Below are 144,179 nucleotides of genomic sequence, written 5' to 3'. Positions count from 1 at the left end.
ACCTTTGAAAACGATGAACAATTCAGAAATTAAACATTTAAAAAAGCAATATTAAACTATGATTGAGGGTAATGAAGTTATTTTGATATTATTGACTTTTGGAATATGCTACCAGCTATTGCCAATTTCATCAAGGCTTTCTCTCAATAAAAATAAATAAATAAATTCTAAAGTAGCTGGAAGGCAGACATATGAGCACTTTTATTAGAAGTTCAAACATGGGGACTCAGGACTCTTTCTTAGTCTAACGCCATGGTGTATAAGAGCAAAACAGGCTCTAAACGGTGAATCATAGAATCTAGTCAGATGTCAAAGGTCAGGATTTTTATCCACCACATTCTGTTGCCTCTAATCTCTTTTACCAAATGTCTACATGCAGAAGGTAAAGGCTCAAATTACCTTCTCAGGCATTGGCACTTGTATTTAAAAATTTATGGTACTTTTGGTATGTAAATATATAAAGAACTAACAAATAATGCACATGTCTAAATATGGAATATTCATTATGATGACATCACAGAAGAAATGTTATACGTGGATTTCAGGGAAGAATCCAAAACATGTTATTTTATTTGGGTCATGAGTTTAGACATGAGTAGGTCTTCACATTAGGGGGAAATAAGATGGTGTCATGGTGGTAGCGGGAGAATTGGAGAGCCATAGGATTGCCAAATTGGGCAAGGAAGATACAGGATGACTTCTGGAGTCTTTCATTTTATTTCGCATTCCAAATTGAATGGGATGCCCATATGGTTGATTGATGCCCATATGGTTGATACAATGCCCACATATTATGCCCATATGGTTGATTGATATTAACCTACGTATATAAGGGATAATCCTGTATCAATACTATATAGAGCTTGCAATGGTGTGGGAGGCCAAGCTGCCATGTAGAGTGAATGGGAGTCAATGAGGCTCAAAGTATTTGAATTAAAAAAGTGGTGTTAAAACAACCATTATGAAGAATGGCAATGATTGTTGACTAGTACCTACTACAAGAATTTCCTCATGGCATTGGATTTTCAGTGAATTAGAAAGTGTCTCTATATGTCATTTCAAATATCTGTTTACTTGATAAGGTATAAGCACTTATACAGATATAGTTCTAACTATATAGATGCTTATGTATTTTCCTATATACTATATATACATAATTTTATTTTACTATAAAATTAATGCATATATAACAGGGAAATTTAAAGTACATAATACCTAAATATAAAAGAAAAATAATCAAATCAACACAGAAATAATATTTTGTTACATACTATATAAGACTATATAGATCTATATAGGTACTACATGCATATATAGCTATACATAATATTTAAAGAATTGTGCACTATTCTTTAAAGGCATTGTATTTAATTAAAATAATATGAAAATACCATTTTCAATGGCTACATAGTATTGTTTGGGGAGATCATTATTGAAGCAATTTCTGATTATGATTTAGAATGCTTTTCAACAATGAACTGTTAAAATAACATTGCAGTAAAATAATCCTTTACCGTAGAATTTTTGTCTACATTTTAATATATTTTTAGAATGAATTCCAAAAATCATAATTAATTAATTAAAGCATATTCATCTTTTAGATTTGTTTTGACAAATTGCTTTCTAGAAAAGTTTTATAAATTAACCTCTTCTGGGAATAAGAGAGAGTGTTGGCTTCAATGTAAATTCACAAACATTCAATGTTTTTAAAAATTACTGAGTATTCTAGGAGTGCCTGTGTGGCTAGTGGGTTGGTTAAGCACCTGCCTTTGGCTCAGGTCTTGATCCCAGGGTCCTGGGATGGAACTTCTTGCTCAGCAGGGAGCTTGCTGCTTCTCCCTCTCCCTCTCCCATCCCTCAACCCATGCGTGCTCACTCTCTTTTTCTCTGTCTCTGAGAAAGAAGGAGATAGGAAGGAAGAGATAAAGAATCTTTTAAAAATTAACTATTCTTGAAATTTGCCTTTCTTTGGTTACTAGGAAGTTTTACTAGGAAGAGGAAGCATAGGTGTTCCTAATTCTGAGTTATCTGCTCTTGTCTTTCCCCATTTTTGTATTAAGCTATCAGCTTCTATTTTTTAATGACTTAGAATAAATATTAATATATCAATGTTCTATTTTACTCTTGCCTGTATCTTTTGAAATATATTTTCCTCATTGCTAGTTTGCACAGGATAGATTTCTCTAGCTAAAAAGTAGATGTAAAATTTCTAGTGTTTTTCATCTTTTTCTTTCTTTTTTTTAAAGCTCTGAGTCCTTTAAAATCTGTTTTGGTGTAAAATCTGAGGTAGGCATCTAGTATTCTAATTTAGGATAACCAAACTTCACACTTCAATTAATTGATTGACAGGATTATCCCAAATACATGCTTGCAGTATATTATTTTGTGATATATCAAGTTGGTAGAGATATAAACATTGATATATAATCTGTTTCGGGGCCATCTGTTGTGTTACTTTCATCTAATGTTCACTCTTGAACGAGTTCCACACTTAATGAAGCTGTTCAATTTGTATAGTGTCAGGGCCACCACCCTCAACCTCTCTCCTTAATACTATTATGTTTAAATGTCCAAAATAATTCCATTGATTTTTTTTTCAAGACAAACTGTAGAATAGTTTGGTCAACCCCTGTTGTCAAAGGAATTTTATTACGATGACATCAGGACTATGAATTAATCTGGTAAGAACTAAGGATTTTGAAACAATGATCTCCTCAGGGGACACAGTGATAACACTAACATCTCTCAGATGTTATTATACACCACCATTCTAAGGCATACCCGCTTGCTAACTCATTTAAAACCAAAAGCACTCACTTCTTTGGTGATTTGATTGAATTCCAAGGGTTTGAATGCACTTTTCCATGAGAACATCCACATTTGCTTTTCCAGTTATGAGCACCCTCCTAAACTCTATAAAATATGTATCACCTTCCTACTCAACACCTCTTCTTGGAATTTAATGGTATTTCAAACATGACATATCCAAAACTGGACTTCACTACTGTCTTCTCTTTTTCAGTTAATGGCATCATTTAAAAATTTTGCAGTCCTAGCTGAGTCTTCTCTTTATTTCACTTTGTATATATAAACTCTCACGTGCTCTTACTTTTATAATATGCCCTAAAACATATCCATCAATATATCTACTTGTAAAATGTATCCAAAATCTAAATATTATGAAGTCTTTGTACTGAATGTATTTCTCAGTACATCTACTGCTACCACATTGGCCCAGCCCATCTCTCACCCAAAGTAGTAGCCTACTTTGAAGTCTCATTGCTCTGACCATTGCTCCACTAGGATATCTTTCCAACAGAGTAGGATAATTTTAATAGGGCATCTGGTAATGTCACTTCTGAGGGAAAAACCTCCCATGGCCACTATCTGCTCGCAGCAAAGCCACAATCTTTACAATGACCTAAAAGGCTATCCTAATTTTCCAATTTACTTAGTTTCCTTATGGTTTATTCTCTCTTTGCCTCTTGAGAATGTATGATTCCCAAAGGTGGAGCTCTTTGTCTCTTTTGTTCATGGGATATCAAAGCACTCAGAACAGTATGTCCTTGGCAGAAAACAGTTGCTCAATATCTTTCATTAACGCATAAAATGGTAATGGAATCCAATAAGCTACATACTATTATTGTTTCTACTTTTCATGAGAGAATAACAAGTCCCAGCAAAATAAGTACTCCCGAGATACTTAGGGTCAATTGTCAGAGACACAGATGTTGCTTCTGGAATCTGAATTCTTAATCTCTAGATTGAATATTGCAATCAGCCACGGCCATTTTTCTCACTCAGAATATAGTTAGTATTGCATTGCCTCCACCCTTTGAAATTAGGCATAACGTACACCTTACTTTCCCAATGAAATGTAAGCAGAAGTGGTGCAGAACTCCACTGAACATTTTCCTTCTTCCTTTTCCCTTGCCACACGCAGTACAAAGCATATCAGTACTTGGGTCCCTGAATGAGCATCATCTGGAGCAGAGCCCCCTTCCCACTGACCAGAGATAGGAAACATAAGTGAGAATCCAAGTTATTTAGGAGAATTATTTGTCCCTACAACATAATCTAGCCTATCCAGAATAATACAAGCATTTAAAAAATTTTTTTTGGATAAGTTCCTATAATGTTATTACCAGGCAGTGGCTACATGTGTATGTGTGTGAAAGTGAAGACTACTTTGTTTTGCATGTTTTCATCGTGGTATACTTTTGATTTTATGATATTTGACTGAATTTTTTTTAATATCTCAGGTACTGTGTTTCAAGTATAACTGATGTGCTTGATTTTTATATTAATCTGATTTTTATATTAATCTAGAATACAACCACTGTTCTTAAGATGAATTCAGTCTAAAAGATTGTCCATCCATTCTCTATCACTTCTTTATATACAGTTCTGCCACTGGCAAATAATGTTAATTTTGTCTCATTTCCAATTGTTATAGCTCTTATTTCTGTCTCATGCTTTATTACTTTGGACAGAACTTCCAGACAATGTTAAAAAATAATGATGTCTTTGTCTTGTTCCTGATTTTAATGGGAATGACTATAGTATTTCACCATTAAGTATGATGTTGGCATTTGGTTTTAAAAATTTCTTTATCATATCAAGGAAGTGACCTTCTAGTCTGATGTTTCTCCATGCTACTTTTTTTTTTTACCCAGAAGTAATTATTTAATGTTATTAAATGTCTTTTTGGTGGTGGTGGTATTTTTTGAAATGGTCACTTGTTCACAATATTAATTGGTATTAATATTAGCATATTAATTGATCCCCAAACGTGGTGAGATATTTTTGATGTGCCATCTGCTAAATGGCCCCCTTTTCAGTAATTTGTTTTCCTGAAGCTCTTCCACCATTATTAAGATAAGGCTTATAGCCACAGTGAAGAATATGAAAACTGCGTCTTGAAGGAAAAAAAAAAAGATATTAAACAATTGCTTCCAGACCAGAAGAGGAAATGGGAGCCCATTCTGTTGCAAAGATGGATTTCTGGGGAGAGGGAGAAAGAAGATAGGTAGCACCTGGGGAACTGGAGCACACATGCCCCCAAACATGAAATTCCTCCTGTCTCACATGTAGAGATGACCTGAGGCACAGGGGATAAAAACATTTTTCTAATTTTCGAAAGCTTAATATTTCTTAGACTAAAAAAAACTATTTTAGTTCCTAGATAAAAGCAGAAGTTTAAGCTTCTGTGACTGCTTAATACCTGTAGTAAAGGAGCTGGAAATTTTAAGAGATTTTTGACATTTATCATTTAGCTAATATGTTTAGGAAAGTAAACACTTTAGTTGCAAGTAACATAAATTCAACTTAAAGCAAATTCATGAAATAATACGATTGATGGTCAAAGGGGTGCCTGAGTGGAAGGGTCAGTTAAGCCACTGACTTGGTTTTGGCTCAGGTGGTGATCTCAGGGTCATGAGACTGAGCCCCACCTCGAGCTTGACACGGGTTTGCACTCAACACTGAGTCAGCGTAAGATTCTCTTCTCCTTCTGCCCCTCCCCTCTGTGCTCTCATTCTCACTCACTCTCTCTAAAATAAATAATCTAAATAATAAATAAATAAATAAATAAATAAATAAATAAATAAATAAATAAAAAACTAAAAAAATTAGGAAACAAACAAAAATTATGGTATGAGGCGGTCTGAGAGTTTTTCAATAGAGATGAAAGGACACATGGCATCTTCTGTGCTAATTGTAACTCTGCATTTCAATACGTGTGGTATCACAAACACTCCAGGCAAGAGGGACACATGCACAGTGTCATGGCACATCTTTACTTCTCATCTACTTGAGAACTAGTAACTATTCTTAAACACCCACACTGTCAAGAGACCATAAAGTAGAAGGTGGTTCATGGAGGATGGGCTAAAAATTAAGTAGCATTTCTATTGGTAAAGAAAGTAAGCAGTCTAATTATTAAGTGATATTTAAAATCAAGTATTCTATCATAAAAATTAGGGAGATAAAGATAATTGAATATAAACATTTGAATAAAGTAATATGGTTACAAAGGAAAAGCTTAGATGAAATAAGATTTCAAGTCAAGATGAAAGATAGATGTATTGGGTGGCTTCTGTATCCACCCCCATATTCCCTTTGCCTAATATTTTATCCCAGCCTTTGGTGGGGAATCCAGATTTGCACAGGTGTAAACCAATAGCACTTCATCTCAGTTTTACTATATACCCTTACTTTCTGCTTCCAGGCTTCCATTCAGCCATTTTGATGCTTTTGCAAACAAATAATGAGGTAGTTATGGGTCAACCCTAAGTGGTGGGAAACAGAATCCAATGGGTTAACATCTGCCTCTTCTGACCCTTAGGCAGACAATTTTGAAGTGCATTTTACATGAATTCTCAAAAAATTCTAGCAGGATTGAATCCGAGTTGCTCACAATAGGATCAGCTTGTGACTTACTCTTTGGATCATCTTTTTCCCTTCCTGTTGCACATCTCCTGATCTGCTACTTTTGTCCTCTGGGATCACATCCCAAAATAAACTACCTACACAACAACTTCCTTTTCTGGCACTGCTTTTAAAGAAAATTTAGAGTAAAGCAATGGGATAAAGTCGATACAAGTATGATTGGTACAAATGAATTCAGAGAGACTGGGGGCCAGAACAGATGAAGTTGCACGCTAAGGGGAAATGGTAATAAAAATGCTGACTTTGTGAATTATGATCTGGTCGATGAAGTGATAGTTCTACTATTAACTACTATTAACTATTAACTTCTATTAGCCTCAGTGTTCTTATTCTATATAAAATATAAGTAATGATAGCATCTACTTCATTTGGTTGTTTTAGGACCAAATTAGATAATAAGAAGTAACGATGATATCTACCTCCTTGGTTGTTACAGGACCAGATGAGGTAATTTCTGTAAATCGATAATGTACTTTGAAAACATAAGGGCCAATTTCCCCTCATTGGATGGAGGGAGAAACACCTTACATTGTATTCTGATACATCGATATCTTTCCTGAAATGAGATAGGGAATCTTCCTACCAAAGTAATCTCAATAACTACAAGTTAGTCTTCAGAGGGTCACCTACTGTCCATCAATTTCTTAGGATACCCTTCTGCTCTTACTACAATTATTTTAAGTTTTATCAATACTATTACAGATTGTATATTAATATGACTTTATTTATATTTGTAGTGATTTCTAGCTGGTCCCTAACCTGAGTACTCACTCAGTAAATATTTTTGATGTATAAATAATTTGCTAAACTATGAAGATTATCATAATTATCATAAAGAAAGAATTGACAGCTATAATGGTATGGGAAATCTCCAGCAGATGTGGCTTCTCTGGTGACACCAGTTTTATAGTGAAGACAAAAATTAATATAGTTTGCCAGGTCTGAAAAGAAAATTACATCATGATGAATTTCTGCATCACAGGAGTAGACAACAAAATATCTTAAGCTTTGCTAAAAGGAGCAAGCTTTTCTAATTTAGTACATTAGTGAAGAATAAACATCAAATTTATATAAATCATATACATATTTCAAAAAGGTAAGAAGTTTTAACTCTGACACTAAGATCACAGTTTGGAATTCTGAAATGCTCTGAAATAAAATGGAATGCAAAATCTCACAAGAGAGTGCATAGCCAAAAATACAACATATGCAACTTTTTACCAGCGATAGTAATCGTGTTACTCAGGAACACGAGGCAGTCTCCGGGGCAGGCATAGGAAACTAAAGCCACTGAGGCAGAGCTAAATATTCCAAAGATCATGTTGGCTTTCAAAGCTGCTGAATAGTTTTGTTTGTTCTGATTTTTAAGTCCCTCAGTATAACTGCATGTGAATGAAAATATATTAATGTCACCACTTAAGTTTAAAGTCCCAGATAAGAAAGAAAGAAAGAAAGAGAGAAAGAAAGAAAGAAAGAAAGAAGAAAGAGAGAAAGAAAAAGAAAGAAAGAAAGAAAGAAAGAAAGAAAGAAAAAGAAATTCAGTCAGTCCCCATTTTCCACTTGAGTGTGAAGAATAAACCTTCCATTAAGATCTCACTATCACTAATGCTTAATTTTGGAGAAGTTATTAACTGAAGAATTACCACATGACTATAGACAGGCAAATGACTCAGTCTCCATCTTGAAGATAAGGCCAATGGGAATGTCATGATTCCATGTAGGGCCAAGAAGAGTGCCTGGGACATAGTTGATCCACGAAAAAATTGTAATGAGGGAAAGAGAAGTGGTAAGCATAACTTTTGGGTTTAGGTCTAAGATGAATTGGAGAAAATTAGGAAAGAACCAAAGTTACTCAGAGATTAGGAGTTTTCTTTTAGACGTAATAACTTTTAGGAGCCTGTTACATATATATAACTAAATTTTATGTCAAAGAACAGTTTAATAAAACCATATATTTAACATTTATTTAGAATCTGCTAGTATGAGACAGAGAAAAATAAGCATTCTCCCTGTTTTTGTCTTTATATAAGTAGAGAGTTGTTGTTGTTTCCTGGTGAGTCTAGGGGAGAAAGCTAACCTGATGGTCTCATATCATAATAGAACTATTGACTGTCAAGCATCAGAGCTACAGATTACAATAACCCAAAATATTCTGAAGGATATATTGTGTTTATAAAGGAAACATATATTCTCTCAAGATTTGGAATGCTTAGTTTATTTAAACATTTGATCAAAAAAAAAGCATGTTGTAATAATTTCCTATTGCTGTCAAAATTATCACAAATTTAGCCTCTTAAACTCAGATATATTATCTTATATAGTTCTGGAGGTCAGAAATCCAAAATAACTCTCATTGGGTTAAATCCGTTTCATCAGGGCTGTGGTCCTTTTTGGAAACTCTTAGAATCCATATTCTTGTCTTCTCAACTTGTGGAGGCTGGAGGTCCTCCTTGAGTCATGATCCTCTCTCGTCTTCAAATCCAGCGATGGTGGCTGAGTCCTCAAAACATAACACTGACTCCTCTGCCTCTCTTCCATGTCGAGCTCACTTTGGAGAATCCAGGATCATTTAAGGATCTTAAAATCAGCTAATTAGCAAACACAATTCCACCTGCAACTTTAATTCTCCTTTCACCACGTAGCATGACACATTCACTGATTCTAGGGATGAGGATGTAAACATCTTTGGGGGACTATTATTCTGACTATTACACATGCATAGAAACTTTCTCAGGTCAGTATTCCACGAGAAGAGGAAGGTGATGAGGCCAATGTTAGGGATAACCATGTCTCGATCAAGTATTTTATCACATTGTGGGGAAAAAAAAATTTGTCAAGGAAACCAAAATATCATTTGCAGCATTTATAAGCATTTTCTGAGTCTGTTTCACAACGTAGTCAGATATTCGTTACTAGGTAAAACGTATGGCTCAAAACGATCCATAGAAGTGGATCTGTGCTCAGAGTTTGCCTATCAAGGGCACGCTACCTGTCAGATTGTTAGAGATGGTCTCTTAGCAGGCAACATAATTTCCAATGGAATGTTCTAAAAAAAAAAAAATCTGTTCTCGGCAACTCCTCCTCTTCCCTTCCTCTAACTTGTATATAAATGACTTTATAACACTTCTGATGGGAGAGATGCATGATCCTTTCTTTTGTGCACATATACAGATAGAAAATTAAGTGCTTTCTGTAAACTTATGTCAGACACTTCCAGACCACAGCTGTTTTTAGAAAATGTCTCTGAAATTCTAACTAGCCATCAAATCTCAGCTTAGACGGATATGCCTTTCTCAGGGAACGCTTCCCTGTGACTCTCACCTTAGAATAATTCCTTCAGCGATATTTCTTCAATGTACTTTGTACTCTTTGTATTTACTACAGTTGTAAGGAGTTAATTTAATGGTCATATCCTTAATGTTTGTGTTCATTGAGTACAAAGACTGCACTTCTCTCATTGGCTACCCCCCTTCTATCACTAGTTCTTCACATATGGCCTGATGCTTAATGATTTGATGAGTAAATCAAGTCAGTAGACTTAACCTAGAAATGTATCTTGTAACTTATTTATCTTGAAGGGTTAATAGTAAAGTTAAACTATCCTGTGGGTACCTTATTCATTTTATTTTGCGTGATGTCTTGGAAATCTGGTAAAATATGCTTTAAAAAATGTTCAAGCTAAAATTTTCATGGTCTTGTGCATTTGTGGGTCTACAATAGCTGATTTTCTATGTATTTAAAAAGTAGGTCAGAAATTAAGGAGAAAGATCCTGACCCTGCTGGCATATATACACTTGGGTCACCTCAATGTGGAGCTTTAATTTAGGACACTGATCTCATTAAAACACCTTAACTGTCATGACTTGACGTCTAGACACAATAGCAATCAACATTTATTAAATGTTTACAATGGGCTACCTACTATTCTAAATGCTTTCCATACTCATTTAATCCTCACAGCATATAGGTATTACATATGAGGCTACTGAGATACAGAGAAAATAAATACTTACTCGAGGTTGTACAGCCTTGGATCTGTTAGCCAGGATTCAAGGTAGCCAGGGTTCATGGGCTGATTTTGTTCCACAGCCCATGCTTTAAGCCAGTATAATTTATTGACTATGCAGTAACACAGCAACAGAGAATGTCTTTATCTCAGGTGTTTCTTAAAAGGTATAAATAAGATGCTTAACCACCAGATAGTTTTATGAAGCTCAAAAATGGGAAATAATATTTATGTGAGATCTGAAGAACAGAGAGTTTGGACATTCCTCTAGAGCCATGATTCTTAAAATTGTAGTCTCTAGACCAGCAGCATCAGCATCACATGGGAATGTGTTAGAAATGCAAATCCTTTACCACATCACAGACTTACTGAGTTAGAAACTATGGGGGTGGTGCCCCACAATCTGGGTTTTAACAGTCCTCCTACATAATCCTGATGCATGTTGAAGTCCAAGAACCTCTGCTCTCTTCCATGAGTGGGAAAACTATGGCCTTTGGGCCAAATCTGGTATGCAAGCTGGTCTTTAGTATTACCCCATTAGTGAAGAATTGTTTTTAAAAGATAACAAAAGCCAGTGAAGATAATATTTTATGACATGTGAAAATTGGATGGAATTCACATTCACTGCCCAGGAATAAAGGTTTGTTGGAACGCAGTCATGCCCATGCATCTATGCGTCATCTATGGTGCCTTCACACTAAAATACCAAAGTTGAATAGTTACAACAGAGATTCCATGGCACGCAAAGATTGAACCATTTATTACCAGGCCTTTTGTTGGTTCCTGATCTCATAGAACGGGAGTCAACTAAGAAAATGGGGCTATGGTGAGCCCACAGGAGCGGAGACGCAACCTAGAGCTGCTGAGTAAGGATTATCAAGGATAGGACTTAGGTATATGTATTACAACAACAACAACAACAAAGAAAAACAAATCATGAAGTGAATTTCAGATGAAGCCAGGGTTGAAAACCCCATTTCTAGATACACTATATCATGTCAGGTTTCCTCTCGGCGATTCTGAGAAATAGGTGATATTTATTATTTTTTTTCCAAGTTATTGATGGAAAACCGGAAGTTCAGACATGTTAAGAATCTTGCTGAGTCACAGTTCACAGGGTTTGAGCTCTGGATTTGCACTCCAGGCTGAAAACACAAAACCGATGTCTTTAACCCCCTCCCCTGAACTGCTCTGCTTGGTTTTTTCCTCCCGAGGGGGATCTCCTCTGGGCCTCCACCCGTGCATCCCTTTATGTATTCCTTTATACTCTTTTGACGTCAGTACTTTTCAGGTTCCTGGCTCTCACTTTTTTAAAGTTTTCTACTGTGTTTGTCTGTTTTCCCCAGGCTATAAGCTTGTGTTTAGCTTTCCAGGCTCTGATCACACGTTTTTAGCTTTCAGCTCATTTCTGTTTGTCTGCTGTTTCTTCTAGGTCCATCTTGACGTTGTCTCTACGACAGGGTAAAACCCATTGCTCTAATTTTCAGCCTCTGAAAGCAATGACTGTCTTTTGCAGGGTCTGGATTTCTGCATCATGGGTCATGCCCTCAGTAGATCTCTTAAACACCTAGAATACATCAAGAGAGCTATGATTCCATTCAGAAGGAAGGCTATTTTTGACTTGAACCCCAATCAAAAGTAGAAGCCATCTTGCTGCCTAAGTGTAAAGCGCCATTCACACAGGGCACAATGCTGTCTATGGAGAGACTGCATAGATCAGAGAGCAGCATGGCACCGCGGCGCTCATTATTAGGGCAGCACTTTACAAAGTCTGCTGCTGGGTGACCAAGATCCTCTGAACTCAGGACTTGTAGCAGAGATTTCTGGAACTCTCCAGTATATGAACTCTCCTTTTCTTGGGCACATGGCTAGACTCCATCCCCCAGAATTCTTTGAGTGAAGTGCAGCCATATGACCGAGTTCTGTACAATGGAATGAGAGCAAAAGCAGTGTGTTCAACTTCCAGTGTGGACCCTTAGAAATCCCCCTGCCTCATACTCATGCTTTCTTTCTCATTTGCCGGAAGTAGAGATATCTAAGGATTTAGAAGAGCTTAGACACACAACGTGGTAGAGCTTTGGTTTCTACTTGTGTGCATTGAATAAACCCCAACACACACACGCACTCACGCTCTACATGCATTGGATGCACTCCGTATTCACTCTACATGAATAGGAAATGTAGTTGTGTTAAGCCAGTGAGATTTGAGGATTTATCTCTAATTGCACCCAGTGTTATTTAGTTTAATACAGTACATAAAGTCAGTTCTGGGTAATCACGTTAGTTGAGATGAAAATAATATGAAAATATTCATCAGACCTATAAAACGGAAGGAACCAAGTGTAGGTGACTCAGATAGTGAGGCAGGGCATTTCACGTACTGACTTATTGAATCTTTCCAAGCACCCGAGTTGTAGATATGGAAACATATGTAGGGAGGGTAAGAAACTTGTCTCAAGTTCCGCAGTTTCAGGTGGCGGAGCTGAGATTCAAACCCTGGCCACTTGGTTCTAAAATCTGATCTTGACTACTTACACAATCCAAAGTGCTACTCACACTTTTGTAATGCCCAGATCAGCCTGAGTTAAGCGCTTCTTCCACTACTTCTACGAGCCTTTGGCCCATGGTAAGGTAGATATTGCGCTCAGCAATTATGGAGCCGCTTTGTCTGAATACTTGATACCAGTGCTATTGTCCCCCTTGTGCGGAAGATAACATTGGGGTTTGACAGTTTAAGGCTCAAGGCTCCAGAGCTGGCCTGGGGTATTATTCTCGCAGGTATCCTTAAATTCCAGAGCCTGGGCTTTCATAAGCATGCTCCGCTGTCTCAAACCTGTGGAAACTCCTCTTCCAGAGCACCGTCTCCCTTCTGGCTGAGCGTCTACACAGTTGCTTTGTGAGCAGAATGACATAACATTTGGGAAAGTGCTCTGTAAACTAGGAAACACTGCACAAACATAAAGTCTGGTTATTACCATTATTACTTAAGACAGAGAACAAACCATGACAGCCAAATTGCATGTACTTCCTTGTTATTCAGAAAGGGAGCTCAGAGGAAAAGGCTTGCCTGGGGAATTCACTACCCCCTGACTGTACGCCCTGCAGTTCGTTCAGAAAACTGTGATTTGGCAGGTCCCTTCCTAAGTTCTGCTTCCCAGTAATTGGGTGATATTCTCCGAGATGCAGTGCGGTAGGATCACCTCTGTCTCATGCACCCATGCCTCATTTCCTCACTCAATGTCTTCTTAGTTCCGTTATTTATTTTCTTTAATATTACAGCAGTTCAGCAGGATGAGTCACACTGCCTGCCATTTCCAGGAGCACCCTCAAAGGCCTAGGAAACAATTAGGTGATTTATGAGGCCCTTTCCACCCAGATGCTACAGTTATGGAAGCTCACTCTCAAGGCACTGCTCTCCAGATCAGGAACAGGTTTGCGCAGTCCGATCAGGGAAGAGGCTCTGGATCCTTTAACAGAGCTCCTGTAACGAAACCATTCTAATACAAGGAGACATGGATGGCTGACGAGGGACGTACAGACTCGGTTATGAGGATAAGTGGATGCGGTCTACGGGAAGAGAGGTCGTACACACAGAGCTCGGGTTAGGTGTTTGCTTGGTTCTTTCTTTCTCTTCCTATTTTTTTTTTTTTGGAAGGGAAGTGGGGTGAAGGGAAGGCACAGAGAGAGAGAGAGAATCCTAAGCAGGCTCCATGCCCACCATACAACCCAACACAGGGGTTGATTTCACAACCCTGAGATCATGACCTGAGTTGAGATCAAGAGTCCAATGCTGAACCAACTGATGCACCCAGGCGCTCGCCCCTGTATATTCTTTCTTAGAATGGGAATGCCATACAGCCTAACCTGTAGTTCTTACCCAGGAAGCATTTTGTCTTCTAAGGATCACCTGGCAAAATCTGGAACCACTTTTTACTTTACTTGTCACAACTGGAAGGGAGGGTGCTATGTGTGGTTAGTAGGTAGAGGTCAGAGATGCTTTTAAGCATTCTGTGATGGACATGACAGCCCTCTCTCTGCACCCCAACATCAATTAGCTGCCTCAAATTTGTCATGCTGAGGTTGAGAAAGGCTGCTCCAGATGAGGAGAGGACAGCCAGTCCCTTTAAGAATGGGAGTTTGGGGATCCCTGGGTGGCGCAGCGGTTTGGCGCCTGCCTTTGGCCCAGGGCGCGATCCTGGAGACCCTGGATCGAATCCCACGTCGGGCTCCCGGTGCATGGAGCCTGCTTCTCCCTCTGCCTGTGTCTCTGCCTCTCTCTCTCTCTCTCTGTGTATGACTATCATAAAATAAAAAAAAAAAAGAATGGGAGTTTGAACTTGGGACTCCGATGGGAGTAGAGCAGTATGAGTGGAGTCTCTCAAACCTTGGCGACATCCTTGTTCTCTTCCACCCAGAGGTACTTGTTATGCAGGTTAAATCATATCACTTTCTTTTTGAGACTTTTTTCCCCCAGTGTTATCAAGACATAACTGACATACACATTATGGAAGTTTAAGGTGTGCGATGTAATGTTTTCATATATAAAATCATCACAATGAGTTTAGTTAAAATCCATCACCTCACGGCTATACCTTTTTTTTTCCTTTCTGATGAGAACTATAAAGATCTACTATCTTAGCCATTTTCAAATATACCATACACTATTGTTAATCACAGGGATACCTCGAGATATTGCAGGTTCAGTTCCAGACAACTGCGATAAAGCAAATATTTTAACAGAATAGGTCAAATGGAATTTTTTATTTCCCAGCACATATAGAAGTTACGTCTATACTGTACTGTAGTCTGTTAAGTGTGTGATAGCATCACGTCTATAAACACAACGTACCTAACTTGTACTTTATTGCTAAAAAGTGATGACCGTTATCTGAGCTTTTGGGAAGACTATCCACCCGCAAAATCTTTTTGCGGGTGGGTAGTTTCTTCAGTGTTGATGGCCGCCGACTGATTAGGGTGCTGGTTGCTAAAGGTTGGAGTGGCCGTGACAATTTCTTAAAATAAGACAACAGTGAAGTTTGCCTCATCAACTGACTCTTTCATGAGTGATTTCTCCACAACACGCAGTGTTGTTTGATAGCATTTTACTCATAGAGCTTCTCTCAAAATGGGAGTCCATCCTCTTAGACCCTGCTGCTGCTTTATCAACTAGGTTCATGTAATAGTCTCTATCTTTTGTTATCATTTCAACAGTCTTCACAGCATCTTCACCAGGCATAGATTTTATTTCAAGAAAATAAGCATTTAGCATTTTCTTTGCTCATCCATAAGAAGCAACTCTTCACCCATTAAAGCTTGGTCATGAGATGTAGCAATTTAGCCACATCTTCAGGGGCCACCGTGAATTCTAGTTCCCTTGTTATTCCTTTTTTTTAATATTTTTAAATTTTTATTTATTTATGATAGTCACACACACACAGAGAGAGAGAGAGAGGCAGAGACACAGGCGGAGGGAGAAGCAGGCTCCATGTAGGGAGCCCGATGTGGGATTCGATCCTGGGACCCCAGGATCACTCCCTGAGCTGAAGGTAGACACTTAACCACTGAGCCATCCAGGAGTCTCAGCTATGACTCTTTAAACATATTTTTTTAAGGTTTTATTTATCTGAGAGAGAGAGAGAGCTGGCAGAGAGTGCAAGAGAGCACAAGCAAAGGGGTGCTGAGGGAGAGGGAGAAGCAGGCTCCCCGCTGAGCAGGAAGCCCAGTGCAAGGCTGCATCCCAGGACCCTGGGGTCATGACCTAAGCCTCAGGCAGACGCTTAACTGACTGAGCCGCCCAGGCACCCCATTAGTGTATTTCTTAAATAATAAGACTTGAAAGTTAAAATGGCTCCTTGATCCATGGCTGCAGAATGGATGTTTTGTCAGGAGACATACAAACAACCTGAGCGCCCTTGTACATCTCCATCAGAGCTCTTGGGTGACGAGGTGCATTGTCAATGAGTGGTAGTATGTTGAAAGGAATCTTTTTCTCCGAGCAGTAGGTCTCAACAGTGGGCTTAAAATATTCAGTAAACCATGTTGTAAACAGATGTGCTGTCATCCAGGCTTTGTTGTCCCATTTATAGAGCATAGGCGGAATAGGTTTTGCATAATTCTTCAGGGCCCTAGGACTTTTTGGATAGTAAATGTTTTGCATTGCCTTTGACTTAAAGTCACCCGAACAAGAGAGTCAAGCCTGTCCTTTGAAGATTTGAAGTCTGGCATTGACTTTTTCCTAGCTCCGAAAGTCTTGGGTGGCATCTTCCAATAAAGGCTATTTTCTCTGCATTGAAAATCCATTGTTTAGTGTGGCCACGTTCCTGAATGGTCTCAGCTAGACCTTCTGGATAGCTCACTGCAGCTTCTGCCTCAGCACTTGCTGATTACCTTGTACTTTTGCGTATGGGGATGGCTTCTTTCCTTAAACTTAAACTTTGGCCAGCTTCAGACTTTCTTCTGCAGCTTTCTCACCTCTCTGAAAGACTTGCCTGATCTAGGGTTGCCACAATCTCCAAATTGTAAACAATGCATTATTTGTGAAGCATGATGAAGGGATATGTGCCTGTGGAATCATAATGCTGCACGTTACATCCCCAGAGCTTTTGCACTGTATAACTGGAATTATGTACCCTTTAGACCGCCTCGTCCAATTCCCCCACCCGATCCCAAATCCCTGTCTCTGGCAATTACCAACAAATTCTGTTTCCATAGTTTAGGTTTTTTGATTCTACCTATTGGTGAGCTCATATAGTACATGTCTTTCTCTGGTGACTTTTTTACTTAATATAATTTCATCAATGTCCAACCATGTGGTTGCAAATGGTAGGATTTCCTACTTTTGTGTGGCTGAATCGTATTCATATATATCTGTATCTGTATCAAACTTAACACCTGTACAATGGAAATAGTTAATATTTAAGTCGCACCGTAATGATAATGTTTAATGAATTGTTGGAGTTTCTAATGTTTTCCTTGCTAAAATTGCAGTTCCCAGCCGTCAGAGCTGCAGCCCGACACTTAAGGCAGTGAGAGAGGAAGAGCGCAACAATTTTTAGCCCCTCCAATGTGTTGGTGACTTCATACATATCATTTTACCTAACGAGCAGGGCCCAAATTAGAATGGTTGCAGTGGCATGAAAGCAGAGGATGGACACCACATCACCTCCTCTGGAACAGGATCAACTGAATGAGGGTTTCCCATGGAGAATCCTAATTGTTCCTGGGATGAGACATTTTTTAGTGCAAAATAGATCTGATTCCTTAGCACGACTGCTTACCATCCTCTTTTGCATCTGTGACACTATTCTCCCCTTGTCTTCCTTCCTACTTTTTTTTGGCTGCTTTTTCGTCGAATGCCTTGAATAACTCATCTTAAGTATCAGTATGTGCCTAGGCCTCTGTCCCAAATCCTCTAAATCATGGTTCTTTGTTACTCATTCTTAATTAATGCTGTCTATAAATTATCTCAACAGCCACTTATAGGAACAGTATCTCCAGAATTGTATTTATAACTCAAATATGTATTTTAAGTCCTACTGAGCATCAGCTTTAAAAAGCGAGAAAGTCTTCCATAGTGGTTAACAAGTACAGACATGAAGAAATCCAGAATTGTAGTAATATTTTGGCTCTGGCATTTAAAACATATTAAATGAAACAAATTCATCTCTTTGAGCCTTTATCTTTAAAATAAAAAGATCAATACCTTCATCACAGGACTTTTGTGATGGTTGATATATGAAGAGTCTGATAGATTTTCTCATATTAGCCTACAATATTTTATATTCATCATAGGGATCTTAAAGGTAATTCTGTCCAAATGCAAATTGTTTTGTCTGTACTCTGATTCTCCAAAGGAGAGATCCTCTCTTTGTCTTGTCCTCTACATCCAAGATCTATAAATTCTACCTGTAATTCTATTTTCATTCTGACATTTCCTTTCCATTCTCATTGTTCTTGCCTGAGTTATTTATTATTGTTTACCCAGATTACTGGAATAGACTCAAAATGTGTCTGCCTACCTCTGTCTCCCCCCACTTCTCTAAACCCAACAGTACAATGATCTTACTCAAATGTAAATTTGATTATTTTCATTTTGAAACCCCTATTGATTTCAATTCACTTCCAGAATAAAATTCAAACTTTTAGTCCATAAGATTCATGGTCTGCTTGTTGCTGTCCCCTTTAGCCCCATCACTTACTACTTCACCTAGTGAACTCCAACCTCAGTATTTCATTACCTTATAAATGACCATTCTCAGGAGACCTACTCCATCATCTCCAAAGAGAGTCAAGTGCTTCTTCCTCTGTGTTACTACACCAACTTGCTCTCACCTGTGTTTTAGCACTTATCAGATTATTGTAATTATTTCCTATGTGTCTGGATGGATTAATTGAGTTTATGCCAAAAATTTAATATCCATTTGTTTGTCAAATGGATGACTAATGAATGAATGAGTCTTCCAGTGTGAAAGCCAGCAGCTATTGGTATCATGGCCCTTAATATATAACTTATGCTAGTATATTATATTGCCTATTTTCCCCACTATCCTAGGTGTGCTTAGGTAGAGTATCACTTACTCATGTCTGTATTTTCGAGGAAAAAAAAAGTAGAAGAATAAACCATATATGCATCCATATTATATATATATATATGCATATGTATGCCCACACATGCAAACACACATAGATACATACCTGTATGCATATTGTTTCCCAGTATATAGTACATGTAGCCAGAGCAGGCACTTTTCATTGGGTTAGGTGAAATTATCTTACATATATGCAGCCTGCATACTTCATGGAGTTGCCTTCCTGTTTTTATGAAATTAAATTCGTATAAAAAGCACTGCTTTACATGAAGAAAGCCAAATGCCTCCAGAGATTAAGCTTTCAGAGTGATGGTTTCCTTTATCACCAACGCTTGTCTGGTATAACGTGATGCAGAAGGGTCCAACTTTTGCAGCTAGACGGGTCTGAATGTAAATCCTGCCGCTTGCTGACTTTGTGAACACACAAGTCATTTAATCACTTCCAGTAGCCTCACCTGTCGATGGAGAATATTACACTCACCACCTAAGACTTTATGAGAGTCAGTTTCAGGGGGTTGTGACATTGGCACTTATGGGGTTCAGGCTGAGTAATTCTTTGTTGTGGGTATGCTGTTCATTGTAGGATATTCAGCAGCATAACCGGCCTCTACCCATCTGATGCCAGTCGCCCCTAGCCTGCCCCAAGTACGACAACTAACAATATGTGCAGATGTTGACAAATTTCCCTGGGGAAGAGAGGGAGCAGGGGATCACAGTGGTTGAGAAAAAGCTTATATGTGATCGTGTGTGTGATATGCCCAGAACACGGATATTTCCTTAATGCCCTTTTCTTTCCCTTCCTTGATGGGGGCTAGAGTATCTATATTTCCTCAGAAAAAAAAATATTTATGTCTACTAATGGCCATATCCCAGTGAATGTTTAACCTGAGATGTGTGGAATTTTTATCAGCCCTGCCTTGCACTCTACAACAGCTTCGCTTGGAAAACCTTAATTACAGTGCAAAGGGATAGGTCTGAGTTTTCCGATGACATAGCTTGGGCTCTAATAAGTGTTGTCTGTGAAGAAAGAAAAGATATACTTCTCTTAGTAGGAGAGGAAAGAGAAGGAAGAGAAAAAGAAACTATGAGCCTGAAATAAATTGGAGGCTGTAGGTGTCATGGCAATGTGAGCTGAAGGATGATCGATTCCCTTAGATTCTGAGTGGCACATTCTGTGCACGGAGCACTGGCTGACGTCAATCGGATTAAGTGGCCTCAATGGGAGCACTGCATGCAAGATGAGTGAAACGCAGGCCCCAGGATTTGTCATTGCTTCCAAACACAGCTTCCTACTTCGTAGTGGGAGGGAGGGGAGTCTGGGAAGGAAGAATGAGAAAAGGCATGTTCTTGCCTAAGGAAAAGCTCTCTGGATGTGTAGAATCACTGCAATGCAAGTGAAGTTTAAAAACACTTTACCTTTTTTCACACATGCAATTTGTTGAGTAATATCTCTGAGCCGAATGGCATACTGTCCTTTCCCTCTGCCTTATATACCCCTTTCAGGGGTATCTAAGCTCCTATAGCTCCATTTTGGGAAAAGGCGACAAACTTTCAAGAAACTATTGCCTTACACATAAAGTTAGAGAGAGCAGAGGCTCAGAGTTTATGAATAAATTTGCTACTTCTCCTAAATCAATAATTTAAATGAGCTAATTTATTCAGGGGCCTTAGAATAGCATCTGACATAATAATTCTATGTAACTGTCAACTGCTGTTACCATCACTACTGCTGCTACCATTGCTACTCTCACTTTTTGCCAAACACTATTTTTCAAGAGTCTTTTGAGGAAAGATTTCCCTGTAACTCCAGGATGGATTAAATGCCCCTCTTCTGCGATTCCACCAATGCAAGCCATCTCATTCACAACTTACTCCATTCTATTGAAATTGTCAGCCTCTCTGTTTTTCTTTATTGAGATAACTCCTTGGGTTGCAGGGTATTATTCACTTTTTGAATTTTAGCATTAGCAAGTTGCTTGGTTCCTACATGGTATAATTCAGTTATTGAACATTATCTTCTTTTTTTAAATTTTTATTTATTTATGATAGTCACAGAGAGAGAGAGAGAGAGAGAGAGAGAGAGAGAGAGAGGCAGAGACACAGGCAGTGGGAGAAGCAGGCTCCATGCAGCGGGAGCCCGACGTGGGACTCGATCCCGGGTCTCCAGGATCGCGCCCTGCGCCAAAGGCAGGCGCCAAACCGCTGCGCCACCCAGGGATCCCCTGAACATTATCTTCTTAGCAAACAATCTTCATGATCTTTCTGGAATATATCTGTCATGGAGAAAACATGCTTGAATAGCCAATCAAAGTCCAAAGAGCATAACAAGTTATTTTTCCCCAGAGCATTAGGGGCTTACTCTTCATCCATGTTATTTATCTGGGTCCAGTAGAGACTTGTTTTCAGGAGAGCTGACCAGAGATCCATGCATGGCTCTGTGCAGTAAAGAATTAGGCTTAATCAAAGGGAGGTTTAACTTTTTTTTTTTTAAGGTCTATTTATTTATTGGTGGGGGGGGTGACAAAGGGGGAGGGGGAGGGAGAGCGAGTCTTAAGGAGACTCCATGCTGAACTCAGAGTCCTACTCAGGGCTTGATCTCAAGATCCTGAGCTCATGACTGGAGCCAAAACCAAGAGTTGGACGCTTAACAAACGTCCCAAGGAGCCATCAGGAGGTTTAACTTTTATCTTCAACTATCAAGAGGTCACCTCTAGGTCACCGGTATATTCTCTCCGATAGTGTGTCCTTATGTGCCTACGGGCTTTCACCACCAGACTACCTAATGATGTGGTTTGTGATGGGAGCTTTGAGATACATATTAATAATCTAACCTCTGGGAGAACTGGTGACTGTCACCCAGATGCTCAAGACGGCTGGAAGACTAAAAGTCAACCAAATACATGATATATCAACCTAGACGTCAAAAGGTAGGGTGAACTCTTCCGGTTGGCACTACTGTGCGTGCGTTGTCACACGTCATGGGTAGGAGGAAGTAATACTATCCATAGCTCCCCAAGACGAGGCCAACCGTAAGCTCAAGTTCATTGTTTGGACTCATCTAAGACTCTACCCTATGAATCTCTTTCTTTGGCTAATTTTAACCTGCATCTTTCCCTGTAATAAACCGTGAGTATAACAGCTTTCAGAGAGATCCGTGAGCTCTTCTAGTGAATCATCAAACCTGAATGTGGTTTCGGGAACCCCAAACTTGGTGTCAGAAGTGAGGGTGTTCTTGTGGGAAATGTTCCATCTAACTGCACAGTTGGCTAAAACCACTGCCTGATGACTTTAATGACCTTGGTTTGCATCAGTTAATTGTATTCTCATTATAAATCATTACTCTGTAACTAGGACCTTTGAGTCTACCAGAGACTCCGGCAGTAAATTTCCTTCCGCTTGTTAACGGCCAGAATTGGGTGACTATGGGGAGAAGATAAACTGAATATGAGTATTAGATACAGACTTTACATGAGTTGTTTTCCTTTTTTTTTTCTACTTGAAAGGCTGTAACCCTTTCATCATTTCTTAATATACCCAAGAGCTACCTACGGCTCTGTCTAAAGATGACACACTTTGCACGTCATTAAGAACTATGCACACCTTAGACATTACTAGATGATAATTTTCCAGAGCTGGGTCCAGGAACTGACTGAGCAAACTACATGGAATAACTTCTCAAGAGGAATATTACTGCCTTTTTTTTTTTCTCTTAAGCACGAGTTTTCTTCCACCACCCTTCCTGTATCATCTACCTTTCCTCCTGGGACTACCAGCCGGATATATCCTAGGACTGTAACAAGTTTAGAAGTCATGAATCAGAGAAGATCCTCAGTCTCAGATGCAGATGTACAAGTATGTGAGTCTCTTATTTATAACTCAACACAGCTTCTATTTCAGACCTTCACACTGGTAAGCTAGGAGGGGTTGTAAGTCACTTCCTCTTGGAATGCATCATGATTTCCAGGGGTACATGTGCAGTTCCAGGGTTTTGTAGGAGACGAGAGAATGTGTCCTTAGAGATATCTAGATACACAGGTAATCCCTGAAATGTCCGTGTCCCGGGTTAGTTCAGTGGCCACCGTGTGGCTCCGCTGCCCTGTCACCTTGGGTGAGCCTTGAGACTCTGTGATTTCTCATGATCCCATTTTCTTCAACTGACTAATTCCCTCTCACAGGTATAACTACCTTCCAGGGAAGCTACTGAGGAAGTTGATGCTATTATTCTTCCCATTCTCTTCCTCCCCACATCAGGCTGGAAGAGAATTTCTTATCCCTGTTTCTGACTTAAGTCCTCATTTGTCACTTTTCCCATCAGACTTCTAAATTATATTGAGGACTCCAGCTTTTAGAACAGAAAACCAGAAAGCCTATGAAACTATTCTCGAGTTCTATTTTGTTACATCTATCCTGTGAGGCAGTGAACAAAGGACTGACTCCTTAATATTGGGAAAGGAAAGAAGGAAATTCAGGGAAGGAAAAAAGTTAGGGAAGATAGTATATAGTAAAGTCTTTCTCTAAAATCTTGAGCTCGGCCCACAGCGTAACACATTTAACCGATTCCCACATGGACATATAACCATATTACCATACAATGGCATGACCGATTACCATATGTATCTACACACACATGCATACAGTGTCATGTGCATATAGACAGACGTATACATACATAAATATGCATGTGTGTATATATATATATATGAGAGAAATACAAGTTTTTAAGAAAATGCTTGCCTCTACTATATTGCATTTACTCTGCAAAAACTATTTTCCTATATTCTATTTTGTTACCATGATGTCCATCTACCAGATTGACCTTATGAGTATTAATGTGTCACAAACTAGTGCTTGAAAAACACTAACTTGGTTATGTGGCCATTCTGTTTTCACTGCTGGAATTAACTTTTGAGAGAAGTGGCTAAATTCTTTTTCAACTTTCAGGTTACAGAGTCAGTGATCCATCAAACCATGCAATTGGAAGGATTTTGTTGCCGAGGATTATATTAAAGACATCCCAACACCTATTAAGTCCTATGATTCTAGAAGCACAGTTTGGAAAACTAAAATTAAGACCTTAATAATTTTTTTTACACGATCCTAAGTCTCACATCATCACTCTAACACAAGTATTATTGTCCTTATTTAATTGTCAAAAAGAAAAAGGGAAGGAGGGAGAGAAGGAGAATAGAAGGAAGGGAAAAAAGGAAATTCTGAGAGATTTAATATCCTCAGTGTTACAAAGGTGGTAAATGCAGATGTGGATCCGAATTCATATCCTCAAACTGCTAACCTCATTCACATTAAATTATTCCACTTTTCACTTTTTAAGTACTTTTTTTAATAATAAATTTATTTTTTATTGGTGTTCAATTTGCCAACATACAGAATAACACCCAGTGCTCATCCCGTCAAGTGCCCCCCTCACTGCCCGTCACCCAGGCACCCCCACCCCCGCTCTCCTCCCCTTCCACCACCCTAGTTCATTTTTAAGTACTTTTAAGGCCAAACTTGTAAGATGCTTATTATAAGCCAGGTACCCTAAGACCATTGTGTGTAGTGACCAATTTAATCTTCAGTGTAACCCGATATTATTTCTGCCACCTTGAGAAAGAGAAAACTAAAGCAAAATAGGTTAGGTAACTTGGTCAGTATCATACAGCTTATAAAACTTGCAGGCAGGATTTAACTGAGATGTCTCACTCAAGAGACTCTTCAGTGCAGGGAGCTGTAGGAGAGGCATGTTACTCACTGGTCCAAAATAATAAAAAAAATAATTAGTGACAACTCGTTGCTATGAATATACATTTTCTTATGTTTTTACTTAAGTGCTTATGTCATGCCTCATTAAAATATAGATAATTATATAAATATGACATGATTTCTACAGACAAAATATATGAATTATGGTAATAGGATTTTAATGTAGTGTGGCTGTGAAGTTTAATAAACTCTGCATGACTAAAGAGATACATTTTAATGGAGGTAAATAAAATGCTGAATTCTTTAAATCAAAGAAGGAAAATAACAGTTGGAGAACAATGTGTAGCTATTACATAAGAGTCATGATGAAAGGACTTAGCCTTTCCACTTGAGACACAGAGAAATGAGTTAATGCTGGTGTTCCTCGAAGGCTATGCAAAGAGGTACAGACTGTTTTTGATTATTTATAGGACTTATTAAGTAAAATATATTTTTATTATAATCCTATTCATCTCAATGTTTGGATAACACCAAAAAGAATTTACAAAATTGGCCCATGGATTTTATGGTTCTGTGACAATGTTAGGATTTACAGTTTGGCCTTTAAAGATAAAGATTTAAAGTCTGAAAACCAATAAATGATTGGTACTGCACGTTAAAAAATAAATAGAAATGAAAGTAGTGTGTCTCTATTGGCAAAGACCACTTTGGTTTAGCAGATCTGAGCTGAGAAATGGACCATATTATTTAGGTAACTTTGGGTGGAGAATTAAATTTCTAACACATGGGTGCAATCTAGCACAAGTCTTGAAGTCTACCCTCCTCTTTTTTTTTTCTTCATTTTTGATCACCAACTTACATTTACCAGTGAACCAGTATTTGCAGATTTTGATTAAAATATCAGTTTTCCAGGATGCCCGGATGGCTCAGTGGTTGAGCATCTGCCTTCAGCTCAGGGCGTGACCCTGGAGACTCAGGATCGAGTCCCATGTCGGGCTCCCCACAGGGAGCCTGCTTCTCCCTCTGCCTGTGTCTCTGCCTCTCTCTCTCTCTCTCTGTGTCTCTCATGGATAAATAAGTAAAATATTTAAAAAAATATATCAGTTTTCCAAAGAAGTAAATCATAACAATAATTTATAATCCAAACTGGAAAAAAATGAAAGTAAAGGGGGAATTATTATGAGTTATTAATAATTCATAATAATAACAGGCATAAAATGGGAACACCCCCGATGATTTAAAAAGTAAAGTCACAGGGAGAACATTTAGTCAATGTGTTGCCAACATGTACACGTTATTTTTTCTGCCCGTTAGGAAATGCCTAATGCTCTCGCATCCCCAAGTGTCTTTGGATGCTTCTGAACCACGTCAGCCTATATCCTGGGTCCCATGAGACCAGCTGATGATCCAGCAAATGAAAGGAAAATGACTAGGACCCTTCAGAGGATGACTTCCCTGGAGTCCTCATACCCACAGTAGGGTAACCATTTCCTGGTCTGTACCTAACATCATTAGCACTCCTTTTCAGTCACGAAAAAAAATGTCCTAAATTGGATGATGAATTTTATGAATACCCTAGCCATGGGGTATGGATTTTATGACTACCCTATCCATCCTGAACACATGTAGCACTTCTGATTGGAAGACGAAAACAGAATATAAACTTTTTCTCAGTTCCCAAATCCTAAATAAGCATTAAGTACTTAAGTTCTGAAATATGGCACGTAATAATAGCCTCTCAGTATGACTGGTGTCCTGTGGAGTGGGCCTTGCAGCTTTACTCTAGTACACAAAGTGATTTTCCTTGAAGCTGTGGACTCCTTTGAATGAGAGTGAGTCAGACAGTCCTTTGGGGCAGGAGAAGGCGATGTACATTACTGCACTGGAATTGATTCGATTTCCTGTGAATATTCTCTTCTCCAGAAATAGCCTTCGGTTCCCAGTAATTATTTAAAGATACTCTCTAAGTTGACACTGTGTTGGCACTTAAAATTATTTTTAAACATAAAGATATTTCGATCTACCTATATGTACATATCTTATCGGTATCACACTGACTGATGTTCTTCTGGAAGCTGGAAATGATCAGAAAAGACTAAATTTGCACATTCACAGACTCATTCAATCATTAAATATTTATGTGTACTTTTTGGTGTGTGCCAGGCACTGTCGTAAGTACTTAGAACACATCAGGGAGCGGAACAAAATTGATGGGGAGGTTTGGCACTTTTAAATAAGGTAGTCAAAGGTAGTCCTCGTTACGGCGAGGTTTGAGCAAAGGCATGAAGGAAGTGAGAGATTTAGCTTTATGAGTATTTTGGAGAAGATAATTCCCAGAAGTGAGAATGGGCAGTACAAAGGTTCTGAGGGGAAGTCTTGCTTGGCCATTCAGAACGCGACGTGGAGGTGGGCACGGCTGAAGCCGGATAGGCAGGAGGTGAGGTCAGACAGAAAGGGAACAGGCCCCACATAACGCACAGTCATGTAGGCCATTGCAGTTATTTTTCTTTTTTTTTTATTTCAGAGAGAAATGGGAGCCCACTGGATAGCCCTGTGCTATCTGTGACGTTGCGTGACCTAGCATAGTGTTTAAGGCATACTTCGGCTGCCGTGGGTTGAAAACAGACTGGAGGGGTGCAGGCCTGGAGACCCTGAGGGCGGGGAGTCCAGGCCGAGGTGGTCAGATCCCCCCCGTATTTTACTAGTACTGAAATGGCATTTCTGGAGAGGCGTGAAGTGTGGTAGAAATTAAAGAGAGAAAACTCAGGGATGACCCCGATGCATGTGTTTGTTTTGCTGATCAGCTGGAAGGAGGCTGTTGCCGAGCATTAGAGGGTTGGGTGGGTATTAGAGGAGTGGGATGAGACGTATGCATGTGAGGCATGCGTACCTTCCGTATATTTCTGGAATTATTACCTGTAAGGACAGCATTACGCCAGCTAACGGAGAGGATACTGTGAACATTAACCTCTGCTTCCTTGCTTTGTCCATGAATTTCCTTTGTTATCACTGGTTTGGTAAATTTAAGGTATCTTTTGGGGATTAAATGAATATGTCCTGTTGACACGTACGCAAGTCCAAACCCAACCATTATTTAACTTTTAATGCGTACAAAACTGCATTGTCTTCTAGGGCATCTACGATTACAGAGGGTACCGTCCTTTTGACCCTATGACCTCTTCAGCTATTGATTTATTCTCCTCTTCACAGATGCATTTTTCAAAAGCACCGTCTATACTTGCTTCCATTTCACTAAAGACCCCACTCCGCAGTCCACTACGATCGAAGTTCTTCCTTTACTACCTCCCTAAAGCTAATCATCCTAAATTAACACGTAATATACTTGTTGCCACTCTAAAAGTTTTTTTTTTTTTTTTTTTTTAACTTGACTTTGTGCGGTCCGTGACAGTGTGGAGCACAGAGTACTTGAAGTTGTCTTCCCTTGATTAATGGGGAAGCTCTCCCTCTGTTTCTCTTCCTTCTCACTATTATTTTTCATTTTCTCTTAATGAGTAATGTCCTTCTGTTCATACTTGAAATGCTATTTTGTCTCAAGATGCACCACGACCCTTTAGATCATCTAAGTCAACATGTTCTCTCAAGAGATCTGCTTCAGTGATACGCTGAGGACTGTGGACCCCTCGCTCAGGCCTTTCGATTTGTCTGCAGACTTAGTGAGACGGCTGCCGGCTGGGTATCTCCCAAGGTATACCCCATAGATGCCTCAAGGTCAGCATGAGCTCACCTTTAATTCCTCCTGGACACAAACACACATACACATGCAGGTACAGACTCAGTTTCCCTTCTCATTCATGTTCATTCTTCCTAAGCAGTCCCTTAAGGCAGAAATCTCAGTTACCATAACTCGTCTTTTTCTGTCCCACCTGATTAATCCTACCCATTTTGGGGTTTTAGTATAATCCAGATGTTTCCCTTTGTTCCATTCCCACCTCCAGATTTCCTGAATGCCCTCTTAATCTGGCCTCACGTGCATACCTACCATATATTTCTGGAATCGTTACCTGTAGGGATGGAGTTACGCCAGCTAACTGAGATGGTACTGTGAACATTCGCCTCTGCTTCCTTGCTTTGTCCACGAATTTCCTGTGTTACTTATTTTTACCGAAGTACAGTTGGCACGCATGTCGCATTGGTATCAGGTATACAACACGGTGATCGCGGATGACACTTCGTGTTATGCGTTATGGTGATGGTGACAACTGTATACACTTGGCTGTGCTCCCCGCAAGCGTAGCTCCCATCCGTCGCCCTGCAACACCATTACAGCACCAGTGATTACGCTCTCTAGGAAGTACCTTTAATCCCTGTGACTTATTCACTCCCTAAATGGAAGCCTTAGGTCCCACTCGTCTTCACTCATTTTGCCCGACTCCTCCCTTGGCAACCATCAGTTTGTTCTCTGAACTTAGGAGTCTGCTTTTGCTTGATGTTTGGCCATTTCTTTTGCTTTTTATGTATAAGTGAAAAATGATTCATGTCTTTGCATTTAAGTGAATCTATAAGGTATTTATAGTATTTATCTTTCTCTGACTTATTTCACTTAGAATTATGCCCTCCAGCTCCAGACATGTTGTTGCAAATGGCAAGATCTCATTCTCTGCCGTGGCTTCGTAATATCCCATTGAGTGTATATACAGACGTCTTTATCCATTCATCTCTCTCTCTCTCTCTTAAAATATTTTATTTATTTATTCATGAGAGAGAGAGAGAGAGAGAGAGAGAGAGAGAGGCAGAGACACAGGCAGAGGGAGAAGCAGGCTCCATGCAGGGAGTCTGATGAGGGACTGGATCCCAGGTCCCCGGGGTCACACCCTGAGCCGAAGGCAGACGCTCAACCACTGAGCCCCCAGGCGTCCCTACCCATTTATCTATTGATGGATGATATTGTGTTACTTCCATATCTTAGCTATTGTAAATAATGTCCCAATAAATATAGAAGTGCATATGCTTTTGAATTAGCGCTTTCATTTCCTTTGGGTAAATACCCAGCAGTAGAATTACTGGATCATATAGTGTTTCTATTTTTGATTTTCTGAGGAACCTCCATGCTGTTTTCCATGGTAGTTGCATCAATTTACATCCCCAGTGGTACATGAGGTTTCCTGTTCTCCACATCCTCGCCGACATTGTTATTTGTTGCCTTTTTAATACTGGCCATTCTGACAGATGCAAGATGATATCATTGTGGCTTTGATTTTCATTTCCCTGATGATTAGTGATGTTGAACATTTTTCTTGTGTCTGTTGGCCACCTTTATTTCTTCTTTGGAAAAATGTCTGTTCAGGTCTTCTGTCCATTTTCAATTGGCTTCTTTTTTTTTTGGTGTTAGTTGTATAAGTTCTTTATATATTTTGGATATTCACCCTTTAACGGATATATCATTTGCAAATATCCTCTCCTATTTCATAGACGGCCTTTGAAATTTGTTGGTGGATGATTTTATGGCTCAAAGCTTTTTGTTTTTGTTTTGTTTTGTTTTGTTATTGTTTTTTTAAAACTTTCTGTTTTGATGTAGTCTCAACATTATCGTTTTTGTTTTTCTTGCCTGAGAAGCCATATCTAGAAAAATGTCGCTAAGGCTAATGTCTAAGAGATTACTGCCTATGTTTTCTTCTAACAATTTTGTAGTTTCAGGTCTCACCTTAGGTCTTAATCCATTCTGAGCTTATTTTTATATATGCTGTAAAAAAGTAATCTGGTTTCATTTTTTTACCTGTAGCTCTTCAGTTATTCTGGCACTATTTATTGAAGATGTTGTTTTTTCCCCATTGGATATTTGTGCCTCTTTTGTCATAGATTAATTGACCATATAAGTGTGGCTTTATTTCTGGGCTCTTTATTCTGTTCCATCAGTCCGTGTTTCTATTTTTGTGTCACTGCCATAGTATTTAGACTATAGCTTTTAAGTGTATCTTGAAATCTTGGATTATGATATCTCCAGCTTTGTTCTTCTTTCTCAAGGTTGCTTTGGTTATTTAGAAACTTTTGTGGTCCTATACAAATTTTAGAAGTATTTTTCTAGTTATGTCAAAAAGATTGTTGGTGTTTTGATAGAGATTTACCTGAATTTGTATATTGTTTGGATAGTATGGGCACTTTACCAATATTAATACTTCCAATCCATGAGCCCTGAATATCTTTACATGTATTTTAGTCTTCAATTTCTTTCATCAGTGTTTTATAGTTTCCAGCGGGTTTTTTTTTTTTTTGCCCCCTTGATTAAGTTTATTCCTATGTATTCTTTTTGGTGAAATTATAAATGGAATTATTTTCTTAATTTCTATTTATGCTACCGTTAGTATATAGAAATACAACAGATTTCTGCATATTAATTTTGTATCCAGGAACTATATTTAATTCATTTATCTTAATAGGTGTGTGTGTGTGTGTGTGTGTGTGTGTGTGTGGCATCTTGAGAATTTTTTTATGCATAATTTCATGTCTTTTGCAAATAGTACCAGTTTAACTTTTCCTCGCCAATTTGTATGAGTTTTTGTCATGAATGGATATTGAATATTGTCAAATGCTTCTGCATCTATGGAGATGCTCATATAATTTCTATCCTTCATTTTCTTCATATGGTATCACATTGATTGAGTTGCTGATATTAAACTATCCTTGCATCCCCAGATAAATCCCATTTGGTTGTGGTGAATGATTCTTTTAATGGACGGTTGAATTCAGTTTGCTAATATTTTGTTGAGGGTTTTTTTATATATATATATATATATATATGTATATATATATATATATAAATTAATTTTTATTGGTGTTCAATTTACCGACATACAGAATAACACCCAGTGCTTGTTGAGGGTTTTGTATCCGCGTTCATCAATGATATTGGCCTGTCGTTCTGTTTGGTTGTAGTGTTTTTGTCTGGTTTCAGTATGAGGGTAATACTCACCTCATAGAATGTATTTGGAAGCTTTTCTTCTATTTTTGGAAGAGATATTAATTCTTTATTCACTGATGGAATCCACCTATGAGTCCATGTGGTTCTGGACTTGTTTTTTGAGGGTTCTTTGATTACCAATTCAATTTTGTTGCTGGTAATTGGTCTGTTCTCATTTTCTATTTCTTCCTGATTCAGTTTTGGAAGATGGTTACATACTAGGAATTTATCCTTTTCTTTTAGGTTATCCAGTTTGTCAGCATATAATTTTTCATAGTGGACTTTTATAATCCTTTGTACTTCTGTAGTGTTGGTTGTTACTTCTCTTTCATTTCTGATTTTATTATGCATCTCTCTTTTTTTTTTTTCTTAATGAGTCTGGGTAAAGGTTTATCAATTTTGTTTCTCTGTTCAAAGAAGCAGCTTTTGGTTTCATTGATCTTTTCTGTTTTTTTTTTTTTTTTTAGTCTCTCATTTATTTCTGCTGCAATATTTGTTTTCTTCCTTCTGTAACTTTGTTTTTTTTTAAGATTTTATTTATTCATGAGAGAAACAGAGAGAGAGGCAGAGACATAGGCAGAGGGAGAAGCAGGCTCCACGCAGGGAGCCTGACGTGGGACTTGATCCCGGGACTCCAGGATCACGCCCCGGGCTGAAAGTGGTGCTAAACTGCTGAGCCACCCGGGCTGCCCCCTTCTGTAACTTTGTATTTTGTTTGCTCTTTTTAATTTTTTTTGTTTTTTCTATTAAGATTAGATTGAGATTTTTCTTGTTGCTTGTTGTAGGCCTGTATCATTATAAATTTTTCCTCCTAGGACTGTTCTTACTGCACATAAAATATTTTGACCATTGTGCTTTCATTTTTATTTGTCTCCAAAATGTATCTTTTGTATCTTCTTCTTTTGATTTCTTCATTGACCCATTGGAAACATGTTGTTTTGCCTCCATGTGTTTGCATTTTTTCAAGATTTTTTTTTTTGTAGTTGTTTCTAGTTTCATACTGTTATGGTTGGAGAAGATACTTGATATGACTTCATTCTTCTCAAATTTATTGAGAGACTTTTTGTAGGCTAACATGTGATTTATCCTGGAGAATGTTCCATATACACTGTTGCTTGGGGAAGGAATGTTCTCTATGTATCTGTTAAGTCCATCTGTTCTAATGTGTCCTTTAAAGACACTTTCCTTACTGATTTTCTATCTATCTGTTGATTTAAGTGGGGTATTAAAATCCTCTACCATTATCTTATTACTGTCAATTTCTTCCTTGATGTCTGTTAATTTTTGTTTTATGTATTGAGGTGCTTTGACATGGTTGAATTGATATTTATGATTGTTATATCTTGGGACACCCGGGTGGCTCAGTGGTCAAACATCTGCCTTTGGCTCAGGTCATGACCGCAGGGTCCCGGGAACGAGTCCCTCATTGGGCTCCCTACTTGGAGCCTGCTTCCTCCTCTGCCTGTGTCTCTGCCTCTCTCTCTATGTCTCTCGTTAATAAATAAATAAAATCTTTAAAAAAAACACAATTGTTATATCTTCTTATTGGATTGATTCCTCTGACATTATGTAGTACCTTTCTTTTTTTGCTGATTATAGTCTGTTTTAATATTTGTTCTGTTTGATATGAGTATTGCTACCCTATCTTTTTTCTTCTTTCCATTTGTATGGAATATCTCTTTCCAACCCTTCACTTTCAGTCTGTATGTGTCTTTAAGTCTGGTGTGTCTCTTATAAGGCAGCATATAAAGGGTTTTGTTTGTTTGTTTGTTTAATCTATTCTGTTGCCCTATGTCTTTTGATTAGAGCATTTTAACCATTTACATTTAAAGTAATTATTTATAGCTATGTAGTTATTGCCATTTTACTTGTGTTCTGGTTGTTTTTGCAGGTTTTCTCTGTTTCTGTCTTATTTTGGTTTCTTTTTTTAAACTTCCTTTAATGTCATGCTTGACTTTTGATACTATGTTTTGTGTATCAATTATAGGTTTTGGTTTGTGATTGCCATCAGGTTCATATATAGCATCCTATCTGTATAGAAGTCTTATGAAAGAATAGAGTATTAGAGAAGAGAATAATAGGGTATGGTTGTTGTGTTGTATGTTATTTATTTTAAAATATTTTTGGAAAAGTTTTTTTTAATATTTTATTTGTTTATTCATGAGAGACAGAGAGAGAGACAGAGAGAGAGACAGAGAGGCAGAGACACAGGCAGAGGGAGAAGCAGGCTCCAGGCCAGGAGCCCAGTGTGGGACTCGATCACACCCTGGGCCAAAGGTGGCGCTAAACCGCTGAGCCACCCGGGCTGCCCTGTTTTTGGAAAGGTTAATAGTTTTTAAACTTTTATACACCTCAATTCATATTTGAAGTACATTATACATTAAAATATTTATACATACACACAAACGCGTGCATATGGGACACACACCTATACATATAATTTATATAAACATTTTAAGAGATAATGTTTATCCTTTTTTTATGTCCCTGTATTCTGATTTATTTTTTTCTATTATGCATTTTTTAAATGCTGCTCTTGACACATGAAGTTACTTTCATTACTCATGAATGGTTCACTGACTATTGCAATTTGGAAAATACTAAAAGTGACCTAGATATGTGTGTGTAAGGTAATTTTACTCTACAATCAAATGGTAGTTAAGTTTTAAATCATATATCTACAATATCAAGAGTTGTTCTTTAGCGTAAAAAAAAAACCTGAATCAAAGGCCCATGCTTCCATGAACTTCATAACAAGTACTTTAAAAATCTTTCTAAAATGCTGTAGTGATTTGACTTAGGTTTAACAGTCACTTTTGTGTTGAAGTAAATGATATTCACAATATGAATGACTACAAATACTGTATAATCATGTCTATTCTTACATGAATGGAATTTGAAAATTATTTAAAAATTAGAATTGTACATTTCATGTAAAAGTCCACACCGTCTAGGTTTCCACCCTTTCTCCTCTTTAGTTCAGATTTATTCGTGTGATCTAACTATAGGCATATCTGATTCTACCCTAGAATCATTTATGTTTCTACCTCATAATAAACCTTTCACTCAAGGTGACTGTTGGAGGAATAACAGGGCAAAAATTAGAAAGTACCAACCATGTAGAACAGGTTGTAAGACTGTCTTTGGAACTATTTGCTAAGACAAGCTCATGCCTGTTGCAGATTTCATTCTAGACTCACTCACATTGTCACAAAACATGGTAGAGGGGATGAGCAGGGAACAAGGACCTTCTCCATCTCTAATCATCAAAGTAATTCTATGTTACCAAAAAGAACAACCTGAAAATTGTGAATGGTCAAATTAGCTAATGACAGTTTGCAATACAGATGTTAGTAAGTGCTTGAGAAGTGCCAACTTGCCAATTTTTGTAACCCAAGGGTCCTCCAGATAGATGGAGCCAATAAATACCCCAGATGATGGAAATAGAGAGTAAAAAGACCTGTTTTCCACTTCCTTTCTGAGACCCTTGGAGGTCTCAGATAGCTTCACAGTTTTTCTAGGACCCCCATCACATGAAGTAGCAGGAAATCCAGGTGCCAAGTTAGGAACCTTGTGACTTTTTAGGTCTTCTCTAATATTCCTGTCTCAATGCGAGAGCAATTAAATTGCCAATCAACCTGAAAGGGCTAAAGTGGTTAGCTAAGTAGGTTTTAAGGCCAGGTTAGGAGACTCCACATCATAATTTCTGGAGCATGACTTCAAATCTTCAGCACTTCCTAGGGGTACGTAAAGAAGTTATTTAATGCTCTCTGAAGCATAGGTTACTGACCTATAAAAGGAGGAAAAATATATATACCTTTCTGCATTGCCATGAATATTCATTGGGTGAAGTTAAATGGAGTATTTGCAATAGTTTTTAACTGTGCATGTATGAAATTTAATTTAGATTGATCACAGAGAAAGGTACCACTTTCATCTGTGTGAGAGATACACTGAAGAGTCAGTTTTGAATTAAAGAGAACATAGGACTAATCTCTGTTGAATGTCTTTCTACTACATAAAAGTAGGAGTCTTGCAAATATATATCTTTAATCAGTTTAATATCCCCAATCAGTAAGTAGAATGGTTACATCCATTCTATAGCTGAGGATGACAGGCACTAAGCTGTTTACAGAGCGGTTAGGTCTGTATTGAAACTGAAGTTCAACTTTTCAGACAAAAACAAATATTCCGAGATCTCACTTATACGTGGAATCTGAAAAACAAAACGAAAAACAAAAACAAAAAAAAATCAAGAAACTCACAGAAACAGAGATCAGGTTGTAATGTACAGAATGGCAAGTATAGGTAACATTACTGTATTGGATATTTAGCAGTTAGAGAGCAGATCTTGCACATTCTCATCCCAAGAAAAAAAGTATGATTATGTGAGTGGTGGCTGTCGTTGTGACCATCATTTCACAATATATACATATATCAAATCATTATTTTATACTCCTTAAACTTATACAATATTACATGTCAATCATGTCTTGATAAAACTGGAAAAAAAAGTGCATACAAATAAAAACACAACCAGAAACGTCTGATTTTAAAAGCTACCTCCCGTGCTCCTCTTGATGCTCCATGCAGTCAAAGCTGGATACTATGTCACAGTGTTTAGGAGAAAGAAGCAATAAATATTCTGAACAAGGGGGACAAGTTCATTCAAACTTTTTAGTATTTTTAGTGACATTCTGAAGGGTACAAAAACTAATATCACTTCTGCAAGTGAAATTTAACAAAAAGATTTCCAAGATAATCTTAGATAAGGGGAAAATGTTTTAAGTAAGATAATATAAACACCCTTGCAGTATAAAAAGAGGTCTCTTTTTAATTTTTTAGTTGTTTACCCTTTTTGTTTGAGGTATAGTCAACACACAATGTTACACTAGTTTCAGATATAAAACAGAATAGTGTGTAAGTCGTTTGTTATGGTGATAGTGACAACTGTACATTTCACAACAGGAAGCCTGAATCTCCCGCTAAGCCTCGTCCATTTAGTCTGTGTCTCAATTTGCCTCCCACAACCGTCTATCTGTTCTCCACATTTAGGGGTCTATTGCTTTTTTTGTTTGTTTGTTTGTTTACTCATTTGTTTTTTATTTTTTTTTAGATTCCATGTATGAGTGAAATCATATGGTATTTGTCTTTTCCATCTGACTTATTGCACTTAGCACAGTACCCTCTAGGTCAATACATGTTGTCACAAAAGGAAAGATCTCATTCTTTTTTATGGCTGAGTAATATCCCATCATATATATGGACCACAACTTCTTTATTCATTCACCTGTCAGTGGACCTTGGGTCGCTTCCATATCTTGGCAGTTGGAACTCGTGCTACAATAAACATAGGAGTACATATGTCTTTTTGCATTATTTGTTTTTCTTTGGGTGAATAGCCAGTACTGGAATGACTGGATTATATGGTATTTCGGGGGTAATTAACAGGATAGTAATTTTAGGATAATCAATTATAAAAAAAAATAACCTATCATCATTACAGAACACCAGGATTATTTCTTTCAATTCATGTTCAACCAAAAGAAATCATCCTGCTGGTGTTTATTTTAATGAATATTATAGAATGCTAAATAAATTGGAAGTATGAAACTTGTTTTTTCCTTGATACATTATTATGTAGAAGTGAAAGTAGATTAATCTCTAGGAAACTCAGTAATCTTTTACGAGTGCCATAATGCATTGCACAACTTATTTCTCCTTTTTGATTTATCTGTAATGATTTAATGGATAAAAATTGATGAGTGGCTTGATCCAAACTTGGATTGTTTATATTTCACCACATGTATCTATTACATGATATTATCCCACTAGCTATTGAAGCTGGACCCTACTCAAAATTGCCCTTGAGTAACATAGACCTGCCTGTGGGAAGCAGACAGGAAACATGCCTCTTGGTATAGTGTCTGGTGCTTAGTTGGCCCTCAGTGTTCTTAGTGCAGTCATTATAGTAGTAGTAACTTCTATTGCTGCCATTATTTTATTATTATAAGATACTAGAGAAAAATAATTCAGTTGTGCTATTTCCATAAGAATTAGATTTCATAGCTGTGGGTATCAACTTGGCATGATGGTGATGGTGGTGGTGGTGGTGGTGGTGGTGGTGGTGACGGTGACCGTACCAGCCCATTATTAATAATCTGATATATATCTTCAGATTTGATATATTATATAATCTTTACTATAATTTTATAACATGCTTTTTTAATAACTGCTTTTGGCAGATGAAGAAATTGAGGTTCATAGAAATTAAGATCTATGCCCAAGCTCATATAGCTTATCTGTTTCCGATTTTCTCCCAAGGCCATTGACTTTCCATTTTTCATGCTGCCGCTGTTACGCCAATCTCCTTTCAAATCCTTGGGATATTAGCCACTGGGGAGGGAATTCACCAGAAGAAACTCATGAAACTTTGAACTTAGCAGTTTGACCAAAAAGGCATCTCTTTCTCCACCAACAAGAAGAGCTTCGCTATCACCCAGCCCTCCCTTAAGCTACAATTTAATTGCGCCTGCATGTGCTTTCCTCCTGAAAGATTTACCTCCTATTTTTATAAATTGTCTCTTGCTGGGGAGAAGCTTTCCTGCACCATTGGAAATATTCCCATCATATATTTTCACTTTTTAATACCCCTAACAAGAAAACTTGAAGGGTTTCATATTAGAGATGTATTTATTCCCTATTGAGGAAAGGGGAATGACAGGAAAATGAGCAGAGGCTAAAACTTTATAATTCTTGTTAAACTAAGATGCAACAGTCTCATCCTTAAAGTTGAAGCTTATTTTCTAAGAGATCAAATTGAGTTTTCTGGTAGCTTTTATAGTATAGAAAATCTCCACTGGAATTTATGATTTAATAAAAATATCAGAATCAAAGTTTCTGACATCTTATAGGAGCACGGGTCTGACTTGCTCTTATTGTGAGTGTCCATCAGAGAGTTTTTAAGGATATGGTGCTTTTGTCACTTGCATTTTCTCAGTGCCTTAGTGAAGGTAACGTCCACAAGAACTTCTTTAGGGATGGATGTGGAGGGAACATGTTGAATCTATTACAACATTTTCCTCTCCACGTTCCTTTAGAATTTACCATTTACATTGTTCCAGGAAAGTGTGACAACTCAACTTTATTCAATGTAGGACATTATTGAGTTCAAGTTTCAGACAAAAAAAAAAAAAAAAACAAATGACAAACTTACTTTTTAAGTTTTTTATTTAAATTCCAGTTAGTCAACATCCAACATAATATTAGTTTCGGGTGTACAATATAGTGATTCAACACTCCCATACAACACCTGGTGCTCATCATGAGTGAACACCTTGCCCCCCACCCATCCTCCTGCCCTCTCCTCTCTGATAACCATCAATTTGTTTTTTTTTTATAATTAAGATTTTTTTTTGAGGGAGTTGCCTCTCTCTCTCTCTTTTCCCCCTTTTCTCACTTGTTTTGTTTCTTAAATTCTACCTATAAGTGAAATCATATACTGACTCATTTCAGCTGGCATTATACTCTCTAGCTCCATCTATGTCACAGCAAATGACAAGGTTTCATTATTTTTTATGGCTGAGTAATATTCCTGTGTGTGTGTGTGTGTGTGTGTGTGTGTACAAGCCACACCTATCCTATGTACTCATCATTGGATAGACACTTGGGTTATTGCCTTAATTTGACTATTACTGATAACGCTGCTGTAATCATTGGGCCAAATGAATCCCTTTCAATCAGTGTTTTCGTATTCTCTGGGTAAATACCCAGTAGTGCTGGATTGCAGGCTGCTTATATTTTTCACATTTAGAGGAACTTCCACAGTTTTCCACGGTGACTCCATCAGGTTGCATCCCCACCAACAGTGCATGAGGGTTCCCGTTTCTCTGCATCCTCACCCGGCACCGGTTGTTTCTAGTGTTGTTGATTTTAGCCACTCTGACAGCTGTGAGGTGATGACTCATTGTAATTTTGAGGTGTATTTCCCTGATGATGAGTGACGTTGAGCATCTTTCCATGTGTCTGTTGGACATTTGCATATCTTCTTTCAAGAAATGTCTATTCATGTCTCCTGCCCGTTTCTTAACTGAATTATTTGTTTTTTGTTTGTTTGTTTTTTGTTTTTTGGGGGGGTGTTGGGCTTGATATGGTCTTTATAGATTTAGGATACTAACCCTTCATCAGGTATGTTATTTGAAAATATCTTCTCCCATTCCATAGGTTGCTTTTAAATTTTGTTGATTTTTTCCTTCACTATGGAGAAACTTTTTATCGTGATGAAGTATAAATCATTTTTTTTTTTTTTTGCTTTTGTTTCCCTTGCTTTAGGAAACATGTCCAGTGAGTAGTTGCTACGGCCGACATCAAAGCAGTTAATGCCTAGGTTTTCCTTTAGGATTTTGAAAATTTCCTGTCTCATATTTAGGTCCTTCATCCATATTGAATTTAATTTTGTGTAAGATGTAAGGAAGTGGTCCAGCTTCATTCTTTTGCATGTTGCTGTCCAGTTTTCCCAGCCTCATTTGTTAAAGATATTGTCTCTTTCCAATTGGATATTCTTTCCTGCTGTATTGAAGATTAATAGACAATATAGCTGTGGGTTCAGTTTTGGGTTTTCTATTCTGTTCTATTGATCTATATGTTTATTTTTTTTTTGCCAATACCATAGTGTCTTGATCGCTATGGCTTTACAATATAACTTGAAGTTCAGAATTCTGATGCCACCAGCTTTTTTTCCCTCCAAGTTTGCTTTGGCTCTTCGGGGTCTTTTGTGGTTCTGTACAAATTTTAGGATTGTTTGTTTTAGCTCTGTGAAAAAATGCATTGGATATTTTGATAGGGATATTAAGTTAGATTGCTTTGTGTAGTATAGATATTTTATCAATATTTGTTCTTCTGGTCATGAGCATCAAATGGACTGTCTTTCCATTTCTTTGTGTCATCTTTAATGTCTTTCATCTGTGTTTTACAGCTTTCAAGGTACTGGTCTTTCATCTCTTTGGTTAGGTTTATTTCTAGTTATCTTATTGTTTTTGGTGCAGCTGTAAATGGGACTGATTCCTTAACTTCTCTTTCTATTGCTTCATTATTGATGTATAGAAATGCAAGATTTCTGCACATTGATTTTGTATTCTACAACTTTGTTGAACTCGTGTATCAGTTCTAGCAGCTTTTAGGTGGAGTCTTTCAGGTTTTCTATATATAGTATCATGTCATGTGCAAATAGTGCAGCAGGTTTTGCTACTTACCAATTTGGATGTCTTTTATTTCCTGTTATCTTCTAATTGCTGTGGCTAGGACTTCCAGGACTATGTTGAATAAAAGTGATGAGCGTGCACATCCCTATATTGTTCCTGACTGTAGAGGAAAAGCTCAGTTTTTCCCATTGAGGAGAATATTAGCTGTGGGTTTTTCATATATGGCCTTTGTTATGTTGAAGTATATTCTCTTTAAACCTACTTTGTTTAGGGTTTTTTTTTTAATTACGAATGGATGTTGTGCTTTGTCAAATTCTTTCTGTCGAAGGAATTTCCATTGAAATGATCATGTGGTTCTTATCCTTTGTCTTATTGATGTGACAAATGACATTGATTTGTGAATACTGAACCACCATCATAACCCAGGAAGAAATCCCACTTGATCGTAGTGAATGATTTTTCAGTGGATTGTTGGATTTGGTTTGCTAGTATTTTATGAAGAATTTTTGCATCTATGTTCATCAAGGATATTAACCTTTAGTTCTCCTTTTTAGTGGAGTCTTTATTTGGTTTTTGTATCAGGGTAATGCTGGGTTTATAGAATGAATTTGGAAGTTTTCTTTTCTTTTCAATTTTTTTTTGATAATTTGAGGAGAATAGGTATTAACTATTCTTTAAATGTTTGGTAGAATTCATCTGTGGAATAATCTTGTCCTTGACTTTTGTTTGTCAAGAGTTTTTTTGATTACTGATCGAATTTCTTTGCTGGTTATTGGTCTCTTCAAGTTTTCTATTTCTTCCTGTTTCAGTTTTGGTAGTTTCAATGTCTTTAGGAACTTACCCATTTCTTTTAGGTTGTCCAGTTTGTTGACATATAGTTTTTCATGATATTCTCTTACAATTGTTTGTATTTCTATGGTGCTGATTGTTATTTTTCCTCTGTTTGTGATTTTATTTATTTGGGTTCTTTTTCTTTTCTTTTTGATAAGTCTAGCATGAGGTTTATCAATTTTATTAAATTTTTTAAAGAATCAAATCCTGGTTTCATTGATCTGTTCTATTGCTTTTTGTTGTTTCTATATTATTTATTTCTGTTCTAATCTTTATTATTCCCTTCCTTCTGTTGACTTTAGGCTTCATTTGTTGCTCCTTTTCTAGATCCTTTAGAGGGAAGGTTAGGTTGTTTTTCTGAGATTTTTCTTGCTTCTTGAGGTAAGCTTATATTGCTATATACCTCCCTCTTAGGACCACTTTTGCTGCATCTTAAAGATTTTAGACTATTGTGTTTTCATTTTCATTTGTTTTGATGTATTTTTAAAAATTTCTTCTTTAACTCCCTGGTTGACTCACTCATTGTTCACTAGCATGTTGTTTAACCTCCATGCCTTTGTGGTCTTTTCCAGATTTTTTCCTTTTTTTTTTAAGATTTTATTTATTCATTTTAGAGCGAGCAAGCAAGGGAAGGAGCAGAGGGAGAAGGACAGACTCTGTGCTGATTATAGAGCCTGACATTGGACTTGATTTCATGATCTCGAGATCATGACCTGAGCTGGCTTTAAGAGTTGGATGCTTAGATTGAGCCACCCAGGTACCCCTCCAGACTTCTCCTTTGGTTGACTTCTAGTTTCATAGTGGTCAGCAAACATGCATGGTGTGACTTCAATCTTTTGTATTTGATAAGGCTTATTTTGTGACCTAATATGTGATTTTTGGGGGGAATCTCCACTTAAAAAGAATGTATATTCTGCTGTTTGGGGATGGAATATTGTGAATATTTGTTAAGTCCATTTAGTCCAGTATGCTATTCAAAGATGTTGTTTCCTTGTTTATTTTCTGTTTAGATGATCTGTCCATTGATGTAAGTGGGTGTCAAAGTCCCCTGCTATTATTGTATTATTATCATTTAGTTCCTTTATATTTGTTACTAATTGTTTTATATATCGCGGTGCTCCCAAGTTGGGTGTGTAAATATTTACAGTTGTAGTGTCTCCTTGTTGGATTTTTCCCATTAAGATCAGTTAGTGCCTTTCTTTGTCTCTTTTTACAATCTTTTTTTTTTTAATGTCTAGTTCATCTGATGTAAATATTGCTACTCTGGCTTTCTTTTCATATCCAATTTTTTGATAAATGTTTCTCCCACACTTATTTTTAATCAGCAGTTGTCTTTAGGTCTAAAATGAATTGCTTATAAGTAGCACATTGATGTGTCTGTTGTTTTCTTTCCCCCCATGTCCTTTGATCATAATGCTTAGTCCATTTGCATTCAAAGTAATTATGGATAGATGTGCATTTATTGCCATTTTATTACTTATTTTGTTGTATCTGGAGATTTTCTCTGATTCTTTCCTGTTTTTGTCACTTTTGGTCTCTTTCCACTCAGAGTCCCCTTTAGTATATATTTCCATTCTGAATGATAGCTTTGCAGGATGAAATATTCTTGGCTGCACATTTTTCCCATTCAGCAGTTCAAAGATATCATGACACTCCCTTCTGGCCTGCCAAATTTCTGTTGAAAAATCTCTAGCTACCCATCGTGCTTTCCCTCGTAAGTTAAGCACTCCTTTTCTCATGCTGCTTTTAAGAACTTTTCTTTATCACTATTTTTTGAAAATTTTATTTATTTATTCATGAGAGATGCAGAGAGAGAGGCAGAGACACAGGCAGAGGGAGAAGCAGGCTCCATGCAGGGAGCCCGACGTGGGACTCCATCCTGGGACTCCAGAATCACATGCAGAGCTGAAGGCACACACTTAACCACTGAGCAACCCAGGCATCCCTATCACTATGTATATATTTTTAAATATAATAACAATATGTCTTGGTGTTGACTTGCTTTTGTGGACTTTGATGGGTAGTGTCTGTGACTCTTGCATCTGGATGTCTATTTCCTTCCCTAGATTAGGGAAGTTTTCAGCTATTATTTCTTCAAATGAATTTACTCCTTTTTCTCTCCATTCTTTTTCTAGCACTCCCATATGAATTATATTATGTTCCATGGAGTTGTTGATTTCCCTAAGTCTATTCTCATGTTGCATAATTCCTCTTTCTCTCTTTTATTCAGCTTCATTACTTTCCATTATTTTGTCTTCTGTGGCGCTAATTCATTCCTCTGCTTCTTCCAGCCTGTTTCATTGCATTAAGCCTGTTTCCAAACTTGTTTATTGCATTCTTCATCTCTGATTGGTTCCTTTTTAACTGTTTCATCCCTGTGGTAAATGTCTCACTGATGCCTTCTATGCTTTTCTCAAACCCAGTGAGCATACTTACGATTGTTGCTTTAAATTCTCCATCAGGCATGGTTATTTATATCTGTTTCACTTCGATCTCTGGTCATGGCCTTGCTTTGCTCTTTCATTTGGGATAAATTCCTCTGTCTTCACCTTTTGTTTAAGTCTCTGCCTTTTTCTATGTGTTGGAAAAGCCAGTTATGTCTCCTGCTTCTGAAAATAATCATCTTATGGAGAAGAAGTCACGTAGTGCCCAGAGCCTGGCACTTCAGGGCGTGTCTCTGGTGTGCACTCTGCTGTTGTGTTTTGGCTTCTCCATCCTTCAGGCCAGGCGTCTGCAGAGGCTCTCCTCCCCTGCTGTGGGCAATGTTTGCTCACTGGCCTGAGTGTGATGAGTTTCCAACAGATGTGCTTTGATCTGCTTGTGAAACAAGACCTGCTACCACTTCCATCAGAACTGAGGCCTTGCACAACTCTCTGGTCACTCCTGACCATGTGTGGGCAGGGGTTTGTTCAGTAGGAGGGGCCCGCCATGCTGGGATTGACACAAGCTTGACTAGAAAGGGCAACTCCACCAAAGTGCAGATATGTGGGGCCTGGCGTATGCAAGTTGGACAGCCCATGTTGGCACTGCACTGCTTTGTGCAGGGGGCAGGGAAGGGAAATGGCACAAGCCATCTCATCTGTTCCTGGAGATAATTCTACCTCCCAGGGACGCACTCCAAGAAGAGCAAATAATCTCACCACTGTGTGCCCCCAGGCACTCTTCAGATCATTCATTGTTTCTGTGCTGCCCGGCCCCCTCCATTCCACAGCACCTGCGATCTGTTTCTCCCTTCTACCGTGTCTCCACTTTTCCAAACTTCTTTGATGTGGTCTCTTCTCTCTTTTTAGTTGTAGGGTTTGTTCTGTCAATCTTCAGGTCAATTTCTGGAGGTAAATAGGATAATTTGATAGTTATCTAGCTATGTTGGTGGGAGGAAGCAAGCCTGGGGTCCTCCCATTCCACCATCATCTTCCTCACTTCCAAGATACTTCCGACTGAATGAGCTAACACATTAACTTACCAACTGTGATAGGTGAGTCCCATTAATACATTCAATATGCAAGTTTCTTTTTCCTCTATCTCCTAGCCTTTGCAGTAATTGACACAGATATATTATCTGGACTCTGCTGACATAAAATAAGGGAAGTGTTGCAATTGTTTTGGTGTATGAGATATTTCCTCCTGGGTCGGACTTGTACTGGTCCTTACTGAGATACATCCCACTGATACAAACTGAGACCTGCCCCATATCATGGGTCTGCTGACAATGAGAGAGGGTTAGAGTAGGTCTTGAGAGGTCTAGGCGCCCTTTCCAAGTCAACTGTCCCAGGCAAGGTCACCGAAATGTCTTCAGAAAAGGTAAAGAACTTTCTTCAGACACTGGATGTCAGGTCTCTTCCATAGGCAAAGAATTCTCTGAGTAACTTAAGAGTTCAAAATGTTCCAGCTTTATATGAGTCCAAACCTAAGCCTCAGGTTCCCAGTCCTTCCTAAACAACGCTCTATTTTTATATGAGCAAATGGTGTGTCTGTGAAGTTAACTTTCCTTTTCATTTTATAGTCCATTCAATTAAGTTCTAGATCTGATTTTCACTGAGTCTAAAAGGGGGGAAAAAAAAGAGGTCTGTTAGGACCACTATAGAAACTCTCTGATTCTGTTTCTGACTAATTTATTTGAGAGTTTTAAGACTGAAGCCCATCATTTTCTTTCTTTTCTTCTGGAACCTCTCCAGTGTTCTCATTTATCCAATTGGTTAAATGCAACAACTGCTTTATATGCCAGGGCACTTGGCTTCTGTTGGCATTTCAAAACATACAAAATACAGATCATAACTATGAATTACGATGCTATCGCATGACATTGATTATAAGTATGGTGGCCTTAAAACATTTCTACCACTTCTTTGACACTCTTGCTAAAGACAAGTGGAGTCCAGGTCTCAATTTTTTTTAATTTTTGTATTGATTGGGCTAAATGACTTTTCTGTAACAAATAGGAGCTGCATAGGTGCGGTCCTTGCATTGCTTCAGGTTAGACCAGAAAAAGTCACACAGCTTATACTTAGCTGTCTTGGTAATTAGTTGATTTTCTTATTTCTTTAATGTATCTTAGTGGACACTGAGCTAAAGAGTATTTACATCTGGAATCGAGTATATATTTTTCTTCTGTCGGGCTGTTAGAGTAGGAAGTTGAATCTGTCTATTCAAGGAATTGAGTTGGGTTTGGATTTTGTTGTTTTCATTATCCCAGGTGCACCGGGAGCCTCCAAGTCCTCTTGAAGTGCCATGCTGTTTTTCTGGGCTTAAGATAGGAGTCGGAGCACCAGAAGGATTTGTTCAGTGATTGAGCCTTATTCTTGGCTTTCAGTTCTCCCTGCACATCCACGCTATAGAAGAGGTAGCTCTCCATGCTCCTGTCCCTTCCTCACCAGTAGGCCATTGCAGCACGTTCTCAAGGTGGAAGTGAGGCATTCTTTGTTCTAGCCCAGCCTTCGTCGTAGGCTAGTCCTGCACATGTGGGCCTCTGGAGGTGGACATTTTTAGTATGTTTGCCTCTCCTCTCCATGGCATCTAATTCTGCCTCTTATCTTTGGTTGGTCTTAAGTGGGCAGTTCCTGCCCCAGTGGAACGTAAAGCTTTCTCTTTATGGGTCCAGGGAAGGTGTGACAGTTCCTTTCCCTTAGGAGTTGCTGGTCAGAATGCCTTCCTTGGGTTTGTATCACCACAGGGGACCTTTTTCAGGTCTCCTGCCCCACACCTAGTCTTCCTTGTGAACATCAGGTAAAGGCTTAAGGAAAAGAGCTAGTGAGTGTACATAAACTCCTGTGTCTGGAGTTCTCATCCCCCACTTTTCTGAACTAACTCAAGCTTACAGGTGGCCTTTAACAGTTCATTATAATTCTAGAGGATTTCTTCTTTCCTGATGGCAACTTTGTGGTGGCCATAGGTGAGCCACTTCAGGAATTCTACTTTCCTTAGGAATTCAGGTCACATGGTTGTCTCTAGATCTCATTTCTGATTACAGTTTTATTTTGTTACCTAATTATTTCTCTTTTTAATTTTGAGATTAGCCTATGTGCATATTTCCCATGTTTTTCTGTGTTTGAATATTAAAAGAAGGCGTAAAGAATACAAGTTATTAAAAAAATCATGCAAAGAAACTTGAAAGGTCAATTAATTTGATGGACTATGCAGTTAAAGGCCTATTGTAGTGCTCTACCCAGTGGTGATTCGGTCTGTGCTTTATTTATTTATTTTAGATTTTCATTTATTTTATTTATTTTAGAGAGACAGAGCATGCCCAGGTGGAGTGAGGAGGATTGGAAGAGAGGGACAAAAATCTAATCTTAAACTGGGTGTGGAACCTGACTCAGGGTTCAATCTCATGACTGAGATCACAACCTGAACCAAAATCAAGAGTCAGACTCTTAACTGACTGAGCCACCTGGGCGCCCCTTTGTATGTATTTATTTGTTTATTTTAAATATAGTTGTGGGCGCACCTGGGTGGCTCAGCGGTTGAGTGTCTGCCTTCGGCCCAGGGTGTGACTCCAGGGTCCTGGGATTGAGTCCCCCATTGGGTTCCCTGCATGGAGCCTGCTTCTCCCTCTGCCTGTGTCTCTGCCTCTCTCTGTGTCTCTCAGGAATAAGTAAAATCTTAAAAAAATAAATAAAGTTGCAAAGGTAGTACAGAGTTACAGTATACCCCATCCTAAATTAGCCCATCTTTAGCATCTTAAATTTCATGATAAATTTGTTAAAATTAATGATCCAATACTGATATATTATTAATAAGTAAAGTTCACACTCCTTTTTATTTTAGGACTCCTTTAGTTTTTATCTAACATCCTTTTTCAGTCCTGAGATCCCTTTGTAGATACCATCTTGTATTTAATCTTAATACCTTCTTTGGCTTCTCTTTACTGTGACAATTTCTCACATTCATTTTGTTGTTGATGACTCTGGCATTTTTGAGGAATACTTGTCATGTATTTATAGAACGTCCTCCAGTTGGGATTTGTCTGTTTTTTTTTTTTTTTCCATGATTTCACCAGAGTTTTTAGAAGAAAAAAAAAAGAGAGAGATAAGTGCCATTTTTTATTACATTAGATCCAGGATGCCTATGATCAACATGACTTACCATTATTAAGGTTACTTGATCACATGGCTGAGGTATTGTATGCCGTATTTATATACTGTAAAGATCCCTCTGTTTACCACACTTTTGTGGAAGAGTGTATTGACTGTGCAGAGCCCACACTAAGGAACAGGGAGTTATGTTCCCCGTCTCTGAGAGCAGAGTATCTCCATACATTACTTGAAATTCTTCTGCATGAGACATTTGCTCATTCTCCCCTGTTTGTTTATTCAATCATATATCAGTACCAAATTGGATATTTGTATCAGTATATGGATATTTATTTTATACTTTGGGTTAAAGATCTAGTACGTATTTAATACTTATCTTGTTGCTCAAAGTGTTCTAGCTATGGCTATCGGGGGCTCTTTCAGTTGGCTTCTGTACTTACTTCATATACACCCACCGTGTGTGTGTGTGTGTGTGTGTGTCTGTGTGTGTGTGTAGGTGTGTATGTTTCACCTTTCTTGAACTTCAGGCTTATCTTGTATGTACCCTACCCTACTTTCAGGTCAGCCATTTCTCAAATGATTTTCTGGGTCCTTGCACAGGAATATGGTATTAGAAACCAAGATCTGAGTGCTAGGGGTGTTTGTTGCTACTAGGATATTGTTGCTTATAGGCTCTCTCAGTTGACAGACCGAAGAAATATATGTATGAATGCTACCAAATGTATATATACTTGGCTATTAATACTCATGCAAAAAAGTGATTTTTGCAACCACTTGTATCTATATTAAACTGAACATGAATTCATCCTTATGTCTCAAATTCTAATCCATTATCACATGGATCACATAGACTCTTTCTTTCCTTGCCTCTGACCACCCAGTCCAACAGTAAGAAATCTGGCTCCCACCATTTCCACACATAAACATAATTGTTCAATTCAGTGTACATTTGCAGCATTATTAGAATTGTCAGCCTGTTCCTATGTGGGGGGAAAAACTATCAACTACAGTGTTACTCTTATGTATATTTCTTTTTGCCCTTAGTCTTATAGATTGTACGTATTTCCAAAATTACTAACATCAGCATCATTCTCAGCCCCTCCTTCAGTAAGTTGATTTCATATATTTTTACTATGCTTACATGGTTTTGTCACATTCTGCATTCAAGCATGAGATTTTTTAAAACTATTTTATTTATTTATTGAGACAGACAGAGAGAGAGAGAGAGAGAGAGAGGCAGAGGGAGAAGCAGGCTCCATGCAGGGAACCTGACGTGGGACTCGATCCCCAGACCCCCGGGTCATACCCTGGGCTGCAGGTGGCACTAAACTGCTGCGCCACCAGGGCTGCCCAAGCAAGCATGAGATTTTCTAATTTGTAAATGGTTATTAAAATTTTGCATACATTCAAGTTCAGTCTTTGTGCTGTAAAGTAGTATGACTTTTGGTAAATGAATCCATCACTACAGACCATACAAAATAGTTTCAACACTCTAAGATATCCCCATCTATTTAAATTTTCTCCACCTCCTAAAATAAGTAATTTTCTCACCATTAGATCTGGTGTTAGCTATAGGAGGTATTTTTGAGGGGGTAGGGTTAGATTATTTTTTTTAATAAAATGAGAATGTTTCCCTCTATTTCTAGTTTGCTTTGAGTTTTTATCATGAATTACTGTTGTAGTTTGTCAAATAATCTTAAGCGTCAATTGATGTAATTATATGCTTTTTCTTTTTTAGCCTGTCGATATAGTGGATTGAATTGATGATTTTTGAATATTGAATAATCGGTCTTTCATACCTGGAATAAACTCTACTTAGTCACTGCATAATATTTTTCTACACAGTTAAGACTCAATTTTCTGATCTTTTGGTGCAAATTTTACATTTAGGTGCTTCAGTTAGTGATCCATACTTTTCCTTTACTGTAATATATTTATCTGATTGTGTATCAGGTAATGCTAGCCTTATATTATGAGTTAGGAAGTGTTCCCTCTTTTCTGGAAAAAAAAAATTCTTTGTAAGTATTTGGTAGAATTTACTAGAGAAACCATCAGAATTAGGTGTTTCTTCTTTTAAGATGTATTCATTTTTAATTTAATTTCTTTAGTAGATGCAGGTCTATTCATATCAATTTCTCATGTAAGTTTTGGTAGCTCCTGTGTTTAAAGATTTGGCCCATTTTATTTGAGTTATCAAACTTGTGGGCACAGAGTTGTTTGTTGTATTCCTTTATTATTGTTATTATTATTTATTATTTTATGCCCATGGGGCCAATAATGGTTTAATTTTGTTATTGGTGATTTTGTGTCTATTTTTTGTTGTTATCCACCTGGCTAGAGGATTACCAATTATTTTTATATTTTCAAAGAACCTATTTTTGGTTTTATTGATTTTCTTTATTTTCTTAACCTGACTGTAATTTATTTTTATTGATTTATTCTCTAATTTTTATTATTTATTTCCTTCTTGCTTTAGGCTTAAATTGCTCTTCCTTCACTAGTCCTAAAATATAAGTTTAGATTATTGATTTTAGATCTTTCTTCTCTTCTCAAATATGCACTTGATGGTATAAATTCCTCCTCAAGCACAACATTCACAACATCCCACAGCTTTGGATAAATTGCATTTTTATTTTTGTTTAAGTTTAAAACGTTTAAATATTTTTCTTTGTCAGAGTGACTTTCACTTTGATCCAAGGGTTATTTAGAACTCTGTTATTTAATCTCTAGATATTTGGGTATTTTTCAGCTACCTTTCTATTACTAATTTCCACCTAAATTGCATTATGGTCTGAGAACACGCTTTGCATGATTTATCACCTTAAATTTGTTAAAGTATGTTTTTGGCCCAGAATGAGATCTTTATTCTAGTTTCATTCATATTCTGTATGAGTTTGAGAAGAATGTGTATTCTGCTGTTGCTGAAAGGAGTATTCTATAAATGTCAATTAGGCCAAGTTGATTGATAATGCTATTCAAGTCAACTGTGTCCTTACTGATTTTCTGCCAGCTTGATCTATCATTTACTTAAAGAGCAGTGCTGAAGACTCGAAGTATGGTAGTAGATTTGTCTTTTCCTCCTTTCAATTCTCTCAGTTTTGGGCTCATTTATTATGAAACTCTGTTGTTAGGGACATACATGTTAAAGATTGTTGCGTTATTTTTTTGTAAGATTTTCCCTTTTATCATAATGTAATGCCCCTCTTTAGACCCTATAATTTTTTCTTGTGAAATATGCTTTGTTGAAAATTAATATAGCTACTTTGGTTTTCTTAAGATCTTTTGGTTAATGTTAACATGGTTTATTTTCTATTTCATCTTTAAACTATCAGATACTTTATACTTAAAATGCATTTCCTAGATGACCTGCTTCTGGGTCAGTGTTTCACATGTAACAGAGTAGCTCCCTTGCTGTGCTCCATTGAAAAGTCAGCCCTAGATACAGGGGTAGGTAAAGCAAAACATTTTTAAAAATTTAAAAAAAAACATTTAGTAAGGTCTTGTTTTTTGTTTCTGTTTTCTCAAATCTGCCAATCTTTGCCTTTTAATAAGTGTATTTAGACCATTCACATTTAAAGTGATTATTAGAATATTTGGATTACTATCAACCATGTTTGTGACTACTTTCTATATATTGTATTTGTTGTTTGTTTTCTTCTTGCTCTACCTTCTTTTGCATCTTCACTTGTTATAAGTGAGCATTTAATTTTATTGCATTTTATCTCCTCTTTTAGTATATCAGTTATATTTCTTTTAAAAATCAAATTGTTGCTCTAGAATTTTCTTTTTTTTAAGATTCATTTATTTATTCATGATAGACGTAGAGAGAGAGAGAGAGGCAGAGACACAGGCAGAGGGAGAAGCAGGCTCCATGCAGGGAACCCGACGTGGGACTCGATCCCGGGTCTCCAGGATCGTGCCTTGGGCCAAAGGCAGGCGCTAAACCGCTGAGCCACCCAGGGATCTCCTAGAATTTTCAATATACATTTTTACCTTGTCTATGCACTTTCAGTAACATTATCACTACACTATACTAATATGTAATGCAGATACCTTATGATATAGTATTACAGCATTTCCAATCCCTTCCTTAGAACGTTCCTGTTAATTTCACTTATCCTTATGCTATAGTCACCCCAGTATTCCTATTATTCATTCAAACATTTTTAGACCAATTAAGAAAAAATATTTTACCTTACATTGTTTCTTATTTGATGTTCTTCCTTTCTTTATGTAGTCCTATTTTGCACATTTACCATTTTCCTTCTCCCAAAAGAACTTCTTTTAACATTTCTTACAGAGTAAGTCTGCTAGTAATGAATTCCTACTGTTTCTATTTGTCTGAGAAAGTCTTTAGGTCTTTTATGGTTTTAAGGAATAATTTTTGCTGGTGCAAATTCTAGATTTTCAAAACTTAAGTATTTTCCATCATTTTCTCATTTCCATGATTTCTGATGGAAATCTCACTTTAACTCTTATCCTTGTTCTTTTATAGGTAAGATGTTATTTTTCATGACTATTTTCAATATATTTTTTCTGGTTTTCTGCAGTTTTATTACAATATACCTAGGAGTCTTTTTGTTGTTTTCCTTGCTTGCTGTTTTCTGTGCATTCTGACTCTGTGACTTTGTTTCTGTTATTAATTTTTGAATGCTTTTAGCCATCATTTTTTTCCATATGTTTCTCTTTCATTCTTTTATTAATTTATCCTTTTGTTGTTATTGTTTTGTTGATGACTATAATATTTGAGTGAGAGCAGAATTATTCTTCCAAATGGAATGAGCATCATTCTTCTTGTTCTCTAAGCTGACTCTTATAGAGGGTTCACATACAGGTGTTTTTGGCAACTTTCTAGATTAACCCCCAGGTCATAGCTAGGAATAACTACCATCCATCTGACAGATCCATCTAGAGTAGGGATTAGCAAATCATGGCCAGTGGGCCAAATCAGCCGTCTACCTATTTTTTAAAACTATCTTATAAGAATAAAGACATCAATTCATATGCATATTGTCTATGACTACTTCTGTACTAAAATGTCAGAATTAGGTAGTTGCAGTAGAGATTATAAGGCCCGTAAAATTGAAAATATTTACTACTTTTCCCTTTGAGGAAAAGATTTGCCTGACAAACTCTGGTCTAAAAACTTTAAACCTAGTTGAGTTTCCAGATTACTGCAGCCTAGTTGACATCTGACTGGAGACACATAACATATTATATATAAGAATCAACCAGATGAGCCTTCCCAAATTCCTGACCCACAAAAGCATAAAATAAAATTGTTGCTTATACAATTAAATTCTGGGGTCATTTATTGCATGGCAAGAGAAACAGGAACAACTGGCAGCTTGTTTCTGATTGTGTTCAAGGTCTTCAAGACTACAACGACATTAATTTCAGAATCTTCTGTGAGAGTCTACTTGGTAGAACCACTCGATATATGGTACTTGATGTATCAAGAGTCATATGGGTTCAATCAAGGAAATAGATACACATCAGTTATTTTAGCAGCAAAGGTCCTATGTAAGGAATTGGCTAAATGGACATTAATGGACAAGACTGGAAAGGCAAGAGGAGAACTCAGAAGTGACACAGAGATACTATCTACCTTCTAGAAGCAGCCACCATTTTTAGGAAAGGAGAAACTAAAGGATGGCACTGTGATGTTTAGAACCCCGAAGTTTACAAGAGAGGGTTTGTAGGGCTTGCAGATAGACCTCAGAAATATGGGTGCTGATTGTAGTACTCAGGAGCAAAAAGAGCTTCTGTGCAACTAAGAATCAGACCTCTGAGCATGACCCAATTTGAATTGGTACCTCAGAAACCCACAGTGCTACGTCTCAGAAAGAACTCTATGAAACTTGTTCTGAGGCTATGAGGAAAAATGCAAACTTGGAGTAACAAGTCCTGCTGGTAAGAAGGGAGAGTTGCCAGGGAGATGCTGACAGCAGTAGAACAGAAGGGGAAGGGATGAGTTCCTTTATCTTTGCAGTATCCCTTTAAAACCATTTATTGCAGAACCTAATAGAGAACCACCCGGTAAAGCATACATGCTTCACCAAGAACCCCCTACAAGAGTGGTTTGGAGCTTAGATCATAAAGCTTAATAACTATCAGACCCATATAATGGAATATCTAACTCATTCTCCACTCAAAGTATCCCCCTGGACAGTTCTCTAAGGAAACAGGTAACATCACCGGAGCCACCGTGTGACGTTCACCACATTGCTTCCTCTCGTAGTTCTAGCTTTCTACAGACATTCGTATTTGAAAATAAGAGATAGTGGCTTCCCAAATGCTTCTGTTGCTGGGGCTGCTTCTGGGCACTAGTGTTGCTTCTTACTAAAAGCTCGCATGGAATTTCAGGCGTGCTAATCCTACACAGTGCTAATACTACTCAGCTGTGATAGACATGATTCCCATCCACTCTACACGCCTAGTTGATCCCTACTAGACTACTAACTTTTGTATTAGGACCCATGGATTCAAGCACAGAACATTCTTGCTAATTCAGACAAAGAGGAATGTTTTAGAAGGATATCCCAGGAATAGGAACATCTTTTGGGTACGGGTAGTTGGAATGCATATTCTCTTCAGAGAAGCACTGTATAGGGATGAATGAATTTAAAATTATTTTCAGCTTTTGTGTCACTCGAGTAAGATTCAAATTTAAGTCAAGGAATCTGATTTAGGTTGTTCAGGTGCCCACATTTTGCCATGGAAAACCAAACACCTTGAAAGCATACTAAGATAATGTGCAATGGAGGAGGGGCAGTTTACATGAGTAAAATCAGAATATTCTTTTGAGATGTAACGGAAATAGATTCTCATCTGACAAAAAAAAAAAAGCTTACGACCTCTTGAAAAACACTTTGTGATGATTACCCAAAGGAATAGAAATGTTGCTGTTTGTACTTGTAAATCACTTCTGATATTCTTCTGTAGGTCCTTTTGTCTAGGACTTGGTTCTTCTCTCAGGTAGATCCAGTGTGCTCATAGGATATTACCAATATCTGTACCTTTTGTACTTATAGAACTCAGCTCCTACCTCCTAATCTGCCTTTATCCCATTTAACATGGACTAATATCTTACTATGCAAGTTTTGCTTCTTTTTTTGTTTATTGTTTGTGAATTTAAAAGCTTAACTACCTAGTCAAAAACTTACTTTAAACACACTATAAAAAACATGCTAGAAAATAACACCAAAAATTTTCACGTGACTTGAGACTGCCACTCATGATCCAAAATTCTTTTAGAATTAACATCATGAATTTTGCTAACATGAAAAGGAAGAGAAAAAAGGTCTGGTGAGTCAATGACACCTGAATGGATGATAAAAAAATTGTGTCAAACATTAGGGTTATTAGTTATTTCATTAACAACAATATTATAGGTTCTATGGCCTTGACATATGTTGCACCACTGATTGCTACAGGAGATTTCCCAAATATGAGTGACTAGGCAAGCATATTCTTTCTCTTTTACTTTTTTGTAATTTTGTAAGATTAGTCCTCAAGCTACATGATTATCCAATAGCATCTAAATTTCTAGTTAAATATATTCTTGGGAATCCCTGGTTGGCGCAGAGGTTTAGCGTAGCCTTCAGCCCAGGGTGTGATCCTGGAGACCCAGGATTGAGTCCCACGTCGGGCTCCCTGCATGGAGCCTGCTTCTCCCTCTGCCTGTGTCTCTGCTTCTCTCTCTCTCTCTCTCTCTCTCTCTCTCTCTTTGTGTGTGTGTCTTCTGTGAATAAATAAATAAATAATTTAAAAATAGATATTTTCTTTCCTGAAAACTTAATTTCTTTGATTAAAGTATTTTTCATCTATTCCATTTTAATCCATATGTACATGTTCTGTGCTGGACACTAGGAGAAAATCACGCATAAGACAAGATACATTCTCTAAACTTTTAGAGTTTAGAGATGATGAAAGAAAAAAATATTAAATAATTTTTGACTGTTGGACCCTAGCATTGCCATATTTAGAAAATAGAAATATAGGACACAGTTAAATTATAGTTGCAGATTAAAAAGTTAATATGTATATGTCCTTTGCAATATATGTAGTATCTTACATGTAAACACTGCTATTTATCAGAAATTCAAATTTTACTGTGCATACTGTATTTTATCTGGCCACTGTAGATGGGCAGTACAAAACAAGAAGTATATTTGGAAGTAGGTTTTTATTTTTCTAGCAAGGATTATTCCCTAGATCTTAAAGTCCCAATAAAATAATAATAATGAGCCAGTCTGGAGAAAAGATATGCAGTGTATCTGCATGGGACTTTTTCTCCGAGTTCATGTTGACATACCGAACTCCATGTCACAATGCGAAAGGATTATTTTTACTTCAGGAGAAAAAGCCCATTTCCTGAATAGGATGTAATATTCCGCCTCAGGAAATTCCGTGTGCACATGTAGTGTGGCCATCTGTGAACGTTGCGGCACCTGGTCATAAGACCACTGCTCCCAGCAGAGGTGCAAACAGTGTGAGGCGCATTTTGTGAGTGCCACGTAAACCTGGGCTTCTCCACCCATACAGAAAGCCTGAATGTGAGACACTGGAAAACTGGGATATGAACTGTGAGAAATGCAGTCTGGCAGAGAGATGAAGGTCAAGAGGGTAACAGGGTAACAGTCCTAGTTCTAGCACTAAAGGAGCTCGCGCATGACCGTTCGTGTGGTGTCTGTTGCTGCATCTTGCACATGGTAGACTGTTGAAAACTGCTGAGTCTCAGTTTGGGCATTCCTGTGTTTCTATGTCCATTTCTTCATTTATCGAGTTTCCAAAGTGTATTGATATTTGCAGCAATGACTACTCAGCGACTAGATTGTAGCCCTAACACTACTAGTCTATGGGAACTGCCTATTTTTATTTGAATATCTTTAATGATGATTATTTCAGACATTTATTTACTGCTTCCTAAGTGTCTGGGTCTAAGCTAAACCTCTACCTGGATGCATTATTTTAATCTTCACTGGACCTTTAAGAGATAGAAACTTTATTATCGACATTTTATAGACTAAAGAATTGAGGCTCAGAATATTTATTTGTTGGAGTTCAGTGGCTAACAAACGATGGATATGGGATAAAAAACAAAGGCAGTCTAATTCCACAACATGTACTTTGATCATTAATGAATTCAGTCCCCCAGTGATAATAGCTACATTTTTTTAATTCGCTAAGTACTTTATATGCAGTATCTTATTTAATCCCCGTAGGAACTCTATGAGGACGCTAGCTTCAGGAGATCGTGTGACTTGTCCAGGGTCACAGAGTAAGGAAGTAGCAGAGTCAGGATTCAGCCCCAAATCCTTCTAATTCCTACATTATTCTCATAGTGACTACTGAATGCTGACTATTTCACCATATGTAGGAGGAAAAGCAACTCCTGGAAATTAAGAAGTTGACCTATTTCACACATCTAGTTAGCAACAAGGAATAAGGCCAATAAACAGGACCAATAAATAAATGTCTCTGGACTTCTAATCCAATAAACTTTTGATTATTCCTCTGCCAGCTTTCTCATTTTATTTTTTTCACTTTTCATTAGTTACTTAGAATATTTCTCTCATCACACTCTGCTGCTCAAGCCTGGGAATGATGAATTCCTTATATAAATCATAATTTCTACCCTAGTCCTCCATCCGGTAGCCTCTAGCACCTTTGCCTGATCTTGTCAGTTCACAAAATAATAGATAAATTTCTTAAAGCGTCAAATTACCTAAAAATATATAGGATGTAAACATAGCCAAATTGATAATTTTAAATAAATTATCTGTCACCTGTAATAAAATCTGGATTTGTGGCAGTTCTCAGAAATTAGATATAGATGCCAGACATCTTTAAATTCCATTTATAATTCTGGTTCTGTCATTGGCAAACTTATTTAAATGAGGAGCTCCTAAATTATGTTCTGTGTAATATTAGTTGTTCTGTTAAAAAAGGGGTTCAGGGTTAAATATATTTGGGAAATACAGCATGATAGAGCTGTCTATGTATTTATAGCTTTCATGTAATTTTTATCAAGATCACAGGCAGGATTTTTGTAGATGTAGACAAGAATATTTTAAAATTAATATGGAAAATCCATAGGACCTAGATTAGCTTAAACAATTTTGAAATAGAAGAATAAAGTGGGGGGACTCATTCTAGCTTACTATAGCAGTAGTCGTCAGAAGAGAATGTATCGGCCAAAGAATACACGACAAATCAATGAAATAGAATAAAAGAACCAGAAACAGATCCGTGTCAATACACCCAACCGATTCTCTTGTTTTATGTAACATATTTATCAAGATAATAATTTGTATACTACAAAGTTCACCTTTTAAAATATAAAAAAAATCCTGTTTGTAAAATATTCACATAGTTTTATAACCATCACTGCTATGTATTTTTAAAACATTTTCATCACCCCTAAAAGATACTTTGTATCCACTTGAAATGACTCCCTATTTTTTTCTCCTCAATCCTTGAAAATCCTAATCTACTCTTTGTCTCTATAAATTTGCCCATTCTGGAAATTTCATGTAAATGAAATCAACCAATATGTGCTATTTGGGGACCGGCTTCTTTCACCTAGCATTATGTTTTCAAAGTTTATCCAACTTAGACCATGTACTAGTTCTTGACTCTTTTTATTGCTAAAACATGACATTGTATGAATATACATAGTTATTCATTCATCTCTTAGGGTTGATTCTACTTCTTGGTATTCTGGTTCTCATGCTCCAGCTTGCCTTTTTTTTTTTTGTTTTTTTGGTTATTCTGAATAATATCTCTGTGAATATTTGTGGATGCATTTTTATGTAAAAATGTGTTCATTTCTCTTGGGTATTCCCTAGAGTGGAATTGCTAGGTCATATATGTTTAATATTCAAGCTGTTTTCCAAAGAGGCTCTATTATTTTAGAATTCTACTAGCACTGAACGAAGAGTTCAATTTTTCCACATCCTTATCAGCACTTAATATCTCTCCCTTTCATTTTAGCCATTTTTAGTATATGTGAAGTAATACCTTGCTGTAGTCTTGATTGGTCTTTTTCCCATGAGAAAATTCTGTGTGTGTGTGTGTGTGTGTGTGTGCACGCTTATCTGCCATTTGTATGTATTCCTTGAAGAAATGTAATTTCAAATCAGTTGCCCATTTTTTTTAAGTTGGGTTATTTTCTTGTTGAGTTATAGTGTTCTTTTGTATATTCTAGATACAAATCCCTAAGAGATGTATGATTCTCAAATATATTATCCCATTCCATTGGTTGTCTTTTCACTTCTTGATGGTGTCTTTTGAAACACAAATTTTCAGTGTTGATGGAGGCCAATTTACCTGTTTTTTTTCTTAGTTTCTTTGTGTTTTTGGTATCATATCTAAATGTCAATCAAATATTATAAAGATTTACTCTTCTGTTTTTTTCTAAGATTTTTATGCTTCTAACTCTTATATTTAGGCTTATGATCTACTTTGAAATAATTTATACATATGGTATGAAGTAGGAGTCTAACTTCTTTTTTATTATTTAATTTTTTTTATTTTTTAAAAAACAATTTATCATTTGAGAGAGAGAATGTGCAAGCAGGGGGAGTGGTAGAGAGGAAGCAGACTCTGAGCAGGGAACCCACTGCTATGCAAGTCACAACCCTCATCAGGGCTCATCTCCCTACCAGGAGATCATGGCCTGAGCCGAAACCAAGAGTTGGATGCTTAACTAACTGAGCCACCCAAGTGCTCCATCTTTTTAATTATTTTTAAATTTTTACATATGAATATCCATCAACTGAATTTTCTTTTTCCATTGCTAAAGCAATTCAGTTGAGGAGGGACAGATTTGTTAACACATGCTGATACTGACTGGAGTGATTGGACATCCATAGGCAAAACTTAACAATTAAAACTTATACCTTATGAAAAAAATAATTCACAGTAGATCATGAACTTAAATGTAAGACGTAAAACTAAAAAAGCATTTAGAAACAAACTTTTAGGGACACCTGGGTAGCTCAGCGGTTGAGCACCTGCCTTTGGCTCAGGATGTGACCCCGGGGTCCTGGGATGGAGTCCCACATTGGGCTCCCTGCATGGATCCTGCTTCTCCCTCTGCCTGTGTCTCTGCCTCTCTCTCTTTCTGTGTCTCTCATGAATAAATAAATGAAATCTTTTTAAAAACCCCAATTTTTTAAAATTTAGAAAGACAAATATGATTTCACTCCTATGTGAAATTTAAGAAACAAAACAGATGAACATAGAGGAAGAGAAGGAAGAATAAAATGAAAACAGAGAGGAAGACAAACCATAAGAGACTCTTAATTTTAGGAAACAAACTGAGGGTTGCTGGAGGGGAGGTGGCTGGAGGGGTGAGGTAAATGGATGATGGGCATGAAGGAGGGCACTTGATGGAATGAGCACTGGGTGTTATATGCAGCTAATGAATCACTAAATTCTACTTCTGAAACCACTAATAGAATGTATGTTAATTAAATTGAATTTAAATTCAAAAAAATCTAGAAAAAAAATAGCAAAAAAAAATCTTTGGGATCTTAAGCTAGGTAGAGTTTTTAGACTTGAGAGAAAAATGTCAATTAGAAGGAGATATTAATAAAGTGGATCTTATCAGAATGTTTGTTCTGTGAAAGAACCTATTAAGACAACGAAAGCTATGGAGTAGTATAAATGCTTGGAAAGCATATATCTGAAAGTAATGGTGGCGGGGGAAGTATAAGGAATACTCAAAACTCAACAGTAAGCACTGGGTGTTATTCTGTATGTTGGTAAATTGAACACCAATAAAAATTAATTTATTAAAAAAAACTCAACAGTAAAAAATAGATAATGGGTAAAACACATGATAGACATTTGACTGGAGAATATGCAGATGGCAAACCCATGAAAAGATGTTTAGCATCATTAGCCGGTAGAAAGATGTAAATTAGAACTACAACGAGGTATCGCTATAAGCCTATCAAAATGGCATAAATCGAAAATACTGCTAATACCAAATGCTGGCGAGGCTGCCGAAGAACTGGATCACACGCTGCTGGTGAGAATGTACAATGGTGCAGACACTCTGGAAGGTCGTTGGCCGGTTTCATATAAAACAAAACATGCAGCTACCATTTGGCCCAGCGATCGTGTTTTAGGGCGTTTCTTCCAGGGAGGTCATGGCTTAGGCTCACGTACATCCCACTCCGGAATGCTCGTTACAGTGTCTTCCCAATAGCCCACAACTGCAAACGGCCCCGATGGCCCTCGGCGTGTGAGGGCTTAGGCAAGTCACGGCGTGGCTCGACCGTGCAGTTCTATTCAGCAAATAAAAAGACTGGACTGCGGTGATGGCAAGGACTCTAATGGATTTTAAGGGAGTTACACCGAGTACAAAAAATCAGGATGCCTTTTTTCGTAGGATGATTATGGGAGAAAGTAATTGTAAATGACTGCATCCCCTATGATTCTTCGTGTATAACATTCATGACAAATGTTATAGGGAAATGACAAAATTACGGAGGGGGATAGACTCTTGCTTGCTGAAGATGACGGGTCGGGAGGGAGAGGGCGAGCGAGCGTGGCTGACAAGGGGAGCAGAGGGATGTTGGCCGTGGTGCAACTGTTCTTTACCCTAACTGCGGGGGTGCTCCCAAAAGTTACATATGACAAAATTACGTGGAACTAAATACACTCACGCAGACACACACTCCAAGGCGCACACACAGATCTAGGGGAATCTGAGTAAGGTGGGTGGATGGTACCAGTGCCGCTTCCCTGGCTGTGATGTTGCGCTACAGTTATTTAAGATGATCCCACTGGGGAAAGCAGATGAAGGGCACGTGGGAACACCCACCCTGTGTTATTTCTTACAACTGCGTGTGAATCGAGATTCACCTCCAAAAAAATTAACAAAAAAAGAAAACATCCCAAACTGGAAGGAATTTTTGATCTCAGGGCAGATGATTCCAAGGGGAACAAAAGCTTCCTACTCATGAATAGGACGGAAGCGATTCTTTCCTCTCAGGAAAGAATAAACCATTTTAACTTTGGTACGAAGACATGTAAAATACCGACAAAGCAGTCCCATGGGGTCTCAAGGCCTCGGAGCCACCAGTGTCGCATTTCTAAAATGTCATTGGGATCATGTGTCCCCCGGGCTGAGAGGGCCCCAGTGGTTTCCCGGGGCGCTTAGACTGAAGGTGGGTTTCCTGGCTGTGGTGTGCGGGGCCCTCCGCGCTTCACCCCTCCATTCCGTGTCGTGGCATCTGGCCCTCTTTCCTTTCTCCTATTTGTCACCTATGGCTGTGCAACACGCTACCCCAAATCTGCCATTTGGAGCAGACACGTCCCATCATCTACACCTTCTGTAGGGATCTGAGATGGTGTCGCCGGGTCCCCCGCTTCCAAGTCTGTCATGAAGCTGCGATGCAGGCGTTAGCCAGGGCTGGGCTGTCACTGAGGAGCTCAGCGGGGGACCTACCTGCTTCCGAGCCCACGTAGGTGGCCGTTGGGGGGATTCGGCTCCATGACGACGTGTGTGGGACTGAGAGCCTCCTTCCTTGCTGGCTGTGGACAAGAAGCCACCTTGAGGTCCTCGCCACAGAAACCTCCCTAGCTTGTCTCCTGTTTCACCCAGGCCAGCAAGAGAGGGGACGTCCTCTGTTAGCAGAACAAAAGTCACCGTCCTTTGTAACTCAAGTTCAGAAGTGACATCCTGTCCCTGGGGCTGCCTCCATGTGTTAGGAGCGGGTTGCTCGAGGGAAGGGGCCACACAGGCCCTGAGTAGCAAGGGGTGGGAATCGCCGGGCTGTGGGCCTGCAGCTCTCACGTCCTGCCAGCCCTTGGGGATCCGCTCCACCACTGTCATTGAGCTGACTTCTCCCTTGCTGGGTCGCCACACGGTGACAGTTCCTTATGGGCCCAGCTCGACCCAGACCCAGAGTGGAGGCCTTCAGGCCTCCGGGTGGCTGGTTAGCAGCCCGGCCTGTGGGCGTGGGTATGGCCTGGTGCTGCTGGGTTCGCCTGGCCTGAACTGAGATTTGGAGATGTCAGCGCAAGCATAACACTTTAAAATTACGGAGGGAAGGGCAGCCCCGTTGGCTCGGTGGTTTAGCATCACCTTTGGCCCAGGGCATGACCCCAGGGTCCCAGGATCGAGTCCTACGTGGGGCTCCTTGCATGGGGCCTGCTTCTCCCTCTGCCTGTGTCTCTGCCTCCCTCTCTCTCTCTCTGTGTCTCCCATGAATAAATAAATAAAATCTTTAAAAAATATATGGAAGGAAGATAATATTTACTGAATGACTTCTGCCCCTCAGGCATCACATCTGTAGGTTTTCAACCAAAAACATGACAATCTTATTTGGAAGGTACAACCTTGACCTGTTAGGTAAGAGAATCCAAGGCCCAGAGGTCCTGGGTGACTCCGAAATTCACATAGTTGAGAACCCAAGTTTCTCTGACCCCTCCATCCCACCCTGGGTCCTGGGATGTCAGGTAGGGCTGGGGTCAGGAGTCCAGGCTGGACCAGGCCCTGTTCTTGTACCTGGATTTGCCCACAGAGCTTTGCTCAGGATGCAGTGATGCTCCTTTGCGTTCTGCTGCCCCCTAACGTCCATGGCTGTGATTGCATCTAGGCCTGCGGCCTGGGGCTATTTCCCAGATCCAGAGGCAGGAGTCTGCGAGAACACAGGAACATCAGCCGTTTCCAGACATAAAGGGTTTGTTCAAAAAGTAATAACAGAACATGAGAGTCTCCTAACTCTGGGAAACGAACCAGGGCTGGTGGAAGGGGAGGAGGGCGGGGGGTGGGGGTGACTGGGTGACGGGCACTGAGGGGGGCACTTGATGGGATGAGCACTGGGTGTTATTCTGTATGTTGGCAAATTGAACACCAACAAAAAATAAATTTATAAAGGAATGAATGAATGAATAAATAAATAAATTAACAATTAATAACAGGGGTGCCCGGGTAGGCCAGCGGTTGAGCATCTGCCTGGCTCAGGCCGTGACCCTGGGGTCCTGGGATCGAGTCCCCCATCGGGCTCCCCACAAGGTACCTGCTTCTCCCTCTGCCTAATGTCTCTGCCTCTCTCTCTGTGTCTCTCGTGAATAAACAAATAAAATCTTTAAAAATTAAAAATAATACCAACGAATACGACAATATATACATATATGTTGTGTGTACAAAGAAGGCAGGAAGGAGGTAAATGAAATGCAAGTTTGTGGAGTCAGGCCAGACGGTGGAAGGCCGGCGTAGGTCAGCGGCCTCCTGCCCAGGGCCGCCCACGGGCAAACCCGTGCAGGGCATGGAAGTGCATCCCAGTGAGGGCCTGGGAGTCCTCCAGGGAGCACCCTACGGACGAAGGGAGGCTCCTCTCTGGCTGGAAGGGACACCGAGGCGGGCTGAAGGGCCAGGAATCAACTCCATAAGGAGGACTGGGCAGGCCTGTGAAGGATTGCTATGCGATCTACTTCAACCTCGAGACAATAGCTATAATTATAAAATTAACCTTTAGGTACATCACTGCTTAGTATCACCTGAACCTATGCAAAAGAATTCTCATCATCCCCCTTTTACAGGTGGGGAAATTGAGGTTCAGGGCGATCCAGACTTTCTCGAGTTAAAAGGGTCAGACCCAGATAATACTTCATAGCCCCCGTTTCCAGACTCTGTGCTTGTCCTGTTGCATCTTCCTCGTGCCTCTCTTTCACTTTCAAAGTACCTTCAACCCATTGATTCTCCCCCCAGGGGGTCCTCTGGGTTTTATTGATCCTTTTCGGCTCCCATGCCTGGTTGCACCTCCGTAGTCTTTAAGGTACGAGGGTTACCCACGCGGGGTGGAGCTGCACACCCAGAGCACCTACACCTCCGCTCTCCCGCCTCCAGATGATGCATACTTAGACCCTGGGAAGTCCTGCTGGGCGGACTGCGCAGAGAGAGAGTCCATGAATGTTACAGATCTGTCCTTGGCCTCCTGGGAGGAGACAGTACCTGGTGAGGTACCCTGAGTGCCAGTTGAGTGTGTTTGCACCCACCACCCACCCTCAGCAGCTTCCCCACCTTCTATTAGGTAGGTCTTAAGGCACGTGATCTCCAGCCCCACCAAGAATTCACCAGATGAACGCGGACCAGCTTGGGGATGAGGGAGTGAGATCATGCTGACTGAAGGAATAAAGGGCGGCGAGGAAGGGAGGCCCGGGAGCCGCTCCGGCATTGTTGTTCCTGCCTGTCTGTAGTTCACTGTGTTCTTGAAAATGTTACTTTTCCAGCACCTAATGAATGATACATCAAGGGCTGCCATGAAACTGTGGGGAGAAACTTTATGGTATGACTCATGAGCCATGCTGAATTACAGATCTTTTCTCATTAGTCTGATTAAAAACCTAAGCTCATTATGGCTCAGGAAGTGATTTAGTTTCAATGCCTTTTGGTTATGTTCCTTTTTTTTTTTTTATTTTCTAGGAGCACACATTTTGGCTAAGAATTCATTTTCTATTTTAAATGGTTCTAAATTTCGATTCTTAAAATGTGTGTTCATTATCATATTCAGACCTGTAAATGTTCTTTTTATATTTTAAGAAGTATTTTTTTAAAAACAAAAGTGATTTCGATTTTATCTCATGTAGTATCTTTCTTCACAAACAGGATCCTTTAAGAAATGTTTGGGATTTCTTTTTAACTTTTTGAAGAAAATAGACTCCATAGTACCGTAGAAAGAGAATGTTGGCTTTGGAATTAGACCTAAGATATGTACCTTAGCCACTGCTAATAGTCTTATCTTGGTCAATCTACTTAAACCTAGTAAGTCTCAATTTCTTCGTCTTCTAATGAAATTTCAATAATATTGAATAATAAAACTCAATAAATTTCAAATTTCAATAATTAATAATAATAATAATATAACAGTAATTAAATAGCACTGCTTGAAGATTAAATAAATCAATATATTTAAGTCATGTGCAATAGTAGGAGCCAACGGATGTTCGTCTCCCTTGCTTTCTCTGCTAATATGGAGATATAGAGCTTTTACATTCTAGTGTTAACAAAAAAAAATAATAATTAGGCTGAAGAATTGATTTTTAACTATCCCATGTCTGTTGCTCAGATTTAAGTCTGTGTTTGCCTGTCTCTGGGGACACATGCAAAATTCTAAATGTGAACTAGGAGTTGATCACTCACAACTCCTGGGATTACTCCTCGTGGACTCCACCTGACATAAGACATGCGAACGTAATAACATGGTCTACCTGTGAAGACGTGTTGGAAGATGCCTACCTCTGTGATTTCCCAATGAACTTACCAGAGAAAACTATAGGATTTTTTCCAGTCTTGGAATAACCTGATGATAAGTATGAAGGTGTTTCCTCTCTATTGGCAACTAGAATCTCAGACCGGGTACATCTGACCCCAAAATCGAAGATGTTAGGACCCTTTCTGGCATATATCCCTGTTTCTTGTTCATTGTAACGGAGCAGTCCTCTTCAAGACCATCATACCATGGTTCTCAGTAAAGGGTGGCTGATTTTTGCCTTCCAGGGGACGTTTAGCAACGACTAGAGACATTTTTGGCTGTCCCAGGGGAGGGGTAGTACTGGAATCAGAAAAACCGCTAAACATCGTACAGCACGCAGAACAGATCCTCCCACAAATAATTATCTGGGCCACAATTTCAGATACACTGTTACTGAAGAACTCAGACCTGATAGCGTTACCATTTCCCCCAAGTGTTTGACATACTTTTGAGATGTTTTCTTGATATCAGGTAGAAACAGCCAGAGGCTCACCAGGTCTGAGGGGTTGTCATGGCTATTGAGCAGAGATGTGACCAGCTGTGCTTTCTTTCCATTCAGGATTGATCAAGTGAAAATAGGTCTGGGAACAAGGAGCTTAGTTTGAGGTGAGGAATAGCTTCCTTTTAGTAAGGAAGTACAAAGCTGTGAAAACCTTGACACTGGAATTTTAAATAGACGAAGGAAATTATTTTCCTTGCATTACTTCACATCGGTGGTCATCCTGGCTTCCTGTATCCCAAGTTGGTTATGATTAGAAAAATTAGTTAGATGAGAGGACAACTTGGCTTGGGTTCGTAAACTTTTATTAGTTAGAGCTGCTGGTTAATCCAATGTCTTTAACACTTTGGCTTCCCAACAAAGTGCGATTTTACATAACACAGTCATGGATAAATGCATTTTTAAAATTGTCTTTATTCTTTCCCTCAAATAATTCTTGATTGGCTTTCTTCCAGCATAAGACTTCAATATATCTTAACTACTGTACTTTGTGTATCCATGGCAGTTTGCAGAAGGAGAAAAGGATGTGAATATGCTTGGAGCATGACAAATATTTCTGAAATGCCTTGTAATTACTTAAGTTTTGATTGTTGAAATATTCATAATGAGAGACAATATGTGTAAAAGGGGGTAAAATTGGATAGATTTTCTTAGAAGTCTGGACCTAAAGCCATGCAAGCAAAATTTTTCCATTGTTTTTATCGTCACTCACAGTTGATCAGTGTCCTTTATTTTCACAATTTTATAGCATCTTTCACTCTTAGCTCATTTTATAATAAAATCTAACATTCTATGGCCTAATACACTCCAATCTTAAGCTTTCTATTTTCAAAATCAGAATCTGTCGGTGTTTTTGTTGATTGCTAACTCAGAGACTCCCAATGCTTACATTCTTAGGGCTCTATCCAGGAATCTAAAGGATATACCTTTTCATATATAATTATTATGTCTCCTTTATGTGAGTTATCTCATGACTAAGAATAGAGTGGAATATGGAAGCTAATTTCACAAATTAATGAAAACTTTCAATTTGTGAAAGTGTTCAATTTGAAGATATTCTTTTACTATTAGTAGGTGTTTAAATTATAAAACCTTTACGAAAGAAATTTGAAAAGAAATCAGCATTTCAGAGAAAGATTCCTTTGTTCAACAATGTCATTAGGAATCTATGTAAATACATTACAAAAAATGGTATATATAATGGGCTTATTAGGATAAGTATTATTTATAATTGGAATTAATCCAAATGTATATCAATTAGAACTAGTAAAACAAATTTTAACATATAAATTTGATGGAATTCTAGAAGGATTTCAAAAATTATGATTAATTCTTATGTACTAACATTGAAAGGCCTCCACGACATGTTCAATGGAAAAAGGGACTGTCCAAATATGGTCTTGTTCATGTAAAAACACACCACAGAGAAAATAAAGACTGGAAGGATACTTGGAAATAATTTTTTATTCTTGGGAAAGAAGCGGGAATTTTTTCAGATTTTTATTCTCTACTGTGTTTCTATATTGGTAAAGTTTTTATAATGAGTATGAAGTCATTTTATAATAATGTAAGCATTTTACAATTCACAGTAAGTTACAGAAAACTGCCATTGCTTGCATTAATTTACTCAGTAATTGTTTGGAAACACTTGTGCATCCATCACTGTGCTGGTCACCGGTGATGTGCTACTTTTCAAATAGAACCCTTGTGTAGTTTGGAGTTTGTAGTGAAAGAAACAGATATTTATCAAATAACTATGTGAATAAATATAAACCATAATTTAGAGCAGCTATATGAGGCAGAAGTTACTGGTAATATAAGAGTATACAATAGGGGACCCTGACCCACATCATCAGGTCAGAGGAGTATTTCTCTTAGGAATATAATTTGATCTAAATATAAAGCATAAATAGGAAACAAATGGGTAAAGGGGGGGAGCATCTTAGTAAGGTAAACTGCAAGTGAAGAGATTTTCTGATAGGAAATAGATTGGTATATTTAAATGCTTGAGAGACAGTAAATATAGACAGGACCACAAAGAACAAAGGAACTTTGGTGAGAGAAGACTGTTTGGGGCCAAATATTACAGAGCCTTTAACTCACATTAAGGATTTTGAGAGTGTAATAAGCATAAGGGGAATATATTGCAGGAAAATGTATGGAACATTATTTTGGAAAGATTGCTCTGGCTCCAGTGTAGAAAATAATGCTAGCATAGCAAGAGAAGAATCATGAAAACTCATCAGAAGCCTACTGAAATGCTCACCATATGCCTTATCACCTCATATAATGGTGGCACACATAGTGGCCATTTTTCCAACATGTTGGAGGTACATGGGTGGGAAACAATCTTAGGATCACTTCCAAGACATAATTTTTTAAAAGTTATCTAGAAATGAATGGAGTATGATATCTGTAGAAGAAATATATTTGATAAGACTTTGAAAACGTGCACCCATTTAAGTACAATTGCAGTAACTAGAACATAACTTCAGAAATGTATAATTGGAATTTGATTGTGTTTTTGACATCTGCAATTTTCCAGAAGGGTGGAATGACCACTATAGAGCCAAGAGTACAAAGGGGACTAAAAACAAGATGTTTGTCAGAATGTTTCTCACGGATAGAGGTCTTGTATCCTGATTATTTGCATTCTAATCTAATTGAAAGGTATATTCCTGTAGAGGAGATGGACATGCTCATTCAACCTTTTTTTTTGCTCCGATTCCATGATCACTAAGCAGCTTTCTGATTATAATCTGTCTTCCTGTATAGTATCCTATAGGATAAGAACATGTTGCTCGGTTGACATGAGCCATTATGATGATTTACAGTTTTATTTAAATGAGACGTTATGGAATGGGCACAGCTGTCTCTTGTAGGTTCAATTTCATGAATCCTCTGATCCCAAAAGACTGACCACTTTTGAACAGATATAATAAAGTTGAGGATCTAGGACTACAAAATTGAAGACCAGATTCTGGAGTTTGGGAACTCAAATATTTTCCCTGTAAACTCCTCATGATTGACAGGCCATCATCCCTTAACATCCCAATCTTGAAATCCATTCTTGTAGCAAAAGCCTCCTAACAAAGCAATCATCACAGAAGTATAATATCTATATGATTGGTATTTATAATTCTTAAAATTTTGGAAATTCAGCCTTTACTGAAAGGCATAGTTAGAATTCTGCTAGTAGCTGGTTGCTACCAAATATATAAACAATTCAGGATAGTGCTAAACACAGTCCGCGGAGGTAGATCCATGTATGCTTATCCAGCTCTGCCTCTTACTAGCTCTGGAACAAGGGGAAGTCACTTAATCATTGGAGTCTGGGTTTCTTTCACTATAAACGGGATAATTTTGACCTAAATAAATGTCAATAGAGATTAAGTGGGAAAAAAGTTCCTAACATAGTATCTGATGGAGTTGGTTTCCCATAAATAATGGCTACTATAATAGGGCTATTTGTATTTACTTTGCCCCTCAAAGCCCTGAAATCCTATCTCCAAGTACCTAGAGAGATTCCCTTTCCCATGCCTCCACATAATCTTTTGCACATGATGCTGGACTTTGCCTGCCCTATCAGTATTTTCTCTGTTTCATTTTGTTCTCTGCTCAGCATGTTTTCCAGGGTGTAAGAGAGAGAGACCTTCTTCCCGTAATTGTATTTTGACATTTATTTTAAATTCTAAATCTTAGAGAATATGTCTGTGACACAAAATGCATGTTTGATATTGATGAGGGCATTGTGGGTAAAGGGAGTTTAATGGGTATGTCTTACAATTCTACTGAAATAAGCAGTAAGAAAAGACCTCCGGGCATCATCAAAATAAAGGAAAAGTAAAATCCCTATCAAACACCAGGGTATTTTCTCTTTGATCTGCCACATGTCATCATTGCCGGTCTTCACCTGCACACCAGCTATCTGGCAGGCGATGCTTCTGCTCTTGAAGATGAACAGGTGCAGTGACTTATCCCACAGGGAGGGCAAAGATTAATGAAGTGTGTGTGTAAATTCTAGGAATAGGAGAGGCAACAGTCAGCCTTTTAATAATACCTTAATTAACACTGATATAATGCATTAACTAACCCTCAGCAGCACATTTTGACTCATTTGTTAATCTTGTCCTTAACAGCAGCTGTTCAACTGTATCAAAAAGCACTGCCTCTTTCTTGCATGTTAAAGAGCCCAGAGCCTCATAAAACAGCCTACAAGGCAATCAGGCTCCTTGGCTAAGAGGTTGTCAGAGAAGGCAAAAGGAACGCAGAACGCTGAAAGAGGAAAAACTTGGAAGTCACTACCTATGTAGTGGGTCGTAGCACGCCTTCTTGGTCATCCAGCACAGGAAATTTCACATGGAATTTCCCTAACAATCTGAAATTTTACCCTGTCGAGATGTTTGTTTATGCTGTTGTGTCACCTGGAACAACTTTCTCATCATTCAAAGCTTGGTCACATTTTACTCGCTAACCCCCCTCCCAATATCTGTTCTTGTTAGATCACCTCTGCCCCTGCTTCCATTACCCATTTGCTTCTTTTTTTCTTTTTTTTTTTTTACATTCATTACACTGTTATATAAATATCTGTTTAAATGTATCTGAGGGATCCCTGGGTGGCGCAACGGTTTGGCACCTGCCTTTGGCCCAGGGCGCGATCCTGGAGACCCGGGATCGAATCCCACGTCGGGCTCCCAGTGCATGGAGCCTGCTTCTCCCTCTGCCTGTGTCTCTGCCTCTCTCTCTCTTTCTGTGTGACTATCATAAATAAATTAAAAAATTTAAAAATAAATAAATGTATCTGAAAAGACTACTAGACTTTGAGTCTTGAGGGCTGAGGCTGTACATTATTTGTTTCTAGAGTCTATTTTCAGAGTTGAGCACAGTAGTTGGTATCTGGTAAGCTCCCAGTAGATGTCTGTGTTCTTAATAAATAAATGAAAATTCAATTAATAGAATCCACGTAAGTTATTAAGAGATTTTGAGTCAGAATTGCTTTTATGTCCCTTAGATTCAATAATCCACAAAAATAATGAAAACCATATTTCTAGGAATGGTTGCCTCTTGTAATACTTGTGATAGAAAACTGGGTATTACTACTGAAACTGTAGTCATGTCTACATAGTCAGGGGCTAAGACTCCATTCCATTCTGTTTACCGTGACAAATCTATTCTGATTGTCCCACGGCTAAAAGTTCTGTTAAATGTCATAATTAAGCATCAGTTTAAGAGGAATGCCAGATGTTAGGAAACAGAGAAATTGCTCTTTCAGCAAATTTTCCAGAACCGTGGGGCTTTACAAATTCTAGTCTTTTTTTTTTTTTTTTAGATCACCCACCATATCACTTGTCTGTTGGCTTAACTGTTGTCCACTTTTCAAACTCAGTTTCACGTATCTATGAGGCAGAGCCCCATCTATAACACTTGGTATCTACACCCATTAAAGGAAGTATTTTGTTTGTTGACTGTTCAAGAGCGTGTTTGTCACTTGACTATTCACTTTTGGATGAGTAGGACCAAATCTGTTCGACTTTGTATCCTTTCCCTCTGTCGGAGTATCTAGCCATGGTTAGGTCTTCAAAAATATTTGATGGATAAATGGTTACTTAACGTAAACAGTGGTTTTCAGTTGTGACTGTGTTTAGTTTCTATGATGATTGCATTTCAGTGGAAGCATTTTCCTGTCAGTGATAATAAATTTATTTTAAAACACAACTGAGTGTATGAGAAAAGCTTCTAAAGCTTGGCTTGTGTTCTGGTGCTCTATCTTTCTGTGTCATTCTTGAATTAAAGCTCACAAGGACATTAGTGCTCCCAGCACTATATCACTCAGTTGCTTACTTGATTTACTGGAATAACCCAATGCAATGTTCATGTCTTTAAAGGATGGATCACCCAAATACACAGACGCTCTTGGGAAATAAACCTAATAGAGACTTTAACATCAGTTCTGGAAACCCTGTCACCATGAGATAGCATTTTGTAGCACAGCATCACTATATTAAATATGTGGGGATTAAAACAAAATAATAACCTGGCCATTGATAAGTCTCTGTTCTTCACTTTCTTAATATGAACAGCTATGGTACTTGATAGACCATAAGCCCTGTGATGTTTGGCATTGCTTATACAGGTTAGGTTTACTAAGTTACCATGTAGGTTTTATTTCTTTCTTTACCCACTTGGTTGCTCCCACCAGGTAAATAGTGCTCTGAATCATTACAGTAAGTGTGGGCTTTTCAGTCAGTGATTATTGGAACTATTTCCCTGATTCTCCCTAGAATGAGAAGTTCCTTGAGGGTGTTGATTTGATCTTACTCATCTTTGTATTTCCATTTTATTAACGCGTGGCGCTAGAAATGAATACGGCATATAGTAAATGCTTGTCATTAGAAGCTGTTGTTGAATTCCCATACTTTTAGATGCTTTTTTTTCCTACTGTCGCACATGTATACACTCAAAACACACATCATTTGGGGCCTCAAAGAAATTTTTTGATGACTAAATCATGAATTTCATCTATTTGTCCAATCATTAATTACTGACTTTTTATCTATATATTCTATATTTCATTTTCCATTTTATGAATGGTGACTAGTAAACACTTTCATTCTTCAGTGAGTACTATATGTGTCAAAATTAGAAAACTATTTTGATGTCTCAGTGGCATGAAAGACATCAGTAGTAATTTCTCCTGCAAAGTAGAATTATGTAGTGGGAAAGAGCAGTTTACTAATATTAGACTGACAGAGATAGCAAGATTTGCTCATGGATGGAATGGGCTGTGAAAACGAAACAAAAGACACTCTAAATGTACTTAGAATGTAGGTGCCACTTAAGAGGGTGGATTGACTGACTATAAGAAAGAAAATATTTTACAAAAACCAGTTCTTTGGCGAGGTGAGGTGTGAGATGACCCATAGACATCCACGTTAGTGATGTTGAGTAGGCAACTGGATGTATGCCTCTGTAAATCAGAGGAGGGACTTCCCACAGATAAAAATAGGAATATACCAAAAAAGATGATATTCCAAGACAGAAGATGGAATTAAGCATTCATAAATACTGAAGATTATTACTGCTGTAGTCATCACCGTCCTCGTCATCACCATTATGATCATTATGTTAGCCTTGTTTTCCTCTCTGAGGGCATCAGAGTCATGCTCTCTTTGGTGTAGTATAGAGATTGTGAGGTTTAAATGATTGTTTTGCCTCTAGATAATTAAGAAAAAGTAGACATGTATGTGGACTGGGAATAGAGAGTGCAGCAATTCTATAAATTGTAGCTGGAAGAGCAAAGAGGATTTGGGGGTTGATTAAAAACAGTGTCAGGTCTAAAGGTCTTTTGAACCCATTTGCAAACCCGATCAAGAATAGTTAGAATAAATTAAAGCTAAGTGACAAAACAAACCCTTTCATGTCCTAGGGAGAGAGAGTTTGAGTAATTAAGGCCAGTTCTGCACTTTTATTTCAGTAGCATAATATTTGCATTGCATATTAGAACTGTGTTAATCTGACAATTGGTTTCTCTACTCACAATTCCCTTTCTTAGTCACTGATACTGAAAATGATTCAGAACTTCATGTAATAATAATCTCTTAGCACAATTCATCCAACTTCGAGATCATTGGAAATAAATCCACTCACCTGATCATTTTCTACTAAAAGTAGGTCAAATTGCAGGCAGTCAATAACCTGCAAGGTCAAACTCTTCTTATGGATTTGAAATTAAAATGCCCAGCTCTGAAGGGGGATTTAGTCAGTCTTTTCAACGTCTATTTTAATTTAAAAAAATAATTCTGCAGTATACACTATTACTAATATCAATACATTAACTTCTAGTTGTTTGTAAAACTGTGCCAAGTATCCTACTAAACACTTTGGGAATATTATTTGATTTAATCCTTACACCAGCCTTGTAAGGAAGCCACTGCCCCTCTTTTACAGATGAGACAACTAAAAATAAGAGCTTTAAGGACAGTGTTTCTCAAAACAGATTCAGATCAGTAGGTCTGGAGTACAGATTGAGATTTTGTGTTTCTTACAACTCCCAGGTTTAGCAGACTTGGCCATAGAATGTATCTGGTCCAAAGCTGCCACTTATAATCTACTTACTTTTAGGCCGATTTCATCCCATTGTAAAAAAGAATGTTTCTTCCTACAGCTGAGCTCCTTTCTCCAGTATCCTATGGCGACCCAGCCCTTCAAGGAAGACAAGCCTGCTTCACATTCTCTGTATGTTAAGTCTGTGAGTGAGTTTCAGTGCTTGGACTTCATATGTCTTCTATAACTGCACCTTCTTTCTGGCTTCCCAACGCAATCACAGGTTCAACTTCTGCCGTTAGAACCTACCTATTCCCTTGGCCTTAGTGAAGACCATAAAGTTTGTACTTTTTTGCCCAGACTTCAAGGATCAAAGCCCCTAGGTTGTCTAATACTTGGCCACTCTTCCTTCTAATCCCCTTCTCTTCTGCATTTTTAGATTTATTGTCATGCAGAAGGTGTGAAGGAGCAAAGAAGCCATCGCACTCGCGCGCTCTCTCTCTCGTATTGTCCCCTCCTATCCTATTCCCTACGAGGCCTTTCTCACTTCTGTCCTCAATCATCATGCCATTTGTTATTCTTGGAATAATCTTTTACTTTACATATACCTTCTCTCTTCTTTTTCAAAAGTTTTCTAAAATCTCACCTTCACCAGTAAATCTTTCCAGAAACCAAGCACCACGATAATTCTCTTCCCAAGACTGGTGAGTAATTCACATTTTCCATTCTACAACGTACATAGAGATTTTCATCAATAAAAATGCATATATAATTTGTGCCTTTCCCATGATTTTTTTTCCTTCTACAAGCTGTGTATGTTCTATGTCCGTGATATTAGAGCTAGAGAGTACCTTAGATTTTATGCGGCTTAAAAAACCCACAGCATTCTGCAACTAGAAATTTAAGCAGAGAAAGCACCAATTTAAAAAGTACTAGATACCGATACCATGTACGAATTAAATAAGATAAAGAAAGTTATGTGCCTAGCAGCCCAAGTATAAAAGGTGAAATAAAATACTAAAACAAAATTTTAATAGCACGGTTTATTAGCAAAATTGCTGAGGACAAAAATAGTTCAGTATTAATTCAGTACCCTTTCCACTCAACCATCTGGAATTAAAGCATTTAAAATTCTCAGACTATGACAATAATGCTATAAAACTAAGTGGCCGAGTGTTTAGGACTCACAGTAATAAGACATTTTAATCTTTCTCTGGCCTTTACTGTAAAGACGTACCTGCCTGACAATATTGGTTGAGGATATATGATCAGAGAGCATTCCTTCCTTTTTTAAAATCCAGAGGAAGAGCAGAGCACCTTGGGGCTGAACACAGGGCCCTAGTCTAACTGAAATGAGAATAGAGACCCTTGGGCATTTGCGGTACAACTGCAGCCCTAAGTTCACCTTCTTCAGGGGTATTAGATTCATCCTTTGAACCTATCCTATCAATTTCCCGAGGGAGAAAGGAAAGATAAGGGAAGGGAATCATGCCTCTTACCGTATTCCAGACTTGATTTTACACAAGCCAGAGTTCTAACCATCTATTTGATTCAGCCACCTTTAATTATAGACATCTATAATTGAGCACCTTTAAAATAGAACTTCTCTTTTTCTAACTATTCTCCACCTTGTTATCTTAAAATCATTGATTCTGCTTCCCAAACTAGAGCATTTGATATCATTCCATTCTGGATGCTGCCCTTCTCAATCCCCCCTCCCCATTTAAGCAAAACACAGAGCACCGGTTATATCTTGAGATTTTTTTTAGACCTATTTTCCCCTGTCTATGTCAAATGCCATTGTGTTCAATCCAGTCCCTTATCATCTTTTACTGGAAACACTCCAATTATAACCAAATGCTCTGAGTGCCATTATATTTTCCAGATGACAAAAAATGGTCACAGATTCTTGTTACTTAGGACCAGACTGATGACAACACACTGTGGTCAACAGTTACTACTGCTTCTTTGTCTTTGGATCAGTCCTTATTCATAGGGAAGTTCCCCTACAATCTGGTGCAGCACAAAGATGTCCTTGAAACGTTACATAACCATCAGCCAACAGCACTGAGCTGTTGATATTAGTCCCAGATATTAGGAACCAAAAATGTGCATAATACTTTTGTTTGTTTTCAGTCTTTATTATATGCAAGATTCATAGTTTTTCTTTAATCAGAAAGTAGTATAACCCTGAAACATAAAAAAAAAATGAATCAAAGTCCAAAAGTTTACTTCAGTAGCTATTGGGTGACACTCACTTTCTTAAAGAAGATAAGATACATGCTAGTAGCCTGAGGTAGGTTGGATAACAAAGCATTTAGTTTATGCTTTTATATCTCCATCAAGTGTTCTCATTGTTTTTTTTTTTTTTTTGTGGAATACATGCTTTTGTGGGTTGGAACATATTTTAATTTCAGTTGGCTATCGGGTAGGATTGTAGCTGAGCACAGGAAATTTCTGTGTGTGCTACTTAAAAATAAAAGGAAATTTCATAGCTTTAGTGAATTATTTGACTTTAAAATTTGCTAGATAAAATATCACAGGAAAGAAGTTTCTTGGCCCGCTTCTGTGAGAACTTCTTTGGGTGAATACATTTGCAGAGACGTATGAAAGCATTCATTAGAAGTGAATCATAGTGTACTTTCTTCAAATAATTTTCCATTCAAGTGGCACTTAATTCATAGTTTATACATTCAGGGCCAATGGCTACACAATCCACATTCCATGAGGAGTACCAACAATTTATAAGATGCTCCAGGTTTCCTGAAAGTAGAACATATTATGTCTACAACAGATAACAGTGAGAGGAGTGAAATGGTAAGATTGTCAGCATCCCTTTGATGTCTTTTAAACAAAGATCCTAATGAACATCTACTCATTTTTACTCCATGTGATCTTATGGAAGAAAAATTTTGTTTGGGTCTTGGGACCTTAGGCGTGCAATGAACCTAGAATTCATTCCAACATTTTTTTCATTTTTGTACTGGAAATGTTTTTTATTCTTCAGATCTCAGCCTCATTAAATTTGTAAGCTACAAAGCCACATAAATAACATTCAGTACACTTGTGCATGTGATGATTTCAGTAAATTCAAGAGCCCTTTACCAATTTACCACTCTACAGCATCCAAAGTGGGAAATTCATCTCCTGTAAATTGTCTACCTGCTAATGCTGGATACCACTGAGAATAACTATCTTCAATATGTTTTTAAATGGGGAAAATATATTTTCCTAAAGGAAATAAGCTATGACTCAATTACTCTGTAAAATTATTTGTTTGGTGGGAAGTGCCATCTTACTTCCCTTAATATACCATAAAAAGTGGATTCTTTATTGCTCTTCAGTTTTTCCATTGAACTGGATTCTCCATCATGCAGATATTTTTCTGAGATTGAAAGTTACATATTTTGGGGCACCTAGGTGGCTTAATTGGTTAAGTGTCTGACTCTTGATTTTGGCTCAGGTCATGACTTCAGGGTCATGAGATGGAGCCCCCTGTGGGGCTCCATGCTGGGCATGGGGCCTGCTTAAAATTCTCCCTCTCCCTCTGGCCCTCCCCCCCAACCAAGCACATTTTAAGTATTTTGACAGACATGTTTGTGTAAGTCTTCTAGGCCACTGGAAGTGTAGGAAGGGGTGGAGGAGCTATTGAGGGAAAAGCTCTACATGGTGGTACCCAATTAAATAATAATGATTGCATTTTATCATAACTCCTTGAAGAACATCTCAGGTGGAATGGGGATTATAGATCCGAACAAACCTATAAATCTATATGCTAAATAAATTAGGTGAAGTTTCCCGTGGCATAAAATATGATCACAGAATTTTTAGAGAATTTATCCTTAGCATTTACCCATGAGATTTTCTGCTTAGTAGGTGAAGGGTTTTGTTTTCTTACTCCATGGCCTCTTCTAAAATCCCAGTAAGAATTTTTAAATAGGAGAATGATGGAGAGTAGGTAAGAAAGGCTATTTCCCCCTCATCGAACTCCTCCCCTCTAACTTCACAGGAATGAAGACTACTTAAACTCTTCTTACCTGCTCCTCGTCTTCTACAAGGAAATTAAGTGCCTCCCTGACATTTCCTGGGTCGAACAATGAGAAGAGGCCCTAGCTTTTTCCCCTGTGGACATTGCACATGCCTCAGAAGACTCACAAAAAGCCAGAGGTGTCATGGAATATTAATTATAGTGAGATAGGAAGAAAAGTGTTTCTAGTGATTCTCTAAATACAGTTCAGAAATCCCAGGAAGATTAAGTAAAATAAACCCTTGGCATCAGGGTTAACAGCAAACAACTCGTACTGAAAAGGAAGTAATCTGGTGGATTTATCAGTGTTCGAATCTTCCCTACCACTGAGGGACAATTCCTGTCTTAAGTACTGTGGTGGGAAGCATGGTGACCAGGGTGATTAAATCGCATATATGGTATAACGTTTCACAGTATATAAATCTGAACTCCATTAGAGTCCATAAGATTTTAGAGGTTCCTAACAATGGTGAGAGATAGGAAATCATGAAAACTTCTACTGCCCGTCTGATCAAAAAGCTCCAGCTGCATGACTTTAAAGTCCTTTGGGTTAGAGACCAAGCTCTCATACCGTCAGGCTCTCGGGATCTGATTTTCTACTCAAGAACCATTTGGTCATCAGATGGATGTTCAAACTCTCCTGTTGCCAGAAGCACTGTGAGTTGAAATAGGACTTTTGAGTATTGTTTTCTGTTTTTATTTTATTTTCTTCTTTTAGGGATAGCATACCATTACTTGGTTTAGCTCGTTTTTTTTTTTTAAGCCAGATAAACCTGGATTTGAATACAGGATCTGGAACTCATTTATCTGCTGATCTGTCCTTGGGAAATTTTCCTGCCCTTGCTGAATTAGTTTTTTTCTGTCACAGAAAGATACTAATTGTGTTCATCTGGATTTGTGAGGGAGCGTTGATATTGTACCTGTAGAGTAATAGGGACAACGATTCTGCATCAAGTTGTCTTTGCTGTATCTATAGTAAGTTTTCTAACTGAAAATGAAGGTCGGGATATTGTCTCGCTGCTTGAATTCTACGCCATACCTGAGTTCTTATAAATGAACTCCTCCCTTGGTTTTTATCCTTTGTTCATCTGCCCTAGAACCAGGACTTGGAACTCTCACCTTAACTCCAAGACAGTAAGCCAACAACCCTGGTGAGTTCCTGACCATTACTTTTCCTGCCTGCTGACCTAAATACTTTAAGACTGTTGCTGGAGATTCAGGTGAATTGTGCCAGTTATTACCATATTGGGCACTGGACTTTGCCTGCCAATGGGAAATTCTTGACTTCTGACTTTCCCTGGCACATGCCCTTTCCTGGTTAGGTGGGTTTAATTTCAGAGCTACCCTCTATGCCAGTAATATTTTATTCTTCCAAGACAAAATGGACAATGCATGACTGAGTCCCAGGATATGAAATCACAGGCCCTTAGCAAGACATTAAGAGAGTGGATTACCTTCTAATAATAGGAAAATAATAGAATAATAATCATCGTCCTTGGTAAATTATACTTCCTGCCTGACAGATACTGTCTGTTAGCCTCAGAATAATCCTAAATACTGATTATTATTCCCATTTTATAGATAAAGAAAATTATGTTCGACTAAACTGCACTAAGCCCAGAAATATGTTGTTAGCAGTGGAAAAAATAAAAATTGAGTTCAGCCAATTACAATTCAGAAACCTATGCTCCTTTTACCAATTGTCATGAATTATGCCCCATTTTTAATGCTGTTAGAGCAAAATTCCAATGTACTTGATACTTTTGTCCAATGTAATGGAGATGTTTTTCAGAAACAAAGTAATTTGTCATAATATCTTCTGTAAACATCTATGGGGACTTGTCCTTAATTCACTAAACACTCATCGCTTCAGGTTTTTTTTTTTTAATTTACTTAACTCAGAGATGTACAAATTATAAAATGGTAGTGGTTTTATAGTAGAGTTGTATTTGGCTTGGTGGCCTTTTGACATGATTTGGTCAGGTTTTGTACCTGTTTTAAACTGATGGGCGTATCTCTCTGTAGCTGTCACCTGTATCTCTTTGCACAAAACATTAGTCCCTAGATTTCATGATTCTTGTGGGTATACTGGAGGATAAAATTAATGGGCAGAACATTTGGGACACTCATGACTTTGTTTATAATTTCTGAATTAGGTGGGGGAACTGAGACAATTATCTGGAGATTTACCCTCCATTTGGGACTGAGGCTTAAATCATCAACATCACATCTCTGGTTTGCATGCGCTGGCCTTGCTTGGATAATAGTTTTTTTTCTGGCTGCCTTGTATTTGTTTGGATAAAGGGACATATCACAGAGCACACATCTTAACACTATTATTCATCCCATTATAAATGACACTTACAAATGTGAAGGAGGCGGGGGCCCACTTATGAAGTATTCATGACACACTCCTTTTCTATCATCCCACATCCGCCCACCCTGACATTTCCTGATCCAAATTGTGTAGTAATTTTTCTCATCCTATGTTTTCCACACATTCTTTCAGGTCAATACACAGATGCTTTTACTTCTCTGAGTTTGAAAAAAATAAATTATACTCCCACACCCATCTATAAAAGATTATTCAAGGTCATGGCAATAACAACTCTTTCTTCCTGTGCAAAAAAAAAAAGAGTAACTTTGCTTTCTTACAGTGGATATTCTTTGGTGTTTGCCTTAAAAATGCTCTTGGGATAAAAATAAAAAATTTGGAGTTTCCATTGTCCTTCATGAATTCAAAATGGTGTGCTATTATGCGTTAACACATGCTATATTAAAAGCAAGAGCTTTGTAAGGTGCACTATACCATCTAGACCAATTGGTTCTTAATCTTGCCTGCATAGGAGTATCGCCTAAAGCACATTTACATATTACATATAACATATTCCTAATTGAGTATGTAATATATATTCAACAACTGTTTCTCACTCTTCAATATTCTGATTAAAATAATCTTGGTTGGCTTATCAGCATGAAGATTTTTTTTTTTGACACTTTAAATGTGTAGCTAGGGTTGAGAATCACTAATCTAGACCATGTGACTCGGGTTAAGAACGTAAGACTTTGCATTCAGAAAGACTGAAGATTTGATCTTACTATCTCATCAACCGTTCCATCTTGGGCATTTATTTAACTTTCTTCACCTTAAGTTTCTTAATCTATAAATTGGCTTGACCATACTTCTTTGAGAAGTTGTTGTAGGAATAGAATAAGATAACGGAACATAACATACGTAGGGAGTGCCTGGTACTTAGTTATTGGTCAAGACATTTTTTAGTGTAATGATCATCAGGAGTTTTAGTGGTGCCTCTATGGTAATACAATAGTTTTACTAATAGTTTACCTAAATATCCAAATTTCAATATATCACAATAAATATCAATAATAATAATTGCAAACATTTACTAACTACAATAGTATGTGCCAGGTTGTTGAATCTCTTATTTTTGCTTGATCAAAATTTTGAAATGTGCTTTAAGCCAGTTTTACAAAAGACCAACCCTGCCTGGGAGTCCCATGGCTTACTTAGCAGGTGACTTATCAGAGACCTCTTTCTTATCTTATTTCCTGTTTTTTTTTTTAAGATATCTAGTATCTCTTATTTAGTAGTTGTTATCTCCAGAATCTCCAGAGTTACTCATCTTCTCTGGTTGAGATGACATCCCCATGGGAAGGAAAAGTTGGCATCCCAACCCTAGCTGGGGCCCCACATTTTTATTTTATACTGGACCTTCACATTTAACCAAATATGGAAGAGTTTGACAGAGATGGGGTTGGGAGGATGGTTTGGTATGTTTGGAAAGGACCAGGCCAACATGAGCCTAACCTACCCTGGTGGGACTGAGGCTGAAATGATGTGCCTATTGTTTAGAACAAGGGGTTCTAGAATTTTAAAAATTCTCAATATAAATGTCACCCGTGCCATTTATTGGTTGTATGATATTTGGTAAGTAACTCTAAGCCTCAGTTTCCTCTTCTATAAACTTAGCACAGTTTTTATACTAACCTTGTGAGCTTGACAGGGTTAAATAAGACAGTTTATGTGGAACGATTATTAACTAGTGTCTGTGAGGCAGTGAGGACCTAATAAATGTGTTTATTATTATTTTTATTTTCCTTTTGACTCATTGTCTTTCTGGGCTGAGACCAAGTTGTTTGCAATGAAATATTCGACTGGGACCTTATACAAAAAAAGATTGCTCAGAAGTATGTCCCTTCTTATTTCTCAATCCCAGTCTAGGTTCCCCCCCCCCAAGAAAACTCATTTTATTTCCTACTTCTTCAATTAAATTTCAATGGAATTATAGTTTCCTATTGTATAATTTCAGCAGGCATCTCAGAAAAATAGGTAGTATCTGAAATGAAAAGTTCGGCTTTGCATACCCTCCTTTCCGCTCCCTGAATGTCATAATTGAGTTAGAATGGGAGAAGCATTTAGGTCACAACTGTCTTACCTCCTCTACCCCAGCAGGCCCACATGAACATCTACGTATTCTCCTCCCTTCCACTTCCCTCTCTCTCTTTCTCTGGGGATGTCCATTCATTCACTCATGCTAATGTTCCTTGAAACATTTAAGATGCATTTCCAAGTGACAGGAAGGGCTGCCATACAGAAGCATCATCTTTTTTTTTTTTCCATTCTCTAACACATTAATTGGTTGGATTGATTTTCTGGATGAGTAGGAAGGGAGAATATGCATTTAAGAAAGATTGATAGGATAACACAGTTGTTTATGCTTGAAAATGCAATTTTTCTCAGAAATAAATATACAGAACATGAAGAGGCTAGAAGGATCAAAAAGTACATTCCTTACCTTAATTTATCTCCTCTAGATAAAAAATATAGCCTTCTGAGTAGGAATAATGTTAACAGATATTAACCAAGCCATCCAGAGAAAATACAAGTGCAAAATAAACATACAACAGAATTTAATCCCATGAAGACTGAATTTAAAACAATTATTTTTCTCTTCGCATTAATCAATTTAACAGATTTTATTAAGACTAATTTTGGTGGTGTGGGTTTATTAAGATATATACCCTTATGAATGTAAACCATAAACCATTCTGACTCTAAATTAAAAATCATGTTTTAGGGATCCCTGGGTGGCGCAGCGGTTTGGCGCCTGCCTTTGGCCCAGGGCGCGATCCTGGAGACCCGGGATCGAGTCCCACATCGGGCTCCCGGTGCATGGAGCCTGCTTCTCCCTCTGCCTGTGTCTCTGCCTCTCTCTCTCTGTGACTATCGTAAATAAATAAAAATAAAAAGAAAAAAAAAAAAAAAAAAGAAAAAAATCATGTTTTAAGAGTCTCAGAACTGTTAGGATTTTGAGTTCCAATTATTCCCACATCTAGGAATGTTGTCTAAGAAAATGATAGGAAATCTAGGCAAAGATCTATGTGTCAAAATGTTTATTTGTATCATCAATTATAGTAGTAAATAATTGACCACAAGCTGAATGTCAAAATATAAGGGCTGAATAAATTATTTATTATTTTTTTATTTCCTCTCCTCTAATTCCCCCTCCTAGCATTTACACACCCCGCCCCTCTCACTCAGTAGATATTTCTATCTCTTTTAGTTTGATGATGTTTATTGGAGGAAAACGAGACAAATGGGAGGAATGGTCCTGCACTGCTGGGGCAGCCATGATCTCTATCTGATCTCACCTGCGGGTGACCATCATCATTATTGGGGATCTTTACTTCTCTTACTATGGTCAGCAACTCTACTAAAGAGATTTCATTTGACACAGACTCTGTTGGAGATCTCATTACCTTTTCAGGCAGGCCACTTAGGTCAATTCTTTTCAAAATGTGTGTAGCAAGGCTACGTACTGTATAGCCCCCGATTGGTCCATGAAAAATATGCATTCTTTGCCCCAGGTATCCAAGACTTTCCCAGTGGTGTCATTTTTTCCCCACCATCACAGAAGTCATCTAGTAAAAAATCTCTCAACCGTAGGCTTTTTTGGAAAAGGATACAGCACCAGTTGCTGTGCTCCCACAGACACTGGGGAACGAAGATGAAGCTATCCAAGTGCTCTCCTGGAATCTTCTCTCATTTATCTTGATGGGAAATAGATACATTCTCTTTTGCCCCATAAAGATCAGAGTATGTAGCCTCACTCCATGTTGTTTTTCCAAGGGCATTTTCTCTCCTAGATGTTTAACTTCAGGTCTCTTATGTATTTATTCTTCAATGAGGACTAAGCCACAGTTGAGAAAAAAATAGATATAGCTTGCCTCCTTCATAAATTCTACTAAGATAGTATGGCACATCCCTTTTTATGTGGGGATAGTTGGCATCTGTGATCTTGCAAGCTCAGTTCAAACTAAGACTGAAATGGGCTTATATTTACATTCTTTTAGCTTATGCAATATTAATTGATGAGATATACCATAATATAACAGAGTACAGGAGATGCATCAATCCGCACCTGGGAGCACGGAAGACTTTCCCAAAGAAATCAGTCATCAAGCTGAAACCTGAAGTATAAGTTATCAGTAAGTAGAGTGAAGGAGATGAGGGGAGGAATAGAAAGCCAAGCAAAAGGGCCAGTATTTAAAGATGACAGATAAAGATATTTAAAGGAAAGCAAAATGATATAGCCACTGTGGAAAACAATACAGAAAGCAGTTTCTCATAAGTTAAACATAACACTTAACATGCACTCTAGTAATCCCACTCCAAGGTGAAATGATAATTTGTATTCACACAAAAGTCTGTATGTGAATGTTTATAGTGGTTTTATTGCTAATTACTCCAAACTGGAAGCAAAGCTAATGTTCTTTAATTGATGAATGGACAAATTTCCATTCCATCTACAATGGAAAACTACTCAGGAATAAACAGGACCACATTATTAGTCCATGTTCCAACATGGATTAATAATTTTGAAAGCATTATGGAAAGTAAAAATATCCACACTCAAAAGGCTCCATACTGCAAGATTTTATTTATATGTTTTTCTGGAAAAAAAAAAAAAGAAAACCATAGAGACAGAACTATTCATTGGTTATCGGGGACTGGAGGCAGGGACAGAGGTTGACTGGACGTGAGGGAATTTTGGAGGGGGGTGGAGATGCTCTGTATATTGATCATAGTGTAGTCACGCGACTCTATATTCACTCTGTCAAAGCCCTTAGAGCTCTACATAAAAACAAAGGTGAATTTTACTATATGTAAATTATACCTCAAGTAAAAAAAAAATAATATGGCTCCTTTGAGGAACTGAAAAGTAGCTACTATAGAAATAGAGTAAGAAGCAGGGAAAGGTACATGATGAGGCAAGAAAGATATGTGAGTGTCCGGTCTTTCAGGTCCTTGTAAATCATGGTCAGGAATCCGAGCTATACCCTTAAGGTAATGGTAGACCGTTGACCGTTGAGTTGTTTAACTTTGTTGTTTTTTTTTTTTTTTTATTTTTATTTATTTATGATAGTCACACAGAGAGAGAGAGAGAGAGAGAGAGAGAGAGGCAGAGACACAGGCAGAGGGAGAAGCAGGCTCCATGCACCGGGAGCCCGACGTGGGATTCGATCCCGGGTCTCCAGGATCGCGCCCTGGGCCAAAGGCAGGCGCTAAACCGCTGCGCCACCCAGGGATCCCGAGTTGTTTAACTTTGTTACGGATCGTTTCAGAGGATCACTCAGCCCATGGAGTGAACGCAGGAAGCCCAACGGGGCCGGTAGGCAGCGGGGTAGTGAGCGGGCAGGAGATACCGCGTGCCTGGGAAAGTATGGTGGAAGTTTATTCACTTCCCATCAAATACATTTGGAGCGTCTGTTAGGTTAAGTGAGATATTGCCTGGAAATAAAATGGGTGGTAAAAATCAGACATACGCTCAGCAAGCTCGGAGCTCATAATCCATTGGCATAGACAGCAAGAGTACAATTTTGTCTATGATGAATTATAAGGAAAAAAGTCAGTTATTATAATGGAAGTGAGTAAAGGAGACTGTGTCAGACATGCTTAGTCACTGACCCCAAACCTATTCCCCTTGTCTTGCTAAGAGAAACTCCCACTGTGTTAGGGGCACTCATGTGTTCGCTTGGAAAGACAGTATTTCCCAGGGTCCCCAGCCGTGAGGGGTGGTCCAGTGACGCAGTTCTGGCCAGTGATGTGTAAGTGGAAGGATGCTCGGTTTTTCTAGGAAGGATTTGCTCTCCTGATTATAGTTCCCCTTACGCTTTTTTCTGCTTCCTGTCTAGTACATGGGATGATGGTTGACTTAATGACAATACCAATGATTGTGTTGCCATGACAACTATTCAGTTATTTTTAAAATGTAATCCATGATAATAATTATTGATTGTTACTTCCAGGAGACTTGTGTCCGTTCCTCCCTTTCCTTGCTGCCACCCCAGTGCCTAACAGAGGTTTAGGTAAAGGTTCTTCACGCATGGTGCGGTTCATCCTATAAATTCCTGTGCTCTCTGACTCTTATCTACTACGTGAATGGCAGTGTTGAAGGGCTTGGGTTCTTTGAGCTTAAAGCGTGTTAGGTATAGGGTTTTGGGGGAGGCTGGGGGTGTGTCCCATGGGATGGCAGTGCTAATCAGTCAGTACTAGCATTCCCAAACATTGTTGAGGAGGATTCTGTATCGACAGGAAAGAGTATGGTCTTAATTAGTCGTGTCGCATGTACACAGGAAAGGAAGATTGGTCACAAATATGTGTTTGGCATCATGGTGTGGCCATTTAGGAAAGGAAGGCGAGACGGGCCTTTTAGCTATGGCTCGAATGCTCGAGAACATAGAAACAAGAGAAGGTAGTCCTTGGAGCCCTCCGAAGCCTGACTCTCGTAGTTTCCAGTCTGGGCAGACAGGCCTGGGAACAGTCAACACTCAGCCAGGAGGAAAGGATGGGGTGATCCCGGTCGCGTGGATGGCTTAGGCTCTGATACCAGGAGCTGCATTTGTACCGGCCTTCACCTTAGGGTGCTGCACAACCCCTTAAACAGTCTCTCTTGCCTGAGGCCATTCGCCACCCTTGGAAGCCATTTTCCTCCTGTCTGAAGAGAGTGAGGAGAGGTGAGGACGCGAGGCCACGAGTGAAAGCAGCCTTCCGTGCCAAGCACTCGGGTCTCCAGCTAAAAGGAGAACAAGCCATGAGGTTAATTTTGTCTAGTTTTAGGTACAAATTATTTTAGTTTTGGGGGAAGTAAAATGAAGCAATTCAGAGAGAAGAAAGAATTCCGGAAAGAGGTTCTATTCTTACCAGCCCAGCAGGGACGTACATTTCAGTCGCTGAGAGGAAACAATATTAGATGTAATACTAGAGGCTCATTGCAAGCGGAAACAGGAGCCCTAATTTGAAGCGGGAGCCATTCATAAAATGACTCACAAACTTGCTCGCAAGAATTAAACCAAGTTTATGAAGAATAATTCTTGTTTGTATTTTTTTTTTCCTTTTCAAGCAAATAATGAACAGCAAGTAATGTGGCCCACATCCAAGGCCTCATCATTCTGGCTTTTGACCGTGGTCACTATTAAAGGAAGAGACTGACATGCATGTTGAGTAACCGAGGGGTAGCTGACAACAAAAGGGGGAATATTGGAAAATCCTTGCTCCTGGCCATACGCTGATTAATAAGAGGATAGAGCAGTTAATGGTATTTCATATTTGAGTTAAATCTGAGGCCCACATTTCTCCCACGAAGGACATTAGGCAGCGGAGGAGCCAGTGGCAGGTCCTTTCATGCGCCGGCTGGGCTGCCTCAAGGGATCTGCGTGATGAAAGCAGGGGATTAACCGAAATCATGTTTTCACTGTAGGGCGTTTACACATTTCCTGCCGGACAGCTCCACAGTCACATGGCACCCTTTATTGGATTAATTGATCAGATTAGTACCAATGTCTTCCCGTGTTCTGTGTCCTCCCCCACAGTCATGTATCTCACCTCTAACTGGGACCGAAACATCTTCGCAAGTAGTAGATGCCAGCGAAGCTTCTGCTGCTCAGAACCAAAAGAGCAATATCTCCTTCTGACTCATTTCTCAAGACTCCTGACTATTACCACTTTGGATCACATTATGGGGCAAGCAAGCTGCTTTGGATCGCAGCGCTGCTGTGCATTCCAAACTTCCTCCCCGAGAGAGAAAACACAACGTAATGTAAAGGCCTGGGCCTCACTGGATTTCTTTCCTCCCCATAAATTGCTGTTTTCTTACAGTACTGCCGAGAGGAATGAACCCATGTCACCAGAGTTCCTTGAATCTGCCCTCTCACACTTCAGGACTTGACTTTTGGAGAGAGAATTGGACATTTAATTCCCTGGGAAATCCAATCCAGAGTGTCAAGGCTTTCGCAACTGAACTGTGGGTCAGATGTCAAGTCTGTCACTGAAAAAAGGAAGACCTCTCTTGTTGGTTTCATAGTTTTGTGTCTCCACTCCCATCCCCCATCTTCCTCATCAATGGCACGTTTTCTGAGTGTCTTGGGGGGGGAGGTTGGGACATCTTTACTCTGTCGGGCAATAAAGTCGGCAAAATAATAAAAACAGTTCATTTTCATGTAGTCTGATTCCTATCTACTTTTCTAAGTAATTACTTGAAGTAACTCCATCAGTCACCCTAAAACAACCCTGAGGTCAAAAGTTGTTTTTATCCTCATTTTAATGAAGCTGAAGCACATGGAAGCTAAGACAGTTGCCCAAGTTTACAAAGTATGAAGTGGTGTAGCTAGTATTCAAACAGGCAGTGTGGCTCCAGAGTGCGTGCTAAATGGCTTCTTACAGAGATGTCCCTGCTAGTGGGCATATTTCTCAGAGTACGAGACTGATGCTACTAAAGACTTTTGTGCTGACAAATGTCGTCAACTAATGAAGACTGCGTCAAGTAGAGAGCTACTGAGAGCCGAATGAAGAAAGGGATCCATGTACACACCCATGCACTGAAGCACGAGCCTGTACGTTCATGTATTTATTGAGTATTCATGTGTTTCTTCACTCAGAACATGTCACCAACATGTACCACTTTGGAGAAGCATTCCCAATCCCTCTCAGACTCTTCAACCTTTTGTCAAACTGAAATACTAAGTGTAGACATAAATGTTTTTGTGAGACTTAATTGAAATACGGCGTGTGAAATGTAAGCACAGCCTGGCCCATAACGTACAACTTATTTAAACTAGTTGTTTTCACTAATGATCTAAAAAAGAAGGAAAAATAAGCAGCTACTATTTATTGAGCCCTAACCATGTACAGGGTCACCGTGTTTAGAGAATAGGGTAGTTAACATGTTATTCATCTCTGTTCTTGCAATTTCTGCATATTGTGCTTCTCTTCCATTCTATCTGTGCCTCCTTCGTTGATTTTTGTTGTGGAGAGAGGCATGTTGGTCATGGGCCAGTTTGTATCACTCCTTCTCTCTCACTTTTTTTTCCCCCCGCTCTGGCTCATTTCACACTTGGTGTTTTTCAAAGGTCTTACTTTATTTCCAGGCTGCCTCTCATGATCCAGAGCCTCATTCAGTTCAATCCAATTTAATTCAGTTCAGTTCAGCTCAAAGAAAAACAAATCGTGTGGCTTCTGCAATATGATACAAAGATGATTAAGGCGAGGTCCTGCATCAAGGTCCTTACAGCCTTTTCTTGTTCTACCTCAAGTCGTGCTCTTGGTCGTCTTCCTTTATAATTAGAGTGTGGGCTCTGTCTTTATCTTGGCACCATCTTACCTCTAACAGAACTCTGAAGACTGCTAGCTCAACCTCAAGAGGCAAGAATGACCGTCTCTGAAGATTCATTCATTATGTGCAGAATGTACTCACAAGGAATTCTTCAAGAGAATGGCTGATCTTCAAGTACACCAAGAATTTAATAAGGCTCTATGACTCAAGGGCTTTTTTTTTTTTTCAAGACAATAAGGAATATGACATTAGCTGGCCTTGCTCCCCAGGAGCAAAGTGCATTGTTCCGGTTTCCTTCTGGTGTTGATCTCTGTGAAGCCATCTCAAAGCTTCCATCCAAACCCATTCTCTTCTTCCTTTCCCTAAACTCTCACCCTTTTGTCAAGGACATTATCACTCCAACTTCATCTGGGAGCCTAAACACTTCTCTTTGTTTGTATTAGGATAGTCACAATCCAAATACCACAGCCGTGAGGGAGAACTGAGTCTGAATAAAGTAAGTATACATTCTGCCCAGATTCCATTGTTTTCCAATGAAGTAACATGTTCATTTACGTCTAATATTTCTGCACCACTCTGACCATGTAAGGTAAAGAGAAGGCTTCCAGAAGGTGACAGCCCCATTAGACAAAGCCTTCAGTATGTTCTGAAATGATTTGACAGTGAAAACATAAGACAGAACAGAAAGAAAAGGAAACTGAGAAGCCAGAAGCAAGACTCAGCTATGGGTAGGGCCATATTTTGTGTCCTGTGCTAAATTGAAATATTACAAGGAATTGTTAGTATTCCCGTGACCCTGATGTTAAAAAAAATATTTTCAATCTTATGAATCCCGTGTGCTGCCTGCAATACGCAGACAGCTCCCTTGTCCGGATAAAGAGTAGTTTGTCAGTTTTAAAGTATTTCCAAAGAACCAGCGGAGGCAGTTCTGTGTTTCCTTTATTGTGCATTTGTTTTCTGTTTTTATTAATTGATTGGTTTTGTCCATGTTACTTCCTTGCTCTAATTTCTTTGGGTTTTATTTGCAGCTATTCTTCTAAGTTCTTGAGACAGTCACCTCGATCATTGATTTTCAACCTATCTTTATTAAACGCATGCATGTAAGGCTATCAATTTTCCTCTAAGCATAGCTGTAGTTGACCGTTGACTCAAGGAAGATAAAATAATACTGGTGAGGAGCCAGAGTGGCAGTGTCTGACATGAGATGCCTTGAAACAAGCTTCAAATACAGCTATGAGCTGCCACGTTTCTTTCTGACTGAGGAGTAGCTTGCGCTCTCTACTGATGTCCTGATGATGGCAAGAGAGGCCATCGATAAGCAACACCCATGCTCTATTCCCTCCACCGGCTCTTATTTCTAGCATTAGGTAGAAGAAGAACTTTGTCGCTCCCCTAACCCAAATAGCCCCACCCCCAGTGACAGCAGGACAGCAGGACTATGTGTGTAAGCTCCTAGGTGTGCTTCCTCTTTGGATTCTTTGGCTACCGTGAACCCCTGTCCTTTTAAAGTAAACCCTCTTACTTTTCCAAAGCACAATTCTATCTACCACTTAAGAACCGTATTTTGATCATCCAGGTAAACTTCCATTGCTTCAAAGAAAGAAGTGCAGGATTTTACCAGGATATGTATTTAGAACACACATTTTAGAATATACATCTTAAAAAGAAAAAAAGAAAAAAAGAAAAGAAAAAAGGAAAGGAAAGGAAAGGAAAGGAAAGGAAAGGAAAGGAAAGGAAAGGAAAGGAAAGAGGAAAGGAAAGGAAAGAAAAAGAAAAGAGGCACCTGGATGCCTCAGTTGGTCAAGTGTCCACCTTAGGCTCAGATCATAACCTCAGGTCCTGGGATCAAGCCCCATGTCCAGCTCCCTGCTCAGTCTGGAGCCTGCTTCTCCTGCTCCCTCTGCTGCTCCTGCCCTGCTTCTGCTCGCTCTCTCTCTCTCTCTCTCTCTACCAAATAAATAAATAAAATCTTCCAAAGAAAATAATATACATCTTAGAAACTAATATTGATATTAAAATCAGGAAGCCATTCCTCTACACCTTCAAATCCTTCTCCCACAAGGTAGGAAAAAATTACTACATTCTCTGGTCCTCACCACCCAAACACATCCTTTTCCTTCCATGATAGAAAATGAAGCAAAAGCCTGTGAAGGTGGAATTTTTTTATATTGTTTCCAGAACACCCAGATACATAAGTTAAACCTGTTTTTACTAAACAAGAATTTCACCTATCTCATTTACCCATTAGGAGACCTAGATTTTCCTAAAGTATTAGGACATGATTACTGATATTTGGGAAAGGAGGCCTAATCCCAACTCTTCTTTTTCCCCCTAACCTCAACTTCTGGGCATTGAAAATATAACAGGATAAAAAATTGTTTCTGGGAAATGTTTTCTTCCCTAAAGAAGGCATAATCACATCTCTGTTTTTCCCCCTGCCTTCCTGCTTTTCATGGAAGCCATGTTTCCTAGAGCTGAGGCAGCTACCTTCTGACTATGGAACCATAACTCAGGATGGAAAGCCAACCCACAAAGAATGGGACAGAAAATGTAGCAATTGTCCTGTGTTCTTGATGAAATTGTTGAGCAGCTGAGTCAATGCCAGCAGCTGCCTACCTACGCATTTCTTGCTATGTAGGATCAGTAAACTCCCCGGTTGTTTAAACCACCGTTAGTAGGTTATTCCATTATCTTTGGCTGAAGTGTTTTTCTAACAGATAAATAAAATTCTGCATCCATTCAGACTGATACTTATTTCCCTAGCCCCAAGACCTCAGAATCTACTCGCTGACTAGAGTGGCAAACTCTTGTGTCCAGAACATCAATGGCTAATGGTGGCTTAATGAGTTACACTACCCAGGAGGTATTTATATTTCAACAATTGGTTTCAAATTCTTAAGAAAAAAAATTGATATTTTGGTAGGGATTGTATTACATCTGTAGATTACTTTAAGTAATATAAACATTTTAATAATATTTGTTCTTCCAATCCATGAACATGGGCGATCTTTTCATTTCTTTGTGGCCTCTTCAATTTCTTTCATAAGTATTTTATAGTTTTTAGAGGCCTTTCCCCTTTTGGTCACATTTATTCTTATTTATCATACAGTTGTAAATCGGATTGTTTTCTTAAATTTTCTTTCTGTTGCTTCATTATTAGTTATAGAAATGCAACAGCTTTTTCCACACTGACTTTTGTATCCTACAACTTTACTGAATCATTTATCAGTTCTAGTAGTTTTTTTTTTTTTTTTGGAGGAAGCTTTAGGGTTTTCTATATATATAGTATCGTATCAACTGCAAATAGTGAAGGTTTTACTTCTTCCTCACTGATTTGGATGCCTTTAATTCCTTTTCACTTTTTGAATGCTGTGGCTTGGACTTCCAGTACGACATGAATAAAAGTAGTGAGAGTGGACATCCTTGTCTTGTTTCCGACCTTAGGGGAAAAACTCTCAGTTTTTCCTTATTGAGTATAATGTTAGCTGAGGGCTTTTCATATGTGGCCTTTATTATGTTGAGATGTGTTCCCTCTAAAGCTACTTTGTGGAGGGCTTTTATCATGAATGGATGTTATACTTGATTAAATGCTTTTTCTGCATCTTCTGGGGTGATCATATGGTTTTTATCCTTTCTCATATTAATGTGAAGTATCATGTTGATACATGCACCCCTATGTTTATACCAGCATTATTTATAATAGCCAAATTATGGAAGCAGACCAAGTGTCCAATAGATGAATGGATAAAGAAAACATGATGCATATATCTATATCTACACACACAGACGCATGCACACACACTGAAATATTACTCAGCCATAGAAAAGGATGAAATATCACCATTTGCAATGACATGGATAGAGCTAGAGATTAAAATGCTAAATGAAATAAGCCGTCAGAGAAAGATTAAGGAGCACATCTGTTGTGATGGGTACTGGGTAACGTATGGAAGTGTGGGATCTAATGCCTGAAACTAATATAATACTGTATGTTAGCTAACTGGAATTAAAATTAAAGAAAGAAATGAAAGAAAAAAAAAGAAAAAGAGGAGTAGAATAATAAAGAAATGGTTAAACCCTGAGGAAGATTCAACTGCTTACCCCTCAAAGCACACAATTTTGCTCACCTGTGCTTGGGGTCAGCTTAGAGAAGAAAGGACATTGATTTGTATGATTTATGAATGTGAATCTCACTACTTTATGGTCAGCATGTGGAATCATGTGTCAAATAATGCTCTAAGATTAAGGAAAAAGGAAGCAATTGGCAGATTTCCTAAGACATTTATTAGTTTCCTTGAATTAGTATTGACATACATAATTTCTCATCTTGATAGCAAGTAGAGACTAAAGATGACAACCCATTATCCTTTTTACCAGAGAAAGAGGAAAACTGAGAGCATCAGTTCAAAAGAATTTTCTATAGGCATTTAAGATTCAATGTTTTTATTTTTTATTTTTTTTAATTTTTTATTTTTTTAATAAATTTATTTTTTATTGGTGTTCAATTTACCAACATACAGAGTAACACCCAGTGCTCATCCCATTAAGTGCCCCCCTCAGTGCCCATCACCCATTCACCCCCACCCCCCGCCCTGGGAAATTCAATGTTTTTAAAGCTAAATTCAAAATTTATTTCACTGAAATATTTTTTCTCATAATATGTAATAGGTTTGCCTCTTCCTTGTGGTCATTTCACCCTGTCCTCACTTCACTGTGCTATCAAGCCTAGCTAATTCACTTAAATTGTTTGGAATTTATCTCCACCTTCTACTCTAATTATTGTACTTTAGGCCATTTTATTTCTCTTAAGGGTCATTTGCAAAAGCCCCCTCAGAACTCTCATCATGATCTCTCTAAAATTCAGACTCAGTCATATCATGAATAAAATCCTTCCATAGTTCCTCAGATGTCTCTCATAATCTAATGCCTATTAACTTCTCTGGTAACTCCTGTCGTTTCATTTATATACCATGTGCTCCAGCCACAACTTAATGCCAGGTTGTTGTCTGTCTACAACATATTTTCTCTGCTTTGCATAACTTTAAATATGCTATATCCTCAGAAGTTTCTTTCTCCTGACTTTCCATTTGTTTATAACTTAAGAGCATAACATGAATCCATGAAGAATAGGAGAGAGTGGCATAATTAGAGAGTTTGCTTAGAGGCTTCTGTGGTATCTGGTAATTATCACTATCCATAATGTTCTATATTGTAAGATTGTGTATAATCTTACACTAGATAAGTGGTTCTCAATCCTAAACTATGTGATCTAGGAAAGTGTTTTTTTTTTTTTTTTTTAACGCTAATCCTTGCTTGGTCTCTATTCCAGGTTGCTTGCTAGAACAAATTTTAGATATAGGAAGAGGCGGTTCTTTCACCATTTTCTTTTTCTTTTTAAATTTTATTTATTTATTCATGAAAGACTGAGAGAGAGAGAGACAGAGACAGAGACAGAGGGAGAAGCAGGCCCCATGCAGGAAGCCTGATGTGGGACTCGATCCTGGGACCCCAGGATCACGCCTTGGACCCAAGGCAGGCGCTAAACTGCTGAGCCACCCAAGGATCCCCTTTTCACCATTTTTCTATATGCATCGAGTGGCTCTAGTTGGCAATCTGATTCAACCATTCTATGTATGATATTCATTCAGTACCTCGAATACCATTTCAGAGTCAGTTCCTGGGAAGGAAGTCTGCCATTTTGTCTTGAAAGGTCATTAGAGCCATTTTAGGTACTCTCACTTTTAGCACTTTTGTATAACTGTTTGCTAACCACTGTATCAGGTAGGAAAATGTCAAAATGCAAGTAGAAAAACAAACACACACACACACACACCAAAAAAAAAAACATAGTCTGTTAAGTAGAGGTATATTTTTTCACATATTAGGAAGTTTGAAAATAAGCATACATAGATGTTGTAGATTTTCAGTTTTCTCGTAAAAGGCCCATCCTTAGCACATTATCTAATTTTCTATGATGGGTTTACAACTTGAAGCAATATGTCTATGTTCTGGTTAGAACAAAAAAAAAAAGAAAAAAGAAAAAGACCATAGTATCTCCATCTCACTTTTTATTAGAAAAGTGATAGCTCTCCCAGAAGCCTTCTCACCAGACTTAACTCTCACCTACACTGTCACATGTACTTTAACATGAAGGAAACTACAAAATTAAGTATTGGACTTTCTAGCTTCTGAATAGAGAAAAGGAGAAAGGTGTAAGAAATTATTATTTGGTGCACCAGCTTATTGGTATGATAAGCTACTGACTCCTTCTGAGAGTTCACAAGCAGTTAAAATAAAACTCCGTATTACATCATAAGCATATCTGTGTCTAATTGAGAGAGAAACTGGGAATTGACCCACTGGTCTGGAGGGAGTGTAGGTCCAGAGGGAAGAAGCTGGATGGCAACGGTATCCCAGAAAGCAGTCAGATGAGGGGAAAAATGGAATAGGCATTTCTAGCACTTTAAACTTGATAGGGACAATTCAGTATTGTGCATGTTTAATTACTCGTGTGCACATTTAATTACTCCTGAATTTATTTCCTTCTATCATTATTTTATTTTATTGAGGAATGTCTCATTTTTAAAATTTAAGTTCAAGTTAGTTAACAAAGTGCATTATTTGTTTCAAGGTAGAGTTTAGTGATTCATCAGTTGTGTATAACACCCAGTGCTCATTACATCAAGTGCCCTCCTTAATGCCCATACCCCAGTTACCCCATCTCCCAACCAGCTTCCCCCTCCCAGCAACTCTCAGTTTATTCCAGATAGTTAAGAGTCTCTATGGTTTTCCTCTCTCTCTCTCACCTTATTTTTCTTGCCTTTCTCCTATGGTCATCTGTTTTGTTTCTTAAATTCCACACGTAGGTGAAATCATATGGTATTTACCTTCCTTTGACTTATTTTACTAAGCATGATATACTCTAGTTCCATCCATGTCATTGCAAATGGCAAGATTCCATTCTTTTTGATGGCTGGGTAATATTTCATCATAGGTATATACACCAGATCTTTCTCCATTCATCCCTCTCATATTATTATTTTAAATTTTATTTAGCTTAGAAGTTTTCTTTCAAAGAGCTAAAAGTCTGAAGTTCCTACTTCCTAAATGTAATGAATGCACCTATTTACTGCTACAAAAGACCCCATTTCCTGAAGAAATTATTGAAAAGACAATTCAGTTATGGCTTAAGTTCACAATATCAAAGGAATCTTTTTTTTTCTTTTTATATGCCATAGAAGAGTTATCCTTATTCCTAACTACAAAATATCTAACTAATGTGCTGTTTCTCAAATTAAAAGGAAAATAACTAGCACTGTTTCCCTCAAAAGTTAGTGAAATAGTATATTTATAGGGACTCTCTGACCTTTGGAGCAAAACAGATATCAATGTTAAAATCTGTTAAAATCAGTTGTCTGACTACTTCTCACAACTTAGATATCAGCTTATATGGCTTCTCTTGGCTTAGTTTCCTTAGTTAATAGTTAAATAACTATTAACCATCATTATAGGATTATTATTTTTATTAAAAGAAATTATAAAACATTTTTATCCCAGTAGCTGCATAAAGTGTGCAACTGAGTGTGTATGACTATATATACATTCTTTGATGCTGTGGTTGGATTCTCTTGATGCAACATCTAACAAAAAAGGGGAAAATTCATTAATTCTATGTAATTTATTAGCCTTTAGAACATACATCCAGATTTTAAACAACAGGTTCATTTTGTCATGGCTTATTTATATTCGTGACACATTGAGGATCTAGAAGTCCCCTGGTTTCACCATCCTAGAATAACATATATATTTTATGTTATACATTTTTTATGTTACATGTTAGCCTATATGCTTATAACCTAAAGTTTTAAAATGCTGGAATATGTAGCATAAATGTTTGAAAACTCTCCACTATACAATGAACTATTGAGAACTTAAGTAATCCTTATCTCTACTATATTTAATTTTTCAAACACGTATACACACAATACCAGCAGTTAGAGTAGTTATAACTAACTCCTAGTCTCCATCAACTAAGAGGATACACTAATAAGAAGTGATTGAAAGCTAAACTCTTTGGGATTAAGCCACATGTAGATTTTTATTCCTAAAAACTTAAGTATTCATCTAGATATATCTTCTCATTGTCATTGCAGTTAGTATAAATGGAACTCTTCTTTAGCCAAAAAAAAAAAAAATAGGAATACTTAAATTGTTCTCCTTTTTTTTTTTTCTCTATATTTTGTTTGAGTGCCAGAGCCCCTATCCCCCATTATTACCTTCAGGAATAAAAATTGCAATAAATGTGATAAGGCTAGCTGTAAATATGATGAGACTAGAATGTTCAGACTAATAATTAACATATAATCTTAGGCATTATCTAGCCCAAATCCTGTCATGTTTAACTATAGCCAAGAGAGGTTTGGAACACACATTCAAATCATCCACATGGCACAAAACCACCTCCCGAATCTTTTTTTTTTTTAAGATTTTATTTATTTATTCATTCATTCATTCATTCATTCATTCATTCATGAGAGACACACAGAGAGAGAGGCAGAGACACAGGCAGAGGGAGAAGCAGGCTCCATGCAGGGAGCCCGACGTGGGACTCGATCCCAGGTCTCCAGGATCACACCCTGGGCTGAAGGCAGCGCTAACCGCTGAGCCACCCAGACTGCCCCATCTCCCAACTCTTACATCAATGCCGTCCACTATGCACACTGTCTCTCTTAATGGGCACCAGAGAAATTGATTTCCAGTTCTACTACAGCTTAGAGCCAACGCTGTAAAAGATCAAACTAGTAGCCGCCGATTTATCTCATAGTTATTCTCAGGGTAGTTATATAACTTGAGGAGAGAATTCTCAACCCCTAAAGCTGTAGTTCTCAAAACTGCCTGCACACTAGCATCACTTAGGGAGCTGTAAACACACTGGTGCCATTCCTGGGTTGCCCATTCGGGGATCCTCATTTTATTGGCCCAAGGTGGAACCTAGGCATTAACGTTTTTCAAAGCTACCTGCATAATACTAATGTACAGGTAGAGCTGAGGACCAATGCCCTAAAACTTCAACTACAAATCAAAGAAAGTCACACAGGTAGAGGCCAACTTTATTTGGATTTAATCAGCAAAAGAAAGCAGAGAAAAGTTAGAGGCAACAGAGCTAGGTTGTATTTTATATATATCTAAAACTCTTCAAAATACTTTGCTATTTGATTCCCCCATGTGGTCTCAAAAGAAACTAATACTTTCTCTTTGGCTCGAAATTAAACTGTACTAACTCATGGCCAAGAGGGCTCTAAAAAGACATGACGTCTATCTGTAATATGGTGTCCTGGATGGGATCCTGGAACAGAAATAAGACGTTAGGTGAAAACTCTGTAAATCTGAATAAAGATTTTAAGTTAATATGAGAGCATCAAGGCTATAGCAACATTTTTCTAGATAAATCTCCTGAGGCGAGGGAAATAAAAGCAAAAAAAAAAAAAAACGCAGAAAAATAAAAGCGGAATAAAAACTGAACGGTAAAGGAAACAATCAGCAAAACTGAAAAGGCAAACCAAGAAATGGACTCTTAACTATCAAGAACAAACTGATGGTTACTAGAGGCGAGCTGGGTGGGGGCGGGAATGGGTAAACAGATCATGGGGATTAAAAATTACACTTATCACGATGAGCACTGAGTAATGTGTGGATTGTTGGATCACACTATTGTACACCTAAAACTAATATAACACGGTGTGTTAACTAACTGGAATTAAAATAGGCAAAGAAGTAGGAGTACATCAATATTGTTTCATTATTTGCAGCAAAAGTGCTAATGGAAGATGACAATAGAGGAAATTGGATGCGGATCATCATATGGAAACTGTTCTACTTTGCAATGGGTGCATACATCTAAAATCGTTCTAAAACTAAAAGTTGGTTTCGGAAAGTCAATGTAGTAAAAGATATCTTCAGCTTCTACAAGTACAACATATCCTAGTAACACTCTTCTCGTCCTAAGGGCCATTACAACATTAGCACCTCTATTTGCAATTTGTAGAGTCAATATTTCGCAGCTCAACATTTACTGTTCCCAAATTTTCTTTACGGATCATTCTCGTTTAAAATATATACATCATCACAATTTTTGCAGCATTCCTTAAAATTTTTTGAGAGGATTCACAATCAAAGATATATAAACCACAACAGTGTAAAAAATGAAAATATCAAGATTGTAAAGAAAGGTAATAAAGGCGGGTAGTAAGAAGAGGCCAGGGGAAAACAATTATCCTTAGTACCGGTAGAAATACAATTAATGCGATCACTGGAAGTATCGCTAATATTACTTTAAAATTCCTCTCCACTGCTAAATTACTTGTAACTCATATTAATATATTAAACACTTCTTTATACATCAGTTGTCATTGTTTTCAGAGTTGTAGAGTGGAACAGATGGAAAATATTAAATAGTGTGGGTGGCTTACTTGGCATAGCTTTGGGGATTGAATTGTGCAATGTGGAAAAAAAAAACCCTTCAATTGAATTCCTTCTTACCTATTGTACCAACACCCCCACCAACCTGCCACTCTGTGAGAATGGGGACTGCCTGCCTGCTTGGGGCCCTATGCATACATTTGTCCACGTCATTCCTTTCACTTTCCAATTCCGCAATCCTTCACAATAGAATTAAAAGTGAAGTGTGTGGGCGGGACTCAGGATCTTGTCATTCAAATGGTGAAACCAATATCAAATTATTACCTTAGGGGGGGGGGAAGACAGGAATCCCATTACATTAATAATGTAGGCACCTTGGCAGGCGGGGTAGAAAGTACGATAGATAGGGCCTACGTAAGAAATCAGCTTGAAAAGAGAAATGCTTTCACGTCAACGTGGTCAAATTCTTGGAACAGTTTTGATATCACACTTATCACAAGTATTCTCACTGCTCAGTGCCTGTGGACGGCAGGGAAGTGACGGGAAAACAGAGTTTCTCAGCCACAAGAAATAAAAACAAGACAATGCTACGTGTGGCATCAAAGCTAGGCTTGATTTAGAATTCTGTCCCTTCTCAGCTGTGTGAGTTTAGATAAATCATTTCTCTGAGCTTCCCTTTTCTAATGGAGCAAATGAGAGCAGCACACATCTACTCTACAGGATTTTTGTAAGAATTAAATCATGCAGCATAAATTAGGCGCTCCGCCTTGTGTCAAAATTTCAGCTTGAGATGCTCGACCACACATTGGGCCTATATCCTCACAGCTCTTGGTGATTCACTTCTCTTCGCTTTGGGTTTTCTGGCGGAGAAACTAGAGCTCTGTGGTGTACCATGTCGTATCTCCGGATAACTTTCTCTGCGACGATTGTTACCTTGGGACTTCAGAGAATAGTCATCATTTTATCCATAAATTGAAATACTCTTGACGTACAAACCCTGTGAAATATCATTGGATATTGATTGTGCTGGTTTAGTTCCATTTTCTTTGGGATTTGGGCCCATCTGTGGAGATGTAATAGATGGTTCAGCTCAGCTGGATGTAAGCTGTGATTTTGGGTGTGACTGCGCTCAGCTTCCATTCTCCTTCTGTGTCCCATCCCTCCAAGTCTAGAAAAGCAAAAGGCACCCATCTAAGTCTCTCTTGCAGTTACGGTCCTGGATGGGAATTACCTTCTGCTACTTTTTTCTTCAGTTGGAATTCCAGAAGCAAAATCAAAGAGATTTGAACTACGAGAGAAGTTCTAGCATCTGGGATTGCAGATTTGCTTCATGAGTGTTGAGGCGTGATAGTGGCGGAAATTCTGGGCGTCAGTCTTGTCTGTGTGTATTTGAATTCACTGGTCAACAACTATTCCTGAACTTCTCCTCCAGTGTTTCCAGTTTTGTGGAATATCCCCTGTTCTTTCTGCAAAATCTTTCTGAAGGAGATATCTAGAGTCCTTTTTGTTTCTTGAATTGTGTTTTGACTTCCAGACTATGTAACTTTTGGGGGAATCTAAGTATTGATTTTCTTATTTCTCAGGAGTAAAAATAGGAAAAAGGTAAACTACATCATTTTTAGGACCTTTTCCAGCTTTAAAACTGCTATGATCTTGGTAGCCATTGCCATCCCCAGTTGGACATCAGCTTGAATTTAAGACTTATTTTTTTGTGCTAGACACTTTCTGTTTTCCCCTATTGATCCATTCTTCACCTTATTGGACTCTGACGTGTCTCAAGAGACTCATCTTTATTATTCCCCCCCCACCAGGATCCCTGTTGTCTGGGTTCTGATTGGGCTCACCCAACAGAAGGCACTAGCAAAATTGGTGAGGGCGAGAGGAGTGAAGCTGGGATATCTGCTCCCTCACCGCTCTCCCTTACAGGTGGCTTTAGGCTAGAGCTGTCCCTCTGTTGAGGGCCATCATTCTTGTGTTCAGTCCTTTCCTCAACTACAGCTATTTTTACCAGGTTCTAGTAACTATTCATTGTTCTTATTTATTTATTTTTTCCCATTTAATACTTTTATTTATTTATTTTTTAATAAATTAATTTTTATGGTGTTCAATTTACCAACATACAGAATAACACCCAGTGCTCATCCGTGAAGTGTCCCCCTCGTGCCCGTCACCCATTCACCCCACCCCTGCCCTCCTCCCTTCACACCCCTAGTTCATTTCCCAGAGTTAGGAGTCTTTATGTTCTGTGTCCTTTCTGATATCTCCACACATTTCTTCTCCCTTCCTTATATTCCCTTCACTATTATTCATATTCCCAAATAAGTGAGAACATACACTGTTTGTCCTTCTCCAATTGACTTACTTCACTCAGCATATACCTCCAGTTCCATCCACGTGAAGCAAATGGTGGGTATTTGTCGTTTCTAATGGCTGAGGAATATTCCATTGTATACATAAACCACATCTTCTTATCCATTCATCTTTCGATGGCACCGAGGCTGTCATGTTCTTATTTAAAGAGGCAAGACCTGGCATATGTTTCCTGCTGTAGCTAGACCTAGACCTAGAGCACTGCACGGTTCCTTGTTGATTTTCTAACCCTGCTCTCACTTTAATAAATAGACCTTCTATTAACTTTCCTCGGTTGTCCATTTCAGTGTACTATCTGTGTCCTATGGACCCTTCCCTACTTGGAGCAAGAAGGTCAATGAGTACCATGAGTTAAAAAAAAAAAGCCAAGCAAAACAAACAGAATAAAACTGAGAAACAGAAAACAAAACACCCATCAGAGGGTTCCAGTCCAAGATTTGGAAAATTTATAATTTTCATATGACTTTAAAATTTATATTTATTTCTTCGGTTTGTCTATATTACCCTCCTTCTATCCACATACCTACCTATCAAATTCCTACTCATATATATTATATCCTGTAATGAACTAATCTTAGATTATCCCTGTGTTATGTCAAGTCCTATTCAAATGTCGGTGACTCCTTATTGCCTCAAATCATCTAAATCTCTTAACTTGAAGCTCAAGGTCACCTATTTTTCCCTGAATGTATTCTGTGTGTGTGTGTGTGTGTGTGTGAGTGTACGTGTGGTATATGCGTCGTATGTGTGTGTGTTATGCATGCGTGTTTCACGTGCTGGATATTTTAGTGTGTTTGTGGTGTGGAATGTGTAGTCCATGTGTTGTGAGTGTGATGTGTGTGTAGTGCAGGTGTCGTGCATTTATCTGGTAGGTATGTGCTATGTGTGTTGAGTATTTACGCCGTCTGTGCATCGCATGTGTGCGGTCCTAGTGATGCGTATGATGTATTCTTATCCTTATCTCCCTGTTCCCCCTTCCCTGGAGAACCTGCAGTGGTCTTCACCCCTATCCTTGGTCATTCTGTGTCCCTTCCCTACAATGACCACCTTGCCTTGTCTTTCAATATTCAATGCAATTCACAAAGAAGCTCAAGATCTGTCACTTGTGTACTATTATGAGCAGTGCAGCTCTTCCTCAACTAGCTTCAGTCTGTTTGGGACCAGAATGTATAGTTCATTTGTGTTGTTGTATCACATTATAATTTATGTTGACTGGTTTTTACTTTTCGGTATAATGAAGATTATAGTTAACATGTATTGAATGTTTCCACTATTGAACATTTCCCTTTAACTCCAGGAAATAGTTATTAAAATGCTTTCTCCATCTCTTGCTGTGTGATGTGTGTTAATAATTAGGCCATACCTCGGTTTTCTCATTTTAAAATAATATAATGGTAATTCTGGGATCCCTGGGTGGCTCAGCAGTTGAACATCCGCCTTTGGCTCAGGGCATGATCCCAGGATCTAGGATCGAGTCCCACATCAGTCTCCCTGCATGGAGCCTGCTTCTCCCCCTGCCTGTGTCTCTGCCTCTCTCTCTGTGTCTCTCATGAATAAATAAATAAAATCTTAAAAAATAATAATATAATGGTAATTCTAACCACATGGGCTGTTTTGTGATGATTAAACGGATTAATATATGGAAAGCACGTAGAAGAGAACACATTGTAGGCACTCTACAAATTTTAGACAGTAGCAGTACCCCATTTTATAGAGGAGAAAACTGAGGTTTGGAATTGACCACAGGTCACTTAGCAATAAGATGTAGAGGAAGAATTTGAGACTAATGTATTGGTTACAGTAGAGCCTTAGGTACCATGCAATTCAGGAACTATATAATATCTGCTTTGGGGGTAGATGATTTGTTGTTCCTATATAAGGGGCTACACATCGTTAAATCTTCTAAGAACTAATTATCAGAGAAAAGCTAGTATCTACTGAAAAACTTGTATTTTTTTTCCATCTTGTCAGGAAAATATTATCATTTCTGTTTCACTCTTTACCTTAGATGTGTCAGAAAGGGTAAAATTTAATGTTCAAAAGCAATAGTCACATTTGCTGGGATACTGGCATAAATGGTTTCCTTTCTTTCAGTATAATTTGGATAATATATTTCTATTTTATTAAGGATACTATACTCGTATTCATTGCAAAATATATTTTGGAAGTAGATGAATTAAAATCTATAACTAATCTGCCTTTATACTGTCGTATTTTAAAGATATTATTTATTTATTTGGGAGAGAGACAGAGACAGAGAGGGAGCAGAGGGAGAGGGACAAGCAGACCCTGTGCTGAGCACAGAGCCTGATGCAGGGCTTGATCCCAGGACCCTGAGATCATGACCTGAGCCAAAATCAAGAGTCAGATGCGTAACCAATTGAGCCAGCCAGGTGCCCCACGAATCTACCCTTATACTACCATATCGCCTAGCCACGTGTATTTTGTGTAGCACACACTGTTTGAGTGAGCCTAGTCTTTGAGTTACCTGCTATAATACAAATGATATACAAATTAACATAAATGCAGCTAATTAAAATTCAACCAGGTTTCTTGGATTTTCAAATAGGAAAAGTCTCAGGAAGTTCAATGAACTTCCTGTACAAATGTGGAGTTTCAATTCACATTTTATCCAGTATCTCCTTTCAAATTTTCCTGCCAAAACTATTGTATTATGCTACAATTATCCAGAGGTGCTATTTTACACTTGGACTATTATTTCAGAAGCTCTGCTTCCGATGTCTAATAAGGTTTCCACACATAACTCCCACACCCCAGAGCTGCCTTCAAAGGTCATTTCTTCATCCCGTTCTTTGCCGACATAATTGCACCTGCCAGGTGAACTGCAAAACAAGTCCCAGGCGCACAGGGTGAGTCAGTCGCTGTCATCCAAGCAGCTTTCCTGTTTATGCTCATCCTGAGCATTATGGGCTGGGAGGGCTCTGGGGCCATTTGTAGCTTCTGTTTTTGATAGCCAGAATTTTCCATACATTGGTTCTCAATTCCCAATTTCCCATAACAGGAAGTTGAAAGAGATTTAATATCAAAAAGGAGAGTTTACAATGAGCAGAAGTGTGTGTGTGTGTGTGTGTGAGAGAGAGAGAGAGAGAGAGAGAGAGAGAGAGACAACTAACATTTCCAAAACATCCCAATTTGAAGAGGGAAATATATCATGTTCCTGAAATGGTCTTAAAAAGCTTGCAACTAACTAGGAAACCTTTTGCTCACATTTCCCTGTCATGTTTACCTTTCTTGTAGCTTCCCAGGGGCTCTTTCAGTTGAAATTCCTTATTGCTAGTTGCAAATCTCATAGCAAAGTCAAGTATTTCTCTGTGAACAAATAGATGTGCTTAGTATTTTCCCAGTTGTCTCTGCAATTGGAGAAAAAAGTGAATGTTTTAAAAATCCTATCCTACTATTGGAATATGATTTAATGATGCAACCTCCTTAAAAAGTGCTTTTTTTTTAAGAATGAACATAAAGAGTGATGTGAAAGGTATAATCCTATAGCTAATGATATCTGTTTTCAGTCAGCAATTGCATTTCTAAACATATGAAGTGTTTGTAAGGCCTTGAAAAAAATGCAAATAAGACTGTTCATGGAATGGAGTGCCTTATTTTGGTTTAAAGCTTAGAAATATCTTAGAGCAGATAATTCATATTCAGAGTAATATCCAGCATAGCATAAGACACTGTAATAATTTAAATGCTTTATTTTCATACCATTCAACATAGTGCTCCCAATGTTATTTTATTTTTTTTCGCCTTAACATTCTTTTTATTTTTTATTAATTTTTTAAAGATTTAATTTATTTATTCACGATAGACACACAAAGAGAGAGAGAGAGAGAGAGGCAGAGACACAGGCAGAGGGAGAAGCAGGTTCCATGCAGGGAGCCTGATGTGGGACTCGATCCCGAGACTCCAAGATCAGGCCCTGGGCTGAAGGTGGCACTAAACCGCTGAGCCACCCGGGCTGCCCCTACGTAACATTCTATCATGGCAGGTGAATTTTTAACAATTCCACTTATTATATCACTGAACTTAAAGAAAAAAGTGATTATAACTCCTAAAAGAAAACTATAGCTATTAAACAATTATGGTAAAGGAGTGAGAATGAATACTTGCCTAGGATCACAGATATTCAATCTGATCTTTATTCCCATTGCCTGTTAACTGGAGCTCCAATCCATGTACAAAGCTGATTTCTGAAATGCAGGGACCAATGTTATTTTTAAACACACTGGAGAAAAGTCTCAAGTAAAATAACCGTACGAATGTGCCAGGTAGTATGCTCAGCTCCTCAGCCCCAGCCACCGCCCTCACACACACACACACACACACACACACACACACACACACACTCACACTCACACTAAGGTAAGTCCTGTTCTCATTTCACATGTGAAATATAAGCTCAGTGGCATTGGCTACACAAAATCACACAACTAAAAAGAAATCAGTGTGGCTTTCACCTCCAATGAGTCCGTCTGTGAACTTTGAGCTTTTTAAATCTGTACCAGACCCACCTAACCCAAAACATTATATCAATAAAATATTACATATCACTATAATAATTTTCATAATAATCTCCTATAGTATTCTATGACCTTGTAATGACATAATAACACCAAGGAGAGTCATGACTAAGTGAGAGAACCATCTGGAAGGGACCTGTAATTATCAGGAGACCAACTCAGGATACTTTGAGGATGATGGCACAAATAGAAGAGGATGGCAAATGTTTTGGCAGATAGCAACAGATTTCAAAGTAAGGCAAAAAAAAAAAAAGGAGTAGGATCACATACCTAGAAATCTGATTCAGAACAGAAAGTAGCCTGAGGGTTTTTTTAAATTTATTGTTCTTATCATCCTCTTTTTTTTTTTTCCCATGGGGTCTTTCAAAAACTAAAATCTACATAGAGATATTGTTTTTAGGCACTCTTTGAAACCTGAGGTAAGGGTAAGCTCCTTGTTTCAAGATCCCAGGTCTGGATGAACAAATCATAGATCAGATGATCAAAAGTCATGGATCAGATGATCCCAAACTGACTTTTGAACTGCAGTTGTTTGTGTTCACTGGGTCCTTGTAGTGAAACTCCAGAGACACTCCATTGGCTAGTTTTTCCTCTAATTCAATTTGGCTTCCAAGCCCAGGCTTAGCCTTGTCACAAAGAATCATAAAGTGAGCTGTCCTTTTCCTTTATCACTCACATTTTAAAGATACAAATGGGGAGAAACAACAAATTATGTATGTATATAGAAATTAGGGCATCCCTCCGATTCGTGTTTTGCCTCAAAAGCTGGCTTCCAGTTTAATCTCCTCCATGAAGAGCCACGACTGTTCTCACCCTGAATATTTTAACAGCCATGTAACCCGTATTCCTAAGGACAATCTATTCCCCATTTATGCCATTCTCTACTCTGCCCTAGCTATGATTTTTCTAAAATGGAAATACACCAATTCTGTGCTTAAAATCCTTCCAGCAGCCCCACTTCATCACAAGTCATTTAGTATTGCAGACAAAACCTTTCACAACCTGGACCCTGATTTTCTCTCCAAATCCATTGTCTGTCATTTTATATTTTAGCAACACCAAAATACGAGTGGTTCCTCATTTTATCTGCTACAAACATTTGCACTTGTTACTACTTTGGTTTCTAATGCTTTTGTTTTGTCATATGAACCCATTTAGAGTAAATTATTCTCTTTTATGCTTCTCTTGTAGCTTCTACATACTTATTGTATTTATTATACTATCATCATTTTCTGCCTTTTTGGACTAATTTCTTAGACTGGTGGGTTCTTTAATGTTAATTCCATGTCTTATCTCCATTTCTCCAGAGCTATTTTTGAAACATGAAAGAGGCCCCTCTGTGGCTCATTTGGTTAAGCATCTGACTCTTGATTTTGGCTCAGGTCATGATCCCAGTCATGAGATTGAGCCCAATGTCAGGCTCTATGCTGAGCATGGGGTCTGCTTAAAATTCTCTCTCCCCTTCCCTCTGCCAACCACCTCCTACTCTTCCCCTATCTCAAAAAAAAAAAAAAAAAGAAAAGAAAAAAGAAAAAAGAAAAAAAAAGGAAACATGGAAGAAACACAATTAAATTGATATATTGTATTGAATTTGTGTCCCCAGTAAATTCTTCCCACAGGGTTCCAACCGACTTTGAAGATCATCAGTCATTGGGTCACACATAAGAAAGTGAGGAACCTGCCATGAATGTGTGAATCTTTGCCTGGACTTGTGGAGAGGAAGGGTCTTTTCAGAAGAATAATGACCTTTCTATGAAGCTCAAAGATCTCCAGATGGAGCCTATTTATAACTTGGGCCATATCTTGTTTTGCATGAGGTGTTGATTTGCATAAATAGAGTCTAGGAATGCATAATACAGGGCACTTTACATTTTAGTACCCTAACTTCATGTACCTCCTATCTACATCAGTGGTGGCAAATACATGACACAGACGTCATCATTCATCTCTTACAGAACTGATTACACCCAAATCTATTTGATAATTCCTTCTTTGGGAGGGGGGAAGCTTGATTTTCATTGGACATTTGATTTTAGCTGAATAATTTATATCATAATATTTACACTGTAAATATATATATTTTAGATAAAAGAATTATCAGAGTTAAAATCTTAATTCATTATATAATATTAATTACACTATAACTCCTGGTGAATTTTGAGATTTTTTTCATACCCCCAATCAGGATAACATCAAAAATTAAACATGAATATTAAGGTATCACATTTCAAAATGATAGATGCTGAGTTTGACTATGTGTCTTTAATCTGATAGCAAGTAGGTTTGTCAATACTTAACCCAAGAGTCAGGCATTTCTACCCAAACCCAGTTAGCACTGTACTGGGGTAGGCATGTCCAAATTGCCCAGGTAGATGAAGACAGGTAAAAATCATGTTCCTTGTGAACATTTGCTACCAAGATGAAGAGTAGAGTTGAAGTGGTCTCACTAATTTTTTCCTTCCAAATTTATAAAATAAGTCACTTCAGCTTCCCCATGGAAATGAGAATGAATGGTAAGAAGAAGCAAATACTAGATTTAAATATAATTTTTCCTCATAAGGTTAAAGTTCGGGAAAAGGAATGATCTTCTATCAGTAGTTCCTAAAATTTGGAATATTTTGATATGCACAAAGAACTTGCCCATATGTAATCTTACTTGAAACTTCTGTACCCTCATGATTTGGCAGATCAAGTATTTTATAAGCATTATTTAAATAAGAAAACTGAGTAATTTTTATGAACAGCTTCATGGTTGATAGGAGCCAAACCTCATTTTATTTGCCCCCTAATCTAAAGCACTTTCAGTATGATATATAGTATATATCTTGTCTTTTTCTCCAAGTGCTGGGCGAGCATTCAGTCACTGAATGATGTCAGTGGTTTTTCATGGAAGCAAGTTTAATGTAGAAGATTGACTATATATTAGTATTGAAAAGGTGCAGTTTTACTAAGTGTAGCCCTTGAACAATTCCAAGCAATAGCTAGGTGCTCAAGAAGTTATATTGTCTTTTTTTAAATTCGCTAAATAGACTCTTAAGATAAGTTTCCTGTAAGTTCTTTTAGTTGCCCCAAATAATGACTTAAGATTATGAATATCGGTTGAATGGTTTATTTTTAAACATATGTAGACCTAACAGTATGTCACTTCTTTTCAGTTTCTCAGTTCATCCAGCTAAAAAAATTGGAGGATCAGTTAAATCAGCTATAGGTTTTTCTAAATTTCTGAAATTCTTTGTATAGAGAGTTATTGCTCAAAATCACGAACATGCAAGAAATGGCTTATTTTCATTGCAAGTTAATTCATGAGTTCACAAACTGCATACTTAGTAAGTAATTCAATATTTTATTAATTTTAAGATTCCAGGACTCTACAAAAATCCCAAGGGTTTATTTAATATCAGACATTGATGATATTTCTCTATTACTTATTAGTACCCACTGGCTAAAAAAAAAAAAAATACCCATGTTGTCCAGCCCACTTTGTATCTCCAAGTCCTAGAGCTTTGCAGTCATTATATTCATCATCATCTTCATTCTTGTTGTTCTTCTGAGATTTCCCCTTCATATCATCTCTCATTATTTTATGACTTGCCCAGCAGCGTTATCATCATAACCATCCTTGCCCGATCTCCGGTATCATCCACGAGCAGCATCTCATCATTGTTCACATTGCTATACGATTGTCATTATTAATTTTACACTAACATCACAATAACATCACAGTAGTCATTATTGCCATCACCTGCTTCATCATTACCACTATCAACACCATCCCAATAACCATAATTAACAATGGAAGAAGCATCATTTTTATTATTGAAATCTGGTATTTAGACCTCACATGTCAAAGATAATGGTTTCATCTGTTTCCTACTTTCCCTACTATATTTTTATGATTAAAACCTTCATGTTAAGCTTAGCATTTAATAATAACAAAGGGAAGGTATCTAATAATTTTCTTAAGATTTTCTGCTCATGTGAGTTTGATGTATTTACTTGACATTTCTTCTTAGAGGACCTCTAATGCTGTAGGAATGATCCCCTTTGGAAAGCTGACCATATGCTATGAGATCATGGAATCATAGGAAGATACTTAATAAGCAATTCTTATGTACCTAACACTTTGCTAGTTGGGTAAAAATAAAGATATTAATATAAAATTAATCCTCTATCCTCAAAGAGCTGACATGAGTTCCTTAGACAAAAATAAACAAAATCCTGCCACTATTAATAGAATACCAAAATATTCTGGGCAATACACTTTTTTTTTCTATGGGATACGGGGATAAATGTAACTGACACATGTTACTTGCAGGGTAAGGGTCACACACTGTCCTGTCCTATTTTGCTTACACTACTTTCCATGATAGGCTGTGATCTCTTGCAGGTCAGGAATCTCCGTGTCTCTAATGCACTTAACATGGGAATTCTCTGATAGTAACAACTCTCATCATGTTTTTTGTTGAATGAATACTGTTTGGATTAATTATTTAATGAACCCACAAAAGGGTTTGTGCATCCTAAATTATGAAACAATTGAAATTATAAAATAATTTTAAATATTTCCCATAGATATTAAGATGTGATATCCATTGTGAAGTACTTTGAGCTGAAGAAAAAAAATATTTAGGGCACAGTGCATTAATTATCAATTAATGAATGTGTCCTGGAAATGAAAATTAAAGCACTGACTTACCTGAACTTCCTGTAAACAGCAACCCACAGGAGACTCCCTAGGTCCCCAGATATCAATTCCATTTCTAGCATCTCTTGAATTTAACTTTATGTTTTGCTTTCCTGATAAAGTTGAGGCCCCTAGGAACAAAGAGCTCTGCTCTGGAAGCATTGATTTTTCAAAAATCTTGGGAGAATCCACAACCTTCCACCTCTAATGGTCATACACTGTTCCAAAAATTGTGGGACTTCTATTCCACTCTCACTTTTGTAACTTCACTATTTTTACTCATACTTTAACAAATAAAGCAACTTAATTGAAAAGAGGTCTTGAAAATATCCACATTGCCTCTGAACTCATACAAGTTAATCTATATGTTCAGAGATTTCCAGGTCACTAATCTTTTTTCTTTCTCCATCTTTCCTTCATTTTCTTATATCTTTACCCTGGTTTCCATTAGTATCATTTTAGTCTGTTAGGTTGATTTCCCAGGTTTGATTGGAATATTGTAGTACAAGAAATTATGGTAGCACTGAGATATGGGGGAATAAAATATTTTCAAAAATATTCACTGTGGAAAACACATATTTTAAAATGTTTCCGCTGTGTGTTACAAATGAAAATAATAATAATAAATTAGAATTGGATAATATGATGTGATTGAAAGTAAAGGAGCTACCCTAAACACAGGCGGTAATAAAATAGAAAAAGGAAATATAAGGAAGCGAAAAATTCACTCACAAGATTAAAATGAGTATTAGAAAATGTAAGGTCCATAATCAATGGTACAGGAGAAAAAATGATGTGAGTAATTCTCACAAAATAAGGAGGGAAATAGAAAAAATAGAAAAGTGGCTCTGAGGTAATAGAGAGGTAGCAATGGGGTAAAAGAGCAGAATTTCAACAGATGGAAAATTTATTTCATATGAGATAGTCACAAAAATTTTTAAGGATATTTTTAATTTTATGTGGTACATTCTAATAGAATGAAACCCTTCTGAATAAAAAAAAAATCTCTAAATCACAGGTATCCATTTGAGACATTAGTGTAAAATAAGCAACACTGCTGTAGACTAAACATCTGTGCCCCTTACCCCCAACGCTTATACTTATTCCACAAATACCAAGTGCCTACTATTCTCATAGCTAAGATACTACCCTAAGGAATTTAGCTCATAGTTTGGAGATGTATTTATCAAAACATAAAAAATATGAAAAAAATAAAGATATGACAAGCATATCATGGAAAAACTGGTGATGACTCGATATATTTTAGGCTGGCTGTGAAGACCATCTTAAAAGGGGACTTTACGCTGGGACATAAACATCAAAAAACTCCTTTCTCTACAATAGCCTGGAGGAAGAATATTTGAAGTAAAAGGAACATTGTTGAAATGACCCAAAATAAGAAAGAGTGTGATAGATTTGAAGAATCAGAAGGAAGTGCAGCTTGAACATGATAACCGAAGAGGAGGAATAGGGGATCATACAGATACTCTGGTTTCCCTTGGAAAGCTCCATTTCATGCCTGTCACCTTCATGTAACTTTAGTGTACCCCTTTTACATTCAATGGCACCCTAATTTGAACAATAAATAATACAGTTACCCTCAAAAGAGTATGAAATGAACTATGAAAGGCATACAAGCTCATAAGTAAAACTGTTGATTCCCTACTTACTCTTTCCAAGGTTTAATTCAGTAACAAATCAGAAAGGAGTGAAATTGCAACAGATATACTCAAAATTTTTACTTTATTTATAATACTATGACTAAGGTCAGTGGGAGTGCTGTTAAAGCCGAGTTAACCTATAAATAACATTATTTTTCTTTTCATGTTTTGCTTTGTTTTCTGCTGCAGAAAACAAAACTCTGTAAAGTCTTCCACATACCGATCTCTAAAGTATAGTTATATAGACCATGCTTTGATCCACCTTGAATGTACATATGGCTTTTTTACCTATTGCACAAATATTATGCAGGTGCTCCATCACCAAGGCAACATGAAGTGGAGCATGAGCAGTTCAATCTTTTCAGATAACCCAGATTTAATTGGTCAGTCTCCATTCTGTGATGAGAAGAATGTAAACATTCTGTAATCCCTTATTCTTTCAGCTCCTTTCCAATCTACTGCAGAAGAATACAGTTTTCCATGAATCTACCTATTATTCACTTTGTTTTGTTTCTACCAACTCATGTTGACGTGTTTTCCTTCTCCAATACAGTGATGTTCCTTTCTGATCAACATTGTGTACCTAACAGAAATGCTGTCAGGCTTTGTAAACCAGAGTAAAGGATTTGGATTTCATTCTGAGTGTCACAAGAACACCATGGCAGGTTGAGAATGGAGAAATGATGTGACCTGATCATTGCTCTGACTGTAGTGGGACAATGGAACATAGGAGAATAAGAGTGGAAATAGAAGAATTACAGAGTCGTAGCAATATTCCATTTGAGAGATGACTGTGGCTGTGAATAGGATGGGCTATTAGAGGTGGATGGAAATGGATGAGTTCAAGATATATTTTGAAGTTAAAGTGAACAAGACTTGCTAATGGATTGGTTGTGCCTTGAAGAAAGATCATGTGAAGTAGAAAAAGTAGAAATCACGGATACGTCCTTCGTTTTGTCTGGCTATTTGTTTCGAGAGTATCACCACGTACTTATAAAGGGAAGACCAGAGGATGTAACAGATGTGGGAGATGTGTCTCAATTCTGGGCACAAGTTTAGGATGCCCATAAAGCAGTCAGTAGAGTTAAAGGAAATACAAGTCTCATATAAAAGGATAGATAAAAAAATTGGAGTCAGCAGGATCAAGACATTATTTAAAATGCTCAAACTGAATGGAATGATATATGAAGAGAATGTGACTGGAGAAGAGCTGGGAGTCTCGGGACTGAGAGATGGAGAACTCCAGTATTTAGAGGGGCTAGTAAAGTAGGATGAGCCAGGAAAGCGTCCCAGGCCACAACACGTTGTTGACAAACATGCGTGTGACTATCATCACTACCGAGAAACAAATAGTCAAAATACTCTACTTCCCTGACTAGTGTCTGGTTTAATAAAGAGAGAGAGAGAGAGAGAAGGAATAGGTATGGCCCTAGCAGGGTTATTAAGTTTTCTTTAGTTTTTTTTCTTGCTGGACTTTCCAGAAGAGATAATCCTCTCTAGTCTTTGAAAATGTGAGGATATAAACCCAGATTTTCAGATGTAATCAAGGTTCTTGCTTCATAGGAGAGCTGGTTTGAAGAGTAAAATAGACTTTTTGCTAATTATGTATTTAATTAATCATCGAATACTTCTCAACATCACCTCCAAAATTGTAATTTTCTCTCTTAATCTACTCAAAATGCAAGCTCCCTGGGGACAAAAACTTTGTTTTGCTTATATGTTTATAGCACCTAAAACAGTGCCTGGCACCCAGTAGATGCTCAATAAATATTTTGAACAAATGTAAATATGTACATATTGCGTTGCCCAGAACAGAATAAGATCTCAAAAATATTTTTAATATTTTAAATTAAATAAACCAATTCCTCCCTTTAAGACTCTTTATGCATTACCATCTGTAGGACTACTCTCATGCCTTTTCTTCTGCCCAAAATACTCTCCCTGTTACCTGTCCGTCTTTGTTTGAATTTCTCTCTCTAAATTAAAGATTAAACCCGTATCTGCACCCTGGAAGATGTTATTGCTCATTATTTAGTAATTAGCATAGCTTTCCTTGCTATCTTTTGCCGCCCTTTCTTGTCTCAATATAAGATTTCTAAGGAGTTATAATGCATTAAGTGGTCTGCCCTTTCCATAGGACAAAAAAGGACCAGACATACGTGTCCACACAGGCACAACTTGCAACTCAGGTCTTGCTCTCTAGGGAGATGGGGATCTAGCCCAAAGTCCTATTTTTTTTTATTTTTATTTTTTTATTTATTTTTTGTTCAGCAACCATTACATTTTCTCTAAAGAGAACATTTTAACTGGGAGACTAATGCATTCCCCTCTGGTTTAACATTCATGTGAAGCCAAGACTGAGATCGGTACCATTATAAGGCAAATAATGTTCTAGGACAAAAAAGACTATGGAATAGGTTCATATAAGGAAACTGCGGCTACCTAGACAAATGGTTACTTTGTTCCTAATAGTTTTTTGAGTTTTAGAAGGCCGATTTTATGGTTTTATTCCATATTCCTATCAATGAATCCCCCTTTTTTGAACTAGCTCAAGTGGATTTCTGGTTCTTGCAGAATTCAGCTTTAACTGAAACCATAGAAACTAAATTCTCTGCTAATTTATTTCCTTCAAATCTGGCCCAGTGCTTTATACATAGTAGGAGTTCAATAAATCTATGGCAGTATGTTTATCTTTTTTTTACAAATCTACACCTCCTCCTCCCCAATAATTAATTCAGTTTGTCCACAAAGGTCATTATCATCGTTTTCCTACTTCATGCAACAAATGGAAATGGTCCCTGTATATGTTTGAGTCACCAGATCGATAATGCGCAACTTCAACCCATTATTTTAGTGTTGTGATAAAGCATGAATACTAGATTTTACAGGAGCAGATTAAAAATATTTCTTTAAAATGTCAATGGAAAAAAGACACTTTGAAATGGTCTCTTCATACAATATGCATCTCCAGATTCCTGCAGCTATGGTGCCACCTTTACTTACGTACAAAAGGATTATTTTAAGTCAAGTTGTTTTCTCAATGCTGTCAATATTCACTAGATTTATTTGCCCAATGAAGTATTTTTTTTTTTATTTTTTTTTGTTCTTCATCAAAACATCTCTCGTCCTTGCTGGGCTGATGGTCGAGGATCAGAAAGCAATATTCCAGCTGTTCTTAAAACCAGCATTTCTTAGCAAGGTTAAGCAGTGCCTTTTCAAACTCCCCGTGCTGTATGCGTCATCTCCTGGTGAGTCAAACCTGTTATGTGAGTGCATCGCACAGAGAAAGACCAGCAAACTTTAAAACTTTGAAAAAAGAGTATCTCTTCTTGGTCTACCTAAGTTGGCTTGCGATGTGTTTATCTGGACTCCACCTGCCATTTTAGACTCAATAAGCCCTTTCTTTAAACAGCTGATGCTAAATTCTGTTTATTAATAGGAACCTGAACTGCCACCACTTCTTTATGGAAAGGTAGAGGGAATGAGAGCACGGAGTTATACCTCTTTTTGGAAGGAACTCATTTGGGTGTGTTCGTATCTTTAAGGATTTGCCTTTGAGAAAAAGCCCTGAATGACTAGACATTGACTCTTTCCGTCCTAACCCCTGAGACCTGATTCTGCTTCTTAACGTTTTTGATGTCCTAAATCCTAAACCTTAGATGTTTTCCTTTTACACTAAAATAGCACATACCCTAGTATGTAAATTGATGGGATGCAAATAAATAGGGTTTATACCAAGGCTGAAAAATCTGAGAAATGCTGGACTAAACAAAGTTGAAGGTTTTCTTGCTGTAGAAAATCCCTGTCTTTAAAATGTTAAAATGCATTTTGCATTTTCAGGAAGAAGATACTGAATGCCCATTGCACCTGGGCTTATTTGATCACCCAATTCTTTGAGGTGAATTATCTTAGGAAGCTTCTCTTGGAGGCCAGCCTTGATCTCTTGGACTCCTGACCATTGATTGGCTGGGAATTCAGGTTCCTACTTGAATCTTTGGCACTGTTAGACAAGTCCCATGTCTCTCATGTCTCCATTCATCTCACACTCATCTTTTGTCTACATTCAATCATCCAGTCCCACTAGCTCTCACCTACATATCATCATATATGCGGTCAACCTAATTCCTCTCCATTCAAAATCATCATTTTCCTTTTCTTTCTGGGATGAGATTCAATTTCTCTTTTAAGATTCAACTCAAATGGTGTCGCCTATGTCCTTGTCTTATAAAATAATAGGTTGGAAGAGGTTTTGGTAATTATTCTGCTTCAAATATCTTTTAGATGAGAAATATTTAATAGATTTAATGTAACTTACTCAGGGTCACATAGGAAGGGAGTGCTAGAACTGGGGTCCTAACTAGACCACAAAAATGATAAGTAAGGTTTCTATGAGTTATCACAACTGGATTAGGAGTCATAAAGTGGAGGAGAAAGAGACGGGGTTTGGGCATTGTCCCCCAAGAATCAGGTTGAGTTTATCTGGAGTCCCATATTAAATTCACTTGGCCAACTGTACAAGATGGGTGTTGGACAAGGAAAAGCATCAATGCCGTGGTCAAATCATTGATTAAAAAGTTGAATTCATGCATGGGAAGAGCATAAATTCTGGGTTCTTTGGATTAAATTATTCAATCAGTCAGAATTGTTCATTGAAGACCAAACCCTAATTCCTACAAGGTATGAATCACTGGTACTTACAGGGAAAGGCCTTGTAGTTCTTTGAACTTCACTTCTAACAGTCAATACTAAAACCTAAGCCCATGACTCCATACAGCATTCTTCTCCATATCACACTCTCTCTGAACATGGGAATTTGCCAGAATTTCAGGGAAAAAAACTCTTTGTTTCTCAGGGAGATAGGACAGTATAATAAGATGCCAGCCTTAGTCTAGCAACAGGAACTGCAGTATGAATTTTGTTTTTCTAGTTATGGGGATGAATCTTTCCTGATTCATCCTTTTTCTATCACCTGGTCCCTTTATGAACTGAATTTTAGAGACCTTCTACTTTCTTTGTTAGTGTGTGGTTGGGACCTGCCTTATCACCAACAATTACAATATAACACCATTTTAAATAACTGATTTCTCCTCACTCACGGCCATTGTTAACAGAGATGTTAGATTTGTAATACTAGAAACCTATTGTTTCATTATGTCATTGAAATATTTAATAAAATTCAGTTTTTTTAGATTAGTGTTCCTCGGAATGCTGTAGAGGTTAAGCCACTTTCTGGTTCTTCATCTTTCTGTTGAGGTGCCACTACACATTTCCACTTGAGATTCCACTGGAGCTGAAAACTCAATACTTCCAAAGCATAACTCATTTCTCTTGAAAATGCTTTTCCTCCTACATTTCTGTCTTGGGAAGTGGTATTACCATCCTAAAATCACTCAAGCCCATTTGGATTTCTTCTTAGACAGCTTTTAGAAAAAAATCTCAAACTCCAATTTATCAGAATTTTACATATGTTGTTTCCCATTATCTCCTTTCTATACCCATGGTCCTTATTTAAGCCTTCATCATTCTAGGATAAAGTAATTGTAATTTTCTCTTGAGATATCACCTTGTCTCAAATATTTACTCTGCACTGCTTCTGACAGTAATCTATCTGAAATGCAATCTGACTATACTACTTCCATTCTATTTAAAAATATTTATTTTTTTTAGAGAGACAGAGAGAGTAGGATGGAGGGGCAGAGGGAGAGAATCTGCAAGCAGACCTCCCACTGAGCACAGAGCCAGATGCAAGGCTCAATCCCATGACCCATGAGATTATGACCTGAGCCAAAAGCAAGAATCAGATGCTTAACCGACTGAGCTCCCCAGGTGCCCCACTACTTCCATTCCTAACATCATATAATAGCTTCCCATCACCGATGGGGCAAAGGATGTCAAGATCTCTAATATTGTCTTCTCTCATTCTTGAATCATTTCTTGCTATATCCCTTGCCAACTTACCTAATTATCTAGAAGCACTTTCAATTCCCTAATTTTCTATCCCCCTCATCACTTTTGTTTTTTCCTTCTGCCTGCAATAACTTTTCCTCTTTCCTTAGTCATATTTAAGACTCACTTTATACTTCCCCAATTCTAATAAATTTCCTCTGGACCATCCAGGCTGGGTTATGTGGACTTCCTCTGGATCCTACAGCGTTCATCTTTTGCTCAATTGTTGACTTTTCAGTAATCAGCCATTTATGTCTGTTCTTCTGAGAGTTCAGTAGGTCTCCAAAACCATCTTCAGGTTTGGTGATGTGCTAAAAAGTTCTCACGGAACTCAGAAAATCCATTATACCCATAATTATGGATTATTACAACAAAATGATACAGTTTAAAATAGGCAACGGGGAGAAGCACATGGGGCAGTATACCAGAGAATTCCAGGGATGAGCTTCCGCTTGTCCTTTCCCAATAGAGTGATGTAGACAGCATTTACTTCCCCCAGTCAATCAGAGAAGCTCATCTGAGCCTTGGTGTCCAGAGTTTTTATTGGGGGTCAGCCACACAGACACAGATGACCATCTGCATGGCTGACTTTAGTCTCCAGTCCCTCCAAAGGTGGAGGCTATACACATAAGTCACGTTGTTAACATAGACTACTCGTCCTGTCAAAGATCTTCATGTAAACGAAGGTGTTCTTGTCATGCAGAATATTCCAAGGGCTTAGAATTTAACTCTGAGGAGCCAGGGACAAAGTTGCAAAGCTTTCTTCAGGCAAAGTTAATCTGTCCTTCATGAATTCCCATTATGGGATGATCCCTGTAAAAATGAGGACTGTGCCATGTTCCTCTCTGAATTTTCATCATCTATACATGTTCAGCCCAGAGGGAAGAGCGTAGATGCAACTGCAGAATGAACGAATGAGTCAATGAATATAAAATGAATGAAACCTTTAACAGGTCTTTCTACAGTGTCCTCACTACCATCTTCTAAGACTTAAACTGAGCTTACTAAAATTAAATATGTCCCTTTACTTATATTTTCATACTCCCCCAATTTTAGTTTTTGTTTTTCAATACATGGAGTGTACATTGTCGACAGATGAAGGAGAACATGATAGACAAAGGAACAGACCCAATTTTCTCTCTTCTTCCATGCATTGCAGATGAAACAACTCCCTCAGGACAATTCGATGATGGAGCCGTATAGTGGAAGATAGGAAAGAGAACTTTACCAGGGGTTAGCAGTGAGGTCTCAGGATGAAAACACAACACAGTGAAACAATAAAACGAAAAAACATGCCTGCGTCTTCCTTCTGTAGGACTTCTCCAGTAAGTGGGACCAGGAGAGATTTGACTATCACATCTAATTCCTGTGGTTCTAAGAAGGCGTTCTTGCTTCCAAACATCTAATCTATCGCTATATCACTCTGTCATATATATGTCTGGGTGTATCTGTGTATCACTATTAGAAATCTATTTCTCTAACATACTTGTTTTTGTTTTTTTTTAATTTCCTTATTGATAAATCTAATGCTACTTCCTTACTGTCAGTGTTCCATAGGTCTCTCCTCAAGTGATCTTTTGAAAATGCAAATTGATTCACATCACTACGCTGCTTATACCCAACAGTGTCATTTAGAATAAAATGATTATTCTATGGACTACAGGACCATAAATCCTACATGACTTAACCTCTAACTGTCTCTCAGTCTCACCTATTCATTCTACTATTTTATTTTTTAGTAGTAACTTACAACTCTCTAGAATCATTTTGTTCTTTTATTTCTCAATATTCTACTTGCCTCTGGCTAGAATGAAAGCTCCATGAAGTCAGGAACCTTAATTACCTCACTACTTTAGCTCAAGTGCTTACAATAGTGTCTGATACAGAGTATTTATTATTGGTCAACTGTCCATCATTCATATGGCAGGATTAATAGGTTTTATTATAAGGTGGGAGAACAGTTTACTAAACAGAAGCTTTGGTAGGATGGGTGGAGAAAGTTTACACGTCCTCTCAGTGGTTGCTGCTATGGGTAAAACTAAGCATGGATGGACCTTTGAACACCCAGGAAATGTAGTGGGACTCCAGACTCCTGTAAGCAGGTGAGCCTAGAAAGGAATATGAGAGGAGGAAACACAGAGTCAAACTAATGCTACTTTTACTTTTCCAGACTACCTCTCACTTCAGTGCCCTTCCAATTCTCTCTTGCTCATCACTCCCACAATACTCCCAGTATACAGGAACAGAAGAAAAATTGCATGAAAAACCTTATTCTCCCTTCATAGTCAATGCCTCATGGGTACCTGGAAACATTTAGTATTTAAACACCTTCCTTAAGTGTTTATTACTTGTAGGATAAAAGAAGACACCTGCATCTCTTAATGAAATGATTTTAAGCTACTATTTCTGCCTCAAATGTTGTCATGATTCCCAATGACCCAATGCACCCAAGGGTTCAGTCAACTACTAAATAGAGAAGGAGGAAGTAGATAAGAGAATAACAAAGAGGGACATGTTTCCTCCTCACTAAGATGGGAAAAGGAATAGAATGGACAGTCACTAGAAATCTGCTTCATGCTCAAAACATCCTGTTTCACAAATGAGAAAATTGAGATTTTTAGCTAGAACAAAAAATAAGAGAAAATCATAACTCTAATTAAGTGGCAAAGCTGAGTTCTGAATCCCCAAAAGCACTTGTCTCTAACGCCTGTACTCTTTAGTTACAGCAGGATGCCACTTCAAGGGTGAGCCCAAATGGAGGAAAGGGCATTAGAAGGAATCTTGTGGCTGTGCTAATTAATATTGATATTTAGCAGATCTGTCGTCAGGCCCAGAATATGAATACACAGGAATATGGCATCTAGAGTGCTGGAAAACATCATGCTATGGATTTTTCTTTCTTTCTCTTTCTTTCTTTCTTTCTTTCTTTCTTTCTTTCTTTCTTTCTTTCTAAGAAGAACAGAAAGAGGCATTTGACCTAGCACACTGAGAAGAAAACATGCTTGGTTGGTTCCCTTTCTCCAACCTGAAAGGAAAGGGTTGGGAGGGAGCCTGTGGCTCTGGATAGAGAAGCAGCTGTCTCTCTGGGGGAGATGAGCTCTAGTTCAGCCAGGCAGGCAGGCAAGCAGCCCAGAGCTGATCAAGAGAATCATCCTCCTCCGAGTTGCTATCATGGGACTCTCAAGGGGTTAAGGACGGCAGATTTTCCTGTTGTTGCTATGCACAGACAGAGAACAAGCAGATTGTTGCTGACAACTCCAGGACCACCCCCTTTAATAGGTGAAGGGTGGACTCAACCACAACGCACTCGCTGACGTGCAGCTGATCCCCAGAGACTCCAGGCTGTTTTGGTGTGTGATCAATGTAATATTCCTCTGCTAAATTTAGGGACCTTGCATCCTATGACAATGGCACCTCACCATGACTAATTAACAATAAAAACTGTGGATGGTGACAGGTTTAATTATTTAGTCTCAAAGGTTTTGATTAAATTAAAACCCTTTACCACAGGACAAAAAAAATTATAATACACAAGTTAAGCTTATAAAATAATAAGGCTGATACCACAAATCACAAGAAGAAAAGGGTATCATGACCCAACTTCTCTCTGTGTGTGTGTATGATATTATCATGCGCATGCGTCTGTGTGTGTGTGTGTCTAAACCCCCCCAAATGCCTGTATATATATGTAGTAGTGAATGTTAGTGTATGAATAACTAACATGAGAGATGTATATGCAGATATATTTCTTTTTTTAAGCACATATATTTCTAAAAATGTATGGCACTGAAGGGATATATGCACAGGTGGCTGTGTATGTTCATGTATATGTTTGCATATGTGTGAACAACTTTGAAGATTCATATGCATATATTTATCCCTGAAGAAGTGTGCACATATGCGTGGACGACATTGGAGTTGCATGTATACATGTAACCCTGGAAATGTAGCGGTGTGTACAGAGCTGTGTTGTATGTATTCCAATACTGAGAGGCACACATGCATAAATGTGCGTGTATTCACTTTTGGAGAAGGGCTATGCTGATCTTGGAGATGATTTGTATGTATTTTACATATAAACAAATTATGGATGTGTGCAAGTGGTATGTATGTATTTTATATACAATAATACATTTATGATAATATATATATTTATTGCAATATATGCAATATATGTACATTAAAAATAGGTTATATAGTATGTATATATATATATATTAAAGATTGTATTTATTTATTCATGAGAGACACAGAGAGAGAGAGAGGCAGAGACACAAGCAGAGAGAGAAGCAGGCTCCCTGTCAAGAGCCCAATGTGGGACTAGATCCCAGGACCCTGGGGTCATGACCTGAGCCTAAGGCAGGCGCTCACCGCTGAGCCACCTGGGCACCCCTATATAGTATATATTAAAACGTAGGTGTGAAGAGACCACTAGATATGTAGCTGTATGCATAAAACCCTTGCCATATATTTGTAAGTCCTTCGTGTTAACCTGTAAATTGTTATTCATGTGAATTTATAACATGAATGTCGTATGTGATATATATGATACTGAAGAGATGTGTGACTATACTCATAATATTAGAGATAAATATCTAAATATTTAACACATAAGAAGAATGCACCACACTACCAATGCATGGTGTCTCCATGTAATTTGTTTTAATTATATAAAATAGATATAAAAATTTACAATTTTAATATTCTTTTAATTTTAATAATTTTTAACTGTACAGTTCAGTGCATCAGTACAGTCACATTGTTGCACATTGTTGTGCAACCAGCGTCACTGTCCATCTCCAGAACTTTTTCGTCCTGCAAAACTGAAGCACTATACCAGTTAAACAATAACTCCCCATTCCCTCTGGCTTTCAATTCCTGGAATCCACCATTATATTTTTTTCTCTCTGTAAGTTTGACTACTCTAAAGTACCTCCTGTGAATAGAATCATGCAGTATTTGTGGATTTATGACTAGTTTATTTCATTTGTCATAATCTAAAGGGATCATCGGCACTGCAATATGCATCATACTTTTCTTTATTTTATGTAATTGACATTTAAATTTATGTTAGTTTCAGATGTACAACATGTGAATTAAACAATTCCATGTATTACTTGATACCCACCATCTTAAGTGTGGTCCTCAGACAACGTGATTCTAATATTATGGACTATATTCCCTAGGCTGACTTTTTTTCTCTGTGCCTAATTTATTTTATAACTGGAAATCTGTATGTCTTAATCCCTTCATCCATTTTGCCCATCCCCCCACTCACCTCCCTTCTGGCAACCACCAGTTTGTCTTCTGTATTTATGCCTGTTCTTTTTTTTTTTTTTTTAGATTTCACATATGAGTGAAATCACATGGTATTTGTCTTTCTCTAACTCATTTCACTTAACATAATGCCCTCTAAGTCCATCTATGTTATCACAAATGGAAAGATCTCACTATTTTTATGACAGAGTAATATTCCATCACACACACACACATATATATATATATATATATATATTCATGGGTGGACACATATACACACCACATCTTTATCCATTCATCTATCAATGGGCAGTTGGGTTGCTTCCATCTCTTGGCTATTGTAAATAATGCTGCAATAAGCATAGGGTTAGATATGTCTTTTTGAGTTAATTTCTTTATTTTCTTTGGATAAATACACTGTAGTGGAATTACTGTGTCGTAGGTCAATTCTATTTTTAGATTTTTGAGAAATAATCATACTGTTTTCTTTTTTCTTATTTTATTTAAATTACATTAACATATAGTGTATCATTAGTTCCAGATGTAGAGTTCAGTTATTCATCAGTTGCATACAACACCCAGTGCTCATTCCATCACATCCTCTCCTTAATGCCCATCACCCAGTTACCCCCACCACCAACCGTCCAACAACCCTTAGTCTCTTTCCTATGGTTAAGAATCTCTTATGGTTTGTTTCTGTCTCTGATTTCTTATTTTCTTTTTCCCTCCCCTATGATCTTCTATTTTGTTTTTTAAATTCCACATATGAGTGAAACCATATGATAATTGTCTTTCTCTGATTGATTGCACTTAGCATAATACCCTCCAGTTACATCCACATTATTGTAAACTGTAAGATTTCATCCTTTTGATGGCTGAGTAATATCCCATTATATATAGAGAGCACATCTTTTTTATCCATTCTCCTATTGATGGATATCTGGGTTCTCTCCACAGTTTGGGTATTGTGGACATTGCTGCTATAAACATTGGGGTGCCAGTGCCCCTTCAGATCATGTTTGTATCCTTTGGGTAAATACCTAGTAGTGCAATTGCTGGTTTTAGTTTTAGCTTTTTTGAGGAGTCTCCATACTGTTTTCTAGAGTGGCTTGACTAGCTTACACTCCCACCAACAGTGTCCATACTGTGAATTCCATAGTGGTTGCACCAAATTACTTTTGCACCAGCTGTGCATAAGGGTTCCTTTTTCTTCAATGTTCACAACACTCATTATTTCTTCCCTTTTTAATTTTAATCATTCTAATAGTTGTAAGGTGATACCTCATTGTGGTTTTGATTGTTATGTGATGTGATGATGAGTGGTGTTGAACGTCTTTTTATGCATCTGTTGGTCATCTGCACATCTTCCTTGGAAAAACGTCTATTCAAGTCTTCTTCCCATTTTTTAATTGAAGTCTCTGTGTGTGTATGTGTAGGTGTGTGTGTGTGTGTGTGTGTGTGCGCATATTAAGTGGTATAAGTTCTTTATATATTTTGGGTAGTGATCGCTTATTGTATATATCATCTGCAGATATCCCCCCCCATTCAGTAGGTTCTTTTTGTTCTGAGTTTCCCTTGCTATGCAAAAGCTTTTTATTTTTATATAGTCCCAAGAGTTAATTTTTGTTTTTGTTTCCCTTGCCTGAGAAGACACATCATAAATATGTTGCTAAGGCCAGTGTCCAAGAGATTACTGCCTATGTTTTCTTCTAGGAGTGTTATGGTTTTACCTCTCACCTTTAGATCTCTAATACATTTTGAGTTTATTTTCCTGTGTGGCATTAGAAAGTGGTCCAGTTTCACCCATTTGTGTGTAGCTGTCCAGTTTTCCCAGCATTGCTTATTGAGGAGATTGTCCTTTCCTTATTGTATATTCTTATCTCCTTTGTCATAGATTAATTGACCATATAGGTGTGGATTTTCCTTCTTTCTAAAAACTGAATAATATTCCATTGTATTTATATACCATATAATTTGTCCATTTATCCATTAATGGACACTCGGTTTCTTTGAACTGACTACAGACTACCTTGTTTTACTGTACTTTGATTTATTAGACTTCTCATATATTGTCTTTGTTTTGTTTTACAAATTGAAGGTTTGTGCAACCTGGCTTCAGGCAAGTCTATTGGTACAATTTTTCTAATAGCACTTGTTCACTTTGTGTCTCTGTGTCACATCTTGGTAATTCTCATAATATCTCCAACTTTATCATTATTATTATATTTGTTATGGTGATCTATAATTAGTGATCTCTGATTATAACATGTCTGATGTTACCACCATAATTTGGAGGGAGCACCAGAAACATGCCCATTTAAAACAATGAACTTAATCAATAAACATGTGTGTTCTGACTACTCCATCAACCAGCTATTCCCCATCTTTCCCTCTCTCCTTGGGCCTCCCTACTCCCTGACACACAATGACATTACCATTAGGCCAATTAATAATTGCATAATAGAGGGAAACATGGGTGGCTCAGTGGTTGAGTGTCTGCCTTTGGCTCCGGGGCATGATCCTGGTCTTGGGATCGAGTCTCCCCCTATGTCTCTGCCTCTGTGTGTGTCTCTCATGAATAAATAAATAAATCTGATTTTTTTTAAATTGCATAGTGGCCTCTCAATGTTCAGACAAAAGGAAGAATCAAATGTTTCTCACTTTAAATCTAAAGCTAGAAATAATTAAGCTTAGTGAGGAAGGCATGTTGAAAGCTAAGATACGCTGAAAACTAGGCTTTTCATGCCAAGCAGTTAGCCAAGTTGTGAATGTAAAGGAAAAGTTCTAGAAGGAAGTTGAAAGTGCTACTTCAATGAACATGTGGATGATGAGAAAGTAAAGCAGCCTTATTGCTGACATAGAGTAAGCTTTAGAGGTCTGGATAGAAGATCAGACCCACTGCGATATCTCTTTAAGCCAAAGCCTAATCTAGAGTAAGACCTTAACTCCTGTCAGTCCTATGGAGACTGAGAGAGGTGAAGAAGCTGCAGAAGAAAAGTTCGAAGCTGGAAGAGGTTGGCTCATGAGGTTAAAGGAAAGAAGCTGTCTTCTTAAGAGGAGAGTGAAAAGTGAAGTAGCAAATGCTGATGTAGAAGCTGCAGTGAGTTATCCAGAACATCTAGCTAAGATAACTCATGAATGTGGCCACACTAAACAATGGATTTTTGAGATAGATAAAAAGCCTTATATTGGAAGAAGATGTCATCTGGGACTTTCATAGCTAGAGTGAAGTTAACGCCTGGCGCCAAAGCTCCAAAAGACAAGCTAACTCTCTTATTAGGGGCTAATGCAGCTGGTAACTTCAAGTTGAAGAGAATGCTCATTTATTATTCAAAAAATCTTAGGGCCCTGAAGAATTATGCTAAATCTATTCTGCTTGCTGCTCTATGAATGGAAGAATGAACCCTAGATGACAGTACATCTGTTTACAACATGGTTTACTGAATATTTTAACCCTACTGTTGAGACCTACTCAGAAAAAAAAAAGATGTTTTTAAAAATATTACTGCTCATTGACAATGTACCTGTTCACTCAAGAGCTCTTCTAGAGATGCACAATGAGATTTATGTTGTTTTCATGCCTCCTAACACAGCATCGATTCTGTAGCCTATATCTCAAGGAATAATTTTAACTTTCAACTCTTATTTAAGGGGCACATTTCATAGGGCTATAGCTGCCATCGAGAATGATTCCTTTGATGGATCTGGACAAAGTAAATCGAAAGCCTTCTGGAAAGGATTCACCATTCTAGATGCCATTAAGAACACTTATGATTCATGGGAAGATGTCAAACTATCAACACTAACCGGGGAGTTTGGAAGAAATTGATTCCAACCCTCATGGACAATTTTGAGAAGTTCAAGACCTCAGTGGAGGAAGTAACTGTGGATGTGGTGAAAATAGCAAGAGAAGTAGAATTTGAAGAGGAGCCTGAAGGATTGCTACATTCTCAGGATCAAACTTAATGGATGAGGAGTCACTTCTTAGGGATAAGCAAATAAATTGGTTTCTTGAGATAGAATCTACTCCTGGTGGCAATGCTACGAAGACTGTTGAAATAACAACAAAAGATCATTGCATGCCGCATGGCTGATAAAGCAGTGACCAGGTTTGAGAGGGTTGACTACAATCTTGTAGAAAGTTCTGTGGATAAAATGCTGTCCAATAGCATCTCATGCTACCAAGACAACTTTTGTGAAAGCAAGAGTCGACTGATAAGGCAAACTTCACTATTGTCTTGTCTTAAGACATTGCCACAGCCACTGCAACCTTCAGCAACAGCATCGTCTCAGTCAGCAGCCAGCAACGATGATGCAAGACCCTCTACTGGCAAAAAGATTATAACTTGCTCGGACAATGGTGAGCATTTTTAGCAATATGGCATTTTTAATTAGGTCATGTATATTGTTTTTTAGACATAATGCTATCATATACTTCGACTATAGTAAACATAACTTTTATATGTCCAATGGGAAACTAAATTCATTAGTCACTTAATTATGATACTCATTTTATTGTGGTGTCTACAATGGAACCCACAATATTTGATGCAAGCCTATATTGTCAATAATAATGCAATCAACATATATGTGCACACACTTTGTTCATGTCCCTGCTTTCAATCCTTTTAGCTATAATCCTATAAATGGAATTGCTTGATTATCAAGTGATCCCATTTTTCCTTTTTTGAGGAACTGACATGCTATATTTTCCATAGTGGCTGTACTATATTATATATAATGCTTTTATTTGCATGTGTTCACTACATAGGACACATATACAACTATGCATTTATTTTTTTATTTATAGAACTACAGATATAGAATGTGAATCCAAAGCACTGACTATATGAGTGTGTATATAACACTGAAGCTGGATTGTTGAATACATACCATGAAGTATGTGTGTGTATAATAGTGATGATGTATATTCAGTATCGTTCTCTCATTAACAGTGAAATTTTCTATTAGTGACTTTTGCCGTATAAAAAAAACACCCTAAAACATAGTAGCTTAAAATAATAACAAATTACTTTGTTCATAAACTTGAAATATGCCAGAACTTGGCAGGGATAGCTCTTTCCTGCTCCAAGCTCATAACCTGAGTAGCTTGATTGGAGCTGGAGGATTTGCTTTTGCAATGGTTCAGTTTGGTCAAATGGCTGGTAAATCAGTGGTGACGGTCGTCTGAGGACTCCACTATGGCTGTGGGACATGGGATTCAGTTCTTCTCCACCTGAGCCTCTCCATGGGTTGATTGGACTTCCTTACGTCTTGGTGGCTCTGTTTTGAGCGCAGGGTCTTAAAAGGAACGATGGAAATTATATTGTGTTTCATGATCTAACTCTCAAAATCACATAGTATCACTTCTGCCATTCAGATTGAAGGGAGAGATTATAGGCCCTTGCTCTCGATGGGACAAATATCCAATCCTCATTGTAAGAAGAATATGTGGAGTGGGAGATACTGTCATGGCCGCTTCTAGAAAGAACAGTCTGCTACAGTCACATGTTATTATTTCCAAATAGTTCTAAAGATACATTTGTTAATTAATGCAAAAAAAAATATTTTTGAATGCCTACTGTGTATCAGCACTCAGAAGTAAACAACAAAGAAAACACATAAAACCCCGGATCTCGTGGAGCTTACATCACAGAAGAAATCAAGAAATCAAGAGAAAAACAAGTATCTGTCATGTCAGATAATAAGCGTTAAGGCAAACAATAAAGCAACGTAATGGGGAAAGAGGATGGTGAGGATTGGAGAGTTACCATTTTATATAGGATGATCTGGGACCTAATCTCCAGTGAGGTGACTTTCGAGCTCACACCTGAAGAATGAGGAGGGACTAAGCCTTGAGAATAAAGGCACCAGAAGAGAACAGCTCTAAATGGAGTCATGGATAAAAACCTTGAAGCCTAACCGCACTTGATGTTTGAGAAAGAGCATGGCCAGGATGCCTGGAGTATGATGGAGGGAAATAATAGTACCCTGGAAGACAAGATTGCCTGCCCTTTTGCGCGTGCGCATGCACACACACACACACACACACACACACATCCCAAAGGAAACATACCGCTAATAACATTATCCTTTTTAGTTGCATTGTCTTTGTTTCCATCATCTTGTTTCCACAGATGCCAAATACCAAAGAACAAGCCTTTGTGTGTGATAAGTTAGTGGGCATCAGCTGTCATCTGGATTTGTAGGCAGTTGGCCAACTGATGGAAATTGCCTCTAACCTTGGAGATGAAAATTCAGGTCTCAGAAGGATATGAGACATGCTTTCTGTTTGAATCTGCTCTCTCTGCCGGCTTCATGCTGCATCTGTGCACGTAAAGCGTTCAGCTTATTCACTGACCTGAATGGCAGAGGTAATAATGGGGCTGGCATTTAGATGTTTAGATCTGCGTTCATCCAAAGGACTTTCAGAAGATTTTGAAGTTTGGTTTCCGTACTCCCCAACTTCCTGATAAAATTGAGTGAATCCTTCTCGTTGTCACTGTTAACATCGGAAGTAATAAATGGAGAACAGCTGCAAGGAAACCAGCCGAATGCCCAGCAAACTCTGATTAGTCTCTTGAGGAGTTTCTTTAGTGCACAGTTGTTTTTAAAACTGGTTGCAGATTAGCAGCACCTGGGGAGATTTACCCACTTCGGGGGCCTGGCATAGGGCCCGGGCGTGGGTTATTGGCTTTGTTGTTTGTTTGTTTGTTTGTTTGTTTGTTTGTTTGTTAGCTCCCTAGGTGCTTCTAGCATGCAGCCATGTCTGGAAGCCAGCACTATTGCTACCAGGCCACTAGATGCTACAAGAGGACTCCTATTTGACTGCCTTAAACAACTGCAAAATAAATTAGTATTCCTGGAGATTAAAACCTACTAAAATCCCAATTTCCAAACAGTTTCTCTGAAAAAAACCTTCTTGATAAGTGTTAACTTTACAAATATCACTGGAAATATCTGCAGCATCATTTTGGCGTATCCTTCACTCGACTCTTTCCTTCCCAAGTTCACTCTTCATCTTCTTTGAGACACCAAGCAGTATCATTCCTTTCTTCTGGAAATATCTGAATAATCCTGGCCCCTTGCAAAATTCTCTAGGTCTATGCTTTTCATACTTTAGGATTATGATACACACATATTAATTTAAACTTATTTCTTCCATCCCTTCGTTTTTCACTTTTCCTTCCCCTACTTTTCTACTTGCGTGATAGTTGTTGACCACAGCAAATGAGATTAAAACATTGACTAACTTGGACAGACATCTGCTTAAATTTATTTGAGAGACTTAGGGTCAAAGTATCAAAGATGAAAAAGGTAGAGCCCCAGTAAAATCATTTCTCCATTGAATTTTATATAATCATCTTCAATTATCTGCTTTTATTTTTTCTCATCTCCAACAAGAAAGTACAGGAACTTCTTGATGAACCATTTGGACCATATCGTTTTAAGATATTTGTTGATACACTTGATCTCACATAGCTCTGCAAAAACACCCTATTGTACACATGATGTTTTACCAGCGATCTTGGTATCTCATAAGGTAGTCAAGTTGACACATAAAATTAATAATAATATTACCATGAAACACTAAGTGATTTGCAAATATTTTTCTACAACATTCTCTCCATATCCAGTTAATAAAGGCTCTGTCTTTACCTTAGAATGAACCTCAGAACCAGCAATTTCTCTCCATCACTATTAACCCTGTTGATCTCTCATCTGGACTATTGTGACATCATTATCTCATCCCCTCCAATTTTTTTTCCCCTTCAGAGACCCATTGCCTACAGTTTTCTTTTAAATATGAAATTAAGTCATATAGCATAGCTCTTTGGCTCTAGAACTCTAATTGATTTCACTCTTCTAATGGGATTATGGTCAAATTCTAAGATTTGGTACCATGCTTCATATCTATTTTCTGCCCTTTTGTCTAGGTTCATTCAATGCCAGTGTCTCATATCACAGAATGATCTCAATCCTTATGACGTAACATGCCATCAAAATGTTGAAAACCCACAAATTCATATCTGAAGTCCAGAACTCTTTCTGAATTTGAGTATTTTACATCTGTTTTCTCAAGTTCTTGTGTTACTAGTAGATACTGAAAAATTCAATAGTTCAAAGCAAAATTCTCGATAGTACCCTACCCAATTTTGTTTATCCTAAAATACTCCCAGTTTAGAGAAGGGTGACTCCATTCTTCCAATTGCCTAGATCCAACACTTTAGAGTCATCTTTGAGTCCTTTTTTTAAGAACAATCTTTCAGCAGATCTTAACAGGACTTTCTAAAACAAACGAACAAAAACATACAAACAACAACAACAAAAAAAAACAAAAGCAAAACTGAGTCCCATTGTTTTTTTGCCACTTCCATTGCTGTCTCCCTAGTCTACACCACCAATGTTTCATACTTAGCAAGCTGTCCTTAACCCTAAACTCATCACAGGATACACAGATCACTAGATCAGTAGATATCTTTGACTAAAATTCTCCAATGACTACCCATCTCTTTCTTAGTAAAAGAGCGAGTCCTTTCAACTAGACCCAAGGTCCTCATTATGAGGTCCTCATTTCCATTCTGATCTTATCCTTTCCTATTTTTTTTAAGATTTTATTTATTCATGAGACACACACACAGAGAGAGAGAGAGAGAGACAGAGACAGAGGCAGAGGCAGAGGCAGAGATATAGGCAGAGGGAGAAGCAGGCTCCACGCAGGGAGCCTGACGTGGGACTCGATCCCGGGTCTCCAGGGTCAGGCCCTGGGCTGAAGGCAGGTGCTCAACCTCTGAACCCCCTGGGCTCCCCTTCCTTTCCTATTTTAATGCTCTCATTCTGATGCCATAGTGGCCCCCTAGGTATTTTCTGATCCTATGAACATGCTTCAACTCCATGATTTTGGGACAGTTTTCTCTGTCTAGCATGTTTTCCCCCAAAATGCCTAAAAATACTCTCTCATTTCCTCCTAGTGTCTAATCATGTCATTTCATCCATATGGCCTTAAAGACTATCCTATTCATTAGATCCAACATTCCTGGCTATACAACGTGTCTGTGTTCATTTTCTCCATAGAGCTTTTCACCATCTGACGCACTCTGAATTCATTGCTGTCATCGTCATTGTTGTTGATTGTTTTTCTCCCCTAGTTAGAATATTAACTTCACAGGAGCAGGAATTTTTTTTTCCAATTTTGTTCACTATTGTATTCTTAGTGACTAGAATGATGTCTGATACACAGTAATTGTCCAATAACTATTAGTTTAATAAGTGAATGAATTGTCCTGAGCGCTAGCTATATAAGCTTTCATCATTATCTGAACATACTAGGCATTTTTCTAATTAGTTATTTGCACGCATGTTCTGTCCTCTGCTTGGTGAGCAATCTCTGCTCCCTCAGATTTTAAGACCTTTGCTGTTACTTACTTTGTGAAACCTCCAGTTCCCTCAGGCAATTGTGGATTCAGTCAGCTGTTGTGTTGCAATGGCTTTTTGTTTATTAGGATTCTGTTATTAGAAGTATTGTTTAGAACATTGCAACATGGTCGCATAAGTATTTATTCCCCTGTCCGTCTCTCTGTGTCTTAAGGATAGGAGCTGGGCCTTATTTATCTTTGAATATGCAGTGGAGAGTATAGAATGTCAATATATGTTTGTGAAGTGAAGGAATCAGTAATTCAACAGTTCAGATCTATAGATCAGTCTGTGAGTGTCCGGGAGTGCTGAGTGGGAACAAGAAGTACAAGAAAGAGTATCGGGTGACATTTCTTCCCCAAAGTGGAAAGTATTTGTTTTGTGAATTTTATTTACCTGAACTGATAAGAAATGGAAATTAAAGTAAAAAAACAACTAATAGATTTTGAAAAGGCAAGTCAGGGTCAGATTTGGGTCCTTCTTTTTCCTGGCAACAAAACTGTTGTCTGATTGGAACAAGACGGGAGAAATGGCTGTTAGAAGATGCTTATGTAGCGCTACTAATGAGATCTGGGTCATAGGTGAAAGCAATTTTCCATGTGTAGCACAAACTTTTCTCTTTTGTCTTGGGATTTGTGACGATGATTTTATGAGTATTATTCAGAAACTGTAACCACGCTCAAAACTCTTGTCCAGGCAGACAAAACCTAGATGTGATTAATCTTCGAAATGGCCCCTTTTAATAGACTAAGCATGAGTGTGAAAGCGCCTGTTGGGGTTTCCTTCCCAAGCCTCTGACATTAACAAGATGCACAAGGGAAGCCATTTGGGGCTGAAAACTTCAGAGCTACCTCCCGTAGTAGGAAACATTAAAGCTACTTCACTGGAGGTGCCATCACACCCAAAAAACCATATTACACATTCACCCAGAACAGACTGTAGGAAATGATATCCTGTTGATCACCCTGTGTTTTTTTTTTTTTTTTTTTTAGTAAGTTTTATCTCCAGTGTGAAGCTTAACTCATGACCCCAAGATCAAGAGTCATATGTTCTACCCACCGGGCCAGCCAGGTGCCCCCACTCTGTGTATTCTGAGACACATCTTTGTTCTGGAAATTGTAGCAGCTTATATAATTCAAAGCCATTCTAGTTCTCTAGTGAAATGATATAGTATCAGGTATAGATTTTTCTTAGATGATCTTTACCAATTAGAGGTATTCTCTATTATTCCTAATTTAAAGGTTTATTAATTAATTATTAGGAATGAATAGTGAATTTTGTCCAATGCTTTACTGCATTTACTGAAATTACCATATAGTTTTTCTCCTTATTTTATTAATATAGTATTATATTACTAGATTCCATTTAAGTATTTGAGAGATATTATTCTATAGATTTACTTTCGGGTAATATCTTTGTTTAGTTTATGTATCAGGGAAATCCTGGCCTCATAAGATGCCAGACAGGAAGTCTTGTATTTTCTGGAAGAATCTGTATAGAGTTGTAATTATTTCTTTCTTGAAACATTGGGTGAGGTCGCCAACAAACCATCTGCACCTGGAGTTTTCTTGATATGAATATTTTTAACTACGTATTCATTATTTAATAGGTATACAGCTATTCTGATTATTTTTATTGAGGTTGAATTAACATACAGTGTTATATTAGTTTCAGTTGTACAACATATTGATTCAACAATTCTATACATTACTCAGTGCTCATCATAAGCGTAGTCACCATCTGTCACCATACAATGTCATTACAATATGAATATACTATATTCCCTATGCTGTTCTTTTCATCTCCATGACTTATTTATTGTATAACTGGAAGTTTGCACCTCTTAATCCCCTTTATATATTTGCCCACCTCCCCACCCACTTCCCTTATGGCAACTTCCAGTTTGTTCTCTGTATTTGAGTGTATTTTTCTTTGTATACTCATTTTTCCCTTTAAATTTCAGTTAGCCAACATATATTTATATCATTAGTTTCAGATGTAGAGTTTAGTAATTCATCATTTGCATACAATACCCAGGACTCATCATATCACATGCCCTCTTTAAAGCCCATCATCCAATTACCCCATCCCCCTACTCATCTCTCCTCTAGCAACCCCCAGTTTGTTTCTTTTTTTGGTTGTTTGTTTCTTTTTTTTAATATTTTATTTATTTATTCATGAGAGAGGCAGAGACACAGGCAGAGGGAGAAGCAGGGTCCCTACAGGGACCCCAATGTGGTATTCAATCCCTGGACTGGGGATCATGCCCTGAGCCAAAGCCAGATGCTCAACTCTTGAGCTACCCCGGTGCCCCTCAGTTTGTTTCTTATAGTTGAGAGTCTCTCATGGTTAATCTTCCTCTCTGATTACTATTCATTCAGTTTTTTTTAGACTCCATATATAAATGAAATCATATTTATATTTATATAAATTTATATTATATACTATATAATATATATAATTATATAATATTTATAATAACATTAAATGAAATGTTATTTGTCTTTCTCTCACTTATTTCACTTAGCATAATACCCTCTAGGTCCATTCATGTTCTCACAAATGGCTAGATCTTATTGCTTTATAGCTGAATAATATTCCATTTTGTGTGTTACTACAACACACACACACACACACACATACACACACTACATCTTTTTTTCCCCCCACACACACTACACCTTTTTTATCTAGTCATCTATAAATGAACAGTTGGGTTGCTTCCATAGCTAGGCTATTATAAATAATGCTGCTATAAACATGGGGATACACATACTTTTTTCAAATTATTGTTGAGCAAATAGGCAGTAGTAGTATTACTGGATTGTATAGTATTTTTATTTTCAACTTTTGAAGAGCCTCCATACAGTCTTCCACAGTGGCTACACCATTCACATTCCCACCAACAGTACATGAGTGTTTTCTTTTCTCCCCATCCTCACTGAACACTCCTAATTTGTTTTTTGTTTGTGTTTTTTTAATCAAATGGCTAATTAGATTAGCCATTCTAATATCTCATTGTGGTTTTGATTTGCATTTCCCTGATGATTAGTGGTGTTGAGCATCTTTTTATGTGTCTGTTGGCTGTCTATGTGTCTTCTTCAGAAAATTGTCTATTCAGATCTTCTTCCCATTTCAACTGGATTTCTTAGTGTTGAGTTATAGAAATTCCTTACATATTTTGGATATTAAGTCTTTATGGATATATCATTTGCAAATAACTCCTGCAATTCAGTAGGATGCCTTTTTGTTTTGTCAATGGCCTCCTTTGCTGTGCAAGGAGTTGTTTTATTTTGATATGATCCCAGTGGTTTATATTTGCTTTTATTTCCCTTGCCTGAGGAGATATATCTAGAAAAATGTTGCCAAGGCTAATGTCAAAGAAATTGTGGCTTCTGTTTTCTTCGAGGAGTTTTATTGTTTGAGGTTTCATATTTAGGTCTTTAATTGATCTGAGGCTTCGTTTTCTTTATGGTATAAGAAAGTGGTTCAGTTTCTTTCTTTTGCATGTAGCTGTTCAGTTTTCCCAGCAATATTTATTAATGAGACTATCTTTTCCCCATTGTATATTCTTGCATCCGTTGTCCTAGATTAATGGACCATGTAGATATGAGTTTATTTCTGGACCCTATTCTCTCTCTTCATCTATCTATCTGTCTGTCACACTGTTTTGACTACTACAGCTTTGTATTATATCTTGAAATTTGGACTTATGATACCTCCAGCTTTTTTCTTCTACCTTGAGATTCTATCTTTCAAAGAATATGTCTATTTCATGTATATATTGGCAGAAAGGTGTTTATTACATCACCTTATTCTTTGAAACTGTAAGATCTATAGTAACATTCTCTTTCATTCCTGAAAATGATTGGTTGGTTGGTTGGTTTTTCTTTGGTCTGGCTAGAGATTAATCTGTTTCAATGAACCAGATTTATTTTCTTCCATTGATAGTCTCTGTTTTGTTCCTATTTTCAAGAATAAATTCAGTATCAATTATTCCATCATGGCTAGAAGTTGAAGTCTTATATTTTAATTTTATGTTTAGCCTTAAGGTGTATGTCCTGAAAATGTTTTTTTCAAAAATTGGTGGAGTTCATGTTTCAGTTAAAATAATGCAGAAAGAATCATAAAAATAAATCAGGAAAATTAAATGTTGAGCTTTTAGATGAACTGGATCTGCAAGAGACTTTGAAAGGAAGAGTTATAGAATTATAAATATTTGTTACATTTCTGTGGCTATGAATTTTCTTTCTGTTCCTGAATTCTACTAATTTAAAAAATGCTATTTTGATTGCAAAACACAGTCAAGGTTAGGAATATAACTAAGACTTGACCACTGCCTTAGAGTTGTTCACAGTCAAGCAGAAGATGAAATTTGAGAAATATCAACAATATAAAGTGGATTGAGATAAGGGTCATAGAGTATGTAATATAGACAACCTATTACAGCATTTCATTTTACTATATACATGAAAGCAATTTTCATGACTCACAGTTAGAATCAGTCTGCAAATCAAAGCAGAGATAAATATTTCCATTAGAGGATCCAACTTTTTTTTCTATGGTAGATGAAAAAGTACAGAGATTCCAGAAATATTCCTAATTGCTTATTCGCAAAAAGCAGAGACAGGATACAGAATGGAGAAAAAAATAGAGTGAGATAGAGAAGAGGGATGGAACTTAAAAATTGTCTTGATAATGGTTGCTCCATTTTTGGATGTCTCAATGAGTGTGAAATATCAAATAATCACCTAATAACCCTTTTAGACAGAATACATTTACGAAAATATCTGTGAGTCTTTCTTTGAAAATGAGTTAGTAGTACTCAATTTCATCTAGAAACTATTTTCCAGTTGCTAAATTATAAGATATTTCAAGGGAATCATGATCATGGGTATACTGCCCATCACTTAATTGTTTCCATACTTCAGGGGAATTGTGAGTGGGGATTAATATTTCTGAGGGGAAAAAAAAAGCTAATATTACATCCTGCTGCAAGAAGGGGGAAATATCTAACAAATAAATTACAAAAAAAAAAGTTTAAATAAAAAAATCAGACTTGCCCCATGGTGTCAAATTATCATCACATCACATTATAAGTGGCAATACCACATGGCCCTTAGAAATTGCTTGGTTTTACTAATTCAGAAAAAGTTCTATGATGTTGAGACTCTAACAGTATTTTTAATGAAAAGACTTTGGAGAACTTTAACAATTTAAATATAATTTCAAACATTTCATTGTTTAGGAAAATAACAATGTAATTGTTAAGTTTGCAAAGCAGAAAATAAATATAAAATATAAAATGAAGAAAACAACTTGGTAAAGAAAAATTACATTCAAAAATAAATTTTAAAATATAGCACAAAATATTACTAATGCTTATTATTGGAATGATAACTATATTCTTCATTTAACTCTTCTAAAATTAAAAAAAAATCTATGACAAAATTAGAATTTTACAAATCCATAATTAAAATAGTAGCAACGAAAAAAATTTAAAAATAGTAACAATGAATGTGATTTAGTGGGTTATCATATTTTAGAAAAAGAATTCCAACAAACCAGTGTTCCTAAATTTGGGGAGGATTTCTGGGTTACCAATTTTGTTTGTTATATTATTATTCTGTGATAAATATTTTACTTCTGAGTTTATAAATTTTGCCATTAAATGTTTTGTTTATTTTCAAAGTGCTGTCTCTGAAATTTAGGTGCATTGCCACTACAAGGTACCAACGTTTCAGAAAGTGGGATTTCTTCTCAAAAACGTAGAATTTTATGGTTTGCCTTACACTTAAAATAATAATAATAATAATAAAGATAACCATTTGCTAAAGCAGTTAAATTTAAACAATTAGTGAATACTTTCTAAATTGAAAGGTAATGCTTTAAAACTAATATTTTAGTGAAGAGATATTTTTTCTCTATCTTCACCAATAAATTGCTTTTCTTTTATTCATGTACTCTAATGCTAATTTTACATACTGACCTTGACCAGAAAGCCCATCAAAATTCACTGAGCTGAAGCTCTTTTCAAACCATTCTGGAACATACGCAGTGTTCTGAGTGTCAGACTAGTTGGTGCAGTGGAAAATGTTGATGATCTAATCCATTCTTCCTTCCTAAAAGCATTCTAATTTTGTTCCAGAGGTGGCTCTATTAGATTTATGCACTTAACATTTCTTTCTGATAAAGCCATAGGTTCAGAAAAATGACTTGACCCACCTGGAGTCAACCAGAACTTAGATTTTGCTGGAAGCTTCTGGGAGAAATATTCTTAACGAAAGATCCAGGAAGAGAGAGCCTTTCTTCTGCCTATTGTGAGAAGTGGATGTGAGTTGCAAAGGCCTCTCTCCTGCTTCTGAAGATAAAGTGAACACACAGAGGAGCGCAGAGCCAAGGAAATCATAGGAAATAGAGCCAGAACCACTTGATTAAGTCTGTTCTAACGTCAGATCTTCTTGACTTTCTGTTAGATTAGCCAAAACAGTATTAATTTTTTGAGCCAATTTGATTTGGGTTTTCTGTCACTTGCAGCCAGAAGCCTCCTGACAGAGCAGACAGTCATGTCCTCGAGGCACCCTTCTTATGGGCAGGCACCTGGACCACCTCGGGGCCACTCCTGGCCACTGGCTTGCTTTCTTAGTGATCGCCCTCTGAAGTTTATCTTTTTCCAATCACTGTCTCTCTTAGCCAAAATGATGAAAAGAATGCCCAAAGGGAGTTTTTAAAAATTAACTCTTCTCCTGGTCCTATAAATTTGCCAATTTGAAAGCTTTTATTGATGTGTGTGTGTGCATGTGCATATGTATAATTTTATTTTATTTTTTTTCACTGTATTTCCAAGTGAAACTTTGGAAGGCCAGATTGGTATTTATCAAGATTTTCCTCAGGGAGATTGGACCTCAGGGTCTCTAAATATAGGGTGGTGTTTTTTAATGGAAAGATTTTATGAAGTATAATAAACCCAAGTGAGTATCAGCTCAGTTATCCCCTAGCTATGCCCCTGGGGCAAGTGATTTCATCTTTCTGCTTTTAGAAATATCCTTTTATTAGTGATAGTAGTACCTACCCCACATGGTGGCTTACAAATTTAAATGAAATAACACAAAATTTCCCATCTCAGTTCCAGCACAGGCAATCTACTAAGTGTTTATTCCCTTCTTTGTTTACAAAAGGAACCCATATGAATCTCTAAGTATTCCTTTCCTGGAGAAACCAAATCCTCAATGTCTACAATCCTTCCAAAACTAGAAGGAACGATATTTTATTTTTATAATGATTTTTTTTCATTTTTACATGTTAGAGCCCTTTAATTCTTTCCAAAATCAAGGTAAATTGCTTACCACCATCTCTTGAGTTTATTTTTCTGAGAAAACCCCTGTGACTCGAAAGGAGTTTTAAAGCCTTACAGAGAGAAGTCTTGTAAGGAATCTCATTAAGCAGAAGTGATCAATAGAGAAAAATCTAATCCTATCACTACCCTTCACTCTAGCAAGGGAAATAAAATTCCCAAGGCCACCTGCATCTGTAAGGTATAAATATATTTACATTTTTCTGTCTTATTTTTAAGAAGCTGAACCCATCAAATACTTTGTCTTTGGGGAACATTTTGTATATTTATGTGCAAGTACTAAAGTTTCCATGACCTTGTAGTTTGCTGTTAACATTTCATGTGGTCTTTGTCCTAGCTAAAGATATATGAACCCATTTTACACAGATCCCAAATGTTGGCCAGACCTCCTTATACATAAAGACGGATTTTTCCCTTGGAACTTATTTTCCACTAAAATATATCACAGAATATGTTACATCTGTCCTGGCCAGCAAGAAAACCACACTCTCGTCAATATCAAATGCGTGAGTTGACACATTAAGAACTTTCAATAGGGATCCCTGGGTGGCGCAGCGGTTTAGCGCCTGCCTTTGGCCCAGGGCATGATCCTGGAGACCCAGGATCGAATCCCACGTCTGGCTCCCGGTGCATGGAGCCAGCTTCTCCCTCTGCCTATGTCTCTGCCTCTCTCCCTCTCTCTCTCTGTGACTATCATAAATAAATAAAAAAAAAAAAAAAAAAAGAACTTTCAATAATTTTGAGTTTCTGGACTGAGAAGGAAATGGAGCCATTTTCAATTTTTTGAAAATCTGCTTATACTACTAGGACCAGAATAACAAAAACAGCAACAACAATCAATAGTTTAGTATCTGCCATATGCCAAGTTGTGTTCTTTTATGTTTCGTGTGCATTTTCTCATTTAATAGAATATTGTGGGAAGTAGATACTATTTGGTATTTCACAGAGGTCAATATGAGACTAAGAAATATGACCAAGGTGACTAGGCTAGGATATGGAAGGAGGAATTTAGGATATTAAATCTAAAAATCTGTCTACATCTATACCCATTATTGCCAATTTCAGTGATATATATACCACCCCGAAAATCCCTTGGGTTTATACTTTAGTTTTAAAACATGAACAAACAATTAGTGCAATTTGAAATGTACAGAAGAAATTGATACTGAAGAAATGATAAGTGTATTCTTATTTAAAACTTTTCTCTTAGTCATAGGCACTTACTCATTTGAATAGCATTTATAGGCACTTCTCCAGAGTAGCCAGTATGTAGTACCAGCCTGTTTCCCACTAATTCTTCCCAATGAAGAATTGAGTCAATTGACATGTATCAAATTTCAATTAACTTGCTTTATTAATTACATATGACACTGATTTAAGATTTTTCTGGAAATTCATCTGTATCCTATCTAAGATAATTTATCACTGGACATTTGGTTTTGAGCTTTTTTTCACATCCAACTTATACCAATTTGTAGTATATAACCATTGAACAAAGGCAGTATAGAAAAGGTTCAAATCCTAGAATAATTATTGCTTTCAATTACTCTGATAAGAGCCTTTAATCCTAAATACTATTATCAAGAAACATCTCTTCCATAAATCAGCTATTATCCAATCTTTTAAAATAGATAATTAAAACGTTCAATTAAAAAGGAGAGACCTAGGGCAGCCAGGTGGCTCTGCAGTTTAGCACCACCTTCAGCCCAGGGCCTGATCCTGGAGACCTGGGATCAAGTCCCATGTCAGGATCCCTGCATGGAGCCTGTTTCTCCCTCTGCCTGTGTCTCTGCCTCTCTCTCTCTCTCTCTCTCTCTCTCTGTCTCTCATGAA

General features: G+C 37.8%; 1 pseudogene; it reads left to right on the top strand.

Annotated features, from left to right (window-relative positions):
- Positions 1–63,821: 63,821 nt before the first annotated feature.
- Positions 63,822–129,923, top strand: LOC129504747 (tigger transposable element-derived protein 1-like; annotated as a pseudogene).
- The last annotated feature ends 14,256 nt before the right edge of the window (positions 129,924–144,179 follow it).

Source organism: Nyctereutes procyonoides, unplaced genomic scaffold (genome assembly GCF_905146905.1).
Source record: "Nyctereutes procyonoides isolate TBG_1078 unplaced genomic scaffold, NYPRO_anot_genome, whole genome shotgun sequence".
Classification (NCBI taxonomy): Eukaryota; Metazoa; Chordata; class Mammalia; order Carnivora; family Canidae; genus Nyctereutes; species Nyctereutes procyonoides.
Note: the sequence above shows the minus strand (reverse complement) of the source record. Positions and strands in the feature narration are given on the sequence as shown.